This window comes from Heptranchias perlo, unplaced genomic scaffold (genome assembly GCF_035084215.1).
Source record: "Heptranchias perlo isolate sHepPer1 unplaced genomic scaffold, sHepPer1.hap1 HAP1_SCAFFOLD_59, whole genome shotgun sequence".
Taxonomy (NCBI): domain Eukaryota; kingdom Metazoa; phylum Chordata; class Chondrichthyes; order Hexanchiformes; family Hexanchidae; genus Heptranchias; species Heptranchias perlo.
This window is the reverse complement of record NW_027139612.1, coordinates 5,266,916-5,411,094: the sequence shown is the minus strand read 5'-3', so window position 1 is coordinate 5,411,094 and position 144,179 is coordinate 5,266,916. Positions and strand designations below refer to the sequence as shown.

Below are 144,179 nucleotides of genomic sequence, written 5' to 3'. Positions count from 1 at the left end.
GATGGAGATTCTCCTGCAATGACTGAACAGGTAAAAGTGGAACCAAGTGAGGGCAGTCCCACTGAGCTGGACAATGGAGGAGAGGCGTTGGAGGAGGATAAAGTGATCGACCGTGTCAAAGACTGCAAAGGTGGTGAAGAATGAGGAGGGATAGTTTACCACGTTCACAGAAGGTGTTATTTGTGACATTGAGCATTGCTATTTCAGTGCTGTGACAGGAGGGGAAACCTGATTGTAGAGATTCAAACATGATGTTTTGAGAAAGATGAGCAGAGATTCGGGAGGCGACAAAACATTGAGAGGAAAGAGAGGCTGGAGCTGGAGATACACGTGTCTAACTATTCACCGACGGGTCAAACTGGGCGCCTCTCTTTGGCCAAACCCTCTCCCTCTGTAATACACAAATATCATTTGTGGTTTCATGTTATAGAACAAGTTAAACTCAGTCCACTTTTACATAACATTCCATTCTCTGGCTGGGAAACTGGAATTTTCCAGTTCCACCGGAGAAGTTCACTTATTGAAGGATAAAGAATTAGAGAAAAGATTCCGATATTCTCATTTTACAAAACTGATTCATAAAATGCAGCCTTGTCACATCCCTTTTCTACATCGAATTACACAGGATGTACAGCACAGAAATAGGCCATTCGGCCCGTCTGGTCCATGTGGAGTTGATGGTCCACTTGAGTCTCCTTCAAACTCTCTTCATGTAATCAGGATACCAGTCTATTCCTTACTCGCTCATGTGTTTATCTCGTTCCGCTAAAATACATCTTTTTTGTTCTGAGGGTCTGTATCCTACAGATTGCCGTCTCGCTGACGTGTTGTTGTTCCTCCGTCCCACAAACAGAATTCTGCGCCGACACCCCACCGACCCGGCCCCGCACCCACAGCCCACCGACCCGGCCCCGGGCCGACACCCCACCGCCACGGCCCCGCGCCGACACCCCACCGACCCGGCCCCGCGCCCACAGCCAACCGACACGGCCCCGCTCCGATACCCCACCGACACGGCCCCGGGCCGACACCCCACCGACACGGCCCCGCGCCGACACCCCACCGACACGGCCCCGGGCCGACACCCCACCGACACGGCCCCGCGCCGACACCCCACCGACCCCGCCCCGCTCCCACAGCCCACCGACCCGGCCCCGCGCCCTTAGCCCACCGACCCGGCCCCGCGCCCACAGCCCACCGACGCAGTCCCACACCGACACCCCACTTACCCAGTCCCACACCCATACCCCACTGACCCAGTCCCACACCCCACTGACCATTCCAACCACTAGATTACTGAACAAAGGCTCCCTACAGGCGGCTCTTTCAATTGACCACTTTCCTTACACAGATGTTCTTTCCTCCCGGTCTTACCGCTATCGCGGGTGCCTGTCTGCAGCCAATTCTGTTCACACCACGTGTGAATTAACAGGAGACAGTGAATACCTTGGGCCCTGACTGCATCTCACCATCGTGCTGAAGAACGAGCCGTCGCTCAAACTCTGGCAGTGCACCAATGTACAAGGTGGACGTGCTGTGTCCAGTGCACAGAATCAGGGTCTAATTGGACCCGGACAATCATCGCCCTATCAGTCACCTCTCAATCATCAGCAAAGTGATGAAGGGAGTTGGTCCATCAAGTAACACTTACTCATCAATAATCTGCTCGCCAGCGCTCACAAACCGATTCCGCCAGAACCACTCGGTTTCAGACTTCTTGAAAGTGTCAAATCACAAATGGATGCGAGAGTGGAGAACCAGGGTAGAAGTGAGGGGAACTCAACAAGCAGCGTTTGACAGAGTGCGGCACCAAAGAGCTCCAGCAAACTGAGGTCAACGGGAGTCAAAGGGAAAACCTCCAGTGGCTGGAATCAGACGGGCCACCGCATTGGGTTATGTTGGTGGTTGGGGGCTGTGTTGTATGTTGCAAAGTGTCGACCTCCAACTGTTTGTTCATAAGCGATGTAATAATTCAGAAATATCTTCCAATAATATTTTAAACAATAGGATTTTAGCGGGAGAAAATAGATTGAGGTTTTATTCTCTAAAATGACGCTGCCACGAATGTTAATTAAGGAAATAATCAACCTTTACACTCTGATCCGTGAGTAACTCCCCGACTTTCAATATAATTGAATTACTTCACAAGTAAACGGTGAAAGCCCCATTGGTCTACTTTAAAACACAATCATTGTGCTCAGTATATTCGGGGTCCTTACATTGTGCTGTGGCTCCTGATTCTGGTTCCACAGTGTACGGGTATGTTAGTGGGGTCTTCAGGTTAATGAACACACCCTGGGTAAAGATCAGTTACAAATCACCGTCATAAACACGACCTTCAGCCCGATCAGTACAATCCCTCCCCGCCCTGTTCTCTGGTGTGGGGCTCGGTCTGAATCAGACACGGTCTCATTCAAATTGAAATGGTCTGATAAATTACTGATATTTTAACCAAAGTCATTAATTCTTTGTGTGTAAAAAAATACCAACCCCACCCCACCCCCCAGCTCTTCCATCTGCGGTTCAGAAGGCCACGCGGTGAAACTGTATTCTGTAGCCGGATTCAGTTCCATGTCCTCAATTCTATTTCAATACTCACCATAAAATCCTGTTTATTATCGAACCATAAAAGGACACAGATAGCAAGGGGCAAAGCTCGCTGTTAGTTTATTGGGATCAAACACCAGAGGGAAGGACACAGTGAACTCTCTGAGATGAAACGTTAAGTGTTTGGAATTATCTCCCCTTTCGATAATTGACTGTTTCATTGTCCCGATTCTAACTCTGTATAAATGTAACACATTCCGATCCCGGCTCTATTAATCTCAGTATTGGGTCTATTATAATGTTAAGCTGATCCTATTGCCCTGAATTTGTACCATTCCTGTCACATGACTGGTTACAGTTTATCTTCCAATCATGTCCATTTGTTAACAACAGAACAATGATTATAATCTCCAGCAGAAAGTCTCCAGTTAATGAGTAACAATCTCGGCCTTGATCAGGATATTCACACCCTTCAGTATCAGGCTCCAGGTTTCACTCACTGGAACTGAATCAACAAATGTGTGCGGGAAACAAGTGACTTTTCAGTTCATCGGCCTGTTAATCTTTATTGAGGGTGATGGAATTTCACCCTTTCATTTAATATTTGTTACAAAAGTTTAGCAGCGGATTCAATTTATTGTGAGGCTGAGAAACTCTGAACATTAAATTCATTTCCAAATTAGCATTTGTATTTAATAGAAATATTAAAAGTCCATGCTACCCATTGCGTCTCCTCCATGTCTGATTCCCCTTCCTGCTTCTCTGTCCTCCCACTCCATTTACGGCTCCCCCTGCTTCGTGTGTGAAATCCCTGCCTTTTACCTGTTTACTTCCCCCCACCGATTCTGTACCTGACCGCTAATGTTTGCTGCACCCCCTCCACCGGTTCCATATCTGTTTCTCCCCTTGTTTCCATTCCCTCAGCTCTATGTCTGATTCAGTTCTAACTTGCCTTCCCCAGATGCACTTTCCATTCCACACGCTCCGTGACTGAATGTCCCCCTGCACCTGTAACCGCCTCCAGTTCGACGGCCTTCCCCCACTCCTATCTCTCCCCTAACCCCATATTCCATCCCCACCTGCTGCAATCCTAATTCTCCCCTTGCCCTTCCTTTCCTCCTGTTCGGTGCCTGATCTTCCTCACATCATTTCGCCCTCCTGCTCTGCATTTGATTCTCCCCCTCCTTTCCATTCCACCTGCCCCATGCCTGATTACCTTTCCTGCTTCCTTGCCCATCCAGCTGATTTCCCACCCACCACAAAGGATGCATCAAAGCTATTCTAAATACTCCAGTGTCACACTAAGTACGGGCAGAATCCAACATTAACTGCACAGCCCATCCCGTTTTATTTTCACTCAATGCAGTTACAGACTCGGGAAATAATCCCTACAATAATGAATCAACATCACGCTAATGTTTCTCTTCAATATTCTTTTCTGTTTGGTCACACATCTCCATGTAAAAGATTCCACTTGTGGTATTTTGCCTATTTTCTAGTCTCACTGGGTTAAGGCCTCATTCTTAGGTTCAATTATGCTGTTTTTCTCGTTCGCTTCTATTTCCACATTGAATGGACAGTTCACATCTGGATTTTTTAGTGATGCGTTATGTTCCAGGGCAGCAAGTCATCGATTGTCATGAAACATAGGAACAGGAGTAAACCATTCCGAACCTGGAGCCGGCTGCACTATTTTTTGACACCTTTATTTATCACAAAATCAAACGGAACCAGAATCAAATCCAAACGTTATTCTCAGTGTCGATGATGCACTCGAGTCCCTGCGGCGCCCACCGGTGGCGGAAAGCCTCAAGTGCATCCCTGCTCCAATATTGAGTGAGATGATGGCTGGTGTGTGTCTCAACTCCATTCACCCGCCTGAACTCCACATCCATTGAAACACTGACCGAACAAAAATCAACCGATCTCAGTATTGAAAGCACTAATTGTTCGACCTTCCGAAGACTCCGGCGGAAGAGAATTCCAGATTTCTACTACCCTTTGTGTGAAAAAGTGATTCCTGATTTCCCTTCCAAATGGTCTAACTTTAATTTAAGGTTATGTCCCCTCGTTCTTGGTTCCACATCAGAGGAAATAGTTTCTCTGCAACTACGCTATCGAACCCTTTTAACATTTTAAACATCCCGATCAGATCATTTCTCAATCTTCCAGACTCAAGGGAATAGAGGCCAATTTGATGCAACCTCTCAATCTGAGAACAGACCATTTATCCCCACGGCCTTCCATCTCCCCAACCTGTCAATCTGAGGACATACGATTTACCACACGGTCTCCCATCTACCCAACCTGTCAAACTGAGGACATACCATTTATCCCCACTGTATCCCAACTCCCTAACCTGTCAATCTGAGTACATACCATTTATCCCCACTGTCTCCCAACTCCCTAACCTGTCAATCTGAGTACATACCATTTATCCCCACTGTCTCCCAACTCCCTAACCTCTCAATCTGAGAACATACCATTTATCCCCACTGTCTCCCAACTCCCTAACCTGTCAATCTGAGAACATACCATTTATTCCCACTGTCTCCCAACTCCCTAACCTCTCAATCTGAGTACATACCATTTATCCCCACTATCTCCCAACTCCCTAACCTCTCAATCTGAGTACATACCATTTATCCCCACTGTCTCCCAACTCCCTAACCTCTCAACCTGAGTACATACCATTTATCCCCACTGTCTCCCAACTCCCTAACCTCTCAATCTGAGTACATACCATTTATCCCCACTGTCTCCCAACTCCCTAACCTCTCAATCTGAGAACATACCATTTATCCCCACTGTCTCCCAACTCCCTAAACTGTCAATCTGAGGACATACCATTTATCCCCACTGTCTCCCAACTCCCTAACCTCTCAATCTGAGAACATACCATTTATTCCCACTGTCTCCCAACTCCATAACCTGTCAATCTGAGAACATACCATTTATCCCCACTGTCTCCCAACTCCCTAAACTGTCAACCTGAGTACATACCATTTCTTCACACTGTTTCCCAACTCCCTAACCTCTCAATCTGATTACAGACCATTTATCCCCACTGTCTCCCAACTCCCTAACCTCTCAATCTGAGGACATACCATTTATCCCCACTGTCTCCCAACTCCCTAACCTGTCAATCTGAGTACATACCATTTATCCCCACTGTCTCCCAACTCCCTAACCTGTCAATCTGAGTACATACCATTTATCCCCACTGTCTCCCAACTCCCTAACCTGTCAATCTGAGAACATACCATTTATTCCCACTGTATCCCAACTCCCTAACCTCTCAATCTGAGGACATACCATTTATCCCCACTGTCTCCCAACTCCATAACCTCTCAATCAGAGAATATACCATTTATCCCCACTGTCTCCCAACTCCCTAACCTGTCAATCTGAGAACATACCATTTATTCCCACTGTATCCCAACTCCCTAACCTCTCAATCTGAGGACATACCATTTATCCCCACTGTCTCCCAACTCCATAACCTCTCAATCAGAGAATATACCATTTATCCCCACTGTCTCCCAACTCCCTAACCTGTCAATCTGAGAACATACCATTTATTCCCACTGTATCCCAACTCCCTAACCTCTCAACCTGAGTACATACCATTTATCCCCACTGTCTCCCAACTCCCTAACCTCTCAATCTGAGTACATACCATTTATCCCCACTGTCTCCCAACTCCCTAACCTCTCAATCTGAGAACATACCATTTATTCCCACTGTCTCCCAACTCCCTAAACTGTCAATCTGAGTACATACCATTTCTTCACACTGTTTCCCAACTCCCTAGCCTGTCAATCTGATTACAGACCATTTAACCCCACTGACTCCCAACACCCTAACAATTTCTAACACAAGTCGAAAGACTGCGTCCAATTCCAAGCCCTCTCGTTTTTGCCAATTATCTTTTGTGTGGAACCTTATCGAATGCCTCCTGGAAGTCCACATGGATAAAATCTATAGACACTCTTTTTCTACCTTATTAGTGATATCCCCAAAAAATTCAACTGAATCAGTCAGACATGAGATCGCTTTAACAGAGCCATGCGATCGCTCTCTGATCAGCTCATATTTGCTCAAGTGCTCAGTCACACTCTCATTAATCACCAATTCTGGTAACATCCCCGCAAACCGACGTTAAACTGACAGGCCTACAGTTACGTGGTTTCTCTATCTCACCCTAAATAATGCAATGACAACAGCAATTTTGCGGCACAGTCTAGCGGCACAATTCCCGAATCAAGAGAGCTTTGTAAGATTATGACTGACACTTCTGCAATTTCAACACCTCCTTGTTTTAATACCCTGGGCTGGATACCATTCGCCTTTATATTACTTGCAAGTCTTGTTTCCGGATTCCCTTTTTGCATCTCTTAATATTTTCTTCGTGTCCCTTTGTTGTTTCCTATATTTCTCCCAGTCCTCTGGATTGCTGCTTTACTTGGCATGTGTGCAAGTCACTTCCTTCCACCCCTCCCCTTCCCCCCGCCCTTTCCCTGACTCAGTACTTGCTTAAAAACTGTTAAATCTTTAGTTCTTCCAGTTATGATGAAAGCTACTTCAACCTGAAGCATTAAATCTTTCCTTCTACCCACAGATGCTGCCTGACCTGCTGAGTATTTCCAGCATTTTTCAGATTTGCAGCATCCGCATTATTTCATCAATAATCTGTTCAGATCCGCTCAGTTCGGATGGTGCCTCAAATCACCGGACCCTGACTTGTTCACAGATACAAGAGTTGAATACGAGAGAAGAAATGACAATAACTCGCCTGGACAGCAAGGCAGTGTTTGTCTGGGTTTGTCACGTAGGAGCCCCAGCATCCTGAGGTCAATGCGGGTCAAAGGGTAAACATTGGATTTCCGTGATGGTTCGGGGCTGTGATTTACATTCAAAAGTCTCAACCTCTAACCGTGTCGTAAACGAAAATTATCTTTGAAAATTATTTACAACAGCATGATTTTAGTGCGTGAGTTTACATTTGGAAATTTTATTCTGTTATTTGCGCTTCTTCCAGTAAGTTAACTTTTGTAAAAAAAAAATCGTTTCTTACCTGATCCAATATGGATACAACTTTTCAATCTCATTGAACTAATACACAAATACACTGCGATGGGTCAGTTCTGCTGCATTAAAACACTGTAATTGTGCTCAGTATATTCGGGGTCCTTACCTTGTGCTGCGGCTCCTGGTTCTGTTTCCACAGTGTCGGGCTATGATAGGGTTGTGGGGTCTGCAGGTTAACTAACACACCCTGGGTAAAGATCAGTTCCATACCACAGTCATAAACACGACCTTCAGCCTGATCAGTGCAATCCCTCCCCGCCCTGTTCTCCGGTGTGGGTCTCGGTCTGAATCACAAACAGTCTCATTCGGATTGAATAGTTCTGATAAATTACTGATCTTTTAGCCAAAGTCATTAATTCTTTGTGTGGTAACAATGATTAAATTGTCCCCCAGCTCTTCCATCTGTGGTTCAGGAGACCTCACAGAGAAACTGTGTTCTGTCGCCGGATTCAATTCTGTGTCCTAAATTCGATTTTATTGCTCATCATCAAACTTATTTATTATCGGAAAATAAAAGTGCAGAGACAGCAAGGGCAAAGCTCGCTGTTAGTTTATTGGCGTTAAAAACCAAAGGGAAGGACACAGTGAACTCTCTGAGTTGAAACGTTAAGTGTTTGGAATTATCTTGCCTTTCGATTAGTAGCTGTTTCTTTATCCCTAGTCTAATTCTGTGCAAATGAATTGCATTCGGATCCCGGCTTGATTAATCTCAGTATCAGGCCCTTTATAATGCCAATCTGATCCTTATTGCTCTGAATTTGTACAATTGCCCTCACAGGTTATTTTCCTATTAATAACAGAGCAATGATTACGCAGGCAGAAAGGAAATGGGTGACCGCCAGACAGAGGAAAAGGACTAGGCATGGAGAGCAGGAGTCCCGTGGGGCCATCTCCCTCTCGAACAGATATTCTGCTTTGGATACTTTTGGGGGAGATGGCTTAACAGGGGAAAGCAGCAAGAGCCAAGTTCGTGGCACCACGAGTGGCTCTGCTGCACAGGAGGGGAGGAAAGAAGTGGCAGGGCTATATTGATAGAGCATTCAGTTGTAAGGGGAACAGATAAGCGTGTCTGTGGCAGCAAACGCGACGCCAGGATGGTATGTTGCCTCCCTGGTGCTCGGGTCAAGGATGTCACGAAGCGGGGCTGCAGGGCATTCTGGAGGGGGAGGGTGAACAGCCAGTTATCGTGGGCCATATCGGTACCAACGACATAGGTAAAAAGGAATGAGGTAAATTTAAGGAGTTAGGAGAAAAATTAAAAAGCAGGACCTCAAAGGTATTGATCTCAGGATTACTACCAGTGCCACGTGCTAGTGAGTATAGCAACAGGAAAATAGACCGGATGAATGCGGGATGGTGTAGGAGGGAGGGATTTAGGTTCCTGGGACATTGGGACCGGTTCTGGGGGAGGTGGGCCCTGTACAAGCGGGAGAGGTTACAGCCGAGCAGGACCGGGACCAATGTCCTCGCGGATGGTTTTGCTAGTGCTGTTGCAGAAGGTTTAAACTGGAGTGGCAGGGGGATGGGAATCTGAAGGGGAGTCAGAAAAGAATAAAGTTGAGAGCAGCAAGAGAGGGGAAGACCCAGGGGAAATTTTCAATACAAATAGTACAAACAGTTGTTCAAGAACAAGTGAAAGGGAAAAGCAGAGAGCAGCAGAAAGAAAGTGTACTTTAGGCATTACAGATAAAGTGAAAACTCAAAGGCGTAAAACGATTAACCCAGCATCAAAGCTGAAGGTCAGGCTAGGGTGTGTGGCCCAACTAAGAGTTCCAAATACAAATGCACGGAGTATAAGGAATAATTTAAATGAACAACAGGTTCAGATTCAAATTGGAGGGTATGACATGATAGCTATTACTGAGACATGGCTGCAGATTGGTCAGGATTGGGAACTAAATATACTGGATTATAAGGTCCACAGGAGAGATAGGGAAAATGGAAGAGGGGGAGGAGTAGCCTCAGTGATAAGAGATGAAATCGCTTTAATGATAAAGGAGGATATAACGAGAGGTAAGCAGCCACCAGAGACCTTATGGGTTGAATTGAGAAATAAGAAAGGATCTAAGACCATAGTGGGAGTTTTGTATAGGACCCCTGGAAGCAGCTCTGAAGTGCTAGATTGGATAAATGCAGAGATTAGACAAGCGTGTAAGAAAGGCATAGTGGTCTTAATGGGGGTCTTTAACCTTCACATAGTTTGGGAAAAGCAGACTAGCAACTGTCAGAAAGATAGTGAATTTCTTGAGTGTGTCCGGGATAGTTTTCTACAGCAGTATGTCCTAGAGGCAACAAAGGGACAAACCATACTCGATTAGTAATGATTAATGAACCAGATTTAGTTTACAGCTTAACTGTGCGTGGACATCTATCCAAAAGCGATCATAACATGACCGAGTTCAAGGTAGTGTTTTAAAGGGATAATAGCCAAGATTCTGGACTTGGGTAAGGCCGACTTCGATGGGATGAGACTGAGACTGTCCAGAGTAAACTGGGCAAATCTGTTCATGGGTAAAACGACTGATTATCAGTGCGAAATGTTTTAAGGAACATTGAACGTGATACAGAATCGGTTTATACCCCTGAGGGGCAACAACTCTACTTGCCAAAAAAAACAGCCATGGACAACTAAAGAGGTAAGGGACAGTACAAGACATAAGGATTTTTATCGTTACATTAGGAAAAGGAGGGAGTTCTGGAGCAGTGTTGGCCCCTTAAAAACTGAAAGTGGGGATATTGTCATTGACAATGCGGAAATGGCAGACGTGTTGAATAATTACCTTGCGTCAGTATTTACAGTAGAAAAAGAGGATAGCATGCCGGAAATCCCAAGAAAACTAATAATGAATCGGGGACAGGGACTAAATAAAATTAACATAAGTAAAATAACAGCAATAAAGAAAATAATAGCACTAAAGTGTGAGAAATCCCCAGGACCAGATGGTTTCCATCCCAGGATTTTAAGGGAAGTAGGTGAGCACATTGCAGATGATCTAACTATAATCTTTCAAAGTTCTCTAGATTCAGGAACTGTCCCACTAGATTGCAAAATTGCACATGTCCCTCTGCTTTTTAAGAAAGGAGAGAGAGGGAAACCAAGGAATTATAGACCAGTAAGCCTAACATCTGTTGTGGGGAAAATGCTGGAGTCTATAATTAGGGTGACTGAACACCTCGAGAATTTTCAGTTAATCAGAGAGAGCCAGCATGAATTTCTGAAAGGTAGGTCGTGCCTGACAAACCTGATTGATTTTTTTGAAAAGGTGACTAAAGTATTGGACAGGGGAATGTCAATGGATGTTATCTATTGGACTTCCAGAAAGCATTTGATAAAGTCCCACACAATAGACTGTTAGCTAAGATGGAATCGAGGGAAAAGTACAGACTTGTTAGGAAGTTTTTCTGAGCGAAAGGCGACAGAGAGTAGGGATAATGGGTAGGTACTCATATTGGCGGGGTGTGACTAGTGGAGTCCCGCAGGTATCTGTCTTGAGGCCTCAATTATTCACAATATTTATTAACGACTGAGATGAAGGCATAGAAAGTCTCATATCTAAGTTTGCCGATGACACAAAGATTGGTGGCATTGTAAGCAGTGTAGATGAAAACATAAAATTACAAAGCGATATTGATAGATTCGGTGAATGGGCAAAACTGTGGCAAATGGAATTCAATGTAGACAAATGTGAGGTCATCAACTTTGGATCAAAAAAGGATCGAACAGGGTGCTTTCTAAATGGTAAAAGGTTAAAAACAGTGGATGCCCAAATGGACTTCGGGTTACAGGTACATCGATCATTGAAGTGTCATGAACAGGTGCAGAAAATAATCAATAAGGCTAATGGAATGCTGGCCTTTATATCGAGAGGACTAGAGTACAAGGAGGCAGAAGTTATGCTGCAGCTATACAAAACCCTGGTTAGACGGTACCTGCAGTACTGTGAGCAGTTCTGGGCACCGCGCCTTCGGAAGGACATATTGGCCTTGGAGGGAGTGCAGCATAGGTTAACTAGAATGATACCCGGACTTCAAGGGTTAAGTTACGAGGAGAGATTACACAAATTGGGGTTGTATTCTCTAGAGTTTAAAAGGTTAAGGGGTGATCTGATCGAACTTTATTAGATATTAAGGGGAATAGGTAGGGTGGATAGAGAGAGACTATTTCCGCCGGTTGGGGATTCTGGGAGTAGGGGGCACAGTCTAAAAATTAGAGCCAGACCTTCCAGGAGTGAGATTAGAAATAATTTCTACGCACAAAGTGTGGTAGAAGTTTGGAACTCTCTTCTGCTAACGGCAATTGTTACGAGCTCAAATGCTAAATTTAAATGTGAGATGGATAGCTTTTTGGTGTCCAAAGGTATTAAGGGAAATGGGCCAAAGGCACGTATATGGAGCTAAATTACAAATCAGCCATGATCTTTAACGAATGGCATAAAGGCACGAGAGGCTGAATTGCCTTCTCCTGTTCCTATGTTCCTAAGAACATTTGGACTCTGAAGGAATCAAGGGATATGTTGATAGGCCCGGAAAGTGGAGTGGAGGTCGAACATCAGCCATGATCTGATTGAATTGTGGAGCCGGCTCGAGGGCCCGTATGGCCTACTCCTGCTCCTTATTCTTTATGTTCTTATGACCATCCGACAGCATAGTGCTCCCTCAGTATTGACCATTCGACCGCACAGTGCTCCCTCAGTACTGACCATCTAACAGCCCTGTGCACCCTCAGTACTCACCATCCGACAGCACAGTGCTCCCTCAGGACTGACCATCCGACAGAACAGTGCCCCCTCAGTACTGCACTGCAGTGTCAGCTTGAATTATGTGTTTACGTTTCTGGAGTGGCATTTGAACTCAGAACCTTCTGACTCAGAGGTGAGAGTGCTCCCACTGAGCCACGGCTGGCACCTGAAATGGAGAGAGGGAGATGGAGGGGCTTACGGAGACCACACTGGACCGTGGATGTGGCTGAAGGCACAGCTGTCAAAAGAAGGACAAATGGACTGTGGATGCACAAGTTGCCAGAAGTGGAGGACCGGAGTGGTGAGCGACTCACCAATCAAAAAGCCAGGGGTGTGATGGAGTCCGTCGCTTGGACATCCCAATTTTTAACTGAAGGAAATTGTGTCTCATCTAAAACAGAATGTTGGTCTGACAAACTCAAGGACATTGGAGTCATAGAATCATGGAAGGTTACTGCACAGAAGGAGGTCATTCGGCCCATCGAGCACGTGCCGGCTCTATGCAAGAGCAGTCCAGCCCGTCCCACTCCTCTACCCTTTCCCCGTTGTCCTGCATTTTTTTTCCTTTCAAGTATTTATCCCGTTCCGTTTTGAAGGCCATTATTGAATCTGCCTCCACCACCCTCTCTGACAGTGCATTCCGGACACTAACCACTCGCTGTGTAAAAACGTTTTTCCTCATGTCACCTTTAGTTCTTTTGCCAATCCCCTTGAAGTGAAGTCCTCGGATTCTTGACCCTTCCGCCAATGGGAACAGTTTCTCTCTATCTGCTCTGTCCAGACTCTTCGTGACTTTGAACAACTCCATCAAATCTCCTCTCAACCTTCTCTGTTGAAGGAGAATAACCCCAGCTACTCCAGTCTATCCAAGTAACTAAAGTGCCTCATCCCGGGAATCATTCTGGTAAATCTCCTCTGTACGTTCTCTCAGGCCTTCACATTTTTCCTAAAGTGCCTGTCCCAGAACTGGACACAATACTCCAATTGTGGCCGAACCAGTGTTTTATGAAGGTTCATCATGACATCCTTGCTTTTGGGCTCCATGCCTCTATTTATAAACCTGATGTGGAGATGCTCACTCGCTCACCTGACGAAGGAGATAATCTCCGAAAGCTTGTGATTTTCAAATAAAACTGTTGGACTATAACCTGGTGTTGTAATGTTCCTTACATCTATTTATTAAGCCCAGGATCCCGTATGCTTTTTTAACTGCTAACTGAACCAACCCTGCCACCTTCAACGATTTGTGCACACATAACCCCTGCACGAAGGGTCAAGAGAGGCGGTGGTTTTGTCAGCGTCCATCTGAAAGCTGGTCCGTGTGTGTGTGGATTATGCAATGAAAGGGCAGCATGTAGATGAGGACGAGGAGGGAGCCAAGGATTGAACCTTTAGAGACATCAGAGATAACGGTGATAGGGTGGGAAGAGAAGCTTCTTCTGGCTATGATCAGATAGGTGAGTGGAACCAAGCGAGGGTCGGCTCACCAAAAGTGGCCAGTAACCCATTGAAGAGGAAATGATGGGTGGGTTTGCTGTCGGTGTGCAAATGGGTTGGGCAGGGCCATGGAGAGATTTAAACCGAAGGATGAGAACTTTAAATTTAAGGTATATGGATCTGGGAGCCAGTGAGGGTCAGTGAGGCCGAGCAGGACCTGTTGCTGGTTGGATACGGACAACACAGTTTTGGATGAGCTCGCGTTTATGGAAGATGGAGGTTGGTTGTCCAGCCAGGAGTGCATTGGAGGAATGGAGTCTGGAGGGGACAGAGGCATTGATGAGGGTTTCAATGGCAATGTGCTGAGCAAGGAATGGAGGCGGGTGAGGGAATAACGGGGCCTTTGTGATGGAGGTCAAATCGGGTCATGCGCTCAGCTCGGTGTGACACGGGACCAATTTTACTGGAGCCGATAACCAATATAGAATGAACGGGTAAACATCTGCAGTAAAATAGCGGAGAGAGGAATGTCAATGGGACACGTTCAGTGTTCGTCCCCGAATATCACCCAGGCATTTCGAGGCTGCAATCTTCAACCTGCCCTTTAACTGTCCCCGTGTCAGAGACTCACAATTCATATTTTAACTGGGAAACTGCAGGAACAGAGTGGAACGGTTCTGCTTGTGTCCCTGGATTCAGTCAACATGGCGGAGAATCGGTAACATTTATAAATGAATCACCAGGAGTGAACATGGTCAATACAATGATATAAAAACTGTAAATGGACCCGCTCATTATTATTGGATCAGTCCTGCATGAGAACAGATTTAAACTTTATTCCTGAGAGAGGTATGATTAAGTCATATCGTGGACTTTGAGATGTTTGTGTTTTATTCACCACATTATTTACATCGGAGTCAAAGCTGCTGATGTAATGTGTTTGTTAAACTGACTGTAATTAACAGCAATGGTCAGGAGTATAACCGTGTCAGTGGAGACTTACCCACTGTATAAATCAGGACTTGTTGGAATGGATCAGCTCAGAGTGCCTGACGGAGTTGTGGTTTCCAGGCCAACAGAAATCAGTGCTTCTCACAGAAATGGGATATCCAGTAATAATTCATGTACAACGCATGTATTATCCTGTTCTTGCAGCCGTTGGAGTTCCAGGTAAGCCATTATCCCAGCAATTATTTGTAGAAATCAGTGTTTAGTCCAATGCTGCACTTGGCAAATTACTTTATCTCCCTACACATATTACACAGTGACCTGTTCTGTTCTATTGGTTGAATGATGGAATGTGTTAAGTCTCTGCTCTTTCGGTCTTGTAGGAGCTGCATTATATCCGGAATGAACTTCGTATATCCAACACTGGCATTGTAACTGGATTAATCCCTGTATTAATATATTGTTGACTCATGCTATCTCCTTAACTTTTAAACGCTCGAAGTTGTAGGAGTTATATTATGTCTGTCGTGACCTTTGTACTTACAAACCTGGCATCATTACTGGATTATTCCCGTACTGAATGTATTGGAATCAGACGCTGTCAGGACTAAGAGCTGGTATCAGAACACCAGGAGCTGTTAATATTTCCATCGTGTGGAACTTACCTGTTCTGGAATATGTTTTCATCAATGTGTTTTCAGTGATTGATGATGAGACAGCTCACAGTCTCAGTGTTACAAGGAGGCAGTGCAGTGTCCTCCCTCCCCAATAACATGCTTCAGTTTAACTGGGATTTCAATGTATTTATTGGTGAACACTGTTATGAAATATTATTCATTATGTGTGTATCTGACGCCGCTTCAGATGTCTGGCTACTGAACTGAGTTTTCTGCTGACTCTTTCACATCTCCTTCTCTGCTTCACTGTGGATGAATTCACTGACTGTCACTGGACTTCATTGTAAAATGAAATGTTTCGATGTTATCTTGTATCAGTTAACACTCTATCTGTTGGAAACAGGAGCCCTTCTATGTATCTGTAGAATATAAGTGTGATTTTGTCGTTTTGTTAATTGAACAATCCCGCCATCTATCACTTTACTTTATAATTACTGCAGCAGGAATCTTAATTATTGTGAGATCTATTTGGGAGAGGAAATTGATTCTGTTTATTCCATGATTTGTAGATGAAGTGAACAGTGTAGGTGAACAGGTGGAGAATCGGATGATCTGTAGAAATATTAAACTATTCCACAGAGGCTTCACTATTAAACAAACTGACTGAGAATGGAATCGGTGGAACACGTGGCTGGTGAACAGAATGCAGGCACAGGATGATAGGATTTAATTGCATATGAAAATGGATTTGAGAAAGAGAGTAGAGTGAGTGATAGAGAGGGCGACTGCGAGGGAATGCGAGCTGCCGTGGTGTGAATAATTCATCAGAATGAACTGCTGAAACTTCCAGTACAATTAAGTATAGAACATGTGACTTATGACACGGTCAGATTGGGTGAGTTTTTATTGTGGGACTCGCTCCTCATGTTTATATCCCTGTCAGGTCCTCAATCTGTTTTTGTGAATGTTCCGTGTTTTCCAACGTAACACTAAACATAATGAAAACTTACTTCAAGAATAGAATCAGTAATTTCTTGATCGTAAGGAATTATTCAGATACTGTATTTTTAAAGCTAGGCTGAATTCAATAAACAACGAGGTTGATATAATCAATACATATCAATTTAATTTTAATTGAATGTACAGAGTAAATTTATTGAACATATTTTATACACAACACAGGTTCCCTGACACCAATAACCACAGAAATGAATTGTTGAATGTATTTGTTGGATTGTGTTAGTTGGACCAAGAGATTAGATTTCCTCTAACACTCTGCTGCAGTCTCTCCCTGTGAATCCCAGCCTCTCCTCCCACTGCATTGAATCCTCTGTCTTCTCGACCGTTGCTTCAGATTGTTCGTTTTCCCAAACCATCTGCTCCTGACTCCCCTCCAGCTCCGACAGGTCCTTTTACTTGTCTCCGTCCTAATCTCACTCACTGGCTCGGTCTCCAGCTGACTTTACCAATTAGTGCCAGCCACTGTCGGCTCTCTTCACCCAGAGCAACAAAGAGGCTACACCTCCCCCTTTCCCCTCACCTTCCTGACCCTTCGCTCTCTTTCCCCGTCCGTCTGGAGCCCAAAACCGGCTTTAATCCGATGGATTCCCGCTATGTAAAACACATTGATCCTTCCCCACCGGCACTGCGCCCTCACTCAGCCCTTCCAGTGGATCCGGTGCTCACTTTATTCACTTTCTATATCCATCTCCCAATTCATTATTGATCATTGTGTTTAAAAACATCTCTCTGCCCGAAAGCGCTGCCCAGGTCAATCAATCACTTTCCACCCTTCGATGCAGCAACAAAGCTGGAAATTTCACCTCATATCCTCTCAATCTGCTGCTTTGACTCCAGGTCTGATCAATAATTTATCTGCTTCCGTTTCTCTCTCTTCCAGTTAACTTGGTGGCGATTGTGATCCTGTACCGAGGAAACTGCGGTCTCTCCAAATGCATCAGTCGATACCTGGTGGGAATGGCAATGGCCGATCTCCTGGTCGTTATAGCGGATCCGATATTGAGAGAGATTCCTTTGATGTATCTCCCACGGTCATTCCTGGACAGTACTCCCGTGTGTAGTTTTATTATATTCTTGGGTTTTGCAACCGCGAATGTTTCTGTCTGGCTCACAGTCACTTTCACCTTTGATCGATTTGTGGCCATTTGTTGTGAGAAGCTGAAAACTAAATATTGCACCGAGAGAAAGGCGGCTGTGGTTCTGGGAACAGTGAGTGTGCTGGGCTGTTTGGTGAATGTCCCCTGGTACTTCACATATGAACCTGTATATATAATTGATAATGTTCCCTGGTTTTGTGTGACCAAATTGAACTTCCATACTTCCCCCGCATGGGCCGCATTTGAGATGTTTCACCTCATTTTAACCCCTTGTTCGGTCTGATTTTTCTGTTCAATGTTCTGACGGTCAGGCGTATTTTAGTGTCCAGTCGAGTCCGCAGGGGACTCCGGGGCCGCAGCAATGGAGAGAATCAGAGTGATCAAGAGATGGAGAACCGAAAGAAATCCATCATTTTACTCTTCAGTATATCGGGCAGTTTTATACTGTTGTGGATGACACAGGTTGTCTTTTACATTTATGTGCGAATTGCAGACATTCGGTATTATTACTCCTACACTGACCCAGTTTATCTCACAGAACACACAGCAAAAATGCTGCAGCTTCTCAGTTCCTGCACAAACACGTGTATTTATGTCCTGACCCAGACTAAATTCAGAGAGGAGCTGAAGAACGCGGTGAAATACCCATTCAATCTAATTGTTAAATTAGTGAAATCATAGAAAGAGCTGAAGGGTTTCAAGCACTAGAACTAAATCCCATTTCATACTCCATCCCCTACACTTCCCGGGGGATGGAAAGTACATTTTATATTAACAGCACAGAATCCTGAAATGATCTTAAATCTGATTCTGATATATTTTATTGATAATATTTCCCATTGAGGCAGGATTTACTGCGCAGACGACATGTGAATTTTTGATCGAAATGGCGGCACTAAAGAGCTCCGCTGGACTTCAACCAATTGGCCACCGGGCAAATTTTGAAAAGCTGGTAATAAAAGTAGTTGATTTGAGCCTGCTCAGAATGGATGCAGTCCTCATCAATGGAAAAGGGGAGAGCGAGGGAGGGTGAGGGAGAGAGGAAGAGAGATGATGATAGAGAGTCAGAGAAAGAGGGAGAAAGAGACAGAGATAGGGGGAGAGGAAGAGAGGGAGAGAGAGAGAGCGAGACAGGAGAGGGAGAGAGAGAGAGAGAGCGAGCGGGATAAAGAAACAGAGAGAAGGGGAAAAAGAGAGAGATATTTAGACAGATGGGGAGAGTACACATGGACAAAAGAAATATATAATGATTAAAAAAGCGCAGAAAATTTCAGACAGATTCACGTGAAAGCGAGGGTGTGTATGTGTGTGTGTGTGTGTGTGTGAGAGAGAGACAGAGAGAGAGAAACAAAGAGGGAGAAAGACAGAGCTACTCGGAGAAGGAGAGAAATAAAGACAGTTTGTAAGAATGGAGAGAAAAACAAAGAGAGAAAGAAAGAGTGAAAGAAATCATCTATATATATATAATGAGCGAGCAGACATGGACGGAACGACAGAGAGACACTGACAAAAAGTTACAAACGATGGCAGTAAAAGTGGAAAGAACAAGATAGAAAAACACACAGAAAATAAATAGAGACAAACGACATAAACAGAGAACAGATACAATGAAAGACGGACAAACACATAATGAGATAGGAGGTTAGAGAGAGGAGTGAGAATAGAACACAGAAAGCATTAAATAACCAAACAAACTGTGTAATTAGCCTGGAGTGTGTGAGAGTGCTGACCAGCAGAACAGCAGCAGATGAAGCAGGCCAGACAGTTCATGTTTGTTCTTGGGTAACACTCTTGTGGATTTAATTTTGACATTTATAAGGGTGATGCCTGGAGGCTGCACAATAAAGTCATTCAGCCTTGTGTACCTGACCCTGACCATAACTTACTGCAGGAGTTTCCCAGCTGCTCTGTGTAGTAAACATTCATCTGATAAACGAAAGCCTGAGGAAAAGGACTGTTAAAAGGTGGAAGGGTTGTTAAAATGATTGATAATGACACGTTGTAAAAGATCACACAGCAGAGGATAGATCACCATGGCAACAAGAACGATTCCAGGAGGGCTAGAGGTGGTTTGAAAATCTGCCGAATTAATTTGGTGACCTTGTGGACACTGAGAGAAAACAAGTGAAGTGTCAATCAATCATGGGTTGTATTTGTAGGAACCTTTTGTTGATAAGCCATCATCCCAGAGATGTGATTCTCTGTTGAAAAGGTCTTTAAAAGCTGGGCAGAAGTTGAGTGGGGAGAGTCACAGATCCACCACTCGGGCTCCAACCTCACCTTTCGCTTCCTGTCAGCACCACCTCACCTCGAATTTTCCGGACTGCTCGCTACCTCCCAGCTTGATGCCTCGATGCTGGTTTACCGATTGCCTGTGAAGCAAATGACCTGGATACAAGAGAAAGCCACGCTACACGACAACATTATCCATCAAAATACCTGGAGACTTGCCCCAAGTTTGAGCCAACCACGAGGATATAAATTTCGTTACGGACTTAGCCTGAGATCGACATTGGATTTCCAAACGGTTACGTATTTTGGGAATTCAGAATGTGTTGTTTTATTGTTGTTAAAGCAATTTTAATCGGGCATAAACCCAAGATGTTGTTTAAATTCGAATCTCAATTTTTCTAGTTTATTAATATTAATAAATTATTGTTTTCTTCATAAAGCCATGGTTTGTGCCTGAAGTTTCTTTCGGATAAAGAGCCCGTTATTTTAATATAAAACTAAACCTTGTGGAGATAAACAGTCATTGCCCCAAATTAAAGTGTAAAATCACTTTGTACCTTTGTGCTCCTCCATCTGTACCATGTGTAACTTTCCCAGTGAGCTGCTGGATTCTGTAATAAATCACAATGCACTCTTACCCCTTCTGCTGTGTTACTAAACTGCTCTGTTACTGTTACAAATACTGTTCTTGTTTCAGATTAAAGAAAAAATATGAATAATGGAGAAATTATCCAAATCCCAGATCAGACCTACATTCAGATTGAGTCCAATTTTTTACTGATTTATTTGGTAGAAACTAGAATTGCAAACTCTATTCAAAATGGCTCATTTGACCTTTCCTCTGAATGTCTGGTCTCTCCTTCCCTGTAAGAATTAAGGCCAAATAACCAAATGTTAATCCATTGTTTGCAGAAGTTCACATTTTGGTCTTTATTTCCCTCACTGCACCGCTGTCTTTGTGTTAAACACCAGCTAGTGCCAGTCTCACTCAGTTTGTATTGTTCACTATAGTGCAGCTGTGATTTAACAGGAACCACAAATGAACCCTCTCCGTGTCTCTCACCATAACAAGCTTCACCTTGCCCCTCAGTAAGATGGCTGCCATATTGGCGGCCATTAGATTTCAGGATCATGGCGGCCATTTTGTTTAAGCTTCATGGCGGCCAATTTGTTCAATATATCCATCTTGCCCCCCAGTAAGTTGGCCGCCTTGCCCCTCACTTACATATCTGCCTTGCCCCTCAGTAAGATGTCCAGCTTGCCCCTCAGTAAGATGACTGCCTTACTGGTGTCCATTTTGTTTCAGGTTCATGGCATTGAAGTTGTTCATAGATTCATAGTTCCATGGAAAGTATGGGAGAAGACGAGGCCATTCAGCCCACTGTGCATTTGCCTGCTCTTTGAAAGGGATGTCGAATTAATCCCATTTCCCCCTCTGCTCTTTCCCCACAGCCTTGATGGAGGCTTTGTAATAGCAGTTGTATTATGGAAATACATATATATGTATATATGCAAATTGATGTTGTAGTAGTTGCTGTAATATATAAATACAAGTTGTTGTAGTCGATAAAGATTGTCTCTCAATCTTTTACTCTTTAGATTCTTCTCCTTTATAAACTGAACTTTGTTTCTGTGTAAATGAGTGTTGCTGAGAGATTGTCCCTGTAACTGAGTGAGGGATCATGCTGTGTATTAGGTTTTTCAAAAAAACTTTTTAACCTTGGCTGTTTTAAACGTCATGAATTTGTTTGAACTCTTTGGCTAATTGGAAAAAGCCACAAACTGTAAGTTGACCACAAACGACAGGCTTTTTGTCCACTGCTCATTAAAACAAGAGAAAAGAGCCAAGGTAAAGTTCGTTCACCTTTGCAAACTGCAACATAAAGGGATGAAGTAGCAAAAAATGCCCAGGGTTTTTGTCCCCTGCTCCAGGGACAGAAGTGAAAATGAGCACGGGAGCAATTTGGACCAGGCAGCAAACACTAACTTGAACAGACAGACATACCAGCACCTTTTAGGGGAGGGGTGGGGAGGGGGGAGTTGGTGGGTGAGGGATTGAGTGGCAAAACAGGAGAGAAAACCCTGCAACTTGTATTAGAGAGAGAGAAGCAACTTGTGCTCTTCAGTCTGACCTGAGTGCCTTTCTGTCTCTCTCTATCTCCCAACTTTTCTCACTTTTCTTTCGATTCTCTGCTTTCTAACTAAGGATTTTGTTTGTCAGTGGTGTTTGCTGAGAGATTGCCTGCCTGTGTAATGGAATGAGTGAGTGAGTGAGTGTGAATGTGTGTGAGTGAGTGAGTGAGTGTGAGGGAGCTCAGGGCTCATGCTGTGCCTTTTTAATCGCTTACTTTGTTTTTAATCAATTCATTTTCACTCTCTCTCTCTCCCTCCAGAGGATATTTTTGTAGAAATGCTGTAACATGAAGATGTGGAAAGTGATTTTTTGGGAGGAGGAGGATTCTTTGGGAAGAAGTTTGCTCTCGACAGGGGACTGGTCGAGGCCTTCACCACAGGCTGCACGCAATGGGGCTCACGTGAGTTGTGTCTGGGTCACTGTTGGATAACTAGGAGCACTGTGGGATCACGGGTTGCTGTGGCATCACTAAGATACTGCAGGTTCACTGGGACATTGTGGGACCACTGGGACACTGTGTGATCAGTGGGACACTGGGACCATTAGGTTACTCTGGGATCACTTGGTCACTGCAAGTTCACTGGGACACTGTGGGATCACTGAAACAACGTGGGATCACTGGAACAACGTGGGGTCACTGGAACACTGTGGGATCAGTGGAACACTGGGATCACTGGAACCACTGTGGGATCACTGGTTTACTGTGGGATCACTGGGTTACTCTGCGATCACTGTGGAATCACTGGGTGAACTGTAGATCATTGGGACACTGTGTATGAGTGGGGCCCTGTCACTGGGTGCACTGTAAGATCACTGGGTCACTCTGCGATCACTGTGGAATCACTGGGTGCACTGTGAATCACTGGGACACTGTTGATTAATGGGGCACTAACACTGGGTGGACTCGATGATCACTTGGTCACTGCCGGAACACTGTGGGATATTTACTTACCCAGTTGGGCCGAAAGGCACCTTTTTCCCTGCAGTTCATTCGATGTAATTCTATGCATATAAAAATAGATATAATGCCGTTGTTGTTGTAGTAAAACAGGGAATCCCGGAGAGACTTCTTTGCCCAGATGGGCCATGACCTCATTCTGTGCCGTGCTGTATTCTACGCAGTATCTGTCTAAACATAAATATATTATATATACAAGAAGATGTTGTAAAATCGAAATAGCTGTTGGGCCGAATGGCCTCTGTGATATATGTGCTGTACTGTACATTCAAAGTAAAAGATATAAATATATTATATTATAAAACATATTCAAGATTTTGTTGTTGTTGTCAAATGAGGAATTCAAGGGAAAATCTTTACCCAGATGGGCCGAGTGGCCTGTTTCTGTGACGTGGTGCATTCTATGTAATATTTATGTAAAGATATATTACATTGTATTATACATACAAGAAGTAGTTGTTGTAAAATAGAAATAGCAGTCGGGTCGAATGGCCTCTCTACTGTGCTGTGCATTCGTTGTTAAATATATATAAACGTATTATTAGATTATATATTGTATCATATCTTCCACTCCAGAAGTTGTTGTTGACAAATAAGAAATTCAGAGGAATTTCTTTACCCAGATGGGCTGAATGGCCTGTTTCTGTGCCGTGCTGTATTCTATGTAAAATATATATAAAGATATGCACGAGGTTAAATTCGATAACGCCCGAATCTGGGGGCGGAAACGGTTAACCCCCACGTGATTAACCTGCACCCGGTCGTTGAGATGCAGACAGCCCGTGAGATTGGTGCTGCCTGGTGATTCACCAGATTCCTGCGAGCAGTCAGGCCTGGCTGCGCTGTTGAGCGGCTTCTCACCAGCAGGGGGTCCCCGATATAGCGTGAGTGGTCAGCACCTCTCAAAGGCAGCCTGCACCTCTGAAAGTCAGGCTGCAATTCACAAAGTCAAACATTTGATTCAGATACAAACCTCCGGGGTCATTTCTTCTCGTACACTTTTGATTGGCAGCTTCTTTTGAATTAAACAGACCATTGCTTAAAAAGACTGGCTCCCAGTCACTGTTTTGAAGGCATTTATCAGCCTGTCTTTTTCAAACTGGTGAGTCTGTTTGGAATCTCTGAGAATGTTAATCAAGTCGACAGCTTCCATAGTTTGTGAGAAAAAGACACCAAAGGACCAGGATGTTCGAAAGTTCGGTCACAGTTTCGTATAGTATTTGTGAATTATTTATTATTTTTTTTTCCAATCAGGATCTGGTTGAGCTTTACAGTAAAACTGTTGCCTTACTGCGACTATTTTTTTATTCTCTTATTGTTTCATCAATTTGTTTGGCAGTTAAAGTCTAAAACAAGATCTAGTGTAGTGTGAATCTGTCACCATCTGAAGAGCAGGCACTATGAGGCACTGGATAGAACGAGTGGGCTGAGATAATCTGAAGGGGTTTCACTGTTCATTACCTGGAGCCCTTCAAATGTTACATTGATATCAGGACAAGTGGAAACACTGAGACATTGGGAGTGCAGCCTCACCTAACAGAGGAGCTGCTTTTTCAAGCTTTGAAGGACAGCTAATATTAAATCAGCAAAATTTCACTTCATTCAATTTGGCAAAAAAAGAACTATCTCTGAACTGTCACCACTATATGAAAAACACAGACATTTTACTGATCGGGGAATAATGATCTTGTTCAAAAAGTACAAAATGAAAATCAGTTGTAATCTTTTTAAAATAACGATCTGATGTATAGCATTCTCCAACCAAACAAAGGCACCAAACATTCCCAGGACATTGAGAGATTTTGTGAGTGGGCAAAACTGTGGCAAATGGAGTTCAATGTCGGGAAATGTGAGGTCATCCACTTCGGATCTAAGAAAGATAGATCAGAGAGTTTTCTAAATGATGAGGAGCTCTGAACTGTGGAGGAGCAAAGAGATTTAGGGGTCCAAGTACAGAAATCATTAAAAGATCGTGGACAGTTACAAAAATAGTTAAAAAGGCTAATAGAATGTCGGCCTTTACTTCAAGAGGGCTGGAATATAAAGGGGTGGAAGTTATGTTCCGGCTGTACAGAGCTCTGGTTAGAGCCCATCTGGAGGACTGCATTCAGTTCTGGGCACTGACCCTCAGGAAGGATACATTGGCCTTGGAAGGGCTGCAGCACAGATTTACCAGAATGATATCGGGGCTAATAGGTTTAAATTATGAGGACAGGTTGGATAGGCGAGGCTTGTATTCCCCTGAATATAGATGATTAAGACGTGACTGCATTGAGGTGTTTCAGATGATGAAAGGATTTGATAGGGCAGATCGAGAGAAACTACTTCCTCTGTTGGGGGAGTCTAGAACAAAGGGGCATAACCTTAAAATTAGAGCTAGGCCGTCCAGGGGTGACGTCAGGAAGCACTTCTTCACAAAAGGGCCGTGGAAATCTGGAACTCTCTCCCACAAAAGTCTGTTGAGGCTGGGGCTCAATACGAAATTTCAAAACGGAGTTTGATAGACTTTTGTTCGGCAAGGGTACGAAGGATTCTGGAACCAAGGCGGGTCGATGGAGTTAAGATACAGATCAGCCATGATCTAATTGAATGGCGGAACAGTTGAGGAGCTGAATTGTCTCCTCCTGTTCCTATGTAACAGGCTCGTGTGGCTGAATGGACTTCTCTTTTTCCTATGTAACATGCTCGAGGGGCTGAATGGACTCATCTTGTTCCTTTGTAACATGTGCGAGGGGCTGAATGGCGTCCCGATCCTGTATAACAGTCTCGAAGGGCTGAATGGCCCCCTCCTGTTCCAGTGCAACAAGCTCGAGGGGCTTAATTACCGAATCCTATTACAGTGTTATAGGCTCGCGCTGCTGAATGGCCTTCAGTTCCCGTATAACACGCTCGAGGGGCTGAAGGGCCTGCTGCTATTCCTATGTAACAGGCTTGAGGGGCTGATTGGCATCCAGGTCTGGTGTAACGGGCTCGGGGCTGAATGGCCTCCTCCTGTTGCTATCTGACAGGCTTGAAGGGTTGATTGAAGTCGAGTTCCTGTATAAAAGGCTCGAAGGGCTGAATGGCCTCCTCCTGTTCCTATGTAACAGGCTTGAGGGTCTGACTGGCCTCCAGTTCCGGTGTAATGGGCTCGAGGGGCTGAATGGCCTTCAGTTCCCATATAACACGCTCGAGGGGCGGAGTGGCCTCCTCCTGTTCCTATGTAACAAGCTTGAGGGGCTGATTTGTCACCGGATCTGGTGTAAGGGGCTCGAGGGGCTGAATGGCCTCCTCCTGTTGCTATCTGACAGGCTTGAAGGGTTGATTGGCGTCTAGTTCCTGTATATCAGGCTCGAACGGCTGAATGGCCTTCAGTACCCAAATAACAGGCTCGAGGGGCTGAATGGCCTCCTCAATTTGCTATTTGACAGGCTTGAGGGGCTGATTGGCCTCAAGTTGCTGTATAACAGGCTCGAAGTGCTGAATGACCTCCTCCTGATTCTATATAACAGGCTTGAGGGGATGATCGGCCTCCAGTAACGATGAACGGGCTTGAGGGGCTGAATGGCCTCCTCCTTTTCCTGTGTAACAGCCTTCAGAGGCTGAATGATCTTCAGTTCCCATATAAGAGGCTTGAGGAGCTCAATAGCCTCCTTCTGTTCCTGTCGAACAGCCGTGAAGGACTTGCCGCCATTTTGTCCAAGATGGCCACCGTACTTACAGCCATTTTGTCCAAGATGTCCGGCGAACTTGCCACCATTTTGTCTAAAAATTAGAGCCGGACCTTCCAGGAGCAAGATTAGAAATCATTTCTGCACACAAAGGGTGGTAGAAGTTTTGAATTCCCTTCTGCAAACGTCAATTAATGCTAGCTCAATTGCTAAATTTAGAGCTGAGACAGATAGCTTTTGGCAACCAAAGGTGTTAAGGGATATGGGCCAAAGGCGGGTGCATGGAGTTAGATCACAGATCAGCCATGATCTTATCAAATGGCGGAGCAGGCAAGAGGGGCTGAATGGCCTACTCCTGTTCCTATGTTCCTATGATATTATTTATATGGAATTCCGACAGGCATTTGATCAGGTTCCACACAAGAGACTGTTGGCAAAAATGAAAGCGCATGGAACTTGAGGCAATGTATTGACATGGGTAGAGAATTGGTTCGGAGATGGGAGACAGAGAGTAGGGATAATGGGTACATACTCCAATTGGCAGGATGTGACGAGTGGTGTCCCCCAGGGATCTGTAACTGGGGTCTCAGCTTCTCACCATATTTATCAATGACTTAGATGAAGGAACAGGGAGTCGTATATCCAAGTTTGCTGATGACACTAAGTTAGGTGGTGCAGTAAGTAATGTGGATGCGACTGTAAAGTTGCAAAGGGACATTGATAGATTAAGTGAGTGGGCAAAGCTATGGCAGATGGAGTTCAATGTGGGGTAATCCACTTTGGACCTATGGTCAAGGTATTTTCCAAATGGTAAGAAGCTCGGAACTGTGGAGAAGCAGAGAGAATTAACGGTTCATTTACATAAATCAGTAAAAGCTAACGGACAGGTCCAAAAATAATTTAAAAGGCGAACGGAATGTTAGCCTTTATCTGAGGGGGCTGGAATATAAAGAAGTGGAAGTTATGTTCCAGTTATATAAAGCTCTGGTTAGACTGCGTCTGGAGTAACTGCGTTCAGTTTTGGACACTGCACCTCAGGAAGGATAGATTGGCCTTGGAGGGGGTGCAGAGCAGATTCACCAGAATGTTACCGGGGCTAAAAACGTTAAATTATGAGGACAGGCTGCATAGACTGATCTCGTATTCCATCGATTATGGAAGATTGAAGGGCGGTCTGAGCGAGGTGTTTAACATGTTCAAATGATTCGATAGAATAGAGAGAGAGAATCAATTTCCTCTGGGGAATCAAGAACGAGGGGGACATAACCTTAAAAAATTCGAACCATGCCATTCAGGTTCGAAAACAGGAAGCACTTTTTTACACAAAGGGCAGTAGAAGTCTGGAACTCTGTCCCCCAAAAGGCTGTGGATGCTGGGAGTCAATTGAAGCTTTCAAGACTGAGATCGATAGAGTTTTGTTGGGTCAGGGTATCGAGGGACAGGGAGCAAAGGCAGGTTAATGGATTTCAGTTACAGATCATCTCTGATCGAATTGAAGGGCGGAACAGGTTCAAGGGGCTGAATGGCCTCCTCCTGTTCCCAATGGAAATGTTGAGAATATGCTTTGTTGAGGCTGTGACGTCTGGGTCAACCCCTGTCCAAACAAGGCAGGCCACATTTGGGAGTTTAATAACTTTGAAATGAACATTTTTCTTTTGTGACTTGTGCAACTTCGATCAATTGAATAGTTATGCAAGAGAATCATTGCAGTCATTCTAATTTATGGCTGATAATCAAAGCAGAGTTTTCCGTAGTGTCGTGGTTATCACGTTTGCCTGACACGCAAATGGATCCTGGGCCGGAACATTATGTCGGGGCAAGTTTTTTTCCCTCTGTGAAATAGCCAGTCCTGTTAAATTTATCACAAATCCGTGGTCTCACGAGCACTGAACATTTTAAACCGAGCCCTTAAAAATACAGTGTGAAAAATGAGAAGGGATAAAAAGTTCATCGCACAAAAGAAATTATTAAAGTTTTTCAACTTCCCTCAGTAGCCTTTCATTCTGCAAAATAACGTTATTGGTTAATTAATGGCGATGAAAACAATGATTGTTTTTTTTTTCTTCCAACTGAGTTTGAGTACTTTCATGCGATTAATATAACAACTGTTCAAACGTTAGTATCCTGATTGAGAATTGAACCCCGACCGCGGTTTTCAGTGCGCTAAATCCTAACCACTAGACCATCAGGGAGCACTGTTTTGAATTTTATCAGATGTAACATGGATTTCTCTTTCTCTGTGATTCAGCTTTTAATTCTGTTGAGTTCCTGATTGCGGATATTCCCGTGATGAAATAGGAATAAAGTACAATAGGTTCAGGAAAACCCGGGGAGGTGGCATCCCGCTCACCGAGCCTCTCCAGCAGCATTTATCTGACCAAGCACTGGAGTGAGTGAAACTTTCTCCGGGGGGCGGGGGGCTCTCAATGTGGAAAGGGTGGCGAGTGAAAAAGAGATTTATCAGTCAGGATGGCCGAGCGGTCTAAGGCGCTGCGTTCAGGTCGCAGTCTCCTTTGGAGGCGTGGGTTCGAATCCCACTTCTGACATCCTTATTTTATTTGTAGCTTGAGCTGCAGTTGATTTTTCGGCCCAGTTGATTTGCTCTTCCCGCAATAACCAATCCGGTCTCCATCCATGGCACGTTTTGAAGCCCACCGGCTCATCCCGAAACCGAGCTTTAACGAAAATATGCTGGAAACACAAGGTGGTCATTCAAAAACTACAGAGAACAGACACTTGGGGAAATGTACCATCAGAACAAGAAGTGGGCTGTTTCGCCCCTCGAGCCCACTCCGCCATTTGATTAGATCATGGCTGATCTGTGATCTAACTCCATATACCTGCCTTTGGCCCATATCCCTTCATACCTTCGGTTGGCAAAAAGCTATCGATCTCAGATTTAATTTTTAGACTGCGCCCCCTCGTCCTAGAATTCCCAACCAGCGGAAATAGTTTCTCCCTATCCAGAAAATGTCAATGACACAGTCAATGAAAGGTGCAGTTCACGAAGGCGACTCACCAGCACCTTCTCAAGAGCAATTAGGGATGGGCAATAAATGCTGACCTTGCCATTGACACCCACATCCCATGAATGAAGACAAAAAAGGTCGCCTGCATGGCCGAGCAATTTCATCCTGCTAAACGACGGGAAGAATGAAACCATCGGTTTCAGTCCTCGATGTCTTATTTTTCATTACACACTAATACATAACACAGATACACAGAGATATATTGATAATCACCAAACAGGTACACCCAAATGTATTTATAAGTGTCACAGATGCAATCATATGTATTTATAACGAGATATATCATATTGTAAAAATAATCAAAATAAATTTATAAATGACACACATAACATAAACACTCATTTTATAAAGAAGCATGACATCCATTTATACACATCCATTGTTTAAATTTTCACAACGTCTTGTTAGCAGTCCTGAACAAAGTTCACACATCGAAAGTCTCAGCGTTTTTTCAGATGCTGCCTGTCCTGTTATGATTTTTAGCAGTTCCTTTCCTGTGATGTGATGATTCTGGGTGCCGGGTGTGTGCAATTAGATTTGATGCAGTCGTGCTGCCGCGGACAGGTGAAGGCTGCTTCTGAGGCTGCCTGACACCCGGTGGGAGTGGGCGGGGATTTGGTAATCTGAAATAAATGAAACGGTGTATGAGAAACTTACATAAAGGTAAACATCCACGTCCCTGCCATCAGACTTCGAAGCGCAACGATAGCGCGTCTGATTCCACATCGGGAGGTAACGTGTTTAAGTCACGTCGGGGTTTTCCATGTATTTAGCGCTGGTAGGAGTCTGAGTAATTCCGGAAATCATTTTGCATTCCCTTTTCAACAATAAACAGAACGATGCTCTGAATTCTGCCTCACTAGTTCCCCAGCGTCAGGGAGAGAAGCGTCTGATTCCCTCATTTATTTATTGCAAGAAACAGACACAAACACACTTATTAATTCAAAATCAGCCTGCAGCTCCACACGCACAGAGATAAACACAGCCAGAGAGACAGGCAAACACCGGGAAATAGACAAACCGGTTTCTCAGAGAATTGCCTGTACCTCCACGGTCGAATGGAAGGGCGCGATGGCCCCAATGGCCTGCTTCTGAGCTGCATCCTTCTGTGATTCTGAACTCAGCCCCTGGGGCGGAGCCAGCAGCCGCCTCGCTGCAATAACAGACCAAATGGAAAACCTTAAGCAGGCCCAGCTAGCTCAGTTGGTAGCTTATGAGACTGTTAGGGTCGTGGGTTCAAGCTCCACCTTGGGCAAATTCTGTTTTAAACTATTACTCTGCTTTCGCGAGTGAACCCTCCGCTTGCTTGACTTTCAGTACAAGAGACGAGTCTGTAAGTGCCGCGTCGTGTGCAATGTTCAAAACTTTAAAAGGAGCAGAAGTTTATTAGGAGTTCAGATACACAAACCTCTCTGATGAGCCTGAGATTTTGTCAGAGGTTGCTGCCTCCCCTCCATCTCTTACCCTCTGACGAGGCACTTGCTCCGGTTTCAATTTACAAACTGGGTGAGTTGGTGATCGGGTGTAGGAGAGCTGGTTTGTGATCTGAGTAGGAGACTCAGCGGCCCCGGGTGAGACAGAGAAAAAAATCAGTCCAGGCCCCGGCTCCAATCTGCGGATGTGGAAGAAAACACGGGAGGAGGGTGCAGTGTGAGGTCCCTGTCAAACCAACTGCCCGAACAAAACTGGCCACATTCACAGAATCAGAATCGCTACTTCCTGAGGCGGGGGGAGGCCGGTTCATTTGGAAAAGGATCCGGACGAGAATGCTCTGATTCATAAGGTTAGGGAAGGGAAATTAGGGAGCTCCTTCGGAACGTTAATTACTTGAAAATGAAGCCTTTTTCCTGTGTAACTTGTGTGGTTTTGATGAATGAAATGGTTGTAAAAAGGCATCCGTGGAGAAGGATTGAGAGCTTTCAGGACTAGAGGGGAAATTAGGAGATTTTGTTTTTCACACAGAGGGTTGTTACGATCTGGTAGCCACTCCCTGAAAGGCTGGTGGAAGCAGCTTTCATAGGAACTTTCAAAAGGCAATTGGACAGGTACTTGAAGAGGACTGATTTGCAAGGTGACGGGGAAAAGGCTGGGTTTTTTGGGACTAAATTGGACAGCTCTTTCAAAGAGTAGGCAGGACAACACGGCCGAATGGCCTCCTTCTGTGCTGTAATATTCTATGATTCTATTCCATGATTTTAGTGTGGGACAGGAGAGATGTTGTTTAAAGAGAAGTAAAATTGTCCCAATCAGAGCAGAGAGAGGTGACTGGTCAGTTCCCCTCTGTCCAGTATAAGTCACCAGCGGTTTTTTTGTGGTGTCGTGGTTACCAGTTCGCATTACACACGAACGGCCCTGCTTTCGATCCTGGGCGGACAATTTATATTGCAGTTACTGTTCACATTCTATATTAATGACTTAGATGAGGGGACCGAGTGTAATGGATCCAAGTTTGCTGATGATACAAAGGTAGGTGGGAAAGTAAGCCGTGAGGAGGACGCAAAGAGAGGTGGACGGTTAAGTGATTGGGTAAGAAAGTGGCAGTTGGAGTATAAGGTGGGAAAATGTGAAATTGTCCACTTTGGTAGGAAGAATAGAAAAGCAGAATATTTTTCAAAAGGTGAGAGTCCAATAAATGTTGGTATTCAGAGGGAGTTGGGTTTACTTGTAAACAAATCACAGAAATTTAACATGCAGGTACAGCAAGCAATTAGGAAGAAAAATGGTATGTTGGCCTTTTTGCAAGGAGGTTGGAGCATAAGAGTAAGGAAGTCTTGCTGCAATTAAATAGGGTTTGGGTGAGAACACACCTGGAGTACTTTGATGTGGTCCACATGGATTTTAGCAAGGCTTTTGACAAGGTCCCAATTGGCAGACTGGTCAAAAAAGCTGCGATTGCACTAGAGAGGGTACAGAGGAGATTTACGAGGAGGTTGCCAGGGCTGGAGAATTTTGGCTGTGAGGAAAGATTGGATAGGCTGGGGTTGTTTTCTTTGCAACGGAGGAGTCTGAGGGGTGATTTAATTGAGGTGTACAAAATTATGAAGGGCCTTGATAGAGGCGATTGGAAGGACCTATTTACCTTTGCAGGGAGGTCAATAACCAGGGAGCATAGATTTAAAGTGATTGGTGGAAGGATTGGAGGGGAGCTGAGGAGAATTATTTTCACCCAGAGGGTGGTGGGTGTCTGGAACGCACTGCCTGAAAGGGTGGGAGAGGCGGAATCCCTCGTTACATTTAAATAATACTTGGATATGCACCTGAAGTGGCGGAACGTAAAATGCTACGGACCGAGTGCTGGAAAGTGGGATTAGACTGGGTGGCTTATTTTCGGCCGGCGCGGACGCGATGGGCAGAATGGCCTCCTTCTGTGCGGTAAATTTGCCATGATTCGACAAAATTTGCGTTTGTTTTTTGTAAAAGCAAAATTCCCGAACCGAGAATCGAACCCAGGCCACAGCTGTGAAAGTCCCGAATTCTAACTACAAGACCACCAGGGAAGCCATGGCAGATTTTCAAATACATCTGGGAGTGTTTACATTAGGTACAAATAACATTTCTGGTTTCGTGACTCTGTTATTTACAAATGTATTATTGTATTATTTGTATCATTTATTTATTTATTTATTGGGGTGTATATATTGTGAAGCTACTTTTGGCGCTGATATGAGTCTGTATAATTCCGCAATTAATGCTTCATTTGCGTTTTCACAATAACAAGTCTGTCTCACTTGTTCCCCAGTGTCAGGGAGGGAAGTGTCTGATGCCCTCTTTTATTTAATGTTAAAAACAGAAGACAAACACTCGGATTCGTTCAATATCAACCTGCAGGTCGACAGAGACACAGAGATAATCACAGCCAATGATATGGACAGCCAGGGTCGAGTTCACTGAAACGACAGACAAGAGTGATTGCAACTTCCAGGCCCGGCCAACTCATTCGGCAGCACATGAGCCTCTTAAACTCAGGGTCGTGGGTTCGAGCCCCACGTTGGGCGAATGCTCTTTTAAACTGTTTCTGTTGCTTTCAGAGGCAAACCCCAGCTCTGATTCCCCCCTGACCTCCCGTGCAGTGTCACCGCGCACATTGTGGCCGCGCCCGGGCTGATTTCTCTCTCTCTCACCCGGGACCGCTGAGTCTGCTATACCGTGATCACCAACTCACCCAGTTTGTAAATTTAAACCGGAACAGGTGCCTCACAAAGGGCAAGAGAAGTTGGGAAGGCTGCAACCTCTAACAAAATCTCATTCCCATTCGAGGTTTGTGTATCTGAACCCCGAACACTTTCTGCAACTTTTAAAAGTTTTGACATTCACTGTACAGGACGCGGCACCTTGAGACTCGTCTCTGACACTCACAGTGATGCGTATGGCCGTTTTCACTCGTTGAACAGAGATTGTGACATTGTGATATTGTCTTAGACACCCTCACCAGCGGAAAGGTTTTGTCTATCTACCTTTCAAAATCCTAAAAAGCCTTCTATATTCCAGGGAATACAAGTGTGTAACCGCTCCTCATAATTTAACCCTTCGAGCCCTGCTAACGTTCTGGTAAATCTGGGTTGCGCTCCTTCCAAGACCAATATACCCTTTTGGAATAAAAGGGAATAAAACTTGAAATGAGCATCACTGAGGATCAGTTTTCTCTCACTCAAAGTTTCGTGAAGTAAAAGATACAGCTTTTCAATAATAAGGGAGCAGCCACTGTCGCCTTTTTTGGCAGGAGAAAAAAACTCCTCCCTGGATTTTTATGGAGAGCAAGTTTCAACATAATATTTATGCTCTGGAACCTTTCGTGTGTTAAAGCAAACGCGATAACCGCTACACTACGGAAACTGCTACTATTTCATTAACAACAATGGTGAACTGACTTACTCTCCTGTCTCTGTTCTGATTTGGAATGTGTTGCTTCTCCGTCCAACAACACTTAACATGTTACAAAACAGAAGGAGATCATTCGGCCCATCGTGCCTGTGCTAGCTCTTTGAAAGTGCTATCCAATGGTCTCACCACCCATAAGCTCTTTCCTCAGAAGCCCTGCAATTTATTTTCCTTTTCAAGTATTTATCCAATCCACTTTTGAAAGTTACTATTGAATCTGCTTCCACCGTCCTTTCAGGCAGCGCATTCCAGATCATAACAACTCGCTGTGTAAATTATGTTCCCTCATGTCGGCTCTGGCTCTTTTGCCAATTACCTGAAATCTGTGTCCTCTGGTTACCGACCCGTCTGCCACTGAAAACAGTTTCTCCTTATTTGCTCTATCAAAACCTTTCATTATTTTGAACACTTCTGTCAAATCTCCCCTTAACCTTCTCTGCTCCAAGGGGATAATCCCAGCTTCTCCATTCTCGCCATATAACTGAAGTCCCTCATCCCTGTTACCATTCTAGTAAATCTCCTCTGCACCCTCTCCAAGGCCTTGACATCTTTCCTAAAGTGCGGTGCCCAGAATTGAACACAATACTCCAGCTGCAGCTTAATCAGTGTTTTGTAAACATTTGTCATAACTTTGTTGCTTTTTTACTCTATGCCCCTATTAATAAAGTCCATTTCACAAGGCTGTCTATGTCCTCCTGAAGTCTGATAGTATCCATCACATTGTTTGATCGATTTCCGAGTTTCATGCCATCTGCAAACTTTGAAATTATACCCTGTACACCCAAGTGCAGGTCATTAATGTATGTAAGAAAAATGAAAACTTTTTGCAGTGTGACTTGTGTGACTTTAAGCCGAGTTGATAGAACATCTTCTCATAATTTAAGGCATCGCACCCTGGTAACAATCTGGTGAATCTGTGCTGCACTCCTTCCAAGGCCAATATATCCTTTCAGATTCAAAGGGTATAAACTTGAAATAAGCGTCACTGTGGATCAGTTTTCGCTCACTCAAAGTTATCTGTTGAGTGAAATAAAAGAAAGCGCTTTTAAAGAATAAGGAAGCAGCCACTATCGCCCCTTTTGACAAGCCTATTTTGTGGCACTTTATCAAACGCCTTTTGAAAGGCCATATACAAAACATCAACCACATTGCCCTCATCAGCCGTCTCTGTTAACTAATCAGAAAACTCAATCACGATTTGCCTTTAACAAATCCACAGTGGCTTTCTTGTCCAAATGACAATTGATTTTGTCCCGGATTATCATTTCTAAAAGCTTCCCACTACCGTGGTTAAACTGACTGGCCTGTAATTGCTGCGTTTATCCTTTCACTCTTTTTTGAGCAAGGGTGTAAAATCTGCAATTCTCCAGTTCTCTGGCACCAAACCCTGTATCTGAGGAGGATTGAAAGGTTATGGCCAGGACCTCTATAATTTACACCCTTACTTCCCTCAGCAACCAAGGATGCATTCTATTCGGACCAGGTGACTTATCTACTTTAAGTACAGCCAGCCTTTCTAGTATCTCCTCTTTATCAATTTTCACCCCATCCAGTATCCCAACGACCTCCCCTTTTACTGTCATTTAGGCAGCATTTTCTTCCTCGGTAAAGACAGATGCAGAATACTCATTTAGTACCTAAGCAATGCCCTATGCCTTCATGTGTAGATCTCCTTTTTGGTCCCTAATCGGTCTTACCCCTCCTCTTACTACCCGTTTACTATGTATATGCCTATAGAAGACTTTTAATGACTTGATGAAGGGATCGAGTTTAACGTATCCAAGTTTGCTGATGATACAAAGCTAGGTGGGAAAGTAAGCTGTGAGGAGGACACAAAGAGTCTGCAAAGGGATATGGACAGTTTTAGTGTGTGGGCAAGAAGGTGGCAGATGGAGTATAATGTGGGGAAATGTGAGGTTATTCACTTTGGTAGGAAGAACAGAAAAACAGTATATTTTTGAAATGGTGAGAAACTATTAAATGTTGATGTCCACAGAAACTTGGGTGTCCTGGACACCTGATCTCCAGGTTGTACTAACCTAGTATAAGCATATAAAACGTGATGACGGAGAAAGGCTAAATAAACACGAAGACATGAAACAATCCTTGGTGGTTTCTGAGAGTCAGCAAAGTCGGATGGTTTACGATCATGAGTTAAGATCAGTGGTGTTAACGTACAGAACAATGTAGCCGAATCGTATAAAGATAGGGCATGCTCCCTTCTCAAATGTTAGAGCTCTCAATAGGGGTCAGTCAGAAGTCCATTGCCACAGGCAGTCCGCAAAGGTCAGGTCTGATATATCTGGATTCGCAGACAGGTCAAGTTGTGTTGATTGCTTGACATTAATGTAATCTGTAGACAGTTATATTATAATAATAATCCTGTTTAATGTAATGTTGAAGACAGCTGTGGTACAACTCTGTTGTAAGTCAATCTACTAAACTTGCTATTTTGTAACCACTCGGGCTAAAATCTAGCGGAAGTTATTGTTGATGAATTAACAACCCATATTTGCGACAGTAACGGGAGAAATCCGCTAACATTCACTTTATATATAAACATCACACCCATAGTTTATATTTTCACACGTTCTCTTTTGCAGTTCTAACCAAAGTCCAAACATCGAATGTCCACGTGTTTTTCAGAAGTTTCCCGTCCTGTTATGTATTTTGAGCAGTTTCCGACAGACAGAAACATCGCACCCACAGTTTATATTTTCACACGTTCTTTTTTGCAGTTCTAATCGAAGTCTAAACACCGAAAGTCGAAGTGTTTTTTAGAAGTTTCCCCTCCTGTTCTGTAACTTGAGCAGTTCCCCACATCCTTTTCCTGTGATGTGATAATTCTGGGTGCAGGATGAATGTAATTGGATTTGCTGCAGTCCGCTGACAGCAGGCGATGGAAGCGAGCGCCATGCTGCCCCTGACAGGTGAAGGATGCTTCTGATGCTGCCTGACATCCGGTGGGAGTGGGCGGGGATTTGAAAGCCAACCCATTCGACCAATCTCGGAGCTCAAAAGCGGTGCTTGACAAACATTGATAGAAACAATCACCTTTGAAACACCCAAGCATCGTAGAGCAACGGTAGCGTGTCTGACTCCAGATCAGAAGGTTGTGTGTTCAAATCACGTCGGGGTCACAGTTTTTTCCCTGAGAGCCGGTTTGAACAATTCTGCAATTCAATTTTTCTTTGCATCTTCACAATTAACAGAACCCTGCTGGAAAGTCTGCCTCGAGCCGGGAGGGAAGCACCTGATGACCTCATTTATTTAATGCAAATAACAGAAGACAAACACACATCTTCGTTCAAAAACCACCCTGCAGGTGGACACATAGTGAGAGAAACACAGGGCAGAGATGCAGACAGTATCCGGAAACATAGGGAAATAGACAAGAGAAATAGATTGAGCGCTTTGTTATCAGAAAATTGTCTGAACCTCCACGGTCAATGAAAGGGCTTTTGTTGGTCGGTTTCCCATTGAACCGGAGAATTCGGGAGAACTTGGTGGATGGTTGGTTCGTATTCCCTTGTCCCCCACCATTGGAAAAGGTTTGTCCATCCCACCGGACGAACTCCTTTCAAAAGCCACTCTGTCCAAAGCCAATATATCCTTCCAGATGAGAAGGGAATAAAACTTGAAAAGAGCGTCACTGTGGATCAGTTTTCTCTCACTCAAAATTTTCTGTTTAATGAAGTAAAATATGCAGGTGACAAAGAATACGGCAACAGCCACTGTCTCCCTTTTTGGCAGGAGAAGAAAATCGATCTGTCTGTTTGTGGAGACCAAGTTCAAACATAATGTTTCCGCCCGGGATCGAACTGGGGACTTTTCGCGTGTAAAGCGAACGTGATAACCGCTACACTACGGAAACCAATGGCATAGTATGTAACACAATGGGTAGCTGAATAGTGTGCTCTCTCTGCTCGGACTTGGAATGTGTTCTTTCCATTGCAGCTGGAGACACAGACAGTGGCTGCTCCCCCTTAACTTTAAAAACTCTCAGGGTAGTGGGTTTGAGCCCCACGTTGGGCGAGTACCGTTTTAAACTTTTATGCTGCTTCCACCCGCCCTCCTCCGTCTCACCGCACACGATGGGGCCGCGCCCGGGCTGAATCGCTCCATTTCGGTTTCCGCCCCTGTCGCAGCATGAAATGTTCCTTATCAAAGTCACAATTGATACCCTATGTGACTCCAACCATGATAAACTATCCCTCCTCATCCTTCTCAAATACAATATCTCACCGTGCTGTTATGCTGTTAGACTAGTTTCCTCTCTCTGCTCTTATTTGGAATGTGTTGCTTTTCCATCTGACAACACTTAGTATCATGGTATTATGTTAGTCCACAAGAGGAGATCATTCGGCCCATCGTGCCTGTGCCGGGTCAAACACACGTATTCGTTCAAAATAAGTTCAGAGACAGATTGAGTGTTTTTTTTATCAGAAAATTGCCTGAACCCCCACAGTCCACAGCTTTCCTCCCCGCTATCAACCACACGGCCTACTTTTATGTCAACCGCAAATTTCTCAATCATGCCCCCTCCGCTTAACTCCAAATCGTTAATGTATACCACAAAAAGCAAAGGACCAAGTACCGAGCCCTGCGACACCCCACTGGAAACAGCCTTCCAGCCGCAAAAACACCCGTTGACCATTACCCTTTGCTTTCTACCACTCAGCTAATTTTGGATCCAATAAGCCACATTCCCTTGGATCCCATGGGCCTTTACTTTTTCGACCAATCTGCCATGTGGGAATTTTTCAAAAGCCTTGCTACAATCCATGTAGACTACATCAATTGCGCTACCCTCATCGATCCTCCTTGTCATCTCCTCGAAAAATTCAATCAGGTGAGTTGGACACGACCTCCCCTCAACAAATCCATGCTGACTGCCCTTGATTGGTCCGTGCCTTTCGAAGTGACAGTTGATCCTGTCCCTCAGAATTGATTCCAATAATTTCTCCTGCTTGCTGCAATAACAGATAAGGCGGTTATTAGTACTCAGGCCTGGCTAGCTCAGTTGGCAGAACATGAGACGATTAATCTCAGGATCGTGGGTTCAAGCCCCACATTAGGCGAGGACCATTTTTAACTTTCATGCTGCTATCACTGGCCAACAGTGCAGAAATAATGGAGAATAAAGCATGGTATCGGTAGTCAGAATGGCCGAGCGGTCTAAGGCGCTGCGTTCAGGTTGCAGTCTTTTCTGGAGGCGTGGGTTCGAATCCCACTTCTGACATTGCTGATTCTTACCAAGACGTGGAAATATTTTATTTGTGGATTGGGCTGCAGCTAATTTTTCTGCCAAGTTTATTTGCTCCTCCCACAAAAGCAACTGGCTTTGTCATGCATATGTGACTTGAGAAGTTTTGAATGGTAAAATGTTTGACATATTAATGACCGGGACAAAGAAATAGAACAGCAGTGGGAAACATTTAAAACGATGATCGATAGAGTCCAGGAGAAATATATCCCACGACAAAGCAAGAAAAAACTAGCCAGAAATGATACAACAGGGATGAATAAAGAAATAAGGACAAAATTGAAACTGAAGAAAAAGGCACACACGAGACAATAAAGGAGAGAGGGGAATGTGAAAAGACTGGGAAAGAAGTCTAAAGAACTATTGGAAAGGACAAAAAGGAATTAAAAAAAGCGAAGTATTCTGGACACATCAACAGCCAAAGAAAATTTAGGATTGGAATAGGGCCACTAAGGGATACACATGACAAACTCACAGGCAATGACAGCGAAATGGCCGAAATATTAAATAATCACTTTGCTTCACTATTTACCAGGGAGACTAATATTGTGGGCATGACAGGAGAAGAAGAGATCAAAAAAATATAAAGACATTTAAGATCGAAAGGGGGGAGATAATTGATAAACTAATCAAAGCTAGAGAGGAAGTCTCCTGTTAGGAGCCGAACCACAGTTTCAAACCGCTCAGCCACGCTAATTTCCGTATTACTGTTCAGGAGCTCAGTTCACAGGGACACGATTACTGCGCTCCATTAAGAGAGGCTTAGTGACAGGTGGAAATTGACCTATTAATAGGATCATAGAATAAGACAGCGCCATTCGGATGCCATTCGGCCCATCGTGCCTGTGCCAGCTCTCTGAAAGTGCTGTCCAGTTCGTCCCACTCGCCTGCTGTTTCCCCATAGACCAGAAAAAGTTTCCATCCAAGCTTTTATCCAATTCCCTTTTGAAAACTGTGAGTTAAGAAAAACAATATTGAAAGGGGTGCTGGGGCCTCTGCAGCGTCGATGTGGAGTGTGTGATGATTGAAGTTATCAAGATGGTTGCTTTACACATGGTATGTTGTGCAATCATCCTGAAATATCTTCAATATGCAATACAAATTGAATTGCAAACCTGGCGGACAAACACTGGAAAACAAGTCACGAGTGAACGCAAATCATCTGGGACCCGTTTTCAGCCTCACCGCACTTTAAATAAAGTGAAATAACTTTGCATTGAAAAGATTTGGAACTTGCATCTGTGCCTTTATCTGTTCCATTTCTTAAAGTTGCTGGCGTCTGATGATGGACACGCCTCTGCTCCCTCTATTGAACAAGAAAGGAGGTGTTTGACGTTGACGGGACCTGTTGGTTCTGAGCTCATTCTTTGCATTGAGTGGGTTCGCGTCCTTCACCTTTAGCCCAGCGGTGAACTTCGCAGCAAACAAGTTCGACACCGTCTCACCGCGGACGCTGACTGCCATGTTTATTGTAAACAATTTTACAACACCAAGTTATAGTCCAGCAAATTTATTTTAAATTCACAAGCTTTCGGAGGCGTCCTCCTTCCTCAGGTGAACGTTTGTTGGAAATGACAAACGTTTCCAACAAACGTTCACCTGAGGAAGGAGGAAGCCTCCGAAAGCTTGTGAATTTACAATAAAATTGCTGGACTATAACTTGGTGTTGTAAAATTGTTTACAATTGTCAACCCCAGTCCATCACCGGCATTTCCACATCATGCCATGTTTATTGTTATTTCTTTCAGACCTAAATAAATAGTGACCGTGATTTTAAATTTGCACTCAGTGATTTTTAGGTAGTCTCCTTTCAGTGTTTCAAAGGCGACCCCTAATTTATGATAGTCCGGCCATTTCACCAGCCGTGTTGAAAACAAAACATGTCTCTGCTTTTCGCGTCTTTTTTCGAAAGGCAAAAAATATATTTCCCGTGACCTCTGAAGGATGGACAAGTACAGTTCAGAAAGCAGAAGCAAGTTCACCGAGCTTAAATCGTCTGACCACGTTCAAGGCGATATATACAGATATATATATATATATATATGTACAAGTCGTTGCTGTCTGTTTCTGTGGTTGTCTTTTTTCTGTGTGTGTCCATCTGCAGGTCGATTTTGAATCAATACCAGTATTCGTGTCAGTTTGTTGCATGAAATAAATGAGGGTATCAGGCGCTCCCCTCCCTGCCACTGGGTCGGGACTGAGTCAGGGTTTAGACCAAACTTCTGTTTTGTTTTGTGTGAAAAAGCAATTAAAACCTTCATTCGGGAATTATCCAGTCTCATGTGAGCGGTGAAAGAAACAGTGACCCCGATGTGAGGTGAACACGCAGCCTTTTGATCTGGAGTCAGACCTTTGCGCCACGCACTCTGAAGACAGGATCCTGGATGTTGTTATATTTTTTGAATGTTTCTCAAACACCGTTTCATATATTGGTTAAATAGATAGGGCTTATCAAATCTCCGCCAGATCCCACCGGGTGTGAGACAGTCTTGGAAGCAGCCTTCACCGCCAATATCACGCTGGCATTCATCGCCTGCTCCCAACGGACTGCATGAACAGGGCTGGGAGATATGGACTTTGTTCACATCATTCAGCAATGTGAATCGTTAAATATTTAATCATTTTTAATGGGGACAAGGTTTCAAAATGCTCCCGCCCGGTTTCGAACCGGGGACCTTTCGCTTGTTCGGCAAACGTGATAACCACTATACTACGGAAAACCGATGCTTCAAGCTCTCTGATATGGATATAACCCCTCAGCCAAACTAATTTCCGTATTACTGTCCAGGAGCTCATTTCACAGGGATACATTTACTGCGCTGTATTTCGGAAGGCTGCAGAGAAGGATCGGTGGCAATGGTCAGGCAGGGAATCCCAGAGCATCGCGCTCACACAGACATTTCACTGTTTTTTTCATGTACCTGTTATCCGACCGCAGTTTAAACTATTGCGAATGGCATGCTCAGATGATATTGTTCATTGAGTGTTTTCTTGCTCGAAACATCAGCCTTTACGGTTAACAGCCGAACACGCTAACCGATTGCGCCACAGAGACCAACCGGTGTGGTTTCTTGCAAGATACACGAAAGCAGCGTGTCACCTGGCCAAAGTTTCATGTTGCAGCCACAGAAATGTAGTTGTCCACAATCAGTGTTACTTTTTCAGAAGTAAAGGAAGGAACATTGTTTGTGGAAACATGGAAACGGTCTGATCTCGCTCACAGCATCGATATCACCGCCAACCAGCTCTCCTGCAACCGGCGCGCTAATCGCTGCTTTGTCTGTTACTTGTTAGCACTGCGGGAGAGCCTTCGTCACACGGATTGCAGCGGTTCAACAAGGCGGCTCACCACCACCTTCTCAAGGGTAATTAGGGATGGGCAATAAATACCGGCCTCGCCAGCGACACCCACATCCCATTCACGAATAAAAAAAAATATTAATTTCAGATTCTGCATCAGTTTGAGGTGCTGTATTGGATTAAGCTGTTGTATTTGTTTGAGGTACTTTATTGCTTTGAGATACTGTATTGGATTGAGATGCTGTATTAGTTTGAGGTATTAATTTATGTTTCAGGTTCTGTATCGGTTTGAGGTACTGTATTAGTTTAAGGTGTTGTATTTGATTGAGGTACTGTATTAGTTTGAGGTACTTTATTAGATTGAGATGATGTATTAGCTTGAGGTATTATATTAGTTTCAGATTCTCTATCCGTTTCAGGTATTGTATTAGCTTCAGGTACCGTATTCGTTTGAGGTACTGTTTTAATTTGAGAAGCTCTATCAGTTTGAGGTGTTATATTAGTTTGGGGTATCTGTATTGTAAGGAAAGAGTTAGTCTTTATATTGAATTAATATTAACCTTTACCTTTTGCCTCTTAAGTAAGGAAGTATAAATCTCTGTTGGGAGAATGAAACTACAATCATAAGACAGATTTGCTTCATTTTATATGCATGCATATGTTTAATATAGAGACGAGGAGATTCTGAAGTCCAGAAACTCTTGGATCGGAGCTGATATCATAATACTCATAAGTTTAATTATCCTTTTGATATAAACAATTCTTTGACAGTCATAACAAGGCCTTTAAATCATTCAGAGCTGGTGTGTTTGTGTGTCAGACAGCATTGTGTGCTGTTCGTCTTACCAGCTTCACAGGGAAGCAGGAGAGGTGTGAGATATGTATGATTGCTGCGTATCATTCCAAGCTGACGCAGCGGGAAAGGGCTGTACTGGTGAGAGATAAACACCATTCTGGTCTCTGGTCAATGAGCAAGCCCATATGTTTTAACGAACAAGTTCCAAAGTTATAGTTATAATTAATGCCTGAAGCAGAACACCTGGCTGTGTGGAAGGAGCCTGTTTGCACCACAAGGCGACATCTAGTGGAGGAGTGTAGTTAGGTGATGAGGGAAGTGAAACTCTGATAACAAAGAAAATTCTGGAAACCCTCAGCGGGTCAGGCAACATATGTGGAGAGAGAAACAGAGTTAATGTTTCAGGTCAATGACCGTTCATCAGAACCAAGTTGGGCAGTTGTGTTGGCAATAGTATGAAACACAGGAATTGTTTCACTCATGTGGGCTGATTTGGGTACTTTTCTGTCTTTGGAAGTTCAAGATCAAAAGTGAAATAAGGGCTCGTCCGGGATTTCAATCCGGGACCTCTCGCATATTTGGACTAAAAACCCCAAACGAGAATCATACCCCGAGACCAACGAGACCAAAAACAACGAGCAATGCACTTAAGATCCAGCCATCGTAAAACCCTTTTTGGTGGCTATCCTTGATCAGCAATTATGAGGACAGGTTGCATGGACGAGACTTTCATTCCCTTGAGTATAGAAGATTAATTGAGTTGTTTAAGATGATTAAAGGATTTGCCAGGGCAGATAGAGACTATTTCCTCTGGTGGGGAGAGTCCAGAACAAGGGGGCATAACCTTCAAATTAGAGCTGGGCCATTCAGGGGTGATGTCAGGAAGCACTTCTTCACATAAAGGGGAGTGGAAATCTGGAACTCTCTCCCCTAAAAAGCTGTTGAGGCTAGGGGTCAATTGAAAATTTCAAAACAGAGATTGATAGATTTTGGGGCTAATTCGGGAGTTTAATGACTTTGACATTTTTTCCCTGTGACTTGTATGGTTTCGATCGATGAAATGTTCGTGAAAAGAGTCAGTGCAAAGAGAGTCAGCAGTTCATGTTTTCCCGAGACACTTCCTTCAGACCTGAGACCGAAAAGTTTGTCGTTTCCGTAGTGAAGCGGTTATCATGTTCACCAGTTACACGCAGAATGTTCCCGATTTGACCTCGGAGGGAAGCATGTTGTTGGGACTTGCTCCCCATAAACCTCCAGAGACGAGCTTCTTCATGCGTGAAAGGGGCTACAAACCTTTTTAAATATAAGAGCGGCTGCACCAGATTCCTGGTATAATAAGCACTAAACATTTTTAAGCAGACTCCTAAAATACAGTTTGTAAAATGGGAAGAGATAAAAGTTCATGACATGCAAAGCACAAAGATTTATTAACGTTTTAATTGTCACATGGCAAACAAGTTAGCATTTTCTTCAGTGTGCAACAGAACGTATTAATGGTGATAAAAAAAACATTCAGTGTCTCACAGACTTGAATTATTTTTGTGCAATGAACTATTCCCAACCACCAAGGAACACTGCAGCAAACATATATATTTAAGTATATAATAATTCTATATACATGCATAATCTATGCTCTCAATCGAACTCATAGCGCAATAGTAGCGCATCTGATTCCAAATCAATAAGAATATGCGGTGTCAAATCACGTGGAAGTCACTATTAACATTACCATGCATGTAAGCCTGGATAATTTCGGAATTAATGCTTTTTAACAATAAACGGAACTTTGGTCATAAGTTCTGCGGTGTCAGGGAGGGAAGCGTCATTTAAAAATAAACTACTGGTAGCGGTGAGCAAGTTAAGGCACAGCAGGTGTTGGGACAAGTGAGTGAACCGTCTTCGTTCTGTTGGTTGGTGCTTGAACGCCCGGGTGCTTGATTCTGACACATTGATGGGCCCGAGGGAATTTTACAAGTGATGTTCATTGCTCCCTGTCATTGATAATTGAAATGAAATGTTAATCTGGCAAAGCCGGCGAACAAAATATTAAACAAGCGAAACAAATACTGAGCAAAATTAATTGCAATGTTTGGGGGAAGTGCAGCGCAAAAGCAGAAGATCTGAATGGAATTATCAATGATTGAGCGGAATACATTGCTCGACTTGTTACTCGATTGTCTTCTACACCATGGAATTCAGGAGAACCTGTTTCATGGTTTGTACTGAACCCTTGGAGCGGAGCCAACAGCCGGCTCGCTGCAACAACGGACAAGGAAGTAGCAGTTTCCTCAGGTTTGGCCAGCTCAGTCGGGAGAGGCATTCACCTCATGATCGTGGGTGCGAGTTTCAACTTTTACGCTGCACTTTTACAGTCCCCAGCGCTCCATTTTCGCTGAAATGGAGAATTTCTCCGCCACCTGTTTCTTGATATCACAATTGCTGGCGTGCGAGTGAAAACGGCCCTCTGCTTCACTGTGAGTGCAAGAGACAAGTCTGTAGGTGCCGCGTGGCGTCCAATGAATGTCAAAACTTTAAAAGAAGAGTTAGCGATTCAGATACACAAACCTCGCTGGTGGGCAAGTGATTTTTTTGTCAGAGGTTCCAGCCTTGCCTTCATCTCTTGCCCTTTGCGAGGCACTTGTTCCGGTTTAAATTTACAAACTGGGTGAGTTGGTGATCGGGGGGACTGCAGGAGACTCAGCGGCCCCGAGTGAGACACAGAAAAAAAATCCGCCCAAGCCCTGTCCCAATGTACGTATGTGGAAGTAAAGACGGGAGGGGACGGTGTGACGCTCCAGTCAAACCGCCTGTCGGGGAACGCCTTGATTTTAAAATTCTCATCCTTGCTTTCAAATCCCACCAGAACCTCGCTACCCCACCCTATCATGTAGCTACAAGAGCAGGTCAGAGGCTGGGTATTCTGCGGCGAGTGACTCACCTCCTGACTCCCCAAAGCCTTTCCACCATCTGCAAGGCACAAGTCAGGAGTGTGATGGAATACTCTCCACTTGCCTTGTTGAGTGCAGCTCCAAAAACACTCAAGAAGCTCGACACCATCCAGGACAAAGCAGCCCGCTTGATTGTCACCCCATCCACCACCCTAAACATTCACTCCCTTCACCACTGGCACAATGTGGTTGCAGTGTGCACCATCCACAGGATGCACTGCAGCTGCAGCAACTCGCCAATGCTTCTTCGACAGCACCTCCCAAATCCGCGACCTCTACCACCTAGAAGGACAAGGGCAGCAGGCACATGGGAACAACACCACCTCCACGTTCCACTCCAAGTCACACACCATCCAGACTTGGAAATATATTGCCGTTCCTTCATCGTCGCTGGGTCAAAATCCTGGAACTCCCTTCCTAACGGCACTGTGGGAGAACCTTCACCACACGGACTGCAGCGTTTCAAGAAGGCGGCTCACCACCACCTTCTCAAGGGCAATTAGGGATGGGCAATAAATGCCGGCCTCGCCAGCGACGCCCAAATCCCATGAACGAATAAAAAAAATCTCTGTGCTCCTCCAATTCTTGCCTCTTGCGCATCCCCGATTTCAATCGCTCCACCATTTGCGGCTGTGTCTTCAGCTGCCGAGGCCCTAAGCTCTGGAATTCCATCCTTAAACCTCTCCGCCTCTCTCTCCTTTAACACATAGCTTAAAACCTACCTCTTCGACTAAGCTTTTGGTCACCTGTCCCAATATCTCCTTGTGTGGCTTAGTGTCAAGTTTTGTTCAAAAACTCTTCCTGTGAAGCACTTTGTGAGGTTTTACTGCATTAAAGGTGCTATATAAATGCAGGTTGTGTCCTCTGGTTATCGACCCTCCTGCCAATGGAAATAGCTTCTCCCCATCCATTCTATCAAAATCCCCTCATAATTTTGAACACCTCTATTAAATCTCCCCTTAACCTTTTTTTTTTGCTCGAAGGAGAACAATCCCAGATTGTCCAGTCTCTCCACATAACCCATCCCTGGACACGATGGAAGGCGGAGGGCTGCAACCAGGTTTGCAAATTATTGCCAGTCGGGAGCTGGACAAATCGAAAGGAACCGAAATGACAAACAGCTTTGTGAATCTATAGATACGCTTTGGGAAACGGAATTGGAGGCGAATAAAAGACTGACCAGACAGGCGGCCAAGACGCAGCTGAGTCGGGCATGTCCCCCTGGAACAGTTACTCTGATGTTGTGGATGAAATTAAGAGGTCGGAGCCATTTAAAGCGCTCCCAGTTACTGCAGATCAGTGATCAAAACCTGACATCAGCGTCAGGACGCTCAGAATACTTTTTCTTTATTTGTTCATGGGATGTGGGCGTCGCTGGCGAGGCCAGCATTTATTGCCCATCCCGAATTGCCCCTGAGAAGGTGGTGGTGAGCCGCCTTCTTGAACCGCTGCAGTCTATGTGGTGAAGGTTCTCCCACAGTGCTACTGAGTGACAGACAAAGCACCGGTGGGCGCGCCGGTTGCAGGAGAGCTGGTTGGCGGTGATATCGACGCTGTGAGCGAGACCAGACCGTTTCCATGTTTCCACAAACAATGTCCCATCCTTTATTTCTGGAAAAGTAACACTGATAGTTGTCAATTGCATTTCTGTGGCTGCAACTTGTAACTTTGGCTAGGTGACACACTGCTTTAGTGTATCTTGCAAACACATGCATTGGGTGATCTCTGTGGCGCAATCGGTTAGCGCGTTCGGTTGTTAACCAAAAGCTTTGGTGGTTTGAGCCCACCCATGGCCGAAAATTGCACCTTTTTCTTCCCACTTTCGGATTCATTGCCTCATTCTGATCGCCCTGAAGCCGGTGCCAGGTTTTAATTCCTGATCTGCAGTAACTGGGAGCACTTTAAATGGCTCCGATCTCGTCATCTCATTTCAAGTTTTCGAATGTGTGATTTGGCGACAAGAAAACACTCTGTGAACAATGTCATCTGAGCATGCCTGATTCGCTATAGTTCAAACTGCGGTCGGATATCAGGCACATGAAAAACAGTGAAATGTTTGTGTGGGCGCGATGCTCTGGGATTCCCTGCCTGACCATCACCACCGATCCTTCTCTGCAGCCTTCCGAAATACAGCGCAGTGAATGTATCCCTGTGAAATCAGCTTGGCTGAGGCGTTATGTCCCGAACACGGGACTGCATGCGTCAGGTTTCCGTAGTGTCGTGGTTATCACGTTCGCCTAACACGCGAAAGGTCCCCAGTTCGAAACCGGGCGGAAACCTTGTTCCCATTAAAAATGAGTAAATATTTAACGATTCACACTGCTGATGAAATGTGAACAAAGTCCATAACTTGCAGCCCGCTGAGAGCAGGCGATGAAAGACCCGTGATATTGGGGGTGAAGGCTGCTTCCAATACTGTCCCACACCCGGTGGGACCTGGCGGAAATTTGATAAGTCCTATCTATTCAACCAAGGTGGGATAAATGAAACGGTGTTTGAAAAACATTCATCGATATAATAACATCCAGGATCCAGTCTTCAGAGTGCGTGGCGCAAAGGTCTGACTCCAGATCAAAAGTCTGCGTGTTCACATCACATCGGGGTCACTGTTTCTTTCACCGCTCACATAAGGCTGGATAATTCCCGAATGAACGTTTTAATTGCTTTTTCACAGAAAAGAAACAGGTGTTTGGCCGAAAACCTGACTCAGTCCCGACCCAGTGCCAGGGAGGGGAGCGCCTGATACCCTCATTTATTTCATGCAACAAACTGACACGAACACTGGTATTGATTCAAAATCGACCTGCAGATGGACGCACAGAAGAAAGAGAACCACAGAAACAGACAGCAACGACTTGCATATATATCTGAAAACATATATATGAGAAAGGCATGGATATGAGGGAACTTGGGGAAATAAATAATGATGTCTTGAGGAGTGTACATATTACAGAGAGGGAGGTGCTGGAAGTCTTAACGCGCATCAAGGTAGATAAATCTCCGGGACCTGATGAAATGTATCCCAGGACGTTATGGGAGGTTAGGGAGGAAATTCCGGGTCCCCTAGCAGAGATATTTGAATCATCCACCGCGACAGGTGAGGTGCCTGAAGATTGGAGGGTAGCAAATGTTGTGCCTTTGTTTAAGAAGGGCGGCAGGGAAAAGCCTGGGAACTACAGACCAGTGAGCCTGACATCTGTAGTGGGTAAGTTGTTAGAGGGTATTCTGAGGGACAGGATCGACAGGCATTTGGAGAGGCAGGGACTAATTAGGAACAGTCAGCATGGTTTTGTGAGAGGAAAATCATGTCTCACGAATTTGATTGAGTTTTTTGAAGGGGTAACCAAGAAGATAGATGAGGGCTGTGCAGTAGACGTGGTCTACATGGACTTCAGCAAAGCATTTGACAAGGTACCACATGGTAGGTTGTTACATAAGGTTAAATCTCATGGGATCCAAGGTGAGGTAGCCAATTGGATACAAAATTGGCTTGACGACAGAAGACAGAGGGTGGTTGTCGAGGGTTGTTTTTCAAACTGGATGCCTGTGTCCAGCGGTGTGCCTCAGGGATCGGTGCTGGGTCCGCTGTTATTTGTTATTTATATTAATGATTTGGATGAGAATTTAGGAGGCATGGTTAGTAAGTTTGCAGATGACACCAAGATTGGTGGCATTGTGGACAGTGAAGAAGGTTATCTAGGATTGCAACGGGATCTTGATCAATTGGGCCAGTGGGCCGATGAATGGCAGATGGAGTTTAATTTAGATAAATGTGAGGTGATGCATTTTGGTAGATCGAATCGGGCCAGGACCTACTCCGTTAATGGTAGGGCGTTGGGGAGAGTTATCGAACAAAGAGATCTAGGAGTACAGATTCATAGCTCCTTGAAAGTGGAGTCACAGGTGGATAGGGTGGAGAAGAAGGCATTCAGCATGCTTGGTTTCATTGGTCAGAACATTGAATGCAGGAGTTGGGATGTCTTGTTGAAGTTGTACAGGGCATTGGTGAGGCCACACTTGGAGTACTGTCTACAGTTCTGGTCACCCTATTATAGAAAGGATATTATTAAACTAGAAAGAGTGCAGAAAAGATTTACTAGGATGCGACCGGGACTTGATGGTTTGACTTACAGGGAGAGGTTAGACAGACTGAGACTTTTTTCCCTGGAGAGTAGGAGGTTAAGGGGTGATCTTATAGAAGTCTATAAAATAATGAGGGGCATAGATAAGATCGATAGTCAAAATATTTTCCCAAAGGTAGGGGAGTCTATAACGAGGGGGCACAGATTTAAGGTGAGAGGGGAGAGATACAAAAGAATCCAGAGGGGCAATTTTTTCACTCAAAGGGTGGTGAGTGTCTGGAACGAGCTGCCAGAGGCAGTAGTAGAGGCGGGTACAATTTTGTCTTTTAAAAAGCATTTGGACAGTTACATGGGTAAGATGGGTATCGAGGGATGTGGGCCAAGTGCAGGCAATTGGGACTAGCTTAGTGGTATAAACTGGGCGACATGGACATGTTGGGCCGAAGGGCCTGTTTCCATGTTGTAACTTCTATGATTCTATGATTCTATTTCATTGCCTTTAACGTGGTCAGACGATTTAAGCTCGGTGAACTTGCTTCAGCTTTCTGAAATGTACTTGTCCATCCTTCAGAGGCCACGGGAAATATATCTTTTGCCTTTCGAAAAAAGACGCGAAAAGCAGAGACATGTTTTGTTTTCAACGCGGCTGGTGAAATGGCCGGACAATCATAAATTAGGAGTCACCTTTGAAACATTGAAAGGCGACTATCTAAAAATCACTTAGTGCAAATTTAAAATCACGGTCACTATTCATTTTGGTCTGAAAGAAATGACAATAAACATGTCAGTCAGTGCCCGCGGTGAGACGGTGATGAACTTGTTTGTTGTGAAGTTCACCGCTGGGCTAAAGCTGACGCCGTTTAAAAAACGCGAACCCACTCAATGTCAAGGATGAGCTCATAAGCAACAGGTCCCGTCAACGTCAAACAGCTCCTTTCTTGTTCAATGGAGGGAGCAGAGGCGTGTTCATCATCAGACACCAGCAACTTTTACAAATGGAACAGGTGAAGGCACAGATGCAAGTTCCAAATATTTTCAATGCAAAGTTATTTCACTTTATTTAAAGTGCCGTGAGGCTGAAAACGGGTCCCAGATTATTTGCGTTCACTCGTGACTTGTTTTCCAGTGTTTGTCCGTCAGGTTTGCAATTCAATTTGTATTGGATATTGAAGATATTTCAGGATGATTGCACAACATACCATGTGTAAAGCAACCATCTTGATAACTTCAATCATCACACACTCTACATCGACGCTGCAGAGACCCCATCACCCCTTTCAATATTGTTTTTCTTAACTCACAGTTTTCAAAAGGGAATTGGATAAACGCTTGGATGGAAACATTTTCAGGGCAATGGAGAAACAGCAGGCCAGTGGGACTAACTGGACAGCTCTTTCAGAGAGCAGGCACAGGCACGATGGGCCGAATGGTATCCGAATAGTGCTGTCTTATTCTATGATTCGATTAATAGATCAATTTCCGCCTTTCACTGATCCTCCCTAAATGGAGCGCAGTAATCGCGTCCCTGTGAAATGAGCTCCTGAACAGTAATACGGAAATTAGCGTGTCTGAGCGGTTTGAAACTCTGGTTAGTCTCCGAACAGGAAATTTCCTCTCTGAGTTTGATTAGTTTATCAATTATCTCCCCACTTTCCATCTTAAATGTCTTTACATATTTTTTGATCTCTTCTTCTACTGCCATGCCGACAATACCAGTCTCCCTGGTAAATACTGAAGCAAAGTGATTATTTAATATTTCTGCCATTTCGCTGTCATTGCCTGTGAGTTTGTCGTGTGTATCGCTAAGTGAGCCTATTCCTATCCTAAATTTTCTTTGGCTGTTGTTGTGTCTCGAATACTTTGCTTTTTTTTATATTCCTTTTTGCCTTTCTAATAGTTCTTTAGACTTCTTTCCCAGTCTTTTCACATTCCCCTCTCTCCTTTATTGTCCAGTGTGTGCCTTTTTCTTTAGTTTCAATTTTACCCTGATTTCTTTATTCATCCCTGGTGTGTCATTTCTGGCCAGTTTGTTCTTGCTTTTCAGTGGGATATATTTCTCCTGGACTCTATTGATCACCGTTTTAAATGTTTCACACTGCTGTTCTATTTCTTTGTCCAGGTCATTAATATGTCAAACATTTCACCGTTTGAAACTTCTCAAGTCACATTTCCATCACAAAGCCAGTTGCTTTTGTGGGAGGAGCAACTCAACTTGGTCGAAAAATCAGCTGCATCCCAATCCACCAATAAAATATTTTCACGTCTTAGTAAAAGTAAGCAATGTCAGAAGTGGGATTCGAACCCACGCCTCCAGAAGAGACTGCGACCTGAACGCAGCACCTTAGACCGCTCGGCCATCCTGACTACCGAATGCATGTTCCATTCTGCATTATTTCTGCACTGTTGGTCAGTGAATTGAGCATAAAAGTTGAAAATCGCACTCGCCCAACGTGGGGCTCGAACCCACGACCCTGAGATTAAGAATATCATGCTCTTCCGGCGGAGCTCGCCGGGCATGCTTCCTTTCATCGCCTTGTCTGTTATTGCAGCAAGCAGGAGAAAATTATTGGAATAATTTCTGAGGGCTCGGATAAACTGTCACTTCGAAAGGCACGGACTCATCAAGGACAGTCAGCATGGATTTGTTCAGGGGAGGTCGTGTCTGACTAACCTGATTTAATTTTTCGAGGAGGTGACAAGGAGGATCGATGAGGATAGCGCAATTGATGTAGTCTACATGGATTTTAGCAAGGCTTTTGAAAAATTCCCAAATGGCAGATTGGTCGAAAAATTAAAGGCCCATGGGATCCAAGGGAATGTGGCTTGTTGGATCCAAAATTAGCTCAGTGGCAGGAAGCAAAGGGTAATGGTCGATGGGTGTTTTTGCGGCTGGAAGGCTGTTTCCAGTGGGGTGCCGCAGGGCTCGGTACTTGGTCCTTTGCTTTTTGTGGTATACATTAACGATTTGGACTTAAACGTAGGGGGCATGATGAAGAAATTTGCGGGTGACACAAAAATAGGCCGTGTGGTTGATATTGAGGTGGAAAGCTGTAGACTGTCGGGGTTCAGGCAATTTTCTGATAACAAAGCACTCAATCTATTCCTGAACGAATTTTGAACGAAAATGTGCGTTTGACCCGGCACAGGCACGACGGGCCGAATGATCTCCTCTTGTGGACAAACATAATACGATGATACGAAGTGTTGTCAGACGGAAAAGCAACACATTCCAAATAAGAGCAGAGAGAGGAAACTAGACTAACAGCATAACAGCACGGTGAGATATTGTATTTGAGAAGGATGAGGAGGGATAGTTTATCATGGTTGTAGTCACATACGGTATCATTTGTGACTTTGATAAGGACCATTTCATGCTGCGACAGGGGCGGAAACCTAATTGGAGAGATTCAGCCCGGGCGCGGCCCCATCGTGAGCGGTGAGACAGAGGGGGGTGGGGGAAGTGTCAGAGCTGGGGCTCACCGGTGGAAGCAGCACAAAAGTTTAAAACGGTACTCGCCCAACGTGGGCTCAAACCCACCACCCTGAGAGTTTTTAAAGCAAAGGGGGAACAGCCACTGTCTGTATCTCTTGCTGCACTTGAAACAACACATTCCAACTGCGAGCAGAGAGAGAACACCATTCAGTTGCCCATTGTTTAGTGAAATATTATCCATTTCCGTAGTGTAGCGGTTATCACGTCTGCTTTGTACGCAAAAAGTCCCCAGTTCGATTCCGGGCAGGAACATTATGTTGGAACTTGGTCTCCATAAACATCCACATCGATTTTCTTCTCCTGCCAAAAAGGGAGACAGTGGCTGTTCCCTGATTCTTTGGAAGCTGCATCTTTTACTTCATTAAACAGTTTACTTTGAGTGAGAGAAAATTGATCCACAGTGACGCTCTTTTCAAGTTTTATTCCCTTTTAATCTGGAAGGATACATTTGCTTTGGACAGAGTGGCTTTTGAAATGAGTTGTCGGGTGGGATCGACAAACCTTTTCCGCTGGTGGGGTCAAGGGAACCTAACCAAACATCCACCAAGTTCTCCCGAATTATCCGGTTCAATGGGAAACCGACCAACAAAAGCCCTTTCATTGACCGTGCAGGTTCAGACATTTTTCTGATAACAAAGCGCTCAATCTATTTCTCTTGTCTACTTCCCGATGTTTCCGGATACTGTCTGCATCTCTGCCCTGTGTTTATCTCACTCCGTGTCCACCTGCAGGGTGGTTTTTGAACGAAGACGTGTGTTTGTCTTCTGTTCGTGATAAAGTCAGTGCGGTTTGACGTGTTGTTACTCAAAGGTGCACTTGCCCTGCTGGTGAGCAGAGGCAAGTGCTCGAGCAAAACAGACGTTTTCGGGCAGATGCACAAAGCTTTCAGGTTGAAGAAAGGAACGGAGGTCTCCTGTGCCTCAGCGCCAACATGTTAAGCTGTAGGCTGTCTGTAAAGTAAAGAAAACGGCTTTGAGCTAATTTCTGCTTACTCCAAAAGCACGTTCGCTGGTTCCAACCAGAATCCTAAGGATGACTTTTATCTGTTAATTGTATTACAGTCCTCCGCTGTACCAGCTGATCGATCAAAGGGAAGCAGCAAAGATTGCTCTCTTTGGTAAATGTTCATTGTGCGCCTTTTGACACTCCCGGACTCGTGGAGTCACATGTGCATGACCGAGACTGACTCGGTTCCTGCTCATAGCGCATCGTTGTGGGAGTGTGAGCTGTTACTTTCTCTGCACACCCGAGAGGCGAATGCAGCAGTGGACACCGTGTCTTATGACAAATCAGAAGATTGTCTGGTCAACTCCAACCTGACTGGGTTGTTTTTGCAAACTGTCCATTACTTTATGACTTTTAATAGCTTGCAAATTGCCCTAATTGGAAGTGCTGCCTGGAAGTCTCCACCGTTCGTGCACTCTTAACAGAGCAGGAAATGCATTAGTTTTATTCACTTTGCAAATCCTGAGTTCAATCCAAAGAAAAGATACCAGGACCCGTGAAGCTTTTTTCCATGTCTCACTTTATCTTTCCATCTTTGCGAAACACCAAAATCAAAAACGTTTGCTGACTGCAGCACACCAAAAGATTTACTGCCCCTTGACCTCTATTTATCGAAGCTCAGGATTCACGTGGGTTATGGATTTGCTGAAAACTGACACCATTTTTGTTTCGGGACAATTCCCCAAGGTAAAAAAAGTGAGTGGAAAATGCGGACATCGATCCCAGTACTTCTCGCATGCTAAGCGAGCAATCTACCATTTGAGCTAATTCCCCAGTTGCGGTAGTGACTTTGCCCTTCACAATAATCGCTTAACATTCGTCTCCAGGCAGTGCCACGAATTGCCACCTCCCTGAATGCATTCAATGCTCCAATCCGCGGTCTCGATTGTTCGCAATTGAGCAACAGCAGAACGGGAAGGCACAGTCATCGTGAATGATGCCGAGAAGAGCCCGAGCCTGCGGAACGCAGACGAGGTCATCGGAAAAGAACAGCAGCCCGAGCTTGAGGAAACAGCGAGAGCTCTGTCTGTCTGTCGGTCTGACTGACTGATGGAAGGCTTATTTGCCTGAAAATGAGTGCGGTTTGACGTGTTGTTATTCAAAGGTACGCCCTGCTGGTGAGCAGAGGCAAGTGCTCGAGCAAAACAGCCGTTTTCGGGCAGACACAAAAAACTTTCAGGTTGAAGAAAGGAAAGGAGGTCTCCTGTGCCTCAGCGCCAACATGTTAAGCTTTTGGTTGTCTGTAAAGTAAAGAAAACGGCCTTGAGCTAATTTCTGCTCACTCCAAAAGCACGTTCGCTAGTTCCAACCAGAAACCTAAGGATGACTTTTATCTGTTAATTGTATTGCAGTCCTCCGCTGTACTAGCTGAACGATCGAAGGGAAGCAGCCAAGATTGCTCTCTTTGGTCAATATTCACTGTGCGCCTTTTGACACTCCCGGACTCGTGGAGTCACGTGTGCATGACCGAGACTGACTCATTTCCTGCTCAGACCGCAGCGCTGTGGCAGTGTAAGCTGCTACTTTCTCTGCACACCCGAGACCAGTGGAGCAGTGGATTTCGTGTCTAATGAGAAATCAGAAGATTGTCTGGACAACTCCTACCTGACTGGATTGTTTTTGCCAACTGTCCATGGCTTTATGACTATAGATAGCTTGCACACTTACCTTAATGGGAATGCTGCCTGGCAATCTCCACCGTTCGTGCGCTTTTCATACAGCAGGGAGTGCATTAGTTTTATTAACTTTGTAAATCCTGAGTTCAATCCATAGAAAAGATATCAGGACCTGTGAAGCTTTTTTCCATGTCTCACTTCATCTTTCCATCTTTGCTGAACACCAAAATCAAAAACTTTTGCTCGCTGCAGCACACCAAAAGATTTGCTGCTCCTTGACCTCTCTTCATCGAAGCTGAGGATTGACGTGGCTTCTGGATTTGCTGAGAACTGACACCATTTTCGTTTCGGGACAATTCCCCAAGGTAAAAAAGTGAGTGGAGAATGCGGGCATCGATCCCGCTACTTCTCGCATGCTGAGCGAGCGCTCTACCATTTGAGCTAATTCCCCTGTTTGGCGAATCTATTTGCCCTTCACAATAGTCGCTTTACACTCGCCTCCAAGCAGCGCCACGAATTGCAACCTCCATGAATTTTTTCAATGCTTTGCTCCAATACGCGGTATCGAGTATTCGCAAGTGAGCAACAGCAGAACGGGAAGGCACAGTAATCGTGAATGATGCCGAGAAGAGCCCGAGCCTGCGGAAGGCATACGAGGTCATCGGAAAAGAACAGCCGCCCGAGTTTGAGGAAAATGTGAGAGCTCTGTCTGACTGAAGAATGGAAGGCTTATTTGCCTGAAAGTGAGCGCGGTTTGACGCGTTGTTACTCAAAGGTACGCCCTGCTGATCAGCAGAGGCAAGTGCTCGAGCAAAACAGCCGTTTTCGGGCAGACACAAAAAGCTTTTGGTTTCAGAAAGGAAAGGACGTCTCCTGTGCCTCAGCGCCAACATGTGAAGCTGTAGGCTGTCTGTAAAATAAAGAAAACGGCCTTGAGCTAATTTCTGCTTACTCCAAAAGCACGTTCGCTCGTTCCAACCAGAAAGCTAAGGATGACTTTTATCTGTTAATACTATTACAGTCCTCCGCTGTACCAGCTGAACGATCGAAGGGAAGCAGCAAAGATTGCTCTCTTTGGTAAATGTTCACTGTGCGCCTTTTGACACTCCAGGACTCGTGGAGTCACATGTGCATGACCGAGACTGACTCGGTTCCTGCTCATAGCGCATCGTTGTGGCAGTGTGAGCTGCTACTTTCTCTGCACACCCGGGGCGAATGCAGCAGTGGATACCGTGTCCAATGACAAATCAGAAGATTGTCTGGTCAACTCCAACCTGACTGCATTGTTTTTGAGAACTGTCCATTACCTTATGACTTTTGATAGCTTGCAAACTGACCTAATTGGAAGTGCTGCCTGGCAGTCTCCACCGTTCGTGCGCTTTCAACACAGCAGGAAATGCATTAGGTTTATTCACTTCGTGAATCCTGAGTTCAATCCACAAAAAAGATACCAGGACTTACAGGGAGAGGTTAGACAGACTGGGACTTTATTCCCTGGAGAGTAGGAGGTTAAGGGGTGATCTTATAGAAGTCTATAAAATAATGAGGGGCATAGATAAGGTCGATAGTCAAAATCTTTTCCCAAAGGTAGGGGAGTCTATAACGAGGGGGCACAGATTTAAGGTGAGAGGGGAGAGATACAAAAGGATCCAGAGGGGCAATTTTTTCACTCAAAGGGTGGTGAGTGTCTGGAACGAGCTGCCAGAGGCAGTAGTAGAGGCGGGTACAATTTTGTCTTTTAAAAAGCATTTGGACAGTTACATGGGGAAGATGGGTATCGAGGGATATGGGCCAAGTGCAGGCAATTGGGACTAGCTTAGTAGTATAAACTGGGCGACATGGACATGTTGGGCCGAAGGGCCTGTTTCCATGTTGTAACTTCTATGATTCTATGATTCTATGATTCTATCACCCATGAAGCTTTTTTCCATGTCTCACTTCATCTTTCCATCTTTGCGAAACACGAAAATCAAAAACTTTTGCTTACTGCAGCACACCAAAAGATTTATTACCCCTTGACCTCTCTTTATCGAAGCTTAGGATTCACGTGGGTTGTGGATTTGCTGAAAACTGACACCATTTTTGTTTCGGGACAATTCCCCAAGGTAAAAAAGTGAGTGGAGAATGCGGGCATCGATCCCGCTTTTTCTCGCATGCTAAGCGATCACTCTACCATTTGAGCTAATTCCCCAGTTGCGGCCATCAATTTGCCCTTCACAATAATCGCTTAACATTCGTCTCCAGGCAGCGCCGCGATGCCACCTCCCTGAATTTTTTCAATACTTTGCTCCAATCCGCGGTATCGAGTGTTCGCAATTGAGCAACAGCAGAACGGGAAGGCACAGTAATCGTGAATGATGCTGAGAAGAGCCCGAGCCTGCAGAAGGCATACGAGGTCATCGGAAAAGAACAGCCGCCCGAGTTTGAGGAAACAGTGAGAGCTCTGTCTGACTGACTAATGGAAGGCTAATTTGCCTGAAAGTGATCGCGGTTTGACGCGTTGTTATTCAAAGGCACTCCCTGCTGGTGAGCAGAAGCAAGTGCTCGAGCAAAACAGCCGTTTTCGGGGAGACACAAAAAGCTTTCAGGTTGAAGAAAGGAAAGGAGGTCTCCTGTGCCTCAGCGCCAACATGTTAAGCTTTTGGCTGTCTGTGAAGTAAAGAAAACGGCCTTGAGCTAATTTCTGCTTACTCCAAAAGCACGTTCGCTAGTTCCAACCAGAAACCTAAGGATGACTTTTATCTGTTAATTGTATTGCAGTCCTCCGCTGTACCAGCTGAACGATCGAAGGGAAGCAGCCAAGATTGCTCTCTTTGGTAAATATTCACTGTGCGCCTTTTGACATTCCCGGACTCGTGGAGTCACATGTACATGACCGAGACTGACTCATTTCCTGCTCATACCGCAGCGCTGTGGCAGTGTGAGCTGCTACTTTCTCTGCAAACCCTCGACCAGTGGAGCAGTGGATATCGTGTCCAATGACAAATCAGAAGATTGTCTGGACAGCTCCGACCTGACTGGATTGTTTTTGCCAACTGTCCATTACTTTATGACTTTAGATAGCTTGCAAACTAACCTAATTGGCAGTGCTGCCTGGCAGTCTCCACCGTTCATGCGCTTTTCACACAGCAGGGCGTGCATTAGTTTTATTAACTTTGTGAATCCTGCGTTCAATCCACAGAAGAGATATAAGGACCTGTGAAGCTTTCTTCCATGTCTCACTTCATCTTTCCATCTTTGCTCAACACCAAAATCAAAAACTTTTGCTTGCTGCAGCACACCAAAAGATTGATTACCCATTGACCTCTCTTTGTCGAAGCTGAGGATTCACGTGGGTTTTGGATTGGCTGAAAACTGCCACCATTTTTGTTTCGGGACAACTCCCCAAGGTAAAAAAGTGAGTAGAGAAAGGGGGTATCAATCCCGCTACTTCTCGCATGCAAAGCGAGCACTCTACCATTTGAGCTAATTCCCCTGCTTGTCAAATCAAATTGCCCTTCACAATAGTTGCTTCACACTCGCCTCCAAGCAGCGCCACGAATTGCCACCTCACTGAATTTTTTCAATACTTTTCTCCAATCCGCGGTATCGACAACCTGCAAGTGAGCAACCGCTGAACGGGAAGGCACTGTAATCGTGAATGATGCCGAGAAGAGCCCGAGCCTGCGGAACGCAGATGAGGTCATCGGAAAAGAACATCAGCCCGAGCTTGAGGAAACAGCGAGAGCTCTGTCTGTCTGTCGGTCTGACTGACTGATGGAAGGCTTATTTGCCTGAAAGTGAGTGCGGTTTGACGTGTTGTTATTCAAAGGCACTCCCTGCTGGTGAGCAGCGGCAAGTGCTCGAGCAAAACAGCCGTGTTCGGGCAGACACAGAAAGCTTTTAGGTTTGAGAAAGGAAAGGAGGTCTCTTGTGCCTCAGCACCAACATGTTAAGCTGTAGGCTGCCTGTAAAGTTAGGAGAACGGCCTTGAGCTAATTTCTGCTTCGTCCAAAAGCACGTTTGCTAGTTCCAACCAGAAACCTGAGGATGATTTTCTCCACTTGCTGAGGATTTCCAGCATTTTCTCTTTATATTTCACATTTCCAGCATCCGCATTATTTTGCTTTTGATTGGATGAACCTCGTCCTTCTAAACCCCATCACAGAATCATCAGCGAGATGGGTTTACAATGGCGGATGACCTTACCCAGAATGCCGCGCGCGGTAGAATACGGTCTGTCTCCATTCGAAGGGGCGCAGCGCGCAGGCGCGGCAAGGGCAGCCGGCCGGATAAATCAGCGCCTTGGAGAGATAGAGGGGTTTCTGGGGCGCGTTGGATTGTGGGCTCTCCGGCCGCCATTAGTCGCAGGTTGTGGGTCAGTGTTTTGTTGCCCGCGTCGCCCACAGACCGTTTCTGGAAATACAGACTGAGGAATTCAGAGCGGGTTTGCTGAACAGACACTGACCGTACAATGTAGAACAGAGTTTATCAAACTATTTTTCTCGTGACCCAGTGGAAGAAAAACACTTCCCCCAGGGACCCCAAACAATAATAACTTCAGACTGGAGTTTTCATCAAATCCCAATAAAGGTGAGTCCATGCTCGCTCTTCAATTCACTTCAAGTAATAATTAAAATTAGACATCGACGTTGCTTGAAAAACATTTTAAATACAGTATAAATACAGTAAAAGAAGATCAGGTTGAGTTTCACTTCCTCAATGTGAGGGGTGGGTCTGTCAGTTGGTCATGATCTCGTTCCAATCTGGATCACAGGATGAAAGTGCTTCACGCATCTCAGGTGCGCTGTTGAGTTTCTTTCTCTTGTTTTTAACCTTGTCAAAGTCGAAAATCCCATTTCGCACAGGTAGGTTGTTGTGAACGGCAGCAACAACAGAACACGAATCATAACAGAGGATATTCTTTGAAAGCACTGATCCAAAAAGATGACAATCTGAATGACTTGTGGCGTGTTTTCAATGTGTTCACAGGTGAGTCGCACCGGCTCGTTTTCTTGCTCAGGCATCAAGTTTAGCCTCATTATTGATTCAGGATTTCCCAAAGCAAAAGGATTTTCACCCAACGCTTTTCCTTCAAATTTTCAAATCCCTCTACAGGGAAGTAGCGACTAAAATGGTCAGACAGAGCAGCCAGATGTAACTGTGTGACACATTTCATTTCATTCCCTTTATCTTCATTGATGCTGTTCTCCTCAATGTGTTGTAACAGTGTGAAGCAGGAAATGAGCTCCGCTCCCATTTCTGATCATAACTCTTCAAAAACCCTGTATTTCAGTGAGCTTCCTTTAATGAAAAACCCCTTCTCATTCCAAGCCATTAGAGAGAGTGCGGTGCCCAGAACTGAGCACGGAACTCTAAATGATGCCTCACCAGAGCACTGCTTTTTTTCCAATTCCCTTGAGATAAAGATCAAAATTTAATCTCCATTTTAACATTGTTTTAGTGAATTAGTGATCACTTTTAGTGATTTCTGTATTGGACCCCCTAAATCTCTATCCTCCCCCACAGTTCCTAGCTTCTTGCCATTTAGAAAATACACTGATCTATCGTTTTATGGTCCAAAGGGATAACCTCACACTTCCCCACGTTGAACTCCATCTGCCACAGTTTCACCCATTCACTTAATCTATCAATGTCCCTTTGCAAATTTCTGCTCCCATCTACAATGTTTACTGTGCTACCTAAATTATTGTCGTCAGCACACTTGGAAATAAAGCTCTTTACATAAGAACATAAGAAATAGCAGCAGAATAGGCCATATGGCCCATCGAGCCTGCTCCGCCATTCAATAAGATCATGGCTGATCTTCGATCTCAACTCCACTTTCCCGGCGATCCCCATATCCCTTGATTCCCCTCGAGTCCAACAATCTATCGATCTCAGCTTTGAATATAACTCAACGACTGAGCATCCACAGCCCTCTGGGGTGCAGAGAATTCCAAAGATTCACAATCCTTTGAGTGAAGAAATGTTTCCTCATGTCGGTCCTAAATGGCCGACCCCTTATCTTGAGACTATGAGCTCGAGTTCTTGACTCTCCAGCCAGAGAAATCAGACTCTCAGCATCTACCCTGTCAAGCCGTCTAAGAATTTTATACATTTCAATGCGATCAACTCTCATTCTTGTAAACTCCAACCAATATTGGCCAATTTTGCACAATATTTCCTCATACTACAATTGCAGCAAGACCTCCTTCCTCTTATATTCCAACACCCTTCCAATAAAGGCTAACAGATCATGTCCCTTCCTCACTCTCATTAGACCCTTGGTAAATCAGTATTTCCAGCATGTTTTCCTCTTTTCCTTCGATCGGGAAAAGAAATGAAGGTTGATAACATTTTACAATAATTACACTCGATTATGAACTGCATCAAATTCGATTGTAAACTTAAGAGTTTCTGATGGAAATAAACTAATAAGAACACTTAATTGCGATGGCCGGGAATCGAACCCGGGTCAACTGCTTGGAAGGCAGCTATGCTCACCACTATACCACCATCGCTGAAAATAATCAACAATAAACAGTTCCCAAACATCAGATCCTGAACAGACACTGCAGGCTGTTGGATTTTGTTCTTCATTTTCACTGGTTTCTGACGGATCCTTTCTCGCTCTGTTGCAGTTCCTGTTTCCGCCCAGTCGATTTCGCCAACCCCCAATCAATGGAAATTCCACACCAGCCAATCATTCTTCACCTGATATCGGACTGAAGAGACAGTCGATACCTGCAATACTTGACCAGCTGGAAATACATTTTACCACAGCTCACATCAGCCATTGAGTAAAGTTAAATAATTACATTAAATCATTACAGAGACCTGACTACCAACTGGACAGGAATGGCAGCTTTATATTCAAGTCTATAAGATGTTTAGAAAGGACAGGGAAATAGGGAAAGGAGGAGGAGCAGCAATATTACTAAAGGTCAATGTTACAGCAGTTCAAAGATAGAATATCAGTGAGGGTGAGCGGGCAGTGTAAACACTCTGAGAGAGACCCATCACAAGTGCCCCCGCTGTACTCCTCCAGAAGGTATAAGAAGGGCGAGTGCGGGAGGATTTCTTCATTCTTTGTGAAAGTGTTTGTGAGATTGTGGAAATGTCTGGAAGAGGAAAAACAGGCGGTAAAGCTCGGTCCAAAGCCAAGTCTCGCTCATCCCGGGGCGGACTGTAGTTCCCTGTTACCCGTGTTCACAGGCTCCTGCGGAAGGGGAACCATGCTGAACGTGTGGGTGCCGGAGCCCCGGTCTATCTGGCTGCTGTGCATCGAGTATCTGACGGCTGAAGTCCTCGAGCTGGCCGGTAACGCGGCCCGGGACAAACAAGAAGACCCGCATCATCCCCAGACACCTGCAGCTGGCCATCCGCAACGACGAGGAGCTCAACAAGCTGCTGGGACGGGTGACCATCGCTCAGGGTGTTGTCTGATATCCAGGCCGTGCTGCTGCCGAAGAAAACCAGCATTGTGAGCTCCAAGAGCAAGTAAACCGGCCAAGGCTTAATCTGATAACTCAAAGGACAGGACCAACCTGATTGAAATCTTTGAAGAAGGAACAGAAAGTGCAGACAAGTTTAATGCAGTAGATGTGATATATTTGGATTTTCCGAAGGCCTTCTGTAATGTACCACATTGTAGACTCATGGCTAAGTTCAGAGCAAGTGGAGTCAGGTCAGGTGGCAGAATGGATAGTAAGTTGGCTACAAAACTGAAAGCCGAGAATAGAGGTTAAGGGTCGCTACTCAGACTGGCAAAAGGTGGGAAGTGGAATTCCAGTTGCTGGGACGACTGTTCTTCACAATTTACATTAACGATTTGGATTCGGGAATCGGAAGTACAATTCCAAAATTTGTGGACGACACCAAATTGGGGGATTAAGTTAATACAAAGGAAGAATGCATCAAAATGCAAGAGGACATTAATAAACTTGCAGAATGAAGAATCAGGAGGTCACACACTGCTTGGATAATAAGAGCCTAAACGGGATAGAGGAGCAAAGGGATCTAGTGGGACAGATACACAAATTACTAAAAGTAGCGACCCACGTTAATCAGGTCATAAAAAGACAAATCAAAAACTGGGATTCATTTCTGGAGGGATAGAGTTGAAAAGCAAAGAAGTTATGTTAAACTTGTACAGAACCTTGTTTAGACCAGACTTGGAATACTGCGAACAGGTCTCGTCTCCATATTATAGACACCGGGGCACTGGAGAAGGTGCAAACAAGATTCACAAGGATGATACCAGAAATGAGAGGATATTCTTATCAGGAAAGGCTGCACAGACTGGGTCTCGTTTCACTAGAAAAGAGAAGGCTGAGGGTTGATCTGATCGAGATTTTGAAGATAATGACAGGGTTTGTTAGGATAGATGTAGAGAAAATGTTTCCACTTGTGGGGAGTCCAAAACTTCAGGTAATAAAAATAAAATAGTCGCTAATAAATCAAATAGGGAATTCAGGAGAAATTGCTTTACCCAGAGAGTGGTTGGAATGTGGAACTTGCAACTACGAGGAGTAGCTGAGGCAAGTAACAGAGAGGCATTTAAGGGGAAGATAGATCAGCACATGAGGGAGAAAGGAATAGAAGGATATGCCGATAGGGTTAGATGAAGTAAGGAAGGAGGAGGCTCATGAGCAGCATAAACGCCGGCATAGACTAGTTGGGCCGAATGGCCTGTTTCTGTGCTGTAATTTCAATGTAACTCGATGTAAAGGCTCTTTTCAGAGCCACCCTCTGTATCTGTGAAAGGGCTGGTTACTGTGTGAAGGGAGACGCTGATATCATGCTACCAGTGTGGCTTTGAGCTGCTTTTGTCTCGTTGTGGACGAGATGAGGTATTAATGGGACTGGAGTCGGGGCAGTGACCACAGTCCGGTACTTTAAACGGTGACTTATAGATCCCAGCCCACACATCACCAGGTTTCTTGTATTTATTTAAACTACTTGCCATATTGGGCTCGTAAAGAATCATCAGAACTGCTCGACTAACCTTTCTACATCTGTGAAATTCAGCGCTTCGCTCCGTTTCTGTCCTATTTTGTTGGATTATTTACATAACGCATCAAACTCACTGGGGAATCACCGAAATGTAACTCTGTACAGAAACAAATAACAGTGAATTGCCTGGTGCCCAGGAGATCAGGAACATTACTCGCCTTTCGTCCTGTTATCGAATAAACCGTGTTTAGAGTCCACCGACCCGCTTTGGTTCCATATGGGGGATTAAACAGAGAAATCGGGAGGGGAGGAGACAGTCAGAGTGACAGAGCGGAGAGCGGCCTCTGATCTTCCAGCTCCACCTCCAGTTCTCTCCATCCGACAGTTTCAAACCGTTTATCGATAATAGAACCGAACCTCAGCGCTCCGCACAAACCCTGACAGACCCGGGCTTCATATTCAAGGATTCCCAAAACCCGAAGCTTTCAAATAAGCCCCGTTACAATGAGAAATCGTTAATATTCCTGCCTCAATACAGTCCATTCAATAACAAGTCAACTCGGCTCCTCCATTTCAGTCTGTTTCCCTGTTCTATCTCCCCACACATCCCCTCCCAGACGGGTTCAGCGTTTTACAAACACCTTATTCCAGCTTATTTGTAGAATCTCATGTGTTGTGGTTTGAGTTATGACGCGGAGTTTCTCCGCCAGGGTTACCGTCTCACAGAGACTCTCGCCCTGAATCTGTGAAAAGATTATGACCATGAACTGGGACTGGAGCCGAACACATCCCCAGTTACAGTGAGGCCCGGCCCGGACATCTCATTCTCTCTATTTTATATCAGACAGTATCCCACTTTCATGTCCAGCAATAGAGAGAGAGATAGAGACAGTATCAGTCTTACACTCCCGATCTGTGTCCAAATCACGCACAATAGCAGTATCCACCTTCATATACAGCACCAGAGAGAGAGAGGGGGAGGCAGACACGGTGAGAGAGACAGAGAGAGCGGTGAGACACAGTGACAGACAGACGTTAACAGTATTATTTCCAGACTGACCGGGAAAGTGCCGTTTTATCCAGAAAGATCGCGTTGGAGAGACAGAAGATGCAATCACATCTCTCACTGATATTGTACAAGGATCAGAAACACTATTAATCCCACACTCAGGGACAGTACAGAGAGGGACAGAAACAATGGGTCACATTTAACCCTCTAATGCCTGTTGTACTATCTGCAGTTTTACAGCTCAGGGCTGTTCGATATTACTCTCAGTGACCTACAGTTTCACTCCGGTTAAATTAATCTGCGACTGTTGCTGCCTGATATTAACCCTACACGGTCCCAGCAAATACACCGACTCCCACTTTCCTCCCATGTTTCTCCAGGATTGGTTTGAGAAATCCTCTCTCAGTCACACATTATAGGGGCCATTAATGAAGAGAATCCATTGGCTGATTTCACAGCCGCTCACTTTATCTCTGAAAGGCTCTTTACCATCAAAAGACCCCGAGAGAAACAGCAGGGATGGAAACATCTAGTTTAATAGTTGGAGATTGTAAAGTCAGTCTGGATTCCAGCGTTAGGCACTGGTGGAATCCCATCTGTTTCCCATTCTGGTGCCTGTTCCTGCACTGCCTGTGGACCCCATTCCCTCTGACCTTTCCCCCAGACCCACTTCCTTTGCTCAGACTCGGAAAAATTCCAATTGGGGAAAGTTGCCATCGATTTTTGGATTGGGAATTGTGGGCGCCATTCCCTCAGTGAGTGGAAGAAGATGGTTTAAAACAGCCGGGAATGGAGAGATCACGGCCCCCGGGGGAAGGGAGCAAAGAGCAGCCTCGTTACAGCAGCTCATCGCTTCGGGACCGTGTCCGCAGATGGGCTCAGAGATCGGCATTGAGTCCGGGGGAAGTTCAGGGGGAGTCCGGGGGCTGTTTGCAAGAGGCGGAGTGGATCAGGAACTGGTCCCGGAACATGGAGTGAGAGGGGGGAAGGGAGAGGTCATTCTCGGGCTGTGTGTGGACAGGGTGTGTCCAGGGGAAGGGAGAGTGAATGGGAAGAACCTGCTATTAAAATCATTGCTGCTTTCTCTCCCCAAACCAGTCGTGAATGGTCCTGGTTTAGTTCCAATCTCCCCCTGTTTATTGTTATTGGACAGTGAAGAGTGGAAACAGAGCCGGACAGTAAGGATGTGGGGAGTTATACAAAGAGCATCTATTGCAGGCATCAGGTGAGAAGTGTGAAGGACACATTTTAAACAGCGGCTGTTTGGTTTCCGTTGAACGGTTAGTCCCATGGGAGAGGGGATTAGAAACCTGACCTGTGCAAAGGTCCCTGCCCCATCGGGTAGTCCCATTCATGGATCAGTGCAGGGGTTGGGCCGTGTCTGGATGTCATTAAATTGTTGTAAAACAGCCCAACACACCTGGTATGCAGAAGCTGAGTGCTGCAGTACTGCAGTGGAGTCAGACACTGACACTGTTTGTATCACTGGATTTCATTTGTGGATATTCAAAATGATCATTAACAGAGATATTAAACTGATCACTTCTGTCTTTTCTACCTCACCTGTTCCTGAGTAACAAGAGATCATTTTCTTTCTCCAGGCAAACCCTTGAACGATCCAGAATAAATGTGATGCTTCCTCCACCCGAGGCAGAAGGAACAGTACAGCCAGCTCCTTCTCACACACAGTAAGTATATTATCACTCACAGAGCACAGAGACACAGACAGCTCATCAGTTCCACTGTCTCAGACAGCAGGAGTAGTCAGTCCCACAATGATCACAATTTCCAGAGACACATTTTCAATCCAACAGTCAAGCAGAGTAGGTGAGGCAGACACTGTTCCATTTCCCCCTAACTCAGTCCCGCTGACAGGTAGATACAAAAATCCCAGTCCAAAATCACACTCTCAGAGTGAAAGGCATTGTGTCAATCTCACAATAGAGCAACATTAGCTACGAATTAAATACCAGATAGAAATCACACATGGTACCCGATTCAAAGGTACAGAATGAATCCCAATAATGTACCCCTTAGATTCAAATTGAATACTAGCCCAGAACTCTCACACACATGACTTTAATCCATGGAATATCCATTCGAAATGTGTATCATATGATACAAATTGCACACAAGTCCAAAACTCAGGCAGAGTATCAGATTGAGAAATATTGAAAGATAGTAAACCTGAGAGACAAATTAGACACCTGTTCAGAATGAACTCGTAGAATGAGATTTAAAGATAGAGTATCAATTCTATTCGTGCAGACTGAGATACACATTACATACCAGTCCAAAAATCTCATACAATATTAGACTGAAAGATACGGTATCAATTCCATTTCTACAGACTGATCTACACATTACATACCAATTCAAAAATGTCACCTTATCAGTTTTAAAGATACATTATCATCCACAACAGTACTCACAGAGATACAGATTTAATAGTACTCCAAAAAGCACACAAATAATCTGGTTAAAACCTCCAGCATCAAATCCGAAAGTATGTCCATATTTACCAATTAAACAAGGAGTAAAACTATTTAAACATTGAGATATAAAAGCTGCAATATTGAACACCATAATTTAATCTGAGAGAATAATTACGTACAGATACAGAATGAATCTCACATTCAGAGACAGTACCAGAGACACACAGACACAGAATGACTCCAACTCTCACAGATGCAGAACGAATCCCAAACTCACATACAGTACAAGAGACTGACAGACACACAGTTAATCCCACACTCACACACAGTGCCAGAGACTGACAGGTACAGTATGAATCCCACACTAACATGCAGTATGAGTAACTGCATATATAGGATGAATTCAACTCCCACATACAGTACTGGAGACTGTATATACAGAATGAATCCCACAATCACATGCAGTATGAGTAACTGCATATATAGGATGAATTCAACTCCCACATACAGTACTTGAGACTGTATATACAGAATGAGTCCCACAGTCACATGGAGTACCAGAGACTGACAGATACCGAAAGAATCCCACACTAACACACAGTTTTATATAAAGAATTAATCACAAACTCTCACACACACTGCTGACAAGATACAGAATCAATTCCAAACTCACACACAGTATCAGAGAGTGACAAGATACAGAATGAATCCCACATTTACACACAGTACCAGAGACTGACAGATACAGAATAAATCCCACACTCACACACAGTACCAGAGACTGACAGATACAGAATGAATCCCACACTCACACACAGTACCAGAGACTGACAGATACAGAATGAATCCCACACTCACACACAGTACCAGAGACTGACAGATACAGAATGAATCCCACACTCACACACAGTACCAGAGACTGACAAATACAGAATGAATCCCACATTCACACACAGCACCAGAGTCTGACAGATACAGAATGAATCCCACATTCACACACAGTACCAGAGACTGACAGATACAGAATAAATCCCACACTCACACACAGTACCAGAGACTGACAGATACAGAATGAATCCCACACTCACACAGTACCAGAGACTGACAGATACAGAATGAATCCCACATTCACACACAGTACCAGAGACTGACAGATACAGAATAAATCCCACACTCACACAGTACCAGAGACTGACAGATACAGAATGAATCCCACACTCACACACAGTACCAGAGACTGACAGATACAGAATGAATCCCACACTCACACACAGTACCAGAGACTGACAGATACAGAATGAATCCCACACTCACACACAGTACCAGAGACTGACAGATACAGAATGAATCCCACACTCACACACAGTACCAGAGACTGACAGATACAGAATGAATCCCACACTCACACACAGTGCCAGAGACTGTCGCAGCATGAAATGGTCCTTAACAAAGTCACAAATGATACCCTATGTGACTACCACCTTGAAAAACTAACCCTCCTCATCCTTCTCAAATACAATATCTCACCGTGCTGTTATGCTGTTAGACTAGTTTCCTCTCTCTGCTCTTATTTGGAATGTGTTGCTTTTCCATCTGACAACACTTGGTATCATCGTATTATGTTAGTCCACAAGAGGAGATCATTCGGCCCATCGTGCCTGTGCTGGGTCAAACACACGTATTCGTTCAAAATTCATTCAGAGATAGATTGAGTGCTTTGTTATCAGAAAATTGCCTGAACCCCCACAGTCTACAGTTTTCCTCCTCGCTATCAACGACACGGTCAATTTTTGTGTCACCGGCAAATTTCTTCATCATGCCCCCGACGTTTAAGTCCAAATTGTTAATGTATACCACAAAAAGCATAGGACCAAGTACGGAGCCCTGCAGCACCCAACTGGAAACAGTCTTCCAGCCACAAAAAACACCCGTCGACCATTACCCTTTGCTTCCTGCCACTGAGCCAATTTTGGCTCCAATAAGCCACATTCCCTTGGATCCTATGGGCCTTTACTTTTTTGACCAATCTGCCATGTGGGAATTTTTCAAAAGCCTTGCGAAAATCCATGTCGACTGCATCAATTGCGCTACCCTCATCGATCCTCCTTGTCACCTCCTCGAAAAATTCAATCAGGTTAGTCAGACACGACCTCCACTTAAAAAATCCATGCTGACTGTCCTTGATTCGTCCGTGCCTTTCGGAGTGACAGTTGATCCTGTCACTCAGAATTGATTCCAATAATTTGAAATGGAGTCTTTCTCCTGCTTGCTGCAATAATAGATAAGGCGGTGACGTACCATCAGGCCCGGCGAGCTCAGTCGGCAGAGCATGAGACTCTTAATCTCAGGGTCGTGGGTTCGAGCCCCACGTTGGGCGAGTATCATTTAAAACTTTTATGTTGCGTTCACTGGCCAACGGTGCAGAATTGATGCATAATGAAACGTTAAATTTGTAGTCAGGATGGCCGAGCGGTCTAAGGCGCTGCGTTCAGGTCGCAATCTCTTCCGGTAGGCGTGGGTTCGAATCCCTCTTCTGACATTGCTTATTTTTACGAAGACGTGAAAATATTTTATTTGTGGATTGGGCTGCAGCTGATTTTTAGACCAAGTTGATTTGCTCCTCCCACAAAAGCAACTGGCTTTGTCATGGAAATGTGACTTGAGAAGTTTCAAACGGTGATATGTTTGACATATTAATGACCTGGACAAAGAAATAGAACAGCAGTGGGAGTCCAGGAGAAATATATCCCACTAAAAAGCAAGAACAAACTAGCCAGAAATGACACACCAAGGATGAATAAAGAAACAAGGGCAAAATTTGAACTGAAGAAAAGGGCACACACTAGCCAATAAAGGAGAGAGGGGAATGTGATAAGACTGGGAAAGAAGTCTGAAGATCTATTGGAAAGGCAAAAAAGGAATATCAAAAAAAGCAAAGTATTCGAGACACATCAACAGCCAAAGAAAATTTCGGATAGGAATATTTGCACGAATTGATTTTTAGGTAGTCGCCTTTAAATGTTTCAAAGGCGACTGCGAATTTATGATCGTCTGGCCATTTCACCAGCCGTGTTGAAAACAAAACATGTCTCTTAAGGGGAGTCTATAACGAGGGGGCATAGATTTAAGGTGAGAGGGGAGAGATACAAAAGGGTCCAGAGGGGCAATTTTTTCACTCAAAGGGTGGTGAGTGTCTGGAACGAGCTGCCAGAGGCAGTAGTAGAGGCGGGTACAATTTTGTCTTTTAAAAAGCATTTGGACAGTGACATGGGTAAGATGGGTATAGAGGGATATGGGCCAAGTGCAGGCAATTGGGACTAGCTTAGTGGTATAAACTGGGCGACATGGACATGTTGGGCCGAAGGGCCTGTTTCCATGATGTAACTTCTATGATTCTATGATTCTATGATTCTATGATAATAGGGCCACTAAGGGAGACACACGACAAACTCACAGGCAATGACAGCGAAATGGCAGAAATATTAAATAATCACTTTGCTTCAGTATTTACCAGGGAGACTGGTATTGTGGGCATGACAGTAGAAGAAGAGATCAAAAAGATATGTAAAGACATTTAAGATCGAAAGGGGGGAGATAATTGATAAACTAATCAATCTTAGAGAGGAAATTTCCTGTTAGGTGCCTAACCAGAGTTTCAAACCGCTCAGCCACGCTAATTTCCGTATTACTGTTCAGGAGCTTATTTCACAGGGACACGATTACTGCGCTCCATTTAGGGAGGCTCAGTGAAAGGCGGAAATTGATCTATTAATAGAATCATAGAATAAGATAGCGCCATTCAGCCCATCGTGCCAGTGCCAGCTCTCTGAAAGAGCTGTCCAGTTCGTCCCACTCGCCTGCTGTTTCCCCATAACCCTGAAAAAGTTTGATCCAAGCGTTTATCCAATTCCCTTTTGAAAACTGTGAGTTGAGAAAAACAATATTGAAAGGGGTGCTGGGGCCTCTGCAGCGTCGATGTAGAGTGTGTGATGATTGAAGTTATCAAGATGGTTGCTTTACACATGTTATGATGTGCAATCATCCTGAAATATCTTCAATATCCAATACAAATTGAATTGCAAACCTGACGGACAAACACTGGAAAACAAGTCACGAGTGAACGCAAATCATCTCGGACCCGTTTTTAGCCTCACGGCACTTCAAATAAAGTGAAATAACTTTGCATTGAAAAGATTTGGAACTTGCATCTATGCCTTTATCTGTTCCATTTCTTAAAGTTCTCTGGCGTCTGATGATGGACACGCCTCTGCTCGCTCTATTGAACAAGAAAGGAGGTGTTTGACGTTGACGGGACCTGTTGGTTATGAGCTCATCCTTTGCATTGAGTGGGTTCGCATCCTTGAAACGGCGTCAACTTTAGCCCAGCGGTGAACTTCGCAACAAACAAGTTCATCACCGTCTCACCGCGGGCACTGACTGACATGTTTATTGTGATTTCTTTCAGACCGAAATAAATAGTAAACGTGATTTTAAATTTGCACGAAGTGATTTTTAGGTAGTCGCCTTTAAATGTTTCAAAGGCGACTGCGAATTTATGATCGTCTGGCCATTTCACCAGCCGTGTTGAAAACAAAACATGTCTCTAACTTTCGCGTCTTTTTTCGAAAGGCAAAAAACATATTTCCCATGACCTCTGAAGGATGGACAAGTACATTTCAGAAAGCTGAATCAAGTTCACCAGCCTTTTAATCCGGAGTCAGACCTTTGCGCCACGCACTCTGAAGACAGGCTCCTGGATGTTATTATATTTTTTGAATGTTTCTCAAACACCGTTTCATATATTGGTTGAATGGATGAGGCTTATCAAATCTCCGCCAGATCCCACCAGGAATGAGACAGCATTGGAAGCAGCCTTCACCCCCAATATCACGCTGGCATTCATCGCCTGCTCTCAGCGGACTGCATTAACAGGGCTTGGAGATATGGACTTTGTTCACATTTAATCACCAATGTGAATCGTTAAATATTTCATCCTTTTTAATGGGGACAACGTTTCAAAATATTTCCGCCCGGTTTCGAACCGGGGACTTTTCGCGTGTTAGGCGAACGTGATAACCACTACACTACGGAAACCTGACACCTCCAACCTCGTGATAGGGATAGAACCCCTCAGCCAAACTAATTTCCGTATTACTGTCCAGGAGCTCATTTCCCAGAGATACATTTACTGCGCTGTATTTCGGAAGGCTGCAGAGAAGGATCGGTGGCGATGGTCAGGCAGGGAATCCCAGAGCATCGCGCCCACACAAACATTTCACTGTTTTTTTTTCATGTGCCTGATATCCGACCGCAGTGTAAATTATGGCGAATCAGGCATGCTCAGATGACATTGTTCACAGAGTGTTTTCTTGCAGACAAATCACACATTAGAAAACTTGAAATGAGATGAAGAGATCGGAGCCATTTAAAGTGCTCCCAGTTACTGCTGATCAGGAATTGAAACATGGCATCGGCTTCAGTGCTATGAGAATGAGGCAATGAATCCAAAAGTGGGACGAAAAATGTGCAATTTTCGTCCCACTTTTGGATTCATTGTTAACCGAAAAGTTGGGCTCGAACCACCAACCTTTCGGTTAACAGCCGAACGCGCTAACCGATTGCGCCACAGAGACCGTCTGGTCTTTTTTCTTGCAAGATACACTAAAGCAGCGTGTCACCGAGCCAAAGTTACATGTTGCAGCCACAAAAATGCAATTGTCCACCATCAGTGTTACTTTTCCAGAAACAAAGGATGGGACATTGTTTGTGGAAACATGGGAACGGTCTGGTCTCGCTCACAGCATCGATATCACCGCCAACCAGCTGTCCTGCAACCAGCGCGCCCACCGGTGCTTTGTCTGTTACTAATTCGCACTGTGGGAGAACCTTCGCCACACGGACTGCAGCGGTTCAAGAAGGCGGCTCACCACCACCTTCTCAAGGGCAATTCGGGATGGGCAATAAATGCCGGCCTCGCCAGCGACGCCCACATCCCATGAACAAACAAAGAAAAAGTATTCTAAGCGTCCTGACGCTGATGTCAGGTTTTGATCCCTGATCTGCAGTAACTGGGAGCGCTTTAAATGGCTCCGAACTCTTAATTTCATCCACAACATCAGAGTAACTGTTCCAGGGGGACATGCCGACTCAGCTGCGTCTTGGCCGCCTGTCTGGTCAGTCTTTTATTCGACTCCAATTCCGTTTCCCAAAGCGTATCTATAGATTCACAAAGCTGTTTGTCATTTCGGTTCCTTTCGATTTGTCCAGCTCCCGACTGGCAATAATTTGCAAACCTGGTTGCAAACCTCCGCCTTCCATCGTGTCCAGTGATGGGATATGTGGAGAGACTGGAGAAGCTGGGATTTTTCTCCTTCGAGCAAAATAAGGTTAAGGGGAGATTTAATCGAGGTATTCAAAATTATGAGGGGATTTTGATAGAATGGATGGGGAGAAGCTGTTTCCATTGGCAGGAGGTTCGATAACCAGAGGACACAGCCTGCATTTGTCGAGCGCCTTTAACGTAGTAAAACGTCACAAGGTGCTTCACGGGAGCGTTATTGAACAAAATTTGACACTAAGCCACATAAGGAGATATTGGGACAGGTGACCAAAAGCTTAGTCGAAGAGGTAGGTTTTAAGGTATGTGTTAAAGGAGAGAGAGGCGGAGAGGTTTAAGGAGGCATTTCCAGAGCGTAGGGAGCTGAAGGCACAGCCGCCAATGGTGGAGCGATTTAAATCGGGGATGCGCAAGAGGCCAGAATTGGAGGAGCACAGAGATTTTTTACATTCGTTCATGGGATGTGGGTGTCGCTGGCAAGGCCAGAATTTATTGCCCAAACCTAATTGCCCTTGAGAAGGTGGTGTTGAGCCGTCTTCTTGAACCGCTGCAGTCCGTGTGGTGAAGGTTCTCCCTCAGTGTTGTTAGGTAGGGAGTTCCAGGATCCAACGGCGATGAAGGAACGGCCGATATATTTCCAAGTCGGGATGGTGTGTGACTTGGAGGGGAACGTGCAGGTGGTGTTATTCCCATGTACTTGCTGCCTTTGTCCTTCTAGGTGGTTGAGGTCACGGGTTTGTGAGGTGCTGTGCAAGAAGGCAATCGAGTAACAAGTCGAGCAATGTATTCCGCTCAATCATTGATCATTCCATTCAGATCTTCTGCTTTTCAGCTGCACTTCCCCCCAAACATTGCAAATAATTTTGCTCAGTATTTGTTTCGCTTGTTTAATATTTTGTTCTCCGGCTTAGCTAGATTAATATTTCATTTCAATTATCAATGACAGGGAGCAATGAACAATGAACTAGTGAGCAAAGTTTCGTTTATTATTAAAAAGCAGTGATTCCGAAATTATCCAGGCTGATATGAATGGTATAAGAAGTAGTGATTTCGACATGATTTAAATACGCAGCCTTCAGAATCCAGAGTCAGACGCGCTACCGTTTCACCACGAGGTCTACTGATGGCATAGATTATATATATATATATATATATATATATATATATTATATATACTTATTATATACTTAAATATATATGTTTGATGCAGTGTTCCCTTGTGGTTGGGAATAGTTCATTGCACAAAAATAATTCAAGTCTGTGAGACATTTAATGTTTTCTTTAATCGCCATTAATACGTTCTGTTGCACACTTAAGTAAATGCTAACTTGTTTGCCAAGTGACAATTAAAACGTCAATAAATCTTTGTGTTTTGTATGTCATGAACTTTTATCCCTTCCCGTTTTACATACTGTATTTTAGGAGTCTGCTTAAAAATGTTTAGTGCTTATTATACCAGGAATCTGGTGTAGCCGTTGTTAAATTTAAAAAGGTTTGTAGCCCCTTTCATGCATGAACAAACTCGACCCTGAAGGTTTATGGGGAGCAAGTCCCAACAACATGCTTCCCTCCGAGGTTAAATCGGGGACTTTCTGCGTGTAACTGGTGAACATGATAACCGCTGCACTATGGAAATGAGAAACTTTTCGTTCTTAGCTCTGAAGGAAGTGTCTCGGGAAAACATGAACTGTTGACTCTCTTTGCACTGACTCTTTTCACGAATATTTCATCGATCGAAAATCTCCAAGTCACAGGGAAAAAATGTCAAAGTCATTAAACTCCCGAATCAGCCCCAAAATCTATCAATCTCAGTTTTTAAATTTTCAATTGACCCCCAGCCTCAACTGCTTTTTGAGGGAGTTCCAGAATTCCACTCCCCTTTGTGTGAAGAAGTGCTTCCTGACATCAACCCTGAACGGCCCACCTCTAATTTTAAGGTTATGCCCCCTTGTTCTGGACTCTCCCCACCAGAGGAAATAGTCTCTATCTGCCGTGTCAAATCCTTTAATAATCCAAACACCTCAATTAGATCATCCCTTAATATTCTGCACTCAAGGGAATGCAAGTCTGGTCTTTCCAACCTGTCCTCATAATTGCTTATCAAGGATAGCCAACAAAAAGGGTTTTACGACGGCTGGCTCTTGAATGCATTGGTTTTTGTCAACGGGCTCGTTGGTCTCGGGGTATGATTCTCGCTTCGGGGTTGTCTGTCCAAATATGTGAGACGTCCCGGGTTCAAATCCCGGATGAGCCCTTATTTTACTCTTCAACTTCCAAAGACAGAAAAGTACCCAAATCACCCCACATGAGTGAAACAATTCCGATGTTTCATACTATTACCAAACACAACTGCCCAACGTGGTTCTGATGAAAGGTCATTGACCTGAAACATTAACTCTGTTACTCTCTCCACAGATGCTGCCTGACCTGCTGAGGGTTTCCAGAATTTTCGATGTCATCAGAGTATCACTTCCCTCATCACCGAACTACACTCCTCCACTCGATGTCGCCTTGTGGTGCAAACAGGCTCCTTCCACACAGCCAGGTGTTCTGCTTTCGGCATCAATTATAACTATAACTTTTGAACTTGTTAGTTAAAACATATGGGCTTGCCCATTGACCAGAGACCAGAAGAGTGTTTATCTCTCACCAGTGCAGCCCTTTCCCGCTGCGTCAGCTTGGAATGATATGTAGCAATCATACATATCTCACACCTCTCCTGCTTCCCTGTGAAGCTGGTAAGACGAATAGCACACAATGCTGTCTGACACACATACACACCAGCTCTGAATGATTTAAAGGCCTTGTTATGATTGTCAAAGAATTGTTTATATCAAAAGGATAATTAAACTTATGAGTATTATGATATCAGCTCCGATCCAAGAGTTTCTGGACTTCAGAATCTACTCGTCTCTATATTAAACATATGCATGCATATAAAATGAAGCAAATCTGTCTTATGATTGTAGTTTCATTCTCCCAACAGAGATTTATACTTCCTTACTTAAGAGGCAAAAGGTAAAGGTTAATATTAATTCAATATAAAGACTAACTCTTTCCTTACAATACAGATACCCCAAACTAATATAACACCTCAAACTGATAGAGCTTCTCAAATTAAAACAGTACCTCAAACGAATACGGTACCTCAAGCTAATACAATACCTGAAACGGATAGAGAATCTGAAACTAATATAATACCTCAAGCTAATACATCATCTCAAACTAATAAAGTACCTCAAACTAATACAGTACCTCAATCAAATACAGAACCTGAAACATAAATTAATACCTCAAACTCATACAACATCTCAATCTAATACAGTATCTCAAAGCAATAAAGTACCTCAAACAAATACAACAGCTTAATCCAATACAGCACCTCAAACTGACGCAGAATCTGAAATTAATATTTTTTTTTATTCGTTAATGGGATGTGGGTGTCGCTGGCGAGGGGGTCATTTATTGCCCATCCCTAATTACCCTTGAGAAGGTGGTGGTGAGCCGCCTTGTTGAACCGCTGCAATCCGTGTGACGAAGGCTCTCCCGCAGTGCTAACAAGTAACAGACAAAGCAGCGATTAGCGCGCCGGTTGCAGGAGAGCTGGTTGGCGGTGATATCGATGCTGTGAGCGAGATCAGACCGTTTCCATGTTTCCACAAACAATGTTCCTTCCTTTATTTCTGGAAAAGTAGCACTGATAATGGACAACTACATTTCTGTGGCTGCAACATGAAACTTTGGCCAGGTGACACGCTGCTTTCGTGTATATTGCAAGAAACCACAGCGGTTGGTCTCTGTGGCGCAATCGGTTGCGCGTTCGGCTATTAACCGGAAAGGCTGATGTTTCGAGCAAGAAAACACTCTATGAACAATATCATCTGAGCATGCCATTCGCAATAGTTTAAACTGCGGTCGGATAACAGGTACATGAAAAAAACAGTGAAATGTTTGTGTGGGCGCGATGCTCTGGGATTCCCTGCCTGACCATCGCCACCGATCCTTCTCTGCAGCCTTCCGAAATACAGCGCAGTGAATGTATCCCTGTGAAATGAGCTCCTGGACAGTAATACGGAAATTAGTTTGGCTGAGGGGTTATCTCTATAGCACAGAGCTTAACTGATCAGGTTGCCGTAGTGTAGTGGTTATCACGTTCGCCTAACACGCGAAAAGTCCCCGTTTCGAAACCGGGCAGAAATATCTTGTAAAACTTGTCCCCATTAAAAATGATTAAATATTTAACGATTCACATTGCTGAATGATGTGAACAAAGTCCATTTTTCCCAGCCCTGTTAATGCGATGAAAGCCAGCGTGATATTGGGGGTGAAGGTTGCTTCTGATACTGCCTCATTCCCGGTGGGATCTGGCGGAGATTTGATAAGCCCGATGCATTCAACCAATATCTGAAACGGTGTTTGAGAAACATTCAAAAATATAATAACATCCAGGATCCTGGCTTCACAGTGCGTGGCGCAAATGTCTGACTCCAGATCAATAGGCTGCGTGTTCACATCACATCGGGGTCACTGTTTCTTTCACCGCTGACATGAGACTGGATAATTCCCGAATGAAGGTTTTAATTGCTTTTTCACCAAAAAAAACAGAAGTTTGGTCGAAACCCTGACTCAGTACCTTCCCAGTGGCAGGGAGGGGAGCGCTGATACCCTCATTTATTTCATGCAACAAACTGACACGAATACTGGTATTGATTCAAAATCGACCTGCAGATGGACACACACAGAAAATAGACAACCACAGAAACAGACAGCAACTATTTGCCTATTTGCACATATATATATAAATCGTCTATATATATATATATAGCCTTTAACGTGGTCAGACGATTTAAGCTCGGTGAACTTGCTTCAGCTTTCTGAAATGTATTTGTCCATCCTTCAGAGGTCACGGGAAATATATTTTTTGCCTTTTGAAAAATGACGCGAAAGGTAAAGACATGTTTTGTTTTCAACACGGCTGGTGAAATGGCCGGACTATCATAAATTAGGGGTCACCTTTGAAAAATTTAAAGGAGACTACTTCAAAATCACTTATTGCCAATTTAAAATCTCGGTCACTATTTATATAGGACTGAAAGAAATAACAATAAACATGTCAGTCAAAGCCCGCGGTGAGACGGTGATGAACTTGTTTGCTGCGAAGTTCACCGCTGGGCTAAAGTTGACGCCGTTCAAAAGACGCGAACCCACTCAATGTAAAGGATGAGCTCATAACCAACAGGTCCCGTCAACGTCAAACACCTCCTTTCTTGTTCAATAGAGGGAGCAGAGGCGTGTACATCATCAGACGCCAGCAACTTTAAGAAATGGAACAGATAAAGGCACAGATGCAAGTTCCAAATCTTTTCAATGCAAAGTTATTTCACTTTTCTTTAAGTGCCGTGAGGCTGAAAACGGGTCCCAGATGATTTGCGTTCACTCGTGACTTGTTTTCCAGTATTTGTCCGTCAGGTTTGCAATTTAATTTGTATTGGATGTTGAAGATATTTCAGGATGATGGCACAACATACCATGTGTAAAGCAACCATCTTGATAACTTCAATCATCACACACTCTACATCGACGCTGCAGAGGCCCCAGCACCCCTTTCAATATTGTTTTTCTTAACTCACAGTTTTCAACAGGGAATTGGGAAAACGCTTGGATGGAAACATTTTACAGGCTAGGGGAATGAGCAGGCGAGTGTGACGAACTGGTCAGCTCTTTCAGAGAGCTGGCAAAGGCACGATGGGCCGAATGGCGCTGTCTTATTCTATGATTCTATTGATAGATCAATTTCCGCCTTTCACTGAGCCTCCCGAAATGGAGCACAGTAATCGTGTCCCTGTGAAATGAGCTCCTGAACAGTAGTACGGAAATTAGCGTGGCTGAGCGGTTTGAAAATCTGGTTGGGCTCCTAACAGGAAATTTCCTCTCTAAGATTGATTAGTTCATCAATAATCTCCCCCCTTTCGATCTTAAAAGTCTTTACATATTTTTTGATCACTTCTTCTACTGTCATGCCCACAATACTAGTCCCCCTGGTAAACACTGAAGCAAAGTGATTATTTAATATTTCTGCAATTTCGCTGTGAGTTTGTCATGTGTATGCCTTAGTGGCCCTATTCCTATCCCAAATTTTGCTTTTTTTGATATTCCTTTTTGCCTTTCAAATAGTTCTTTAGATTTCTTTCCCAGTCTTTTCACATTCCCCTCTCTCCTTTTTTGTCCAGTGTGTGCCTTTTTCTTTAATTTCAATTTTGCCCGTATTTCTTTATTCATCCCTGGTGTGTCATTTCTGGCTAGTTTGTTCTTGCTTTTTAGTGGGATATATTTCTCCTGGACTCTTTTGATCAGCGTTTTAAATGTTTCCCACTGCTGTTCGATTTCTTTGTCCAGGTCATCAACCATTTCACGGTTGGAAACTTCTCAATTCACGTGTCCATGACAAAGCCAGTTGCTTTTGTGGGAGGAGCAAATCAACTTGGCAGAAAGATCAGCTGCAGCCCAATCCACAAATAAAATATTTCCACGTCTTAGTGAAAATAAGCACTGTCAGAAGTGTGATTCGAACCCACGTCTCCAGAAGACATTGCTACCTGAACGCAGCGCCTTAGACCGCTCGGCCATCCTGACTAGCGAATGCAAATTTCATTCTGCATTATTTCTGTATTGTTGGTCAGTGAAAGCAGGATAATAGTTTAAAATCGCACTCGCTCAACGTGGGGGTCGAGCCAACGACCCTGACATTAACAGTCGCATGCTCTACCGACTGAGCTAGCCGGGCCTCGTTAGTTTTAATCGCCTTATCTGTTATTGCAGCAAGCAGGAGAAAGACTCCATTTCAAATTATTGGAATCATTTCTGAGGGCTCGGATAAACTGTCACTTCGAAAGGCACGGGCTCATCAAGGACAGTCAGCATGGATTTGTTCAGGGGAGGTCGTGTCTGACGAACCTGATTGAATTTTTCGAGGAGGTGACAAGGAGGATCGATGAGGGTAGCGCAATTGATGTAGTCTACATGGATTTTAGCAAGGCTTTTGAAAAATTCCCAAAAGGGCAGATTGGTCGAAAAAGTAAAGGCCCATGGGATCCAAGGGAATGTGGCCTTTGGATCCAAAATTGGTTCAGTGGCAGGAAGCAAAGTGTAATGGTCGATGGGTGTTTTTGCGGCTGGAAGGCTGTTTCCAGTGGGGTGCCGCAGGGCTCGGTACTTGGTCCTTTGCTTTGTGTGGTATACATTAACGATTTGGACTTAAAAGTAGGGGGCATGATGAAGAAATTTGCGGGTGACACAAAAATAGGCCGTGTGGTTGATAGCGAGGAGGAAAACTGTAGACTGTCGGGGTTCAGGCAATTTTCTGATAACAAAGCACTCAATCTATCTCTGAATGAATTTTGAACGGATACGTTTGTTTGACCCGGAACAGGCACGATGGGCCGAATGATCTCCTCTTGTGGACTAACATAATACCATGATACTTAGTGTTATCAGAAGGAAAAGCAACACATTGCAAATAAGAGCAGAGAGAGGAGACCAGTCTAACAGCATAACAGCACGGTGAGATATTGTATTTGAGAAGGATGAGGAGGGATAGTTTATCATGGTTGTAGTCACATAGGGTATCAATTGTGACTTTGATCAGGACAATTTCATGCTGCGACAAGGGCGGAAACCCAATTGGAGAGATTCAGCCCGGGTGCGTCCCCATCGTGCGCGGTGAGACGGAAGAAGCGGGGGGTGCGGGGAAGTGTCAGAGCTGGGGCTCACTGGTGGAAGCAGCATAAAATTTTAAAACGGTACTCGCCCAACGTGGGGCTCAAACCCACTACCCTGAGAGTTTTTAAAGTAAAGGGGGAGCAGCCACCATCTGGATCTCTTGCTGTCCTTGAAACAATACATTCCAAGTAAGAGCAGAGAGAGGACACCATTCAGTTTCCCATTGTGTTGAACCAAATGCGATCGGTTTCCGTAGTGTAGCGGTTATCACGTTCGCTTTGTATACGAAAATTCCCCGGTTCGATCCCGGGCGGAAACCTTATGTTGGAACTTGGTCTCCATGAACATCCAGATCGATTTTCTTCTCCTGCCAAAAGGGGAGACAGTGGCTGCTCCCTTATTCTTTGTCAGCTGCGTCTTTTACTTCATGGAACAGATAACTTTGAGTGTGAGAAAACTGATCCACAGTGACGCTCACTTCAAGTTTTATTCCCTTTTAATCTGGAAGGAGAGATTGGCTTTGGACAGAGTGGCTTTTGAAAGCCGTTAGTTGTGTGGGATCGACAAACCTTTTCCGCTGGTGGGAGACAAGGGAACCGAACCAACCATCGACCAAGTTCTCCCGAATTATCCGCTGCAATGGGAAACCGACCAACAAAAGCCCTTTTATTGACCGTGGAGGTTCAGACAATTTTCTGATCACAAAGCGCTCAATCTATTTCTCTTGTCAATTTCCCGATGTTTCCGGATATTGTCTGCATCTCTGCCCTGTGATTTTTTCACTATGTGTCCACCTGCAGGGTGGTTTTTGAACGAATTCGAGTGTTTGTCTTCTGTTTATAACATTAAATAAAAGAGGGAATCAGACACTTCCCTCCCTGACACCAGTGAGACAGACTTGTTATTGTGAAAACGCAAAGAAAGCATTAATTGGGGAATTATACAGACTCTTATCAGCGCCAAAAGTAGCTTTACAATATATACACCCCAATAAATAAATAATTAATACAGATACATGTTAATACATTTGCAACTAACAGAGTCACTAAACCAGAAATATTATTTGTACCTAATAAAAACTCTGCCAGATATATTTAGACATCTTACATACCTTACTTGATGGTCTAGTGGTTCGGGGCAGTGTTTTCAGCGCCATGGTCTAGTTTCGATTCCTGGTCATGGAAGTTGCTCTTACAAAAAACAATTGTCAATTTTGAGGAATCAGAGCAAATTTACGGCATAGAAGAAAGCCTTTCGGCCCATCGCATCTGCGCCGGCCGAAAATGACCCTCCCACTTTTTGCACTCGGTCCGTTGCTTTGCAGGTCACGCCAGGTCAGGTGCAGAGCCACATATTTTTAAATGTAACGAGGGATTCTGCCTCTACCACCCTATCAGGCAGTGAGTTCCAGACCCCCACCACCCTCTTGGTGAAAACATTTCTCCTCAGCTCCCCTCTAATCCTTCCACCAATCACTTTAAATCGATGCCCCCTGGTTATTGACCTCCCTGCTAAGGTAAATAGGTCCTTCCCATCCACTCTATCTCGGCCCTTCAAAATTTTGTACACCTCAATTAATCACCCCTCAGCCTCCTCTGTTCCAAAGAAAACAACCCCAGCCTATCCAATCTTTCCTCACAGCCAAAATTCTCCAGCCCTGGCAACCTCCTCGTAAATCTCCTCTGCACCCTCTCCAGTGCAATCACATCTTTTTTGACCAGTCTGCCAAGTGGGACCTTGTCAAAAGCCTTGCTAAAATCCATGTAGACTACATCAAAGTACTCCAGGTGTGTTCTCACCAAAGCCCTATTTAATTGCAGCAAGACTTCCTTACTCTTATACTCCAACCTCCTTGCAAAAAGGCCAACATAACATTTTTCTTCCTAATTGCTTGCTGTACCTGCATGTTAACTTTTTGCGATTTGTTTACAAGTGCACCCAACTCCCTCTGAATATCAACATTGATTGGACTCTCAACTTTTAAAAAATATTCTGCTTTTCTATTCTTCCTACCAAAGTGGACAATTTCACATTTTCCCACCTTATACTCCAACTGCCACCTTCTTACCCAATCACTTAACCGTCCACCTCCCTTTGCGTCCTCCTCACGCTTACTTTCCCACCTACCTTTGTATCATCAGCAAACTTGGATACATTACACTCGGTCCCCTCATCTAAGTTATTAATATTGAATGGAAACAACAATTGCAACATAAATTGTCCGTCCAGGATCGAAAGCAGGGCCGTTCGCGTGTAAAGCGAACTGGCAACCACGACACCACAAAAAACCGCTGGTGACTTATACTGGACAGAGGGGAACTGACCAGTCACCTCTCTCTCCTCTGATTGGGACAGTTTTACTTCTCTTCAAACAACATCTCTCCTGTCCCACACTAAAATCATGGAATTGAATCATAGAATATTACAGCACAGAAGGAGGCCATTCGGCCGTGTTGCCCTGCCTACTCTTTGAAAGAGCTGTCCAATTTAGTCCAAAAAACCCTGCCTTTCCCCCCTAAATTTGCAAATCAGTCCTCTTCAAGTACCTGTCCAATTGCCTTTTGAAAGTTCATATGAAAGCTGCTTCCCCCACTCTTTCAGGGAGTGGCTACCAGATCGGAACAACCCTCTGTGTGAAAAAAAATCTCCTCATTTCCCCTCTCGTCCTAAAAGTTCTCAATCCTTCTCCACGGATGCCTTTTTACAAACATTTCATTCATCAAAAGCACACAAGTTACACAGGAAAAAGTCTTCATTTTCAAGTTATTAACGTTCCGAAGGAGCTCTTTAATTTCCCTCCCCTAATCTTATGAATCAGATCATTCTCGTCCGGATCCTTTTCCACATGAACCGGCCTCCCCTCCTCAGGAAATAGCCATTCTGATTCTGTGACTGTGGCCAGCTTTGTTCGGGCAGTTGGTTTGACAGGGACCTCACACCGCACTCTCCTCCCGTGTTTTCTTCCACATCCGCAGATTGGGGCCGGGCCTGGACTGATTTTTTTCTCTGCCTCACCCGGGGCCACTGAGTCTCCAACTCAGATCACAAACCAGCTCTCCTACACCCGATCACCAACTCACCCAGTTTGTAAATTGAAACCGGAGCAAGTGCCTCGTAAGAGGGCAATAGATGTAGGGGAGGCAGCAACCTCTGATAAAATCTCAGGCTCATCAGAGAGGTTTGTGTATCTGAACCCCTAATAACCTTCTGCTCCTTTTATAGTTTTGACCATTGCACACTACGCGGCACTGACAGACTCGTCTCTTGCACTGACAGTCAAGCAAGCGGAGGGTTCACTCGCGAAAGCAGCGTCAAAGTTTAAAACAGAATTTGCCCATTAAGGGTCTCATGTGCGACTGACTGAATTCGCCGGGCCTGCTGAAGTGTTTCCATTTGGTCTGTTATTGCAGCGAGGTGGCTGCTGACTCCGCCCCAGGGGCTGAGTTTAGAATCGTGGAAGGATACAACTCAGACGCAGGCCATTCGGGCCATCGCGCCCGTGCCTTGTCCGACAAACCATGTACCAGATTCTCCTGAATTCCAAGGTGTGGAACGAAAGTAAACAACAAAAGGCCTTACATTCGACCGTGGAGGTACAGGCAATTCTCTGAGAAACCGGGTTGTCTATTTCCCGGTGTTTGCCTGTCTCTCTGGTTGTGTTTATCTCTGTGCGTGTGGAGCTGCAGGCTGATTTTGAATTAATAAGTGTGTTTGTGTATGTTTCTTGCAATAAATAAATGAGGGAATCAGACGCTTCTCTCCCTGACAGTGGGGAAATCGTGAGGCGGAATTCAGAGCAGGATTCTGTTTGTTGTGAAAACGGGATTGTAATAAGGAAGCGGGAATTATCCAGCCTCCTAACAACACTAAGGACAACTGTGACCCCGACGTGATTTAAACACACAACTTTCTAATCTGGAGTCAGACGCGCTACCGTTGCGCTACAAGGTCTGACAGCAAAGATTTGGATGTTTACCTTTATGAAAGTTTCTCACACACCGTTTCATTTATTTCAGATTACTAAATCCCCTCCCACTCCCACCGGGTGTCAGGCAGCCTCAGAAGCAGCCTTCACCTGTCCGCGGCAGCATGACTGCAGCAAATCCAATTACACACACCCGGCACCCAGAATCATCACATCACAGGAAAGGAACTGCTCAAAATGCACAATAGGGCGGGCAGCATCTGAAAAAACTCTGAGAGTTTCTGTGTGTGGACTTTGTTCAGGACTGCGAACAGGACGGTATGAAAATTTAAACAATGGATGTGTACAAATGGATGTCATGCTTCTTTACAAAGTGAGTGTTTATGTTATGTGTGCCATTTATAAATTTATTTTAATTATTTTTACAATATGATATATCTTGTTATAAATATATATGATTGCATCTGTGACACTTAGAAATACATTTGGGTGTAACTGTGTGGTGGTTATCATTATATCGCTGTGTATCTGTGTTATGTATTTGTGTGTAATAAGAAATAAGACATAGAGAAATAAATATCCAGAAAATACATTGACATTATATACACCCCAATAAGTGAATAAATAATACAGATACATGTAAATACATTTGTAAGCAGCAGTCATGAAAGGCATTTACTTCTCCTGGCTTCGGGATGAGCCGGTGGGCGTCAAAACCTGCCGTGGACGGAGACCGGGTTGCTGATTGCGGGAAGAGCAAATCAACTGGGCCGAAAAATCAACTGCAGCTCAAGCAACAAATAAAACCATCCAAGATAAAGCAGCCAGCTTGATTGGCACCCCATCCACCACCCTAAACATTCACTCCCTTCACCACCGGCGCACCGTGGCTGCAGTGTGTACCATCCACAGGATGCACTGCAGCAACTCGCCAAGGCTTCTTCGACAGCACCTCCCAAACCCGCGAACTCTACCGCCTAGAAGGACAAGAGCAGCAGGTACATGGGAACAACACCACCTGCACGTTACCCTTCAAGTCACACACCATCCCGACTTGGAAATATATCGCCGTTCCTTCATTGTCGCTGGGTCAAAATCCTGTAACTCCCTTCCCAACAGCACTGTGGGAGAACCGTCACCACACGGACTGCAGCGGTTCAAGAAGGCGGCTCACCACCACCTTCTCAAGGGCAATTAGGGATCGGCAATAAATGCTGGCCTCGCCAGCGACGCCCACATCCCGTGAACGAATTTTTAAAAAGGTGAATCTTTTAATCACCATTAATAAACGCACAACTTTCTGTTTCGCACTGAATGAAATGCTAACAAGTTTGCCGAGTGACTGTCGAAACTACGCTAACTTTTGTAACTTTCATCCCTTCTCATTTTACGCACTGCTTAAAAGTGTTCAGTGGTAATGAGACCAGGAATCTGGAGCAGCCGTTGTTGAATGTGAAAGGATTGCAGCCCAATTTTCACGAGAGAAAGCTCGCCCCTGGAAGTTTGTGAGGAGCAAGTTCCATCAAATTGTTTCTGACCCGGGATTAAACCGGGAGTTTTTCGTGTGTGAGGCCAACATGATATCCATTACACCACGAAAACATCTATTTATTGCAGCCCAGGTCAGATGGAATTGTTAAAGGAGAAAGTGAACTGCTGACTCCCACTTCTGGGGGATATCCCAAAGCGCTTCATAGAGGTGTAATCAAAAACATAGAATAATTGAAACACAGGAGGCCATTCGGCCCATCGTGCCTGTGCCAGCACTTTAAACTAAATGGTGCAATTTTAAAGGGGGTGTAGGAACAGAGAGACCTGGGGGCATACGTACACAAATCTTTGAAGGTGGCAGGACAAGTTGAAGAGATTGTAAAAAAAAATATCCGGAATCTTTGACTTTATTAATAGAGGCCTAGAGTACTAAAGCAAGGAACTTATGCTAAACATTTATAAATCACTGGTTACGCCCCAGCTGGCCACCACACAATTCTGCCCAACACACTTTAGGAAGGATGTCAAGGCCTTGGAGAGGGAGCAGAGTTGATTTACTAGAATGGTGCCAGTGATGAGGGACTTCAGTGAGGTGGAGAGACTGGAGAAGCTGGGGTTGTTCTACTTTGAACAGAGACGGTTAAGGGAAGATTTAACAGAGGTGTTCAAAATCATGAACGGTTTTGATGGAATAAATAAGGAGAAACTATTTCCAGTGCCAGAAATTATGGTAACCGGAGGACACAGGTTTAAGGTAATTGGCAACAGAGGTGAGATGAGGAGAATGTTTTTACGCAGCGAGTTATCATGATCTGGAATGCACTGCCTGAAAGGGTGGTGGAAACAGATTCAATAATAACATTCAAAGGGGAACTGGGGAAATCCTTGAAGGGGAAAATTTTGCAGGGCTTTGGGGAAAGGGAAGGGGAGTGGGTCTAATTGGGTAGCTCTTTCAAAGAATTCGCACAGGCACAATGGGCCGAATGGCCTCCTTCGATGATGTTTCCATGCTGTGATTCTATGTTACGGAGTATTTTCTGATGCAGTAGTTTTCAGGGCAGAGGACCAAGTGGGGATTGAACTCGACGGCAAGTGTATACAGTTCGTTCAAAGGACTGAAGCCGATGGTTTCATTCTTCCCGTCGCTTAGCAGCACGAAATTACTCGGCCATGCAGGCGACTTTTTTTGTCTTCATTCATGGGATGTGGGTGTCAATGGCAAGGTCAGCATTTATTGCACATCCCTAATTGTTCTTGAGAAGGTGCTGGTGAGTCGCCTTCGTGAACTGCACCTTCCATTGACTGTGTCATTGACATTTTCCGGATAGAGAGAAACTATTTCCGCTGGTTGGGGTTCTAGGACTAGGGGGCACAGTCTAAAAATTAGAGCCAGATCTTTCAGGAGTGAAATTAGAAAACACTTCTGCACACCAAAGGTGATAGAAGTTTGGAACTCTCTTCCGCAAACGGCAATGGATGCTAGCTTAATTGCGAATTTTAAATCTGAGATAGATAGCTTTTTGCCAACCGAAGGTATGAAGGGATGTGGACCAAAGGCAGATATATGGAGTTCGACCACAGATTCGCCATGATCTTATCAAATGGCGGAGCGGGCTGGAGGGGCTTAATGGCCTACTCCTGTACTGATGGTACATTTCCCCAAGTGTCTGTTCTCTCCACAGTTGTTGAATTATCGCCTTGTGTTTCTAGCATATTTTCGTTTAAAGCTCGGTTTGGGGATGAGACGGTGGGCGTCAAAACGTGCCGTGGATGGAGACCGGGTTGGTTATTGCGGGAAGAGCAATTCAACTGCAGCTCAAGCAACAAATGAAATAGGAGTCAAAATAACCACTGTCATAAGCGGGATTTGAACCCACGCCTCCAGCGGAGACCGCAACCTGAACGCAACGCCTAACTCCACTCGGCCATCTTAACCGACAAATAGCTCGTTCACTCGCATTCCTTTCCACACTGAGACCGCCCCGGAGACAGTTTCACTCACTCCAGTGCTTGGTAAGATAAATGCTGCCATAAAGGCTCGGTGAGCGGGATGCTACCTACCCGGGTTTTCATGGGCCTATTGTGCATTATTCTTATTTAATCACGGAAATATTCGCAATAAGGAACTAAACAGAATTAAAAGCTTAATCACAGAGAAAGGAAAATCCATGTTACATCTGATAATGTTGCAAATAGCGCTCCCTGGTGGTCTAGTGGTTAGGATTTGGCGCTTTCATCGCTGCAGCCCGGGTTCGATTCCCGGTCAGGAAAGCAACTTTTGAACACATTAATCGCCGATAACGTTATTTTGCAGAATGAAAGGCTCCTGAGGGAAGTTGTAAAACTTTAATAATTTCTTTTGTGCGATGAACTTTTTATCCCTTCTCATTTTACACACTGTATTTTTAAGGGCTCGGTTTAAAATGTTCAGTGCTCGTGAGACCACGAATTTGTGTTAAATTTAACAGGACCGGCTCTTTCACAGAGAAAAAAAAAATTGCCCCAACATAATGTTTCCACCCTGGAAACTTTCGCGTGTGAGGCGAACATGATAACCACAACACTTCAGAAACCTCTGTTATGATCATCAGCCAGAAGTTCGAATGACTGCATTGATTCTCTTTCAGAACTATTCAATTGATCGAAGTTGCACAAGTCACGAAAGAAAAATGTTCATTTTAAAGTTATTAAACTCCCAAATGTGGCCTGCCTTGTTTGGACAGGGGTTTGACCCAGACGTCACAGCCTCAACAAAGCATATTCTCAACATCTCCATTGGGAACAGGAGGAGGCCATTTCGCCCCTTGAACCTGTTCCGCCCTTCAATTATATAATGGATGATCAGTACCTCAAATCGATTTGCCCGCCTTTGCTCCCTATCCCTCGATACCCTGACCCAACAAAAATCTATCGATCTCAGTCTTGAAAGCTTCAATTGACCCCCAGCATCCACAGCCTTTTGGGGGTCAGAGTTCCAGACTTCTACTGCCCTTTGTGTAAAAAAGTGCTTCCTGATTTCGAACCTGAATGGCATGGTTCTAATTTTAAGGTTATGTCCCCCTCGTTCTTGATTCCCCAGATGAAACTGATTCTCTCTCTCTATTCTATCGAATCATTTAAACATGTTAAACGCCTCGCTCAGACCGCCCCTCAATCTTCTATACTCGAGGGAATACGAGCCCGGTCTATGCAGCCTGTCCTCATAATTAAACCTTTTTAGCCCCGGTAACATTCTGGTGAATCTGCTCTGCACCCCCTCCAAGGCCAATCTATCCTTCCTGAGGTGCAGTGTCCAAAACTGAACGCAGTTAGTCCAGACGCAGTCTAACCAGAGCTTTATATAACTGGAACATAACTTCCACTTCTTTATATTCCAGCCCCCTGAGATAAAGGCTAACACTCCGTTAATTCTCTCTGCTTCTTAACATTTGGAAAATACCCTGACCATAGGTCCAAAGTGGATTACCCCACATTGAACTCCATCTGCCATAGTTTTGCCCACTCACTTAATCTATCAATGTCCCTTTGCAACTTTCCAATCGCATCCACACTACTTACTGCAACACCTAACTTAGTGTCATCAGCAAACTTGGATATACGACTCTCTGTTCCTTCATCAAAGTCATTGATAAATATGGTGACAAGCTGAGACCCTAGTTACAGAACACTGGGGGACACCACTAGTCCCATGCTGCCAATTGGAGTATGTACACATTATCCCGACTCTCTGTCTCCAATCTCCTCACCCATTCTCTACCCATGTCAATACATTGCCTCAAGTTCCATGCACTTTCATTTTTGTCAACAGTCTCTTGTGTGGAACCTTACCAAATGCCTGCCGGAATTCAATATTAATAATATCAGAGCAAGATAGGAACAGGAGCAGGAGTAGGCCATTCAGCCTCTCGTGCCCGCTCCGCCATTTGAAAAGATCATGGCTGATCTGTGATCTAACTCCATATACCCGCCTTTGGCCCATATCCCTTAATACCTTTGGTTGCCAAAAAGCTATCTATCTCAGATCTAAATTTAGCAATTGAGCTCGTATCAATTGCCATTTGCGGAAGAGAGTTCCGAACTTCTTTTTTAAAAAACATATTTACTTTGGCTGTTTTAAACATCATGAAATTATTTGAACTCTTCAGTTAATTGGAAAAAGCCACTAACTGTAAGTTGACCACAAACTACAGGCTTTTTGTCCACTGCTAATTAAAACAAGAGAAAAGAGCAAAGGTAATGTTCATTCGCCTTTGCAAACTGCAACATAAAGGGTGAAGTCGCAAAAAATGCCCGGGCTTTTTGTCCCCTGCTCCAGGAACAGAAGAGAAAATGAGCACAGGGGCAATTTGGACCCTGCAGCAAACACTAACCAGGACAGACAGACAGACCAACACCTTTTAGGGGATCATTGGTTGCACTGTGGATTACTGGGACACTGTGTATGACTGGGGCACTCTCACTGGATGCACTGTGGGATCACGGTGGGGCACTCTGCGATCACTGTGGGATCACTGGGTGCACTGTGGATCACTGGAATACTGTGGATCAATAGGGTACTATCACAGGGTGCACTGTGGGATCACTGGGTCATTCTGCGATCATTGTGGGATCACTGGGTGCTCTGTGGTTCACTGCGACACCATGGATCAATGGGGCACTAACACTGGGTGCACTGTGGGATCACTGGATCACAGTGGGAACACTGTGGGATATTTATTTACCCAGATGGGCCGAAAGTCCCTTGTTTCCCTGCTGTACATTCGATGTAATTCCATGTCGTATACAAACATATATAATGTTGTTGGAGTAATAAAAGGAATCCTGAAGAGACTTCTTTACCCAGAAGGGCCGAATGGCCTATTTCAGTGCCGTGCTGTAGTCTATGTAATATTTAAATAAAGACATATTATGTTGTATCATACATACAAGAAGTAATTGTTGTAAAAAGGAGGAGCAGTCGGGCCGAGTGGCCTCTGAAATGTGCCGTACATTCGATGTTAAACATATCTCAATATATTATTAGATTATATATTGTATTGTATTTTCTACTCCAGAAGTTGTTGTTGTCAAGTAAGAAATTCAGGGGAACTTCTTTACCCAGATGGGCTGAATGGCGTGTTTCTGTGCCGTGCTGTATTCTATGTAACATATGTATGTAAATATATGTATATATATATATATATATATATATATATATATATATATATATATATAAAGATGTGCACTGATAACCCCCGAATCCGGGCGCGATTAACCTGCACCCGGTCATTGAGATGCAGACAACCCGTGAGATTGGTGCTGCCTGGTGATTTACCTGATTCCTGCGAGCAGTCAGTCCTGGCTGTGCTGTTGAGTGGCTTCTCACCAGCAGGGGGGCCCCGATATTGCGTGAGCGGATAGCACCTCTTAAAGGCAGGCTTCACCTCTTAAAGGCAGCCTGCACCTCGTAAAGTCAAACATTTGATTCAGATACAAACCTCAGGGGTCATTTCTTCTCGTACAGTTTTGATTTTCAGCTTCTTTGAATTAAACAGACCATTGCTTAAAATGACTGGCTCCCAGTCACTGTCTTGAAGGTATTCATCAGTCTATCTTTTTCAAACTGGTGAGTCTGTTTGGAATCTCTGAGAATGTTAATCAAGTCGACAGCTTCCATAGTTTGTGAGAAAAAGACAACAAAGAACCAGGATGTTCGAAAGTTCCGTATAGTATTTGTGAATTATTTAATATTTTCTTTTCCAATAAGGATCTGGTTGAGCTTCGCAGTAAAACTGTTGTCTTACTGCAACTATTTTTTTATTCTCTTTCTGTTTCATCAACTTGTTTGGCAGTTAAAGTCTAAAACAAGGTCCAGTTTAGTGTGAATCTGTCACCCTCTGAAGAGCAGGCACTATTAGGCACTGGATAGAACGAGTGGGCTGAGATAATCTGAAGGGGTTTCACTGTTCATTACCTGGAGCCCTTCAAATGTTACACTGATATCAGGACAAGCGGAAACATTGAGACATTGGGAGTGAAGCCTCACCTAACAGAGGAGCTGCTTTTGAAGCTTAGAAATACAGCTGATTTTAAATCAGCAAAATTTCACTTCATTAAATTAGGCAAAAAGGTAACTATCTTTGAACTGTCTCCACTATCAGAAAAACACAGACATTTTACTGATCAGTGAATAAGGATCTTGTTCAAACTGTACAAAATAAAAATCAATTGTAATCTTTTTTAACTTAACGATCTGATATAAAGCATTCTCCAACCAAACGAATGCACCACGCATTCCCAGGACACTGAGAGATTATGTGAGTGGGCAAAACTGTGGCAAATGGAGTTCAATGTGGGGAAATGTGAGGTCATCCACTTCGGATCTAAGAAAGATAGATCAGAGAGTTTTCTAAATGGTGAGGAGCTCGGAACTGTGGAAGAGCAGAGAGATTTAAGGGTCCAAGTACAGAAATCATTAAAAGCTAGTGGACAGTTACAAAAATAATTAAAAAGGCTAACAGAATGTCGGCCTTTATTTCTCGAGGGCTGGAATATAAAGAGGTGGAAGTTATGTTCCAGCTGCACAGAGCTCTGGTTAGAGCCCATCTGAAGGACCGCCATTCAGTTCTGTGCACTGCACCTCAGGAAGGATATATTGCCCTTGGAAGAGCTGCAGCGCAGATTCAACAGAATGATATCTGGGCTAAAAGGGTTAAATTATGAGGACAGGTTGCATAGACAAGGCGAGTATTCCCCTGAATATAGAAGATTAAGGGGTGATCTAATTGAGGTGTTTGAGATGATTAAAAGAGTTGATAGGGTAGATAGAGAGAAACTACTTCCTCTGGTGGGGAATCCAGAACAAGGGGCATAACCTTAAAATCAGAGCTAGGCCGTTCAGGGTTGATGTCAGGAAGCACTTCTTCACACAAAGGGTAGTGGAAATCTGGAACTCTCCCCACAAAAGTCTGTTGAGCCGTGGGGTCAATACGAAATTTCAAAACGGAGATTGATAGATTTTTGTTAGACAAGGGTATTAAGGATTAAGGAACCAAGGCGGGTCGATGGAGTTCAGAAACAGATCAGCCATGATTTAACTGAATGTCTGAACTGGCTCGAGGAGCTGAAGGGTCTACTCTTGTTTCTATATAACAGGCTCGATGGGCTGAATGGACTCCACCTGTTACTCTGTAACATGCTTGAGGGGCTGAATAGCCTCCATTAGTTCCTGTACAACAGGTTCGAGGGGCTGAATAGCCTCCTCCTGTTCCTACTTAACAGGTTTGAGGGGATAAATGGTGTCCAGTTCTTGTATGACAGGCTCGTGGTGCTGAATGGCATTTAGTTCCCGTACAACGGACTTGAGGGGCTGAATCGACGCCCCCTGTTGCTATCTGACAGGCTTGTGTGATTGATTGGCCTCCAGTTCCCCTGTAAAAGGCTCTAAGGACTGAATGGCCTCCTCCTGTTCCTATGTAACAGGCTTCAGGGGCTGATTGGCCTCCAGTTCCAGTGTAACGGACTCGAGGGGCTGAATGGCCTTCATTTCATTTTATTCGTTCATGGGATGTGGGCATCGGTGGTAAGGCCAGCATTTATTGCTCATCCCTAATCGCCTTTGAGACGGTGGTGGTGAGCCGCCTTCTTGAACCGCTGAAGTCCGTGTGGTGAAGGTTCTCCCACAATCCTGTTTGGAAGGGAGTTCCAGGATTTTGACCCAGCGACGCTGAAGGAACAGCGATATATTTCCAAGTCGGGATGGTGTGTGACTTAGAGGGGAACGTGCAGATGGTGTTGATCCCATGTGACGGCTGCCCTTGTCCTTCTGGATGGTAGAGGTCGCGAGTTTGGGAGGTGCTATCGAAGAAGCCTTGGCGAGTTGCTGCAGTGTATCCTATGGATAGTACACACTGTAATGCCGTTGAATGTCAAGGGGAGGTGGTTGGACTCTCTCTTGTTGGAGATGGTCATTGCCTGGCACTTGTCTGCCGCGAATGTTACTTGCCACTTATTAGCCCAAGCCTGGATGTTGTCCAGGTCTTGCTGCATGCGGGCTCAGACTGCTTCATTATGTGAGGGGTTGCGAATGGAACTGAACACTGTGTAATCATCAACGAACACCCCCATTTCTGACCTTATGATGGAGGGAATATCATTGATGAAGCAGCTGAAGATGTTTGGTCCGAGGACACTGCCCTGAGGAACTCCTGCTGCAATGTCCTGGGGCTGAGATGATTGGCCTCCAACAAGCATTACCATCTTCCTTTGTGCTCGGTATGCTTCATTTGCCGTATGGCAGGCTCGAAGGTCTGAATGGCCTCCTCCTGTTCCTGTATAACAGGCTCGAAGGTCTGAATGGCTCTTCATGTTCCTATGTAACAGGTTCGAGGGGCTGAATGGCCTCCTCCTGTTCCTGTCGAACAGCCTTGAGGAACTTGCCGCTATTTCGCCTAAGGTGGCTGCCGTAATCGCCGCCATTTTGTCCAATATCGCCACTTTACTTGCCGCCATTATGTCCAAGACGGCTGTGCTACTTGCGACCATTTTGTCCAAGATGGTCACCGTACATGCGGCTATTTTGACCAAGATGGCTGCTGTAATTGCCATCATTGAAATACACACATAAATATATCAAATATATATATGATATATATCTTATAAATACAAGTTGTTATTGTGGTGGTCTAAATATATGGACTGCCACTCTGGGGTCACTCTGCGTTGACTGTGTGCAGTCTGGGATTACTGCGTGCAATCTGTGACCCCTGGGTTCACCCTGGGATCACTCTGGGGTGTCCATATGCACTCTGGGATCGTTGCGTGCACTCTGAGATCACGCTGGGGTCACTGCGACATTCAGAGGTCACTGTGGTATCACAGGGGACACTCTGGGATAAATCTGGGTTGACTGGGTGCATTCTAGGTTCCCTGTCTGCATTCTGGGATCATTCTGTGGTGACTGGGTGCTGTGTGGGATACTTGGGTACACTCAGAAATCCCTGGCTTCACTCAGGGATCAGTCTGGGGTGCATGGGTGTCCTCTGGGATCCCTGTGTGCACCCTGGGATCACTCTGGGGTGTCTATAAGCACTCTGGGATCCCTGTGTGCACTCTGGGATCACTCTGGGGTGTCTATATGCACTCTGGGATCCCTGTGTGCACCCTGGGATCACTCTGGGGTGTCTATAAGCACTCTGGGATCCCTGTGTGCACTCTGGGTACACTCTGGGGTGTCTATATGCACTCTGGGATCCCTGTGTGCACCCTGGGATAACTCTGGGGTGCCTTTAGCAATCTGGGATCGTTGCGTGCACTCTGAGATCATGCTGGGGTCACTGGGACATTCAGAGGTCACTGTGGTATCACAGGGGACACTCTGGGATAAATCTGAGTTGACCGGGTGCATTCTAGCTTCCCTGCCTGCATTCTGGGTTCATTCTGTGGTGACTGTGTGCTGTGTGGGATACTTGGGTGCACTCAGGAGTCCCTGGCTTCACTCTGGGATCAGTCTGCGGTGCATGGGTGTCCTCTGGGATCCCTGTGTGCACTCTGGGATCACTCTGGGGTGACTCGGTGCAGACTGGGGCCACTGTGGGGTCACTGCGACATTCTGGGGTCACTGTAGTATCACTGGGGACACTCTGCAAGGTACTTGCCGCCATTTTGTCCAAGATGGCTGCCATACTTGCCGTCATAATATCATAAGATATTATTTATATATGAAATATATATATCATAAATACACGTTGTTGTTGTAGTAGTACTTGTTGTTGTGTTGGTCTAAATATAAAGACTGCCTCTCTGGGATCAATGTGGGCTGACTGGGTGCACTCTGCGATCTCTGTGTGAACTCACAGATCACTCTGGGATCACTGTGGGCTCACTTGGGACATTCTGCACTGTACATGCCGACATTTTGTCGAAAACGGCCGACGGACATACCGACATTTTATCCAAGATAGCCGCCTGACTTGCTGCCATTTTGTCCATGATGGCCACCGTATTTGCCGCCATTTTTTCCAAGATGGCTGCCGTTCTTGCCGCCATTTTGTCGAAGATGGCCGCCGTACTTGCCGCCATTTTGTTCAAGATGGCCACCGTTCTGGCCGCCATTTGTCCAAGATGGCTGCTGTTCCTGCCGCCATTTTGTCGACGATGGTCGCTGCATTTGCTGCCATTTTGTCCAAGGTGGCTGTCGTTCTTGCCTCCATGCTGGCCATGAGTACATACACAAATATATATATGGAATATATAATTTAAATACAAGTTGTTGTTGTTCTAGTAATCGTTGTTGTGGCAGTCTAAATATAAAGACAGCCACTCTGGGATCACTCTTCAATGAGTGGGTTCAGTCTGGGATCACTGGGTGCGCTCTGTGATCATTCTGTGTTGACTGAGTGCACTCTGGAATGGCTGGGATGCGATCTGGGACCACTCAGGGGTGACTGCGTGCACCCTGGGATACCTGGGTGCATTCTGGGATCAATCTGGGTTAACTGGGTGTACGCTGGGATCACTGCGTGCAATCGAGGATCAATCTGGTGTAATTGGGTGCACTCTGGGTTCCCTTCGTGCAATCTGGGATCACTCTGGTGTGATTAGATGCATTCTAAGTTCCCTATGTGAACTCTGGAATCATTCAGGAGTGACTGGGTGCAGTCTCGGGTATCTGTGGGATCACTGGGACATTCTGGGGCAACCGTGGCATCATTGAGGACAACCTGCGAATTGCCATACTTGCCGACATTTTGTCCAAGTTGCCGCCATGCTGGCAGTGTGTAAATACCTATGTGTAGAATAAAATATATTATAAATACAAGTTGTTGTTATAGTAGTAGTCGTTGTGGTGGTGGTATAAATATAAAGACTCCCACTCTGGGATCACTCTGGCGTGACTGGGTGTTATCTAGGATGCCTGGGTGCACCCTGGGAAACTCTGGGGTGACTGGATGCAATATGTGATCCCTGGGTGCACTCCGGGATCACTGGGTGCACTCTGGGTTCAAAGTGGGGGTTACTGGTACATTCTGGGGTCACTGTGTAATCACTGGGGACACTCTGCGCGGTATTTACCGCCATTTCAACCAAGATGGCTGCCGTACTTGCTGCAATTTTGTCCAAGATCGCCACCATACTAATACAAATTGTTGTTGTAGTTGTTGTGGTGGTGGTCTAAATACAAAGACTGCAACTCTGGGATCACTCTGGGTTGACCGAGGCCTCCCCCAGAGGGAACAGCCGAGGCCTCCTCCACAGGCTGCACCCAAACAGGGCCCACGAGAGTTTTGTCTGTTTATTGCCCTGGGGTTTAATTTCCTCTCTGGGCCCTGGTTTTGGGGCCTCGGTTTAACATGTTCCTGTTCGATTGTGACCGTTGTGATTTAACCAGGTTAACTCCAGGGGTTAAAGTAGCCCGGCCTGCAATGTTATACAAACACGTTAACCCAGAGTGAGACAAACAGGGGCCGAGAGAAGATTTACGTCGGAAACGTGAACCCCCGGAAGGGCTTCGAGGGTTTGTTATAATTTCAATATGATGCTTGTGTTTCGTGGAGATGGGACAACTTTGAGGGGTCAGAGCGGCCATTTGAGGGGTTTTGATGGAGTAAATAAGGAGAATCTGTTTCCAGTGGCAGGAGGGTCGGTAACCAGGGGACACAGATTAAAAATAATTAACTAAAGAGTCAGAGGTGACATGAGGAAGGATTATTTTTTATGCAGCGAGTGGTTATGTCTACAATTCACTGCCTGAAAGGGAGGTGGAAGCAGATTCAATAGTAAATATCAAAAGGGAATTGGAAAAATATTCGAAAAGTAAAACGTTATTGGGTTTTGGGAACGATCAGGGGAGTAAGACGAACTGGATAGCTCTGTAAAAGAGCCGGCACAGGCACGATGGGCCGAATGGCCTGCTTCTGTGATGCATCATTCTGTGATATTGCAATTGGTACAAGGCGGCCATTTTGCGTTGCATGTCGGGAGGCCATTTTGTGGAGTCCCAGCTGAGATCTTTGACTCACAGTCCGTCTCACCATTTTGTGTAAATTGCATATCCAGCCCTCAACCCCTGGGAAGACCAACCCGGTTCAAGAGACCGACCGGTCACATCTATGATGCCAGTTGGAGGAGGTGTGATGCAGTTTCGAGCAAAAAATATTCAATATTTCAAAAAACAGTTTTTTTATTTTATTTTAAATAACGAGGAGACCAGGCCTGAGCTGAAGTAAACGGTGCACTTTATTAACAGATCACACAGACAACAACTTGCATTTATAGAGCCCTTTATAGTCGTAAAACGTCCCAAGGTGCTTCAAAGGAGCAATGAGACAAAAGTTGACACTGCGCCTTATAAGGAAATATAAGGACAGGTGGCCAAAAGCTTGAGCAAAGAGGGAGGTTTTAACAAGTATATTGAAGAAGGAGTGAGTGAGAGAGAGAGGGAGAAAGGTGGAAAGCTTTAGGGAGGGAATTGCAGAGCTCAGGGCCTCGGCAGCTGAAGGCCCGGTACACAGGGACACGTTCCAAATTCTGACTCCTCATTGGGAGAGGCACCCAGGAGGACTGAGTCCAAATATCAGTGTCCCACTGAAGCCCAGTCTGAGCCCCACCCTGGACCCTTCCTCTCTGTACGTTGACCAGTGTCCCAAATGCAGCACAGACTGAGCCCCACCCTGGGCCCTTCCTGTCTGTACATTGACCCAGTGTCCCACTGCAGCCCAGACTGAGCCCCACCCTGGACCCTTCCTGTCTGTACATTGACCCAGTGTCCCAAAGCAGCCCAGACTGAGCCCCACCCTGGGCCCTTCCTGTCTGTACATTTGGACAGTGTCCCACTGCAGCCCAGACTGAGCCCCATCCTGCGCCCTTCCTGTCTGTACATTGACCCAGTGTCCCACTGCAGCCCAGACTGAGCCCCACCCTGGGCCCTTCCTGTCTGCACATTGACCCAGTGGCCCACTGCAGCCCAGACTGAGCCCTACCCTGGGCCCTTCCTGTCTGTACATTGACCCAGTGTCCCACTGCAGCCCAGACTGAGCCCCACCCTGGACCCTTCCTGTCTGTACATTGAACCAGTGTCCCACTGCAGACCAGACTGAGCGCCACCCTTGGCCCTTCCTGTCTGTACATTGACCCAGTGGCCCACTGCAGCCCAGACTGAGCCCCACCCTGGGACCTTCCTGTCTGTGCATTGACCCAGTGTCCCACTACAGCCAAGACTGAGCCCCACCATGGGCCCTTCCTCTCTGTACATTGACCGAGTGTCCCAATGCAGCCCAGACTGAGCCCCACCATGGGCCCTTCCTGTCTGTACATTGACCCAGTGTCCCACTGCAGCCCAGACTGAGCCCCACCCTGGGCCCTTCCTGTCGGTACAGTGACCCAATGTCGCACTGCAGCCAAGACTGAGCCCCACCCTGGGCCCTTCCTGTCTGAACATTGACCCAATGTCGCACTGCAGGCCAGACTGAGACCCACCCTGAGCCCTTCTTCTCTGTACATTGACCCAGTGTCCCACTGCAGTCCAGACTGAGCCCCACCCTGGGCCCTTCCTGTCTGTACATTGACCCAGTGCCCCACTGCAGCCCAGACTGAGTCCCACCCTGGGCCCTTCCTGTCTGTACATTGAACCAGTGCCCCACTGCAGCCCAGACTGAGCCCCACCCTGGGCCCTTCCTGTCTGTACATTGACCGAGTGCCCCAATGCAGCCCAGAATGTGCCCCACCCTTGGCCCTTCCTGTGTATACATTGACACAGTGTCCCACTGCAGCCCAGACTGAGCCCCACCCTGGGCCCTTCCGATCTGAACATTGACCGACTGCAGCCCAGACTGAGCCCCATCCTGGGCCCTTCCTGTCTGTACATTGACCCAGTGTCCCACTGCAGCCCAGTCTGAGCCCCACCCTGAGCCCTTCCTGTCTGCACATTGACCCAGTGCCCCACTGCAGCCCAGACTGAGCCCCACTCTGCGTCCTTCCTGTCTGCACATTGACCCAGTGCCCCACTGCAGCCCAGACTGAGCCCCACCCTGGGCCCTTCCTCTCTGTACATTGACCGAGTGCCCCGCTGCAGCCCAGACTGAGCCCCATCCTGGGCCCTTCCTCTCTGTACATTGACCCAGTGTCCCACTGCAGCCCAGACTGAGGCCCATCCTGGGCCCTTCCTGTCTGTACATTGACCCAATGTCCCACTGCAGCCCAGACTGAGCCCCAGCCTGGGCCCTTCCTGTCTGTACATTGACCCAGTGCCCCACTGCAGCCCAGACTGAGCCACACCCGAGGCCCCTCCTGTCTGTACATTGACCCAGTGTCCTGCTGCAGCCCAGACTGAGCCACACCCTGGGCCCTTCCGATCTGTACATTGACCGACTGCAGCCCAGCCTGAGCCCCACCCTGGACCCTTCCTGTCTGTACATTGACCCAGTGTCCCAAAGCAGCCCAGACTGAGCCCCACCCTGGGCCCTTCCTGTCTGTACATTTGGACAGTGTCCCACTGCAGCCCAGACTGAGCCCCACCCTGGACCCTTCCTGTCTGTGCATTGACCCAGTGTCCCACTACAGCCAAGTCTGAGCCCCACCATGGGCCCTTCCTCTCTGTACATTGACCGAGTGTCCCAATGCAGCCCAGACTGAGCCCCACCATGGGCCCTTCCTGTCTGTACATTGACCCAGTGTCACACTGCAGCCCAGACTGTGCCCCAACCTGGGCCCTTCCTCTCTGTACATTGACCCAGTGTCCCACTGCAGCCCAGAATGAGCCCCACCCTGGGCCCTTCCTGTCGGTACAGTGACCCAATGTCGCACTGCAGCCCAGACTGAGACCCACCATGGGCCCTTCCTGTCTGAACATTGACCCAGTGTCGCACTGCAGCCCAGACTGTGCCCCACCCTGGGCGCTTCTTCTCTGTACATTGACCCAGTGCCCCACTGCAGCCCAGAATGAGCCCCACCCTGGGCCCTTCCTGTCTGTACATTGACCGAGTGTCCCAATGCAGCCCAGACTGAGCCCCACCCTTGGCCCTTCCTGTGTATACATTGACCCAGTGTCCCACTGCAGCCCAGACTGAGCCCCACCCTGGGCCCTTCCTTTCTGTTCATTGACCCAGTGCCCCACTGCAGCCCAGACTGAGCCCCACCCTGGGCCCCTCCTGTCTGTCGATTGACCCAGTGTCCCACTGCAGCCCAGACTGAGCCCCACCCTGGGCCCTTCCTCTCTGTACATTGACCCAGTGCCCCACCTCAGCCCAGACTGAGCCCCACCCTGGGCTCTTCCTGTCTGTACATTGACCCAGTGTCCCACTGCAGCCCAGCCTGAGCCCCACCCTGGGCCCTTCCTCTCTGTACATTGACCCAGTGTCCCACTGCAGCCCAGACTGAGCCCCACCCTGGTCCCATCCTCTCTGTACATTGACCCAGTGTCCCACTGCAGCCCAGACTGAGGCCCACCCTGGGCCCTTCCTGTCTGTACATTGTCCCAGTGTTCCACAACCGCTCAGACTGAGCCCCACCCTGGGCACTTCCTGTCTGTCCATTGACACAGTGTCCCACTGCAGCCCAAACTGAGCCACAACCTGGGCCCTTCCTCTCTGTACATTGACCCAGTGCCCCACTGCAGCCCAGACTGAGCCCCACCCTGGGTCCTTCCTGTCTGGACATGGACCCAGTGTCCCACTGCAGACCAGACTAAGCCCCACCCTGGGCCCTTCCTCTCTGCACATTGACCCAGTGTCCCACTGCAGCCCAGAATGAGCCCCACCCTGTGCCCTTCCTGTCGGTACAGTGACCCAATGTCGCACTGCAGCCCAGACTGAGCCCCACCCTGGGCCCTTCCTGTCTGTTCATTGACCCAGTGCCCCACTGCAGCCCAGACTGAGCCCCACCCTGGGCCCTTCCTCTCTGTACATTGACCCAGTGTCCCACAGCAGCCCAGACTGAGCCCCACCCTGGGCCCTTCCTCTCTGTACATTGACCCAGTGCCCCACTGCAGCCCAGACTGAGCCCCACTATGCGTCCTTCCTGTCTGCACATTGACCCAGTGCCCCACTGCAGCCCAGACTGAGCCCCACCCTGGGCCCTTCCTCTCTGTACATTGACCGAGTGCCCCGCTGCAGCCCAGACTGAGCCCCATCATGGGCCCTTCCTCTCTGTACATTGACCCAGTGTCCCACTGCAGCCCAGACTGAGGCCCATCCTGGGCCCTTCCTGTCTGTACATTGACCCAGTGTCCCACTTCAGCCCAGTCTGAGCCCCACCCTGGGCCCTTCCTGTCTGTACATTGACCCAGTGCCCCACTGCAGCCCAGAATGAGCCACACCCTGGGCCCTTCCGATCTGTACATTGACCGACTGCAGCCCAGCCTGAGACCCACCCTGGACCCTTCCTGTCTGTACATTTGGACAGTGTCCCACTGCAGCCCAGACTGAGCCCCACACTGGACCCTTCCTGTCTGTGCATTGACCCAGTGTCCCACTACAGCCAAGACTGAGCCCCACCATGGGCCCTTCCTCTCTGTACATTGACCGAGTGTCCCAATGCAGCCCAGACTGAGCCCCACCATGGGCCCTTCCTGTCTGTACATTGAGCCAGTGTCCCACTGCAGCCCAGACTGAGCCCCACCCTGGGCCCTTCCTGTATGTACATTGACCCAGTGTCACACTGCAGCCCAGACAGTGCCCCACCCTGGGCCCTTCCTCTCTGTACATTGACCCAGTGTCCCACTGCAGCCCAGAATGAGCCCCACCCTGGGCCCTTCCTGTCTGTGCATTGACCCAGTGTCCCACTACAGCCAAGACTGAGCCCCACCATGGGCCCTTCCTCTCTGTACATTGACCGAGTGTCCCAATGCAGCCCAGACTGAGCCCCACCCTGGGCCCTTCCTGTCTGTACATTGACCCAGTGTCCCACTGCAGCCCAGACTGAGCCCCACCCTGGGCCCTTCCTGTCTGTACATTGACCCAGTGTCACACTGCAGCCCAGACTGTGCCCCACCCTGGGCCCTTCCTCTCTGTACATTGACCCAGTGTCCCACTGCAGCCCAGAATGAGCCCCACCCTGGGCCCTTCCTGTCGGTACAGTGACCCAATGTCGCACTGCAGCCCAGACTGAGACCCACCATGGGCCCTTCCTGTCTGAACATTGACCCAGTGTCACACTGCAGCCCAGACTGAGCTCCACCCTGGGCCCTTCTTCTCTGTACATTGACCCAGTGCCCCACTGCAGCCAAGACTGAGCCCCACCCTTGGCCCTTTCTGTGTATACATTGACCCAGTGTCCCACTGCAGCCCAGACTGAGCCCCACCCTGGGCCCTTCCTGTCTGTTCATTGACCCAGTGCCCCACTGCAGCCCAGACTGAGCCCCACCCTGGGCCACTCCTGTCTGTCGATTGACCCAGTGTCCCACTGCAGCCCAGACTGAGCCCCACCCTGGGCCCTTCCTCTCTGTACATTGACCCAGTGCCCCACCTCAGCCCAGACTGAGCCCCACCCTGGGCCCTTCCTCTCTGTACATTGACCCAGTGTCCCACTGCAGCCCAGACTGAGGCCCACCCTGGGCCCTTCCTGTCTGTACATTGACCCAGTGTCCCATTGCAGCCCAGACTGAGCCCCACACTGGGCCCTTCCTGTCTGTTCATTGACCCAGTGCCCCACTGCAGCCCAGACTGAGACCCACCCTGGGCACTTCCTGTCTGTCCATTGACCCAGTGTCCCACTGCAGCCCAAACTGAGCCACAACCTGGGCCCTTCCTCTCTGTACATTGACCCAGTGCCCCACTGCAGCCCAGACTGAGCCCCACCCTGGGTCCTTCCTGTCTGTACATGGACCCAGTGTCCCAATGCAGCCCAGACGAAGCCCCACCCTGGGCCCTTCCTGTCCGCACATTGACCCAGTGACCCACTGCAGCCCAGACTGAGCCCCACCCTAGGCCCTTCCTGTCTGTACATTGACCCAGTGTCCTGCTGCAGCCCAGACTGAGCCCCACCCTGGGCCCTTCCGATCTGTACATTGACCGACTGCAGCCCAGACTGAGCCCCGCCCTTGGCCCTTCCTGTCTGTGCATTGACCAACTGCAGCCCAGACTGAGCCCCACCCTGGGCCCTTCCTGTCAGTACATTGACCCAGTGTCCCACTGCAGCCCAGACTGAGCCCCACCCTGGGCCCTTCCTGTCTGTACATTGACCCAGTGCCCCACTGCATCCCAGACTGAGCCCCACCCTGCGTCCTTCCTGTCCACACATTGAACCAATGCACCACTGCAGCCCAGACTGAGCCCCACCCTGTGCCCTTCCTCTCTGTACATTGACCCACTGTCCCACTGCAGCCCAGACTGAGGCCCACCCTGGGCCCTTCCTTTCTGTACCTTGACGCAGTGTCCCACTGCAGCCCAGACTGATCCACACCCTGGACCCTTCCTGTCTGTCCATTTACCCAGTGTCCCACTGCAGCCCAGACTGAGCCCCACCCTTGACCCTTCCTCTCTGTACATTGACCCAGTGCCCCACTGCAGCCCAGACTGAGCCCCACCCTCGGCCCTTCCTGTCTGTACATTGACCCAGTGTCCCACTGCAGCCCAGACTGAGCCCCACCCTTGGCCCTTCCTGTCTGTACATTGTCCCAGTGTCCCACTGCAGCGCAGACTGAGCCCCACCCTGGGCCCTTCCTGTCTGTACATTGACCCAGTGTCCCACTGCAGCCCAGACTGAGCCCCACCCTGGGCCCTTCCAGTCTGTACATTGACCCAATGTCCCACTGCAGCCCAGACTGAGCCCCACCCTGGGCCCTTCCTGTCTGTACATTGACCCATTGCCCCACTGCAGCCCAGACTGAACCCCACCCTGGGCCTTTCCTGTCTGTACATTGACCCAGTGCCCCACTGCAGCCCAGACTGAGCCCCACCCTGGGCCCTTCCTGTCTGTACATTGACCCAGTGCCCCACTGCAGCCCAGACTGAGCCCCACCCTGGGCCCTTCCTGTCTGTGCATTGACCCAGTGTCCTGCTGCAGCCCAGACTGAGCCCCACCCTGGGCCCTTCCTGTCTGCACATTGACCCAGTGACCCACTGCAGCCCAGACTGAGCTCCACCCTTGGCCCTTCCTGTCTGTACATTGACCCAGTGTCCCACTGCAGCCCAGACTGAGCCCCACCCTGGGCCCTTCCTGTCTGTACATTGACCCAGTGTCCCACTGCAGCCCAGACTGAGCCCCACCCTGGGCCCTTCCTGTCTGTACATTGAGCCAGTGCCCCACTGCAGCACAGACTGAGCCCCACCCTTCGTCCTTCCTCTCTGTACATTGACCCAGTGCCCCACCTCAGCCCAGACTGAGCCCCACCCTGGGCCCTTCCTCTCTGTACATTGACCCAGTGTCCCACTGCAGCCCAGACTGAGGCCCACCCTGGGCCCTTCCTGTCTGTACATTGACCCAGTGTCCCATTGCAGCCCAGACTGAGCCCCACACTGGGCCCTTCCTGTCTGTTCATTGACCCAGTGCCCCACTGCAGCCCAGACTGAGACCCACCCTGGGCACTTCCTGTCTGTCCATTGACCCAGTGTCCCACTGCAGCCCAAACTGAGCCACAACCTGGGCCCTTCCTCTCTGTACATTGACCCAGTGCCCCACTGCAGCCCAGACTGAGCCCCACCCTGGGTCCTTCCTGTCTGTACATGGACCCAGTGTCCCAATGCAGCCCAGACGAAGCCCCACCCTGGGCCCTTCCTGTCCGCACATTGACCCAGTGACCCACTGCAGCCCAGACTGAGCCCCACCCTAGGCCCTTCCTGTCTGTACATTGACCCAGTGTCCTGCTGCAGCCCAGACTGAGCCCCACCCTGGGCCCTTCCGATCTGTACATTGACCGACTGCAGCCCAGACTGAGCCCCGCCCTTGGCCCTTCCTGTCTGTGCATTGACCAACTGCAGCCCAGACTGAGCCCCACCCTGGGCCCTTCCTGTCAGTACATTGACCCAGTGTCCCACTGCAGCCCAGACTGAGCCCCACCCTGGGCCCTTCCTGTCTGTACATTGACCCAGTGCCCCACTGCATCCCAGACTGAGCCCCACCCTGCGTCCTTCCTGTCCACACATTGAACCAATGCACCACTGCAGCCCAGACTGAGCCCCACCCTGTGCCCTTCCTCTCTGTACATTGACCCACTGTCCCACTGCAGCCCAGACTGAGGCCCACCCTGGGCCCTTCCTTTCTGTACCTTGACGCAGTGTCCCACTGCAGCCCAGACTGATCCACACCCTGGACCCTTCCTGTCTGTCCATTTACCCAGTGTCCCACTGCAGCCCAGACTGAGCCCCACCCTTGACCCTTCCTCTCTGTACATTGACCCAGTGCCCCACTGCAGCCCAGACTGAGCCCCACCCTCGGCCCTTCCTGTCTGTACATTGACCCAGTGTCCCACTGCAGCCCAGACTGAGCCCCACCCTTGGCCCTTCCTGTCTGTACATTGTCCCAGTGTCCCACTGCAGCGCAGACTGAGCCCCACCCTGGGCCCTTCCTGTCTGTACATTGACCCAGTGTCCCACTGCAGCCCAGACTGAGCCCCACCCTGGGCCCTTCCAGTCTGTACATTGACCCAATGTCCCACTGCAGCCCAGACTGAGCCCCACCCTGGGCCCTTCCTGTCTGTACATTGACCCATTGCCCCACTGCAGCCCAGACTGAACCCCACCCTGGGCCTTTCCTGTCTGTACATTGACCCAGTGCCCCACTGCAGCCCAGACTGAGCCCCACCCTGGGCCCTTCCTGTCTGTACATTGACCCAGTGCCCCACTGCAGCCCAGACTGAGCCCCACCCTGGGCCCTTCCTGTCTGTGCATTGACCCAGTGTCCTGCTGCAGCCCAGACTGAGCCCCACCCTGGGCCCTTCCTGTCTGCACATTGACCCAGTGACCCACTGCAGCCCAGACTGAGCTCCACCCTTGGCCCTTCCTGTCTGTACATTGACCCAGTGTCCCACTGCAGCCCAGACTGAGCCCCACCCTGGGCCCTTCCTGTCTGTACATTGACCCAGTGTCCCACTGCAGCCCAGACTGAGCCCCACCCTGGGCCCTTCCTGTCTGTACATTGAGCCAGTGCCCCACTGCAGCACAGACTGAGCCCCACCCTTCGTCCTTCCTGTCTGCACATTGACCCAGTGCCCTACTGCAGCCCAGACTTAGCCCCACCCTGGGTCCTTCCTCTCTGTGCATTGACCGAGTGCCCCACTGCAGCCCAGACTGAGCCCCATCCTGGGCCCTTCCTCTCTGTACATTGACCCAGTGTCCCACTGCAGCCCAGACTGAGGCGAATCCTGGGCCCTTCCTGTCTGTTCATTGACCCAGTGTCCCACTGCAGCCCAGACTGAGCCCCACCCTGGGCCCTTCCTCTCTGTACATTGACCGAGTGCCCCACTGCAGCCCAGACTGAGCCCCATCCTGGGCCCTTCCTCTCTGTACATTGACCCAGTGCCCCACTGCAGCCCAGACTGAGCCCCACCCTGGGCCCTTCCTGTCTGTACATTGACCCAGTGCCCCACTGCAGCCCAGACTGAGCCCCATCCTTGGCCCTTCCTGTCTGTACATTGACCCAGTGTCCTGCTGCAGCCCAGACTGAGCCCCACCCTGGGCCCTTCATATCTGTACATTGACCGACTGCAGCCCAGACTGAGCCCCACCCTTGGCCCTTCCTGTCTGTACATTGTCCCAGTGTCCCACTGCAGCGCAGACTGAGCCCCACCCTGGGCCCTTCCTGTCTGTACATTGACCCAGTGTCCCACTGCAGCCCAGACTGAGCCCCACCCTGGGCCCTTCCAGTCTGTACATTGACCCAATGTCCCACTGCAGCCCAGACTGTGCCCCACCCTGGGCCCTTCCTGTCTGTACATTGACCCAGTGCCCCACTGCAGCCCAGACTGAACCCCACCCTGGGCCTTTCCTGTCTGTACATTGACCCAGTGCCCCACTGCAGCCCAGACTGAGCCCCACCCTGGGCCCTTCCTGTCTGTACATTGACCCAGTGCCCCACTGCAGCCCAGACTGAGCCCCACCCTGGGCCCTTCCTGTCTGTGCATTGACACAGTGTCCTGCTGCAGCCCAGACTGACCCCACCCTGGGCCCTTCCTGTCTGCACATTGACCCAGTGACCCACTGCAGCCCAGACTGAGCTCCACCCTTGGCCCTTCCTGTCTGTACATTGACCCAGTGTCCCACTGCAGCCCAAACTGAGCCCCACCCTGGGCCCTTCCTGTCTGTACATTGACCCAGTGTCCCACTGCAGCCCAGACTGAGCCCCACTCTGGGCCCTTCCTGTCTGTACATTGAGCCAGTGCCCCACTGCAGCACAGACTGAGCCCCACCCTTCGTCCTTCCTGTCTGCACATTGACCCAGTGCCCTACTGCAGCCCAGACTGAGCCCCACCCTGGGTCCTTCCTCTCTGTGCATTGACCGAGTGCCCCACTGCAGCCCAGACTGAGCCCCATCCTGGGCCCTTCCTCTCTGTACATTGACCCAGTGTCCCACTGCAGCCCAGACTGAGGCGAATCCTGGGCCCTTCCTGTCTGTTCATTGACCCAGTGTCCCACTGCAGCCCAGACTGAGCCCCACCCTGGGCCCTTCCTCTCTGTACATTGACCGAGTGCCCCACTGCAGCCCAGACTGAGCCCCATCCTGGGCCCTTCCTCTCTGTACATTGACCCAGTGCCCCACTGCAGCCCAGACTGAGCCCCACCCTGGGCCCTTCCTGTCTGTACATTGACCCAGTGCCCCACTGCAGCCCAGACTGAGCCCCATCCTTGGCCCTTCCTGTCTGAACATTGACCCAGTGTCCTGCTGCAGCCCAGACTGAGCCCCACCCTGGGCCCTTCATATCTGTACATTGACCGACTGCAGCCCAGACTGAGCCCCACCCTGGGCCCTTCCTGTCAGTACATTGACCCAGTTTCCCACTGCAGCCCAGACTGAGCCCGACCCTGGGCCCTTCCTGTCAGTACATTGACCCAGTTTCCCACTGCAGCCCAGACTGAGCCCCACCCTGGGCCCTTCCTGTCTGTACATGGACCCAGTGTCCCACTGCAGCCCAGACTGATCCACACCCTGGGCCCTTCCTGTCTGTCCATTGACTCGGTGTCCCACTGCAGCCCAGACTGAGCCCCACCCTCGACCCTTACTGTCTGTATATTGACCCAGTGTCCCACTGCAGCCCAGCCTGAGCCCCACCCTGGACCCTTCCTGTCTGTACATTGACCCAGTGTCCCAAAGCAGCCCAGACTGAGCCCCACCCTGGGCCCTTCCTGTCTGTACATTTGGACAGTGTCCCACTGCAGCCCAGACTGAGCCCCACCCTGGACCCTTCCTGTGTGTGCATTGACCCAGTGTCCCACTACAGCCAAGACTGAGACCCACCATGGGCCCTTCCTCTCTGTACATTGACCGAGTGTCCCAATGCAGCCCAGACTGAGCCCCACCATTGGCCCTTCCTGTCTGTACATTGACCCAGTGTCCCACTGCAGCCCAGACTGAGCCCCACCCTGGGCCCTTCCTGTCTGTACATTGACCCAGTGTCACACTGCAGCCCAGACTGTGCCCCACCCTGGGCCCTTCCTCTCTGTACAGTGACCCAATGTCGCACTGCAGCCCAGACTGAGACCCACCATGAGCCCTTCCTGTCTGAACATTGACCCAGTGTCGCACTGCAGCCCAGACTGAGCCCCACCCTGGGCCCTTCTTCTCTGTACATTGACCCAGTGCCCCACTGCAGCCCAGACTGAGCCCCACCCTGGGCCCTTCCTGTCTGTACATTGACCGAGTGTCCCAATGCAGCCCAGACTGAGCCCCACCCTTGGCCCTTCCTGTGTATACATTGACCCTGTGTCCCACTGCAGCCCAGAATGAGCCCCACCCTGGGCCCTTCCTGTCTGTTCATTGACCCAGTGCCCCACTGCAGCCCAGACTGAGCCCCACCCTGGGCCCCTCCTGTCTGTCGATTGACCCCGTGTCCCACTGCAGCCCAGACTGAGCCCCACCCTGGGCCCTTCCTCTCTGTACATTGACACAGTGCCCCACCTCAGCCCAGACTGAGCCCCACCCTGGGCCCTTCCTCTCTGTACATTGACCCAGTGTCCAACTGCAGCCCAGACTGAGCCCCACCCTGGGCCCTTCTTCTCTGTACATTGACCGAGTGCCCCACTGCAGCCCAGACTGAGCCCCATCCTGGGCCCTTCCTCTCTGTACATTGACCCAGTGCCCCACTGCAGGCCAGACTGAGCCCCACCCTGGGCCCTTCCTGTCTGTACATTGAACCAGTGCCCCACTGCAGCCCAGACTGAGCCCCACCCTTGGTCCTTCCTGTCTGTACATTGAACCAGTGTCCTGCTGCAGCCCAGACTGAGCCCCACCCTGGGCCCTTCATATCTGTACATTGACCCACTGCAGCCCAGACTGAGCCCCACCCTGGGCCCTTCCTGTTTGTGCATTGACCAACTGCAGCCCAGACTGAGCCCCACCCTGGGCCCTTCCTGTCAGTACATTGACCCAGTTTCCCACTGCAGCCCAGACTGAGCCCCACCCTGGGCCCTTCCTGTCAGTACATTGACCCAGTGTCCCACTGCAGGCCAGACTGAGCCCCACACTGGGCCCTTCCTGTCTGTACATGGACCCAGTGTCCCACTGCAGCCCAGACTGATCCACACCCTGGGCCCTTCCTGACTGTCCATTGACTCGGTGTCCCACTGCAGCCCAGACTGAGCCCCACCCTTGACCCTTCCTCTCTGTGCATTGACCCAGTGCCCCACTGCAGCCCAGACTGAGCCCCACCCTCGGCTCTTCCTGTCTGTACATTGACCCAGTGTCCCACTGCAGCCCAGCCTGAGCCCCACCCTGGACCCTTCCTGTCTGTACATTGACCCAGTGTCCCAAAGCAGCCCAGACTGAGCCCCACCCTGGGCCCTTCCTGTCTGTACATTTGGACAGTGTCCCACTGCAGCCCAGACTGAGCCCCACCCTGGGCCCTTCCACTCTGTACATTGACCCAGTTTCCAACTGCAGCCCAGACTGAGCCCCACCCTGGGCCCTTCCTCTCTGTACATTGACCGAGTGCACCACTGCAGCCCAGACTGAGCCCCATCCTGGGCCCTTCCTCTCTGTACATTGACCCAGTGCCCCACTGCAGCCCAGACTGAGCCCCACCCTGGGCCCTTCCTGTCTGTACATTGACCCAGTGCCCCACTGCAGCCCAGACTGAGCCCCACCCTTGGCCCTTCCTGTCTGTACATTGACCCAGTGTCCTGCTGCAGCCCAGACTGAGCCCCACCCTGGGCCCTTCATATCTGTACATTGACCGACTGCAGCCCAGACTGAGCCCCACCCTGGGCCCTTCCTGTCTGTACATGGACCCAGTGTCCCACTGCAGCCCAGACTGATCCACACCCTGGGCCCTTCCTGACTGTCCATTGACTCGGTGTCCCACTGCAGCCCAGACTGAGCCCCACCCTTGACCCTTCCTGTCGGTACAGTGACCCAATGTCGAACTGCAGCCCAGACTGAGACCCACCATGAGCCCTTCCTGTCTGAACATTGACCCAGTGTCGCACTGCAGCCCAGACTGAGCCCCACCCTGGGCCCTTCTTCTCTGTACATTGACCCAGTGCCCCACTGCAGCCCAGACTGAGCCCCACCCTTGGCCCTTCCTGTGTATACATTGACCCAGTGTCCCACTGCAGCCCAGACTGAGCCCCACCCTGGGCCCTTCCTGTCTGTTCATTGACACAGTGCCCCACTGCAGCCCAGACTGAGCCCCAACCTGGGCCCCTCCTGTCTGTCGATTGACCCAGTGTCCAACTGCAGCCCAGACTGAGCGCCACCCTCGGCCCTTCCTCTCTGTACATTGACACAGTGCCCCACCTCAGCCCAGACTGAGCCCCACCCTGGGCCCTTCCTCTCTGTACATTGACCCAGTGTCCCACTGCAGTCCAGACTGAGGCCCACCCTGGGCCCTTCCTGTCTGTACATTGACCCAGTGTCCCACTGCAGCCCAGACTGAGCCCCACCCTGGGCCCTTCCTGTCTGTTCATTCACCCAGTGCCCCACTGCAGCCCAGACTGAGCCCCACCCTGGGCCCCTCCCGTCTGTCGATTGACCCAGTGTCCCACTGCAGCCCAGACTGAGCCCCACCCTGGGCCCTTCCTCTCTGTACATTGACACAGTTCCCCACCTCAGCCCAGACTGAGCCCCACCCTGGGCCCTTCCTCTCTGTACATTGACCCAGTGTCCCACTGCAGCCCAGACTGAGGCCCACCCTGGGCCCTTCCTGTCTGCACATTGACCCAGTGTCCCACTGCAGCCCAGACTGAGCCCCACACTGGGCCCTTCCTGTCTGTTCATTGACCCAGTGCACCACTGCAGCCCAGACTGAGCCCCACCCTGGGCCCCTCCTGTCTGTCGATTGACCCAGTGTCCCACTGCAGCCCAGACTGAGCCCCACCCTGGGCCCTTCCTCTCTGTACATTGACACAGTGCCCCACCTCAGCCCAGACTGAGCCCCACCCTGGGCCCTTCCTCTCTGTACATTGACCCAGTGTCCCACTGCAGCCCAGACTGAGGCCCACCCTGGGCCCTTCCTGTCTGTACATTGACCCAGTGTCCCACTGCAGCCCAGACTGAGCCCCACACTGGGCCCTTCCTGTCTGTTCATTGACCCAGTGCCCCACTGCAGCCGAGACTGAGACCCACCCTGGGCACTTCCTGTCTGTCCATTGACCCAGTGTCCCACTGCAGCCCAAACTGAGCCACAACCTGGGCCCTTCCTCTCTGTACATTGACCCAGTGCCCCACTGCAGCCGAGAATGAGCCCCACCCTGGGTCCTTCCTGTCTGTACATGGACCCAGTTTCCCACTGCAGCCCAGACTAAGCCCCACCCTGGGCCCTTCCTTTCTGCACATTGACCCAGTGACCCACTGCAGCCCAGACTGAGCCCCACCCTAGGCCCTTCCTGTCTGTACATTGACCCAGTGTCCTGCTGCAGCCCAGACTGAGCCCCACCCTGGGCCCTTCCGATCTGTACATTGACCGACTGCAGCCCAGACTGAGCCCCACCCTGGGCCCTTCCTGTCTGTGCATTGACCAACTGCAGCCCAGACTGAGCCCCACCCTGGCCCCTTCCTGTCCACACATTGAACCAGTGCCCCACTGCAGCCCAGACTGAGCCCCACCCTGGGCCCTTCCTCTCTGTGCATTGACCCACTGTCCCACTGCAGCCCAGACTGAGGCCCACCCTGGGCCCTTCCTGTCTGTACATTGACCCAGTCTCCCACTGCAGCCCAGACTGATCCACACCCTGGGCCCTTCCTGTCTGTCCAATGACCCAGTTTCCCACTGCAGCCCAGACTGAGCCCCACCCTTGACCCTTCCTCTCTGTACATTGACCCAGTGCCCCACTGCAGCCCAGACTGAGCCCCACCCTCGGCCCTTCCTGTCTGTACATTGACCCAGTGTCCCACTGCAGCCCAGACTGAGGCCCACCCTTGGCCCTTCCTGTCTGCACATTGACCCAGTGTCCCACTGCAGCCCAGACTGAGCCCCACCCTGGGCCCTTCCTGTCTGTACATTGTCCCAGTGTCCCACTGCAGCCCAGACTGAGGCCCACCCTGGGCCCTTCCTGTCTGTACATTGACCCAGTGTCCCACTGCAGCCAAGACTGATCCACACCCTGGGCCCTTCCTGTCTGTCCATTGACCCAGTGTCCCACTGCAGCCCAGACTGAGCCCCACCCTGGGCCCTTCCTGTCTGTACATTGACCCAGTGCCCCACTGCAGCCCAGACTGAGCCCCACCCTGGGCCCTTCCTGTCTGTACATTGACTAGTGCCCACTGCAGCCCAGACTGAGCCCCACCCTGGGTCCTTCCTGTCTGTACATTGACCCAGTGCCCCACTGCAGCCCAGACTGAGCCCCATCCTGGGCCCTTCCTCTCTGTACATTGACCCAGTGTCCCACTGCAGCCCAGACTGAGGCGAATCCTGGGCCCTTCCTGTCTGTATATTGACCCAGTGTCCCACTGCAGCCCAGACTGAGCCCCACCCTGGGTCCTTCCTGTCTGTACATTGACCCAGTGCCCCACTGCAGCCCAGACTGAGCCCCACCCTGCGTCCTTCCTGTCTGCACATTGACCCAGTGCCCCACTGCAGCCCAGACTGAGTCCCACTCTGGGCCCTTCCTCTCTGTACATTGACCGAGTGCCCCACTGCAGCCCAGACTGAGCCCCATCCTGGGCCCTTCCTCTCTGTACATTGAACCAGTGTCCCACTGCAGCCCAGACTGAGGCCCATCCTGGGCCCTTCCTGTCTGTACATTGACCCAGTGTCCCACTGCAACCCAGACTGAGCCCCACCCTGGGCCCTTCCTGTCTGTACATTGACCCAGTGCCCCACTGCAGCCCAGTCTGAGCCCCACCCTCGGCCCTTCCTGTCTGTACATTGACCCAGTGTCCCATTGCAGCCCAGACTGATCCACACCCTGGGCCCTTCCTGTCTGTCCATTGACCCAGTGTCCCACTGCAGCACAGACTGAGCCCCACCCTGGGTCCTTCCTGTCTGTACATGGACCCAGTTTCCCACTGCAGCCCAGACTAAGCCCCACCCTGGGCCCTTCCTTTCTGCACATTGACCCAGTGACCCACTGCAGCCCAGACTGAGCCCCAACCTAGGCCCTTCCTGTCTGTACATTGACCCAGTGTCCTGCTGCAGCCCAGACTGAGCCCCACCCTGGGCCCTTCCGATCTGTACATTGACCGACTGCAGCCCAGACTGAGCCCCACCCTGGGCCCTTCCTGTCTGTGCATTGACCAACTGCAGCCCAGACTGAGCCCCACCCTGGCCCCTTCCTGTCCACACATTGAACCAGTGCCCCACTGCAGCCCAGACTGAGCCCCACCCTGGGCCCTTCCTCTCTGTGCATTGACCCACTGTCCCACTGCAGCCCAGACTGAGGCCCACCCTGGGCCCTTCCTGTCTGTACATTGACCCAGTCTCCCACTGCAGCCCAGACTGATCCACACCCTGGGCCCTTCCTGTCTGTCCATTGACCCAGTTTCCCACTGCAGCCCAGACTGAGCCCCACCCTTGACCCTTCCTCTCTGTACATTGACCCAGTGCCCCACTGCAGCCCAGACTGAGCCCCACCCTCGGCCCTTCCTGTCTGTACATTGACCCAGTGTCCCACTGCAGCCCAGACTGAGGCCCTCCCTTGGCCCTTCCTGTCTGCACATTGACCCAGTGTCCCACTGCAGCCCAGACTGAGCCCCACCCTGGGCCCTTCCTGTCTGTACATTGTCCCAGTGTCCCACTGCAGCCCAGACTGAGGCCCACCCTGGGCCCTTCCTGTCTGTACATTGACCCAGTGTCCCACTGCAGCCAAGACTGATCCACACCCTGGGCCCTTCCTGTCTGTCCATTGACCCAGTGTCCCACTGCAGCCCAGACTGAGCCCCACCCTGGGCCCTTCCTGTCTGTACATTGACTAGTGCCCACTGCAGCCCAGACTGAGCCCCACCCTGGGCCCTTCCTGTCTGTACATTGACCCAGTGCCCCACTGCAGCCCAGACTGAGCCCCACCCTGGGCCCTTCCTGTCTGTACATTGACCCAGTGTCCTGCTGCAGCCCAGACTGAGCCCCACCCTGGGCCCTTCCTGTCTGTACATTGACCCAGTGCCCCACTGCAGCCCAGACTGAGCCCCACCCTGCGCCCTTCCTGTCTGTACATTGACCTAGTGACCCACTGCAGCCCAGACTGAGCTCCACACTTGGCCCTTCCTGTCTGCACATTGACCCAGTGTCCCACTGCAGCCCAGACTGAGCCCCACCCTGGGACCTTCCTGTCCGTACATTGACCCAGTGTCCCACTGCAGCCCAGACTGAGCCCCACCCTGCGTCCTTCCTGTCTGCACATTGACCCAGTGCCCTACTGCAGCCCAGACTGAGCCCCACCCTGGGTCCTTCCTCTCTGTGCATTGACCGAGTGCCCCACTGCAGCCCAGACTGAGCCCCATCCTGGGCCCTTCCTCTCTGTACATTGACCCAGTGTCCCACTGCAGCCCAGACTGAGGCGAATCCTGGGCCCTTCCTGTCTGTATATTGACCCAGTGTCCCACTGCAGTCCAGACTGAGCCCCACCCTGGGTCCTTCCTGTCTGTACATTGACCCAGTGCCCCACTGCAGCCCAGACTGAGCCCCACCCTGCGTCCTTCCTGTCTGCACATTGACCCAGTGCCCCACTGCAGCCCAGACTGAGTCCCACTCTGGGCCCTTCCTCTCTGTACATTGACCGAGTGCCCCACTGCAGCCCAGACTGAGCCCCATCCTGGGCCCTTCCTCTCTGTACATTGAACCAGTGTCCCACTGCAGCCCAGACTGAGGCCCATCCTGGGCCCTTCCTGTCTGTACATTGACCCAGTGTCCCACTGCAACCCAGACTGAGCCCCACCCTGGGCCCTTCCTGTCTGTACATTGACCCAGTGCCCCACTGCAGCCCAGTCTGAGCCCCACCCTAGCCCCTTCCTGTCTGTACATTGACCCAGTGTCCCATTGCAGCCCAGACTGATCCACACCCTGGGCCCTTCCTGTCTGTCCATTGACCCAGTGTCCCACTGCAGCACAGACTGAGCCCCACCCTGGGCCCTTCCTGTCTGTACATTGACCCAGTGCCCCACTGCAGCCCAGACTGAGCCCCACCCTGGGCCCTTCCTGTCTGTACATTGACCAGTGCCCCACTGCAGCCCAGACTGAGCCCCACACTGGGCCCTTCCTGTCTGTACATTGACCCAGTGCCCCACTGCAGCCCAGACTGAGCCCCACCCTGGGCCCTTCCTGTCTGTACATTGACCCAGTGTCCTGCTGCAGCCCAGACTGAGCCCCACCCTGGGCCCTTCCTGTCTGTACATTGACCCAGTGCCCCACTGCAGCCCAGACTGAGCCCCACCCTGGGCCCTTCCTGTCTGTACATTGACCTAGTGACCCACTGCAGCCCAGACTGAGCTCCACCCTTGGCCCTTCCTGTCTGTACATTGACCCAGTGTCCCACTGCAGCCCAGACTGAGCCCCACCCTGGGACCTTCCTGTCCGTACATTGACCCAATGTCCCGCTGAAGCCCAGACTGAGCCCCACCCTGGGCCATTCCTGTCTGTACATTGACCCAGTGCCCCACTGCAGCCCAGACTGAGCCCCACCCTGCGTCCTTCCTGTCTGCACATTGACCCAGTGCCCTACTTCAGCCCAGACTGAGCCCCACCCTGGGTCCTTCCTCTCTGTGCATTGACCGAGTGCCCCACTGCAGCCCACACTGAGCCCCATCCTGGGCCCTTCCTCTCTGTACATTGACCCAGTGTCCTACTGCAGCCCAGACTGAGGCGAATCCTGGGCCCTTCCTGTCTGTATATTGACCCAGTGTCCCACTGCAGCCCAGACTGAGCCCCACCCTGGGCCCTTCCTGTCTGCACATTGACCCAGTGCCCCACTGCAGCCCAGACTGTGGCCCACCCTGGGCCCTTCCTCTCTGTACATTGACCGAGTGCCCCACTGCAGCCCAGACTGAGCCCCATCCTGGGCCCTTCCTCTCTGTACATTTAACCAGTGTCCCACTGCAGCCCAGACTGAGTCCCATCCTGGGCCCTTCCTGTCTGTACATTGATCCAGTGTCCCACTGCAACCCAGACTGAGCCCCACCCTGGGCCCTTCCTGTCTGTACATTGACCCAGTGCCCCACTGCAGCCCAGACTGAGCCCCACCCTCGGCACTTCCTGTCTGTACATTGACCCAGTGTACCACTGCAGCCCAGACTGAGCCCCACCCTGGGCCCTTCCTGTCTGTACATTGACCCAGTGCCCCACTGCAGCCCAGACTGAGCCCCACCCTGGGCCCTTCCTGTCTGTACATTGACCCAGTGTCCTGCTGCAGCCCAGACTGAGCCCCACCCTGGGCCCTTCCTATCTGTACATTGGCCGACTACAGCCCAGACTGAGCCCCACCCTGGGCCCTTCCTGTCTGTGCATTGACCAACTGCAGCCCAGACTGAGCCCCACCCTGGGACCTTCCTGTCAGTACATTGACCCAGTGTCCCACTGCAGCCCAGACTGAGCCCCACCCTGGGCCCTTCCTGTCTGTACATTGACCCAGTGCCCCACTGCAGCCCAGACTGAGCCCCACCATGGGACCTTCCTGTCTGTACATTGACCCAGTGTCCCACTGCAGCCCAGACTGAGCCCCACCCTGGGCCCTTCATGTCTGTACATTGACCCAGTGTCCCACTGCAGCCCAGACTGAGCCCCACCCTGGGCCCTTCCTGTCTGGACATTGACCCTGTGTCGCACTGCAGTCCAGACTGAGCCCCACCCTGGGCCCTTCCTGTCTGTACATTGACCCAGTGTCCCACTGCAGCCCAGACTGAGCCCCACCCTGTGCCCTTCCTGTCTGTACATTGACCCAGTGTCCCACTGCAGCCCAGACTGAGCCCCACCCTGGGCCCTTCCAGTCTGTACATTGACCCAATGTCCCACTGCAGCCCAGACTGAGCCCCACCCTTGGCCCTTCCTGTCTGAACATTGACCGAGTGCCCCAATGCAGCCCAGACTGAGCCCCACCCTTGGCCCTTCCTGTCTGTACATTGACCCAATGCCCCACTGCAGCCCAGACTGAGCCCCACCCTGGCCCCTTCCTGTCTGTACATTGACCCAGTGCCCCACTGCAGCCCAGACTGAGCCCCACCCTTGGCACTTCCTGTCTGTACATTGACCCAGTGTCCCACTGCAGCCCAGACTGAGCCCCACCCTGGGCCCTTCCTGTCTGTACATTGACCCAGTGTCCCACTGCAGCCCAGACTGAGCCCCACGATGGGCCCTTCCTGTCTGTACATTGACCCAGTGCCCCACTGCAGCCGAGACTGATCCCCACCCTTGGCCCTTCCTGTCTGTACATTGACCCAGTGCCCCACTGCAGCCCAGACTGAGCCCCACCCTGGGCCCTTCCTGTCTGTACATTGACCCAGTGTCCCACTGCAGCCCAGACTGAGCTCCACCCTGGGCCCTTCCTGTCTGTACATTGACCCAGTGCCCCACTGCAGCCCAGACTGAGCCCCACCCTGGGCCCTTCCTGTCTGTACATTGACCCAGTGTCCCACTGCAGCCCAGACTAAGCCCCACCCTTGGCCCTTCCTGTCTGTACATTGACCCAGTGCCCCACTGCAGCCCAGACTGAGCCCCATCCTGGGCTCTTCCTGTCTGTACATTGACCCAGTGTCCCACTGCAGCCCAGACTGAGCCCCACCCTGGGCCCTTCCTGTCTGTACATTGACCCAGTACCCCACTGCAGCCCAGACTGAGCTCCACCCTGGGCCCTTCCTGTCTGTACATTGACCCAGTGCCCCACTGCAGCCCAGACTGAGCCCCACCCTGGGCCCTTCCTGTCTGTACATTGACCCAGTGTCCCACTGCAGCCCAGACTGAGCCCCACCCTGGGCCCTTCCTGTCTGTACATTGACCCAGTATCCCACTGCAGCCCAGACTGAGCCCCACCCTTGGCCCTTCCTGTCTGTACATTGACCCAGTGTCCCAGTGCAGCCCAGACTGAGCCCCACCCTGGGCCCTTCTTCTCTGTACATTGACCCAGTGTCCCACTGCAGCCCAGACTGAGCCCCTCCCTTGGCCCTTCCTGTCTGTACATTGACCCAGTGTCCCAGTGCAGCCCAGACTGAGACCCACCCTGGGCCCTTCCTCTCTGTACATTGACCCAGTGTCCCACTGCAGCCCAGACTGAGCTCCACCCTGGGCCCTTCCTGTCTGTACATTGACCCAGTGCCCCACTGCTGCCCAGACTGAGCCCCACCCTGGGCCCTTCCTGTCTGTACATTGACCCAGTGTCTCACTGCAGCCCAGACTGAGCCCCACCCTGGGCCCTTCCTGTCTGTACATTGACCCAGTGTCCCACTGCAGCCCAGACTGAGCCCCACCCTGGGCCCTTCCTGTCTGTACATTGACCCAGTGTCTCACTGCAGCCCAGACTGAGCCCCACCCTGGGCGCTTCCTGTCTGTACATTGACCCAGTGTCTCACTGCAGCCCAGACTGAGCCCCACCCTGGGCGCTTCCTGTCTGTACATTGACCCAGTGTCTCACTGCAGCCCAGACTGAGCCCCACCCTGGTCCCTTCCTGTCTGTACATTGACCCAGTTTCCCACTGCAGCCCAGACTGAGCCCCACCCTGGGACCTTCCTGTCTGTACATTGACCCAGTGTCCCACTGCAGCCCAGACTGAGCCCCACCCTGGGCCCTTCCTGTCTGTACATTGACCCAGTGCCCCATTGGGGACCATCCAGCCCCGGATATCCGGCAGAATCAGCGCTGTGGGACCGGGTGACTGAGTCTCGTGACCCTGTCGCTGGGCCTCTCACGTCACAATGGGAGACGACGCTCGCTCAGCTCGAGCTGGAAACCGTTAAAGGGCCGTTCGGATTTAAACCTGGAGCGCGGCCGGTTAAAGGGGAGGGACAGAGAATCGGCCAAAAATGTTCATGTCATGAGACCAGCAATGGTTATAAATTGAAATGTTCATATAATGAGACCAGGAATGGTTATAAATTGAAATGTTGATATAATGAGACCAGGAATGGTTATAAATTGAAATGTTCATATAATGAGACCAGGAATGGTTATAAATTGAAATGTTCATATAATGAGATCAGGAATGGATATAAATTGAAATGTTCATTTAATGAGACCAGGAATGATGATAAATTGAAATGTTGATATAATGAGACCAGGAATGGTTATAAATTGAAATGTTCATATAATGAGACCAGGAATGGTTATAAATTGAAATGTTCATATAATGAGATCAGGAATGGATATAAATTGAAATGTTCATTTAATGAGACCAGGAATGGTGATAAATTGAAATGTTGATATAATGAGACCAGGAATGGTTATAAATTGAAATGTTCATATAATGAGATCAGGAATGGTTATAAATTGAAATGTTCATTTAATGAGACCAGGAATGGTTATAAATTGAAATGTTCATATAATGAGATCAGGAATGGATATAAATTGAAATGTTCATATAATGAGACCAGGAATGGTTATAAATTGAAATGTTCATATAATGAGACAAGGAATGGTTATAAATTGAAATGTTCATATAATGAGATCAGGAATGGATATAAATTGAAATGTTCATATAATGAGACCAGGAATGGTTATAAATTGAAATGTTCATATAATGAGACCAGGAATGGTTATAAATTGAAATGTTCATATAATGAGATCAGGAATGGTTATAAATTGAAATGTTCACACTTCCACACTCAGTCCGAGTCTGAATTCCCGCAGTGACTCCAGGTGTCTCTTTCCGTTTGAACTGAACTGATTCCCCCACAGCCTGAAACAGATTAAAGATTAAACATGAAATAAACAGATTGAACAACAGTGTAAATAACAGGGAGACTGGGGTTAATATTTCAATAATAATTACAGACAAAGAATAGCCGTAAAAGGGACTGAATCCGATTGATATTTTATTGATTACATTAAACATTAACACAAACACTCACCCGATCCGCTCCAGACTCCTGCAGGTCAGTATGAGGGAGCGGAGAGCGGGGACAGACCGGTCTGTGAAGGAGTTTGATTCCATGGACAGATCCGTCAGTGACCGGTTTGTCCTGAGAGCGGAGGAGAGATCCTCAGCACAAGAATCTGTGAGACCGACATCATCCAGACTGGGGATCAGAGAGAGAGAAATAACAGGAATCAGGGAAAATCCCCAATGTTTTTAAATAATACTATTAGTGATAATAATAATGTACAGTGTTTATTAACAACACTATTACTGATAATTATAATGTACAATATTTATAACACTATTACTGATAATGTACAGTGTTTATTAATAACACTTACTGTACTAATAATAATATACAGTGTCAGACATCCAGTTATTATAATCACAATCTCGCACAGTCTGATACTTACTCCAGTTTCTGTATTTTACAGTCCGGATTCCTCAGAGCCGCAGACAGTAGTTTCACTCCTGAATCTCCCAGTTTATTATTACTCAGGTTCAGACCCGTCAGTGATCGGTTTGTACTGAGAGCGGAGGAGAGATCCTCGGTACAAGAATCCGTGAGATCGTTACCCCATAACCTGGAGATCAGAGAGAGAGAAAGAGAGATGCAGAGATAACAGGAATCAGAGTAAATTCCAAGTATTTATTTGTATTATTATGACTGGTACTGACATTAATGCACCATGTTCAGCATCCAATTAATATGCACATTCTCGCACAGTCTGATACTTACTCCAGTTCCTGTATTTTACATTCCGGGTTGCTCAGAGCCGCAGACAGTAGTTTCACTGCTAAATTTCCCAGTTTATTCTTGCTCAGGTTCAGAACCGTCAGTGACCGGTTTGTACTGAGAGCGGAAGAAAGATCCTTGATACAGGAATATGTGAGATCGTTATCACATAACCTGGAGATCAGAGTGAGGAGAGAGACAGAGATAACAGGAATCAGAGTAAATTCCCAGTAATTATTTGTATTATTATTAATTATACTGATATTAATGTACAGTGTTAGACATCCAGTTATTATAAACACAAACTCGCACAGTCTGGTACTTACCACAGTTCCTGTATTTGACAGTCCGGTTTCCTCAGAGCCGCAGACAATATTTTCACTCCTGAATCTCCCAGTTTATTGCTCCCCAGTCTAAATACAAACAGACAGAGAGTGAGAGACAAACTGAATCCAATCCCCGATCTGACACAATTTCTCTCTGATATTACAGGAAACACTGAAAAATCTACAGGAAATTAATAACCAGATTTCCCTGTCGCTGACAATGAATCTCACTCTGCCCAACGCCCCATATATTCAGCGACTGTCAGTAAATGTAATTATTAAATAAAGTGCTGTCTGTGTGAAGCCTTTAAATGTCCCTTATTCCGGTCTCATTTCCTGATGATCAGAATTACCCTCCTGGAGGTCAGTGACAGGTCCCATTATGGGGAAACTTGTCTCCTTTCTGCTGCTTCTTAAATCCAAGATTTTATGGGAATGGAGTGATTTCCCCCTAATTAAATGATAAAGCGGAGATTGCCTGTACCTTATGCAGTATTATATTCACATGTATAATATCTCGGGGTGAGTTATATTATGAAACGGCGCTAACGGCTGCTGTAAAATCCGTCCCACAGGATTTTCTGTAACAAGGAAAGTTTATTATGTCCTGTCACAAGATTTAAATGTTTCTTTACTCCTCGTTTATGGGGGAGCGGAGTCTCTCACTTTATTCCCATCAAACTGGCTCTACATTTATTTCAGGTGTAAAGGGCCCAACAGTTCTTGGGAATTTTCTGAAGTTCCCTCGCCGAGCAGAGCCTCACACACAGGGGCAGATTATGGGAAATTCCGGCGTTCACTGCCCCAGGGGCCTCCCGCGGTTTGTGAGGCCCCACCGCTGGCCGCGAATGTGTCTGTACTCCTGGGCGAATACCCCACAACCCGATAGCTTTCAACCTATTTACAGGCAGATTTTAGATCCCAAATCCCACTGAAGTGTCAGCCTGGATTAATGAGCGAGGGACCTGAATCCACGACCTTCTGACTCAGAGGCACGAGTGCTGCCAGCTGGGTGAAGAGATGGTGGATGTATTGGAGAGTGTGAAGGGCTGTGTCATTGATGAGTAAAGATAACGTACCGATGACCTGCGGGGAAAGCTCAGCTCGCCCACTGACTGTTGACTGCCCGAAAGATGTGTTTTGCTCTTTGTTACTGAATGTTTGGTGTTTCTGCTTCCCTCTCCTACACATGCTGACAGTCCGGTGACCGTCACTAGCCCCCACACCTCGGTAAGTGGGTGGGATGCTCCAACACACAGACTGCTGCCGTTAGTTTCGGTCCACGTGCAAGTAACATTGAGGAGTCGCTTCAATGGACGTATCTCAGGCAGTGAGAAAAACAGCAATAAATTTCATTTATTGCAATTAAATTATCTGACTCTTTCAGTGATCTGTATTTACTGATCCGATAAAGACTGAAAATACTGACTTGTTCACATGGATCCATTTTAGATTCTCCACTCCTTACGGAATTACTAACTGATCCTCTTATCATTTGTCATATTTGTGTTCAACCTGCTTCTCTCTGGTTTAACTGAACTGTTTGTTTCCCTTCATTTAAGGAGCAACAATACAATCCGTGACTATTCTGCAAATGGCCTAACAGTAAGAGAAAAATGAACAGTTACCTCAACACCTGGCATTTGTGCAGTGCGGGTCCCAGCCGCTGGAGTCCTTCACACTGAATGGTGCAGTTCCACAGATTGAGGAGTTTTATTGTATCACAGTGTCCAATGACATGAGACAGGACCGCACAGTCAATCGGGGTCAGTCCCAATCCACTAAATGTAAGTGTTCACACAGATCCCACCGTGACCCGAGCCAGTGTTTGATTCTGAGACTCAAACAGGTAGTGGAATGTGTTCAGGAGGTTCCTTTTACCAGTTTCACTCTCTGCTTTTCCAATCTCTCCTTCAACCTTCTCCTTCACCCAGTCAATCACTCCACAGATTGTTTGATGAAGAAATGGACCCAGAAACTCCTCCAGTGGCCGAGCTGACTGTGAGGAGGAGAGACCAACAACAAAACGGAGAAATATCTCAAATCGCCCATCTTCCTCGCTGTGGGTTTCACTGAGGAGTTTCCGGATGTCCCCTCGATCTGGAGTCAGGAATTGTGCGAGTGCGGCTACAAACTCTTGGATGGTGAGGTGCGGGAATGTGTAAACCACACTCTGGGCAGAATCATCTCTCTCCAAAAGTTCCATCATGAACCCAGACAGGAACTGGGAAGGTTGCAGATTGTACTTGATCAAATCTCCATTTCTAAACACAATCTTCTTCTCGGAGACTCCTGTGAAGGCCATCTCACCGATCTTCAGTAACACATCACGGGGAGATTCAATCTCTCGGCCATGGTTTTTCAGAATGTTGTAAATATAGCAGGAATATAGTTGGGTGATGGTCTTGGGAACTCGCTGCTGTTTTATGTCTCTTTGTGTGAAGAAGGGACCCAGTGACAGACCGAGGATCCAGCAGTAGGAAGGGTTGTAACACATGGTGTACAGGATCTCGTTCTCCTCCACATGTTTGAATACAGCTGCTGCCACCGACTGATCTTCAAAAAACTTGTTGAAATATTCCTTCCGTTCTTCACCAACAAATCCCAGGATTTCAGCACAGACACTGATCTCAGCCTTTTCCAATAAATGTAATGCAATGGGGCGGTTGGTCAAGAGCACTGAACATCCTGGGAGCAGCTTGTGTTGTATTAAACTGTACACAATGTCAGACACTTCACACTGGTCTTCAGGATCTGTGCACATGTACTGAGGTTCTGTATTTCTCCGATTGTCAGCAAAATCGATACTGTCCTTGAATTCATCTAAACCATCGAATATAAACAATAATCCCTCTGGGTTCTTCCAGAGCTCTCTCAGAACATTCCCAAAGTAAGGATACAGATCCAGTATCAGATTCCTCAGGTTTATTCTACAGTTAATAGAGTTCAAATCCCGGAATTTAAAACTGAAAACAAATTGAAAGTGTGGGTATATTTTCCCAGTGGCCCAGTCATAAACAATCTTTTGTACCATTGTTGTTTTTCCAATCCCCGCGACTCCGCTCACTGCTGCTGAACTCCCAGAACTGGATCGCCGGAAGGAACTCTTCATTTTCTGGATCCAAGTGCTGCGCCAGGAAAAACTTCTCTGGAACAATTGATCAGTTCGGATTTTTTCCAGTTCTCTCCGGAGATGTTTCTCTCTCCACTCTTCATGGTCTCGGCCTCTTGCCAGCAGTTCGTGTTCTACAAGTGTTCGATCTCGAACATTAGAAATGACCATTAGCTCAGTGTATAGAGTGACCAGCTGGAAAATCTTAACCTTCTCCTTTATTAGGATCGTGTTCACTCTCAGTGTTTCAGTTTGGACCCGAAGTGTTTCCTTGTGTTTCTGTTGAACATCTTCAATTAGAACAGACAGAAAATGGTTCTCAATGTTCGTTGTATTGGCATAAAAAGCATTCTCAATTTCACTTTCCTATTCAGTACAATGTTGCGAGATTGAATTCACAGCTTCAATAGAGGTGCGAGCAGGAAATTAAACTCAGTTACTGAAAACCTCGCTTGAAAGTGAACAATGGCTGAGAAAAGTTTCAAATACTCAGTTGATTCGAATATTTACTGAACATGGGGATTTCTATGAAGGTGATATTTTCCCTTAATACTATCAGCCCAGCCCTCTACCATGGACATCTCATTACAAATCCAAACATGATCCTGGTTATACAACAATGGATGTTCTTCTGGATTAATCAGTGGTGCTGACCTTCGGAGTAATGGGAATTATACATTTTTAAAATTCGTTCATGGGACGTGGGCGTTGCTGGCGAGGCCGGCATTTATTGCCCATCCCTAATTGCCCTTGAGAAGGTGGTGGTGAGCCGCCTTCTTGAACCGCTGCTGTCCGTGTGGTGACGGTTCTCCCACAGTGCTGTTAGGAAAGGAGTTCCGGGATTTTGACTCAGTGACGATGAAGGAACGGCGATATATTTCCAAATCGGGATGGTATGTGACTTGGAGGGGAATGTGCAGGTGGTGTTGTTCCCATGTACCTGCTGCTCTTGTCCTTCTAGGTGGTAGAGGTCGCGGGTTTGGGAGGTGCTGTTGAAGAAGCCTTGTCGAGTTGCTGCAGTGTATCCTGTGGATGGTACACACTGCAGCCACGGTGCGCCGGTGGTGAAGGGAGTGAATGTTTAGGGTGGTGGATGGGGTGCCAATCAAGCGGGCTGCTTTGTCCTGGATGGTGTCGAGCTTCTGGAGTGTTGTTAGAGCTGCACTCATCAAGACAAGTGAAGGGTATTCCATCACACTCCTGACTTGTGCCTTGTAGATAGTGGAAAGGCTTTGGGGAGTCAGGAGGTGAGTCACTCGACGCAGAATACCCAGCCTCTGAGCTGTTCTTGTTGCCACAGTAATTATATGGCTGGTCCAGTTAAGTTTATGGTCAATGGTGACCCCCAGGATGTTGATGGTGGGGGATCCGGCGATGGCAAATGCGGTTGAATGTCAATGGGAGGTGGTTAGACTCTCTCTTGTTGGAGATGGTCATTGCCTGGCACTTGTCGAGCGCGAATGTTTCTTGCCACTTATGAGCCCAAGCCTGGATGTTGTCCACGTCTTGCTGCATGCGGCCTCGGACTGCTTCATTATTTGAGGGGTTGCGAATGGAACTGAACACTGAGCAATCATCAGCGAACATCCCCATTTCTGACCTTATGATGGAGGGAAGGCCATTGATGAATCAGCTGAAGATGGTTGGGCCTGGGACACTGCCCTGAGGAACTCCTGCAGCAATGCCCTGGGGCTGAGATGGTGTTGGGTATCAGTCGGAAAGGGATAGACTGTGAATGGACAGATGTCCCACTGTTATTGTATCCGACCTTGGGCAGGTTATCTGCGATATTGTGGGCACTGGGAGAGGGACAGACTGTGAAAGAACAGAAGTCCCACAGTTATTATATCAAACCTCGGGCAGGTTATCTGGGATATTGTGTGCACTGGGAGAGGAACAGAATGTGAATGGACAGAAGTTCCACTGTTATTGTATCAGACCTCAGGCAGGTTATCTGGGATATTGTGGGCACTGGGAGAGGGACAGACTGGGAATGGACAGAAGTTCCACTGTTATTGTATCAGACCTCAGGCAGTTTATCTGGGATATTGTGTGCACTGGGAGAGGGACAGACTGTGAATGGACAGAAGTTCCACTGTTATTGTATCAGACTTCGGGCAGGTTATCTGGATATTTTGTGAACTGGGAGAGGGACAGACTGAATAGACAGAAGTTAAATTGCTATTGTTTCAATGCTCGGTTACGTTATCTGAGGTATTACCTGCACTTCTTTGGTCACCTGTTCACAGATAAAGGTTACTGCCATTCTGAAGGTATCGAGGGGAATCTGAAAGACGATTTAAGGTATTGGAGTTTCGCTTGAGGGAATGGTGAGTGGGTTTGATGTATTTTGTTCGGGCAACAGACTTCGGCATTGAAATGTTTTAATGGAATTCAGAACATTAGTGCAGGAAACAGGATCACATTCTTCAAAATAATGAATAACGGAGTAAATTGAAAGTCAGAAATATGAAGGGAAATCAGGCTAATTTTCTCACCCAAAGGATAAGAGAGCGTGGACCAGTTACCAGGGAAGTTCACGAAAGAGGGAGTGGAAGTTGGGTCAAGAGGTAATTGAACGTCTTCATGTAGATACACTGAGAGGAGGGGTAGTTGGGGTTATCTCTGTAATAGGGACAGGCTTAATTGGGCCAAATGGCCTTTTCCTGTCTCTAATCATTCTCCTGTTCTATTGTGATTCAGAAATTGTGAACAATTTTGCAGCAGTTTTACACCGACATTGAACGTGTTTTTCGAACAGTCCTGTCATATCACCGATTACAATTAGAATTAGAACTACTGCCCACTTCACTCAGTGTAATGTTAGAGCAGAAAACATTCACAGTTCATTTCAACCGTTCGCGCAATAATTATACTCCGTTGTTTCATTTTGGTCTGAATTTCCTATAATGCAGGTTTGGGAAATTTTCGATCTGTTTCCATCAGTCATTGTATTGGGTCTAAAAGCCCCCTGAGTTAAAGGACTATTCTTTGCGTGGAATAAGGTTCTCTCTTTCACTGCCATTAGAAGCCAGCCCATAACTTGCTAATTACCCTGAACATTGTCTTTCCCTAACATTTCTCCACGGATTAATGATCTAATTTGTGAACATCTGCACATCTTCTCAGATCAGATCGAACACTTTGGCATCTTTTTCGGTGTTGTGAAATGAGAACATTTGAATGTTTGGCATTTCTCCACCCCTTTCCCTCTTGCTAATGGTGGGTCAGATTTCGAGGGGAGGAGATCACCCATCGCATCCGGCGCAAGGCACTGAACTTTACTCGTGAGCCCAGAACGTCAGGGCGGCATATAGGAGGTGTGCTTTCGGATTCACACCTTCGGGATCCTGACAATTGTGTATGGGGATTCACAGTCTATCAGGATCCTGACAGGTGTGTATGGGGATTCACAATGTATCAGGATCCTGCCAAGTGTGTATGTGGATTCACAGTCTATCAGGATCCTGCCAGGTGTGTATGGGGATTCACAGTGTATCAGGATCCTGCCAGTTGTGTATGGGAATTCACAATGTATCAGGATCCTGCCAGTTGTGTATGGGGATTCACAGTGTATCAGGATCCTGCCAGTTGTGTATGGGGATTCACAGTGTCTCTGGATCGTGCCAGGTGTGCATGGGGATTCACAGTGTATCAGGATCCTGACAGGTGTGTGGGGGGATTCACAGTGTATCAGGATCCTGCCAGGTATGTATGGGGATTCACAGTGTATCAGGATCGTGCCAGGTGTGTATGGGGATTCACAGTGTATCAGGATCCTGCCAGGTATGTATGGGGATTCACAGTGTATCAGGATCCTGCCAGGTGTGTATGGGGAGTCACAGTGTATCAGGATCCTGCCAGGTATGTATGGGGATTCACAGTGTCTCAGGATCCTGCCAGGTGTGTGGCGGGATTCACAATGTCTCAGGATCCTGCCAGGTGTGTATGGGGATTCACAGTGTATCAGGATCCTGCCAGGTATGTATGGGGATTCACAGTGTATCAGGCTCCTGCCAGGTGTGTATAAGACTTCACAAGTGATAGCGATCAGTAGCTGGATTAAGTGAAATAATGCAACGTCCGCATTTTTACAGAATAATTCAGAAATCGTGTGAATTCTAAGTTGAATCCGAACTACGTTTATTTCTGTTCCCTCCACCCTTTGAACTTCTGATTCCCAGATTGTGACAATCTCTAAACAAAAGACTACAGTCAAACATTCTGATCATCAGAAGTGAAATCAAGGGTTTAAAATCTCCATTTCATCACTTACCTTTCAGGTGACTGGGTATTTCAGATAAACCTCGTCCGATGTTCATATAATCAAATGGATCAGGACCTGTTTAAATCATTGAGTGTTCATGAAATCAGATCTGTGTAATATTATAGTAAATTCTGCAGTGTTTCAATCTGAAATTGAATTCAGTGTGTGATTTTACCGTACCAAGTTCCTGTATTTCCTGCAGTATTTTGTCCAACTTTGGTACCACATGGTGCATTTTCACAAAGGATTCCCACATCACCCTTCGGGCCCGAGAACCTTTCTCCATCACCAGATTTAAGAGAAGTTTGGAACTGTCCGCCCTGTTTCCCTTCTCCACGAGATCAACGACTTTCTGTAAAGAATAATAATGAATATGTTGGTCCCTCCTTTTCCCAGTCGCAGGAAAAACTGTTTCACTTTTGTTTTCAATCCTACACTAGAGTTATACCCGAACCTTTGTAAAGACACTGACCGATGCAATGGCCTTTTTCATCTCTTCGTATCATTGTTTCAGACTCACTGTATTTTCAGATTAATCAATTTCTTTCCTATTTGGCCTGTTTCTCTTCTGTCACATTCTATGATTCCAAAATCTGATATCCTGTTAGTTCTGTGATGTTTAAATAATCCAAACTCATTCTATGTCCCTCGCACTTACCCGATGTTCCTGTCCACTGAAATGCCTCTCATATGTTAACAACGAGCTGACTCCGTCCACCCCTTCTTCAATCGCCTGTTCGAGTCTGTCCCGGTAGAATTTCGTCAACTGGAACAGCTGGTAATCGTCACAATTTGTCAGGAACTCGGTGATTGCAGTGTTCGGATCTGTGAACAAAAATGGAGAAAAATAAACACATTATCGACTTTCTATCCGGGCTTCTACGTTTCCTCTGATATCAAACGGCTGAAGCCTCCTGTGAGCCACATTATCAAACACCTTCTGAAAACCCAGATACACTGCGTGTGCTACATTCCATCGTTCTGTATAGTCACCTCTCAACAAAGCTCTATCACATTTGTCAAATACGGCTTGTCTGCAGCGAATCCATTCCAGCCTCCCCTGATCATCGCCTGTATCTCTAAATGTTCACTCATTCGACCTGGAATTGCAGATTCGAGGAGTTTTCACACTACTGACTCAGACTAATTGGTCTCCAGTTACTCGTTGGCCCTCTCTCCCGATTTTACCAGAGACATTACTTGGGCTCCTTCAGTCCACCTGGATATATTTTTATATCAAATGAGCTTTGAGAAATTGTGGTCAGAGTCCCTCCTATCACCTCTCTGACTTCCTTTAACAGCCTCGGGTGTGTTATCTCTGGGCCCAGTGATTTATCCACCTCGGCGATGTTTCTCAGATCCAAATCCTTCTCTACAGTTATCTCTAACTATGGCCGCACATCCTCCTCTTGGACACCAACATTTTCACTTCCACCACCATTTTTAGAAACTAAAGGAAATATTCTGTATCTCCCCAAACCTTCATCCACAACTAGTTTCCCCCAGTTCCCCCTCTATCTCTCCTCCATTGATTGCTGGCCTCCAAAACCCACTGAAAATTATGCGACTTCTCTTCCGATTGCTTAACTGCGTGCATATGGATTCTATCTTAATACAGCTTCCTGGAACATCATTATTTTCTAAACCTTTCCTTCTCTCTCCTTAAAACCTACCTCTTTGTACAATCTTTTGGTCACCCGTCCGAATATCTCCTTATTTGACTCGGTGTCAAATTGTGTTTGATAATCGCTCCTGTGAAGCGCCCTGGGTCGTTTTACAACATTCAATTTGCTTTATAAATGCAAGTTGTAATTGTCCTAGCTCTATCATAGAACTTTTATTGATACTGGCGTCCAGAACTATTTTTCTCTCTCCTCAAAATGTTATAACCAGGAACATTTCGCTCTGACTCCTGTGAAAACTCAGGCCCTGTCTTGAAGATATTAGATCATATCTCTTATGCTTCTGACGTTCCAAATGTGTTTGGAATGATTTGTATATTCACAGATATAAAACTCAACATTAACACCGATTTTTTGGCATGTTGACACGTTTTCATTTATTCGCTTTTTTCTAAATATCAAGTGACTTTATCTCTCAATACTTCAAAACCACCTTCCTTTTACCTGCTAATAACTATTCACCATTTCATAAATCTTCTGTTCCTCCTCTAACAGTTCTATTAATTCCACTCTCCAATCTCATATCCGGATGTTACCATCCACCCCCCAGTCATATCAGCTGACACCCTCCCACTGCTCCATTAACCTGTCTGTAAAACCATTGGTCGGTTCAGATCGTGACCATCCCTTCCCTTCTCCCTGAACTCACGGTAGTCCATACGACCATGAAACCTTCCCTCCTGCTCCATTCACCCAGTCTGTAAAACCATTGTTGTCGGTTCACACCGTGACCGTCCCTTCCCTTCTCCCTGAACTCGCTCTAGACCCCAAGACCGTCAACCTTTACGTCCTGTTCCAGCCCTGCAGCCACACATTGACCTGTCTCATATTTCGCCCCTTAAGCGGCCCAGTGAAAATCAATCCGGAGACCACCTGGAGGCTTTGTTTTTTTAATCTATTGCCACTATTAATGCATTTCTTTCCGTGTTATTGGTTCCGACCTTGGCTGTTCTCTGCTCTCCTTTCTTTCCCAGAGATGGCCCCACTCTTTCCTGGAAATTCTTTCTTCTGGCACCAGGAAGGCAACTTAACATTTGGAACCTGCTCAGGGCTGCAGAAGCGTCTGTCTATTCCTCTGACTATAGAATCTCCCACCACTATCGCTCTGCAATTCCTGTGCCCCACCTGCCTCGAACCACCACCCCACTCCGGGTCCTCGGTCTCACACTGTTACTCAGGAAGACAATACTCTGAGTCACTGTCTCTTTCCCCCTTGCAGTCCTCAACACCAGGTATCTGTTAGACAGTTCGAGTTCTCGGGAGATCCCTCCTCCTGTGACTCTACTCTCCCTCTAGATGGTCACTCACTTCCATCTATCGCCAGAGTATCTGTGCTGTTACCTGTTCCTGTGTGAGCTGCAGGTTCCTGCTCGTGATTTGGTCCCATTGTCAGGACAGCAATTCAATTTTGATGATTTTTGTGAACCTACCTGTGTCTATTCTCATTCTTGTTGAAGATGTTGGATTTTCTCCCCTGTTTGGACCTTCAGCCATGGTGGTGACAGACGTTCCCAGATTCTGATGCTCTGCAATAAATGTAACATTAATGGGAGAGTTAAAGAGAAATATTAAAATGAGCAGGTGAGCGTTGCCTTGTTAAACATTATACAAGTCCCACCTCTCCCATCAGTACAACGAGCATTTCTCGAGTGTTATGATCAACACTCCACATCAGGTGTGACACATACAGCTGGCAAGTGAATTCCAGTGAGTCCCGCTGATCTCCTCAACCCAGTTCCAGACGTAATCCCGTCGGCCGAGACTCTGCACTGTGATTGCCCATTGGTAAGATTTGCTCACACATTGCAGGCCAGAACCAGCCTCATTCCGAAGGTAGTGAATATTCTGGAGGATATATGGAGCGGGGTGATCATTGATGAATTAAATGATCCTTCACTCGGTTTCACAGAGTATAGGACACTTGGATTATTTTTATTCACAGATTTGTGTTGAATATTTTTGATTTGTTGGATGTCATTATTAAATTCAGATACTTTATGAATATGATGTCTTTCGACAAACACAATATATAGCTGGGTGGGATTCATCTGGTATCTTTGAGCAGTGACAGTGTCCGTGTGTTCATGGAGATATAACCTGGTAGGTGCTTCTTTTAGAATATATTTACCACATCACTCATGGTGTCAGCACCTGAATAATTTACCACAGCTCCAATATTAACATTAATGAGCACTGTCGGAGGTGAGGAGATTTAGCACTATTCTAATATTAACACTAATGAGCACTGTAGGAGGTGTGGAGATTTAACACTGTTCTAATATTAACACTAATAAGCACTGTCGGAGGTGAGGAGATTTATAACTGTTCCAATATTAACATTAATGAGCACTGTAGGAGGTGAGGAGATTTACCACTGTTCTAATATTAAGACTAATGAGCACCGTAGGAGGTGAGGAGATTTACCACTGTTCCAATATTAACAGCAATGAGCACTGTCGGAGGTGAGGAGATTTACCACTGCTCCAATATTAACACTAATGAGCACTGTAGGAGGTGAGGAGATTTACTACTGTTCCAATATTAACGCTAATGAGCACTGTAGGAGGTGAGGAAATTTACCACTGTTTTAATATTAACGCTAATGAGCACTGTAGGAGGTGAGGAGATTTACCACTGTTCCAATATTAACAGAAATGAGCACTGTCGGAGGTGAGGAAATTTACCACTGTTCTAATATTAACGCTAAAGAGCACCGTAGGAGGTGAGGAGGTTTACCACTGTTCCAATATTAACACTAATGAGCACTGTAGGAGGTGAGGAGATTTACCACTGTAGTAATATTAACACTAATAAGCACTGTCGGAGGTGAGGAGATTTACCACTGTTCTAATATTAACACTAATGAGCACTGTCGGAGGTGAGGAAATTTACCACTGTTCTAATATTAACACTAAAGAGCACCGTAGGAGGTGAGGAGATTTACCACTGTTCCAATATTAACACTAATGAGCACTGTAGGAGGTGAGGAGATTTACCACTGTTGTAATATTAACACTAATAAGCACTGTCGGAGGTGAGGAGATTTACCACTGTTCTAATATTAACACTAATGAGCACTATTGGAGGTGACGAGATTTACCACTGTTCTAATATTAACACTAATGAGCACTGTAGGAGGTGAGGAGATTTACTACTGTTCTAATATTAACGCTAATGAGCACTGTAGGAGGTGAGGAAATTTACCACTGTTTTAATATTAACGCTAATGAGCACTGTAGGAGGTGAGGAGATTTACCACTGTACCAATATTAACAGAAATGAGCACTGTCGGAGGTGAGGAAATTTACCACTGTTCTAATATTAACGCTAAAGAGCACCGTAGGAGGTGAGGAGGTTTACCACTGTTCCAATATTAACACTAATGAGCACTGTAGGAGGTGAGGAGATTTACCACTGTTGTAATATTAACACTAATAAGCACTGTCGGAGGTGAGGAGATTTACCACTGTTCTAATATTAACACTAATGAGCACTGTCGGAGGTGAGGAAATTTACCACTATTCTAACATTAACGCTAAAGAGCACCGTAGGAGGTGAGGAGATTTACCACTGTTCCAATATTAACACTAATGAGCACTGTAGGAGGTGAGGAGATTTACCACTGTTGTAATATTAACACTAATAAGCACTGTCGGAGGTGAGGAGATTTACCACTGTTCTAATATTAACACTAATGAGCACTATTGGAGGTGACGAGATTTACAACTGTTCTAATATTAACACTAATGAGCACTGTAGGAGGTGAGGAGATTTACCGCTGTTCTAATATTAACGCTAATGAGCACTGTAGGAGGTGAGGAGATTTACCACTGTTTTCATATTAACACGAATGAGCACTGTAGAAGGTGAGGAGATTTACCACTGTTCTAATATTAACACTAATGAGCACTATTGGAGGTGAGGAGATTTACCACTGTTCTAATATTAACACTAATGAGCACTGTAGGAAGTGAGGAGATTTACCACTGTTCTAATATTAACACTAATGAGCACTGTCGGAGGTGAGGAGATTTACCACTGTTCTAATATTAACACTAATGAGCACTGTAGGAGGTGAGGAGATTTACCACTGTTCTAATATCAACAGTAATGAGCACTGTCGGAGGTGAGGAGATTTACCACTGTTCTAATATTAACACTAATGAGCACTGTAGGAGGTGAGGAGATTTACCACTGTTCTAATATTAACGCTAATGAGCACTGTAGGAGGTGAGGAAATTTACCACTGTTTTAATATTAATGCTAATGAGCACTGTAGGAGGTGAGGAGATTTACCACTGTTCGAATATTAACACCAATGAGCACTGTTGGAGGTGAGGATATTTACCACTGTTCTAATATTAACACTAATGAGCACTGTAGGAGGTGAGGAAATTTACCACTGTTCAAATATTAACGCTAAAGAGCACTGTAGGAGGTGAGGAGATTTACCACTGTTCTAATATTAACACTAATCAGTACTGTAGGAGGTGAGGAGATTTACCACTGTTCTAATATTAACACGAATAAGCACTGTAGGAGGTGAGGAGATTTACCACTGTTCTATTATTAACACTAATGAGCACTATTGGAGGTGAGGAGATTTACCACTGTTCTAATATTAACACTAATGAGCACTGTAGGAGGTGAGGAGATTTACCACTGTTCCAATATTAACGCTAATGAGCACTGTAGGAGTTGAGGAGATTTACCGCCGTTCTAATATTAACGCTAATGAGCACTGTAGGAGGTGAGGAGATTTACCACTGTTCTAATATTAACACTAATGAGCACTGTAGGAGGTGAGGAGATTTACCGCTGTTCTAATATTAACGCTAATGAGCACTGTAGGAGGTGAGGAAATTTACCACTGTTCTAATTTTAACGCAAATGAGCACTGTAGGAGGTGAGGAGATTTACGACTGTTCTAATTTTAACGCAAATGACCACTGAACGAGGTGAGGAGATTTATCACTGTTCGAATATTAACACTAATGAGCACTGTAGGAGGTGAGGAGATTTACCACTGTTCTAATATTGACACTGTTGAGCACTGCAGGAGGTGACGAGATTTACCACTGTTCTAATATTAACACTAATGAGCACTGTCAGAGGTGAGGAGATTTCCCACTGTTCTAATATTAACGCTAATGAGCACTGTAGGAGATGAGGAGATTTACCACTGTTCTAATATTAACGCTAATGAGCACTGTAGGAGGTGAGGAGATTTACCACTGTTCTAATATTAACATTAATTAGCACTGTAGGAGGTGAGGAGATTTACCACTGTTCTAATATTAACGCTAATGAGCACTGAACGTGGTGAGGAGATTTACCACTGTTCTCATATTAACACTAATGAGCACTGTAGGAGGTGAGGAGATTTACCACTATTCTAATATTAACACTGATGAACACAGTAGCATGTGAGGAGATTTACCACTGTTGTAATATTAACACTAATGAGCACTGTAGGAGGTGAGGAGATTTACCACTGTTCTAATATTAACACCAATGAGCACTGTGGGAGGTGAGGAGATTTACCACTGTTCTAATATTAACACCAATGAGCACTGTAGGAGGTGAGGAGATTTATCTCTATTCTAATATTAACACGAATGAGAATTGTACCTCTTCTCATTAGTTTTCTAAATTTGTCCTCACCTGTCTCCTCCCCCATTTTTAGTTTAAAACCCTATTCGGGAGAACAGTTCAAGAAAATACTGAATTTTAAAGTACAAATTAATCTGCTGCTTCCAATGTTTAATAAAATATAAATCGTTGAAATGTAGCTGATTCTAAGCCTGTCATCTCCCTAAGGAAACAAACCACTGATGCAGTCGCATATCGAAACCCCAGTGACCCAAACCTATACCCCACTGATCCGGTCCGACAACAACACCCACTGCCCCAGTCCCACACCTGCACCCCACTTACCCAGTGCCACACGGACACCCCACTGACCCAGTCCCACACCGACACCACACTGACCCAGTCCCACACACACACCCACTGACCCAGTCCCACACTGACACCCCACTGACCCAGTCACACAAACACACCCCACTGACCCGGTCCCACACCGACACCACACTGACCCAGTCCCACACACACACCCACTGACCCAGTCCCACACTGACACCCCACTGACCCAGTCACACAAACACACCCCACTGACCCGGTCCCACACCGACACCCCACTGACCCAGTCACACACCGACATCCCACTGACCCAGTCCAACACCCACACCCCACTGACCCAGTCCCACACGGACACCCCACTGAGCCAGTCCTACACCGACACCCCAATGACCCAGCCCTACACCTACACCCCACAGACCCAATCCTACACCGACATCCCACTGACCCAGTTGCACACCGACACCCCACTGACCAAGTCCCACACCGACACCCCACAGACCCAATCCTACACCGACATCCCACTGACCCAGTTGCACACCGACACCCCACTGACCAAGTCCCACACCGAAACCCCACTGACCCAGTCCCACACCGACACCCCACTGACCCAGTCCCATACCGACACCCCACTGACCCAGTCCCACACCGACACCCCACTGACCCAGTCCTACACCGACACCCCACTGACCCAGTCCCACACCGACACCCCACTGACCGAGTCCAACACCGACACCCCACTGACCCAGTCCAACACCGACATCCCGCTGCCCCAGTCCCACACCGACATCCCCCTGACCGAGTCCAACACCGACACCCCACTGACCCAGTCCCACACCGACACCCCACTGACCCAGTCCTACACCGACACCCCACTGACCCAGTCCCACACCGACACCCCACTGACCGAGTCCAGCACCGACACCCCACTGACCCAGTCCAACACCGACACCCCACTGACCCAGTCCCACACCGACACCCCACTGACCGAGTCCAACACCGACACCCCACTGACCCAGTCCCACACCGACACCCCACTGACCCAGTCCCACACCGACACCCCACTGACCCAGTCCTACACCGACACCCCACTGACCCAGTCCCACACCGACACCCCACTGACCGAGTCCAACACCGACACCCCACTGACCCAGTCCAACACCGACATCCCGCTGACCCAGTCCCACACCGACACCCCACTGACCCAGTCCCACACCGACACCCCACTGACCCAGTCCAACACCGACACCCCACTGACCCAGTCCCACACCGACACCCCACTGACCCAGTCCCACACCGACACCCCACTGACCCAGTCCCACACCGACACCCCACTGACCCAGTCCCACACCGACACCCCACTGACCGAGTCCAACACCGACACCCCACTGACCCAGTCCCACACCGACACCCCACTGACCGAGTCCAACACCGACATCCCGCTGACCCAGTCCCACAAAGACATCCCCCTGACCAAGTCCCATACCGACACCCCACTGACCCAGTCCCACACCCAAAGCCCACTGACCCAGGCCCACACGGACATCCCCCTGACACAGTCCCACACCGACAGCCCACTGACCCAGGCCCACACCGACAGCCCACTGAAATGTTGCGTTGCGAAATGTAGTAAACTCCTCCATACTATTTAAAAGTGCGAATAAACCTCGTCCGTGAGACATGATCCGCCCCCAGGAGGGTATAAACCTCAGTAATTCTCCGGGGTGTTCGTTGTTATATTTTTTACAACATGGGGCTGTGTGAACATCAACAGTTTAATGCACACAAACTACACTGAAGCCAACAGGAACTTTAGTTAACACTCACTTTCCCATCTTTTTTGAGAGAGGTCATTGGGGAATAAATAATAGATTTCTAAATTTTACACTGAAGAAAAATATTTTTCATTGTCGTCCTGTTGATTTTATTTTACCACATGATCTATTTCACAAAAAGAAATGACAATATCGAACATCGTTCAGCAATAATATTAAAAATATCAAAATCATTATCTTGTTTCAATTTACCCGATATCCCTGAGCACTGAAAGGTTTCTTGTATGTTAAAACAATGCTGCCTCCCTCCACATATTCATCAATTGCCTGTTCTCTTCTATTCTATCCCTGGTGGGCACCTTCATATTTTACAGTCGGCAATCGTCGGAATTTGCAGGGTCTCGGAAATTGTGGAGCTTCGATCTGTGAAGAGAAGGTCAAAGAGAAAAAGGCAGTGTACTTTACCCATTTGTTGTAACGTTATTAACCCTGGATGGGTATAATATCAGCAGATTGGAGTTGGACCTTCCAACGTGTTGGTCATTTGTGTGGATACCTTTCATATAAAGATTAGTGATGGACCTTCCTACCTGTTGGTAATTTGTGTAGTTACTTTTTATATTAGGATTAGCGATGGACCCACCTACCTGTTGGGAATTTGTGTAGTTACTTTTTATATAAAGATTAGTGATGGACCCTCCTACCTGTTTGTAATTTGTGTGGAGACGTTTTATATAAAGATTAGTCATGGACTCTACTACCTGTTGGGAATTTGTGTAGTTACTTTTTATATAAGGATTAGCGATGGACCCGCCTACCTGTTGGTAATTTGCGTGGTTACTTTTTATATAAAGATTAGTGATGGACCCGCCTACCTGTTGGTAATTTGTGTGGTTACTTTTTATATAAGGATGAGTGATGGACCCTCCTCCCTGTTGGTAATTTGTGTGGTTACTTTTTATATAAGGATGAGTGATGGACCTCCTACCCGTTGGTACTTTGTGTTATTACTTTTTTACTGAAATAACAGTGATGGACCCTCCTACCTGTTGATAATTTATGCACATACTTTTTATATAAAGATTAGTGATGGACCCTTCTGCCTGTTGGTAATTTGTGTAGTTACATTTTATATAAAGATTAGTGATGGACCCTCCTACCTGTTGGTAATTTGTGTAGTTACTTTTTATATAAAGATTAGCGATAGACCTCCTAGCTGTTGGTAATTTGTGTAGTTACATTTTATATAAAGATTAGTGATGGGTCCTCCTAGCTGTTGGTAATTTGTGTAGTTACATTTTATATAAAGATTAGTGATGGGTCCTCCTTCCTGTTGGTAATTTGTGTCGTTACTTTTTATATAAAGATTAGTGATGGACCCTCCTACCTGTTGATATTTTATGTCGTTACTTTTAAGATAGATTAGTGACGGACCCTCCGACCTGTTGGTAATTTATGTAGAAACTTTTTATATAAAGATTAGTGATGGAACTTTCTGCCTGTTGGTAATTTGAATAGTTACTTTTTGTATAGATATTAGTGATGGATCCTCTTACCTGTTGATATAAAAAGTAACTTCTCAATTTATCTAGATTAACGATCATAAACCTCATATCTGTGTGAAAGATCGTTTCAGCCCTGAACCGGTTTCCATCTAAAACATTCCTGAAATGTTTTTCTCTCTAAAGGGAGCGGTCTCTCTTTATTTTTCAGTTGAGGCAGTTTTGCAAATAACTTCCTCATTAATATGAACTTAATTTAGCAAAGCGAAAGTCTCTGCTCTCTTTTCCCACCGAATGTTTCTAACTGACACTGTGGCATTAAACAGTTTTTAATTATTGTAATTAATGGTAGGTAATTTTTATCTCCGAAATTGCTCCTATCCTGTGAGTGGATCGCGCTCAGTCCGGCCTCAGGTAACCAGAGGCTGATTTTCCAGGTGCCGAGCAGAGATCGATAATCGGACAGTGCGAATGTGCGAACCCTTCACTGAGCTGAACTGTGTGTTCGGTCTGAACAGCTGGTCCCGCCTTTGGTCAGTTAAATAAAAGTATATCGGGCACCAAAGTG

General features: G+C 47.1%; 12 non-coding genes across 12 annotated transcripts; 8 read left to right on the top strand and 4 right to left on the bottom strand.

The window, feature by feature from the left end:
- Positions 1-28,933: 28,933 nt before the first annotated feature.
- Positions 28,934-29,016, top strand: trnal-cag (transfer RNA leucine (anticodon CAG)). Its single transcript has one exon. It is a non-coding gene; the product is annotated as a tRNA-Leu (tRNA).
- Positions 29,017-38,178: 9,162 nt separating this feature from the next.
- On the bottom strand, positions 38,179-38,251 carry trnav-uac (transfer RNA valine (anticodon UAC)). Its single transcript has one exon. It is a non-coding gene; the product is annotated as a tRNA-Val (tRNA).
- Positions 38,252-39,385: 1,134 nt separating this feature from the next.
- On the top strand, positions 39,386-39,458 carry trnan-auu (transfer RNA asparagine (anticodon AUU)). The gene has a single exon. It is a non-coding gene; the product is annotated as a tRNA-Asn (tRNA).
- Positions 39,459-39,536: 78 nt separating this feature from the next.
- Positions 39,537-39,619, top strand: trnal-cag (transfer RNA leucine (anticodon CAG)). Its single transcript has one exon. It is a non-coding gene; the product is annotated as a tRNA-Leu (tRNA).
- Positions 39,620-48,893: 9,274 nt separating this feature from the next.
- Positions 48,894-48,966, top strand: trnav-aac (transfer RNA valine (anticodon AAC)). Its single transcript has one exon. It is a non-coding gene; the product is annotated as a tRNA-Val (tRNA).
- A 4,084-nt stretch (positions 48,967-53,050) lies between these two features.
- On the bottom strand, positions 53,051-53,133 carry trnal-cag (transfer RNA leucine (anticodon CAG)). The gene has a single exon. It is a non-coding gene; the product is annotated as a tRNA-Leu (tRNA).
- A 10,181-nt stretch (positions 53,134-63,314) lies between these two features.
- On the bottom strand, positions 63,315-63,386 carry trnag-ucc (transfer RNA glycine (anticodon UCC)). Its single transcript has one exon. It is a non-coding gene; the product is annotated as a tRNA-Gly (tRNA).
- An 8,182-nt stretch (positions 63,387-71,568) lies between these two features.
- trnak-cuu (transfer RNA lysine (anticodon CUU)) lies at positions 71,569-71,641 on the top strand. The gene has a single exon. It is a non-coding gene; the product is annotated as a tRNA-Lys (tRNA).
- Positions 71,642-71,719: 78 nt separating this feature from the next.
- On the top strand, positions 71,720-71,803 carry trnal-cag (transfer RNA leucine (anticodon CAG)). The gene has a single exon. It is a non-coding gene; the product is annotated as a tRNA-Leu (tRNA).
- Positions 71,804-74,285: 2,482 nt separating this feature from the next.
- trnav-aac (transfer RNA valine (anticodon AAC)) lies at positions 74,286-74,358 on the bottom strand. Its single transcript has one exon. It is a non-coding gene; the product is annotated as a tRNA-Val (tRNA).
- Positions 74,359-83,566: 9,208 nt separating this feature from the next.
- trnat-ugu (transfer RNA threonine (anticodon UGU)) lies at positions 83,567-83,639 on the top strand. The gene has a single exon. It is a non-coding gene; the product is annotated as a tRNA-Thr (tRNA).
- Positions 83,640-90,935: 7,296 nt separating this feature from the next.
- trnae-uuc (transfer RNA glutamic acid (anticodon UUC)) lies at positions 90,936-91,007 on the top strand. The gene has a single exon. It is a non-coding gene; the product is annotated as a tRNA-Glu (tRNA).
- The last annotated feature ends 53,172 nt before the right edge of the window (positions 91,008-144,179 follow it).